Raw genomic sequence first — 107,709 nt, 5'->3', positions numbered from 1 at the left:
AGAAAGACTTTCTGAATCTCTGCAATGAGTCAGTTGGGTATTTCGTTTTCTTTGACAAAAAAAGACAATTTCAACTCCTAGTGGGTGTAATCACCTCAACCCACAGAGATCCACATCAAAGAAAGAGGCAGAGGGGGAAGAAATCCAGTGTTTCCACGGTGTGATACAAACAGTGGTACTTGGGGGGAGGGATTTCTTATGTCATTTGTTACATGTTTAATATGAATTAGGAAAAAACAGAACTAGATTTGTAGATTTAGAGGGGAAGGAAGATTTGAAACTCCTCTGGGCAAGAATGCTGAGCGAAGATGCAACAGCCAGGAATCCCCTAGCGGTCCAGTGGTTGGGAATCTGCACTTTCACTGCCGAGGGCCTGGGTTCAATCCCTTGTTGGGGAACTAGGATCCCACAAGCCACATGGTGCGGGCCGCCCCCCCAAAAACAAACAAAATGCAACAACACAACGTAGGTAGCACCGGGATGTCAGGAGGCACTCAAAATTCAATCAAGCAGAGTGAGAGGGAAGAGACCCACTTTTCAAAATTCAGTTTATCCACGGTGCACAAAGTCCATGTGAAACGATGGCTACGTTTATCTGACCCACAAAGAAACCTCACTGGACGTGGCCGTGTGGCCGCTCTTGGGCTGTGGTGGGAGACGTCCATTCTTCTTCCCTCCCCCGGCTGCCTCGTGCTGTCTGTCCCCCAGGGGGCCCCAAGAGGAATTTCTCTCAACTAGGAAAAACTGTCCTTCCTTGAAAGCCAGCTTGTTTTTTAATCGATGGGCCCCATGATTCCTATAGATAATCATATTTTGGTTTTTTGGCAAACTGAACATTACATGAGGGACCTGCCTTTGCTAAATGCAAGGTCTTTGGCGTACTGTCTCGGGGGCTTGTGTTCTCTCCTGGTTCTGTTTACTTACCTAGTCATGTCCCCCTCTTGCAGCACCCCCCCCATCTTGCCTCATCCATTTTCTTAGACTTTTGCACTAATATACACTTTTAAAGGCTTTAATGCATGCTTAATCCTGTCTTTGGAACAGTGGGAACTAACCGGATCAATATAAATATATTAAAAATTAAAAGACTGACTCTCTATGGTGCAAATAACATTTGGACCAAAACTCCTATGATTTTCATCATTTGTGAAAAAACTAAAGTTCCTAATAACATTTATTGACACGGTTGACCCTCTCCTGCATTTTGCTCAGTCTGGTATAGCGGTGAGGACGCCCGTTCTGCATTGCTTTGAACGTCTGGCTAGCTGTATATGTGAAGTAAATTTGCAGAGCACCTAACAAAAATCTTCTATAAAAATAAAACATTTCATTTATTAAGATTTTATAGAGAGGCACACGGGAGGACAACAAACCCCTGACGTAAAAGCTGATGATCTGTAAGAGGTCAGACGGCAGCTGAATTCTACGCTTTGCACATTCCAGTCCAGGGGTTACTGAGGAACACCGCCAATGTGATGAAGGATGCCAACAGTAGGCTCTTGGCAACACACTGAGAATAAGGCTCCCCTGCAAGGCAATGAATCAAATTAAGCAACGTTCCTGTTTCTTAACTTTTTGAGTAATTATTTAGGTAGAAATGAGCCAAAGCATAAACAGTGATCCTTTCTAAGTGGCACCATGATCAGTAAATGTTTTCTTTTTAAAGCTCTGCTATATGTTTTAAGTTTTCTGTGACATTTACACTTTTTTTTAAGTTTTTTAATTGACACAACGTAATGATAACCATTTCAGAAATGTGCTTTACCTTACCTTGATAATACTGGGTCAGCGGATATAGAAGTTGCGGCCAACAAACCTCATTTCTGTTACAGTTGTACTCTGTAAAATTGATCTGGAATCTACAAAACATTTTAGGAAGTTACAGTAGCTACAGCAAAGCACATGCCTTTGATGAGAAGCATCAAAACCTAATTAAAGAAATAAACTTCTTACTTTGGAACATATATTTTTCTGCTTCTTACTAATGTCACTTAGGTCAGCAACTGTATTACCTTGTAAGTGGACGGGGTAACTGTGCAGGTATCTTAATAAACTGGACAGATGCACTGATGGGGAAAAGGCTGACCTCATCCTCACAAGTCAGCCCACACTGGAACTGCCAGCTCACCGAGGAGAACCTGGGAGGGAAAGGTTAAGCAGACAACAAATCCACCGCTCGTTTCCAGTCTGTTAAGAACATTGGGGGACTTCCCTGGTGGTCCAGTGGTTAAGATTTTGCCTTCCAATACAGGGGGTGCGGGTTCGATCCCTGGTCGGGAAGCTAAGATCCCACTTGCCTTGCAGCCAAAAAACCAAAACAGAAAACAGAAGCAATACTGTAACAAATTCAATAAAGATTTAAAAAAGAAAAAGAACTTCAGGTAACTGACAACAACAATATGAGCTGAGATTCTCCTAAAGTTTCCCATATTCTGCTGGTGCTATATTTTCCCCTTTGTATTATATAAATTTTCAAACGCACAGACAAGCAGAGACAGTTGTATAATGAACCCTCATGGCCCTATCACAGGCTGCAACAGCTGCCAGCATTTTGCCAATTCTGTTTCATCTCTCCTCCCCCCTCAACTCATTTCATACTGGTGCTTTTAAAATTCATTTGTTTTACCACTTGTTTGTCTCAAACAATATTATAATAATAGTAATAACAACAATAATAACAGTAGCAGCTAATGATTTTTAAAGGCTTTCCATGTTACTTCTGCCTACCCAGCATGCCTTTGCCTTTCTTCTAGTAATTGCATCCCCGTTTTTCCTGGCGGAACTACCCCTCCCCACTCTCAGTTGAGTGGACAAGAAGGGACCCACCTGAACCTAGGGACATGCCCATTGCGCCTGGCCAATCAGAGCTATGCCCCTGGCCATAGTAATTGGTTCAGAAAGGAGCACATGACCGAAACTGGACCAATAAAAGTCTTCCCAGAACATTTTTGAGAAAGTCCATCCATTGGACTTGCTAAACTGGAAGAGCTTTTTTTTTCCCCTAACCACTGAATCTCTAGGGAATTCCCTGGACTTGCTAAATTGACATAAGCCTGGATTTGCTGGTGTTCATCTTTGCCAGCTCTTAAGGAAAACCCCCCCCGAAAATGAAGCCCACCTAAAGAAAAGAGGAACCCAGAGATAAAGGGGGAAAGACCCTTGACCACATGGGAACCATGAACCATGAACACACGGTGTATGGACTTTTCATAACTTGAACCAATAAACCCAACTTTTGCTTACGTCAGTGTCAGTTGGGACCCTGTCACTTAAAGGTGACAGAGGTCTGACATGTAAAGGTACATCACCATTTTACAGATGAGGAAACTGCAGTTCAGAAGAGGTGGAGTAACTGCCCAAGGTCACACAGCTCACACTGGAATAGCCATGATTTGAACCCACCCAACTGCCACCAAGATCTCTAACCACTGGGCACTATTCCCTGATCAGTATGCCAATGGTATTCACGAATTTCAAAATATGCCGAGCACTAAGCAGCCCCTTACTCATCTCTGTACTCCCTGAAATACCTGGCAGACTCCCTTAATACGTAGCTTTACGGATACTTGTGAGTGAGAAGGAGTTTCCATTACAAACACAGTTTACCCATATTCCATTTATACATGTAATCATTTGCTAATCATTGCAATTTGTAAATAAACCAGTCAGATTCTAAATTAGCATTCCCCTATTCTTCAGAGCGCGCTCAACTTTCCTGTCTCTAAACCCCACTTATCCCCGATATGATCATACCTTGTTTCTATGCCAAGTATCTCATGCTGAGTCATCCCTTCTACGGCGCCAGCATCCGAGAAGAGGATGCGGACATTCAGCTGAGCAGGAACACCCAGGCAGATGCCGCTCGCGTTGCTGACAGGTGGGTCTGCACCTGCATCGGGGGCGTCTGCACCTGGAGGAATGGTAAGTTGTGCATATTAGAAAGAATTATTTAATAACAGTTATCCTACAATGCTGTGATACTCCCAAAATGGGAAATATTATCAGACAGGAATGCCAACGAATGACGCTTTAATCTCTAACAGGCTCTAGTTACATGTCTCTCTGTAACTGTGTTACCCTCGTGTTCAAAATGTTCCCTTGGATGCTAGGTCAATCACTGGGACTTTAAAATCCCTGACCGACATAATAAAACCTAAATCATGATTCAGTTCCCAAGCTCCTCATTGAAATCCACCCAGAGTTTTAACAGAAATACCATATACTTGCAGTAAAATGCCATGAGACTTATCCCATGCAGTCACTATTCTAGTAAAAGCTGTATAAGACATTTAAAGTCCATACTAACAACTTTAGTTACTACGGATTAAATAGTTCAAAAGCAATTTCCTGATGTGTTGCCACAGCAGTAGTACAAATGGAAGAGAATAAAACTGAGTAAGAGATTAATTTTCATTCATCTTGAAAACTGGCCCTTATGGGGGAAAAAACAGCAAGGTCAGTTACAGGATGTGGATGGCAAGTCCTATGGGACTCTGGAGGGGATTTCTTTGTTCCTTCAGGGATTTGGAAGGTTGGCAACACTGTTTCCAGTTTCCTCCTCCTTGATATATGTGTTCAACATCATTTCTCTTCTATCAACCAGGATCAGGATTGATTTTAATCTTAGATACGAAATAGAAGCTAACAGCTTCCACCTTGAAGGCAACAAAACACCATCACCTCTGATTTCCCACCTCACCAACTCCGGTTCTCTGTCTTGAAATTTCCCATGCTTTTTACTTCTTAGATGCTTTACTGACCCCTTCCCGCCATCCCTCAGGCACTCCACGGCCCACCTAGCTGGCCTTGAGGTTCACAAGGGGTTGACAAGCCCAGACCTCTGGGTTCTGTTTCCAAATAAGGACCTAACTCTGCACCTAGTGACTTGAGCGCAGACTGTGCTGGCAAATCGTGGCCAGCAGGACTCCCTGCCTGAGTCAGAGAGTGGCCGGGGCACCTCAAGCACACAGACATATTACGTGATCCGTGGCCACCCCACGGGGCAGGGGAGAGGCCCGCAGACCACAAAAAAAAAAAAGGAATGCAAACTGACACGCACTGAAAATCCTCAAACTTCATTAAGACTTCCTTTTCCAAAGACCGTTAGCTTGTAAAACAACTGGGCAATTTGAACTTCCTGTTGGTATCCTCTTTAAAAAAAAGAAAAAGCCATCATGAATAAGAGGTAAAAGACATGGAAAGCCTCCTGCCCAGAAAGCTAACCTCTAAACAAATGTCCGTTGGGCCACAGCAAAGAAAGACAACCTGTCAGGTCAGGCTGTAACACTACACCTGACGCTATGTAATCATAGCAACCAAGGTACACATTTTACACGTGTGCAGCTTTCACTTACGTATTATTTCAAGCCAGCCATCACTAAGATTGTTGTAATTGGAGTTGCCTCTCATTGCAACATGAGTCACTTGTATTAACGAATCAAGTAGTTCAACAGCATTCTCCCTACAAGAGAGGAAGACATTTCTCAGCGCATGGCCAGCAGGTCTCGTCCTGAAGTCCTTACAAAGAGTGTCCAGCGAAGTGAGAGAGTGGCATGGACTTATATATACAACCAATAAAACAGATAGCTAGTGGGAAGCAGCCGCATAGCACAGGGAGATCAGCTCGGTGCTTTGTGACCACCTAGAGGGGTGGGATAGGGAGGGTGGGAGGGAGATGCAAAAGGGAGGAGATATGGGGATAAATGTATGTGTATAGCTGATTTCACTTTGTGATACAGCAGGAACTAGCACACCATTGTAAAGCAATTATACTCCAATAAAGATGTTAAAAAATAACAAAAAAAGAGTGTCCAGGCTGTGCTTGCTGGATGTCTAAACAAAAAGCTGCCAGGGGATCTGGCTGGGAGTCTTGCCTCTTTCGGAGGCCTTCCTGGGATGAACTTACACAGCAAGGGGAGGACATATAGAAACAATCTTTCACTTTGGCCTTAAAATGTTAGTAACTTATGTTGGTATCATGTGGTTTACAGGTTCCTTTGAGCATCACAAAACTTGGGAGGTGGGTAGATCACATATCAAGTTACCAGGATAAATTCATGGGACACAGTGACCCAATAGTAAAAGGAACCTAAATATTTAGTTAGAATTTTGAGCTACAAAATTAGGTGAGGGTTAAGAATTGGAACTTGGCACCTCTCTGTTCCAGTAACGTCACTGGAGGGTACAAATCTTACAAACCACAAGGGAGAGGCTCTGACTACCCTGCACCCTGCAACCAGGAGCTGCCGTGGGTGACGTATACCCAGTTTTTCTTCCCTTCACAATGTCCCCCCACCTTTTCCCTGCTCCCCAAAGAACTGCACCACTTGGGATAGGAGATACCACTTCACACCTGCTAGGATGGCTATTATTCAAAAAATGGAAGATAACAAGTGTTGGCGAGGGGGCCTTCCCTGGCAGTCCAGTGGTTAGGGCTCCATGCTTCCACTGCAGGGGGCACGGGTTCGATCCCTGGTCGGGGAACTAAGATGCCACATGCCGAGTGGCATGGCCAAAAAAAAACAAGTGTTGGCGAGGATGTGGAGAAATTGGAAGGCTTTTACGTTGTTGGTGAGACTGTAAAATGGTACAACCACTGTGGAAAACAATATGGCGGTTCCTCAAAAAATTAAACATGGAATTACCATATGATCCAGCCATTCCATTCCTGCATATATGCCCAAAAGCACTGAAAACAGGGATTCAAACAAAAACTGATACATGAATGTTCAAAGCACTATTCACGACAGCCAAAAGGTGGCAATACCCCAAATATCCATCAACTAACGAACGGATAAACAAAATGTAGTGGAATAAAATTCAGCCATGAAAAAGAACGACGTATTGACATATGCTACAACATGCATGAACCTCAAAAACAGGAGGCTAAGTGAGAGAAGCCAGACATGAAAAGTCACATAGTGTATGATTCCATTTACATGAAATATTCAGAGTAGGTGAATCCATAGAGACAGAATGCGGATTGCCTGTTGCCAGAGCTGAGGGGAGGGAGGAATCGGGAGTGACTACTAAAAGGTACAGGTTTCATTTTGCAGAGACGGAAGTGTTCTGGAACTAAATAGAGGTGGTGGTTGCACAACATTATGAATGTACTAAATGCCACTGAACTGTTCACTTTAAAATGATTATGTTGTATGAATTTTACCTTAATTTTAAAAAAATGCATATGCATATCCATAAATTTTCTAAATGCCACCCAGATAATTAAGTGGAAAATACTTTATACATCATGTTACACAGCTTAAGAATTCTTTAAATGTTAATCACTGACTATACTTGGCTCCAGCCCTCCTTCTATTTCATGGGTTTCCAATGATGTGAACAAACTTCCCAGAGAAATCTGCATAAATATGGATGAAATAGCTTTAGTCCCAAGAATGTCTATTTTCACTTATATTGATGTTTGAATCAACTCTAAATTGTATTGGAAGTTTGTATTATTTACTATCACTTTTATATGTTTTTATTCAGACTGAAATTTTTCACATTCATGTTGTTGTTAGTATTCATGTGAATTAAATTTAAGCAAACTACTCAAAATGTAGATAAATTCATCAGTGAGACACTCACCTGAGCTGAGTACAGTTTTCATTAATTCCAACTTCTAAAAGGCACCCAGACAGTGCATTTTCTCCAAATAAAATGGGTTTGAAAGTTGCTGATATACACAAACCCCTTCCAGCTATAAAATAAAAAGATTATTCTATTTTTGCAAAATAAAAATAAGTAAAATATTTACATTAAAGTTTTTCTTACAAAACAGAGAGAGAACAAAATGCATAAATAAAGTTTCCAGGGACTTCCCTGGTGGCACAGTGGTTAAGAATCTGCCTGCCAATGCAGGGGACACGGGTTCGAGCCCTGGTTCGCGAATACCTCACATGCCACAGAGCAACTAATCCCGTGCACCACAACTACCGAGCCTGCACTCTAGAGCCCGCGAGCCACAATTACTGAGTTCTCGGGCCACAACTACTTAAGCCCGTGTGCCTAGAGCCCGTGCTCTGCAACAAGAGAAGCCACCACAATGAGAAGCCCAGGCACCGCAACGAACAGTAGCCCCTGCTTGCTGCAACTAGAGAAAACCCCACACGCAGCAACGAAGACCCAATGCAACCAAAAATAAATTAATTAATTTAAAAAAAGAAAAGAAATAAAGCTTCCAATTTCCGAGAGCTGAGGTCATTGTTACTCTAATCCTTTGAAAGCTGAACAAAAGGCTCTTTCTGTATCAAAATACCTGGACAGGGATCAAGGGTTTATTCTGAACCTGAAATTTAATGCCTTCTGGCAGATGTGGGTAATTACCAGTGTTGCAAAGATTTTCCATAGTTTGGAATAAAACTATGCTCATGTCTCCGATTAGCACCATCTTGGGCTAATCAATAACTACAAAGACAATGGACTCTCCAGCCACTTTCATATTTAAATCTCTATTACTAAAAACCAGCACTTCGAGTGCAAACAATGTGAACATTTTTTACAAAAAAAAAAAAAAAGAAAGAAAGAAAGAAAGAAAAGAAAGCTGCAGAAGGATGGAAAACCCCCACACACACACAAGCTAAATAAACAAACTCGGCTTTAAAGTAATTGGTTCCTTGATCGGATTCAAAATATGGTAATATTTCCAATTCTAGTCCACCATATTACCAAACCAGATTACCAGATTGCCAAAGGTGTAAAGTCGTGACATTATTCATCCTGTTGGTGTTTAGAGCTCGAACAGGCTTGCCAAGTTGGTAACCTAGACAAACACAATGCAGGAGAGTGAGCATCTTTCCCTCTAAAGTTATTTTAATGCAACAGGCGCTAGCTCATCAAATAACGGAAAGGAGGAATCCACAGTAAAAGGAAATATGCAGGCAAAGCTTTTTCAGAATACCCTCGAGAAAAGGGACGTCACCTTCATTTGTTTTTGGTTTTATTTTGTTTTTTATTGAAGTATCGTTGATTATAATGTTGTGTTAGTTTCAGGTGTACAGCAAAGTGATTCAGGTGTCACTGAATCAGATTCTGAAACAAAGATGTCCATGTGATTTTTTGGAACACATTTTTAAAGTAAAAATCTGAAAAGTGAAAAGCAGGCAGGAGTTGGTCTTGGACCTCTCACCCTAGAGAACAATTAGCTGCTGGGCAGGCCGGTTCATGCATACTTGCTGAGTGATTAATACCACTTATCACAGGGGCTCGTAAGGGAAACTTAAACCAAAGTTACCTTCTCAGGGAATGATTTGCCGGTAAACCAATTCAACCCCAAGATCTGATTTAGATCCTATTCCCATCTATCTCCTAGTAATCCAGTTTATTGTTTCCACCTTTTTTTTTGTTTGTTTAATTTTAATGTCATCAAGTGCTTTTCTCTTCTTATTTATTTATTTATTTTTGGCTGCGTTGGGTCTTCGCTGCTGCGCGTGGGCTTTCTCTAGTTGCGGTGAGCGGGGGCTACTCTTCGTTGTGGTGCGCGGGTTCTCATTGCGGTGGCTTCTCTTGCTGCAGCGCACGAGCGCTAAGCACGCGGGCTTCAGTAGTTGTGGCACGCGGGCTCAGTAGTTGTGGTGCACAGGCTTAGCTGCTCTGTGGCATGTGGGATCTTCCCAGACCAGGGATCAAACCCATGTCCCCTGCATTGGCAGGCGGATTCTTAACCACTGCACCACCAGGGAAGTCCCTCCACCTTTTTAATATGAAAAAGTTCACAAGTACAGAAAACTTGAAAGTGAGCCTCATTCAATACAGCCAACACCTAAAATCAACAACTGTTAATATTTAGCCATATATGTCTTATCTATTATAAAAGCACATATACAGTGGAGGGGAGGGGCAGGACCATGTGAAAATAAGTTGTAGACATCATGACACCTCACCCCTAAAACCTCCATCACACATCTCCCCAAATTAAGAACATTCCCCTACAGGGAATTCCCTGGCGGTCGAGTGGTTAGGACTCCACACCTTCACTGCCGTGGTCTCAGGTTCAATCCCTGGTCGGAGAACTAAGATCCCACAGGCCAAGGGGTGCAGCCAAAAAGAAAAACAAACAAACAAAAAACATTCCCCTATATCACCATGATGCCAATATTTCTCCTAAGAAAATTAATAATAATCCCTTATAATCATATCATATCCAGTTCATACTCATATTTCCTCTTAGATTCCCTCCAAAAATGTGTTTTAGCGCTGTTTTTACAAACTGGGATGCAAATGAGGTTCATGCATGGTGTTTGTGTTTCCAGCACTACGCCCCACCGTTCCTGAACCAGAGGCCTCCCCTCTGGCCACAGGTCCGACCCTGCCCGCATACACATCACACTCACGTCTTCCTCCTTGGCTTCCGCCAGGTTATTCCTGTTCCCAGCACCCTTTCCAATTATCTGCTTCTCAAGGCACAATCTCCTCTTTGCAGCCCAGCGAGGAAACCCGCCAGGGGCAGGGCTCTGACTCGCTCACTGCTTTTCCTCCAGCACCGAGAACAGAACCTGGCAAGCGCTGGACACTCAACACTGCTCCTTAGTGATGCGAAGTCTGGGAGAGCGGTCAACATTCTACTCCTCTGAATCCTGGAGTAACTGTCCCTAAGTCCCTCATCCGTTTATTAATTATCTTGGATTGTTCACTGTTGTTTCCTGTAACTTGGTGCTGTCATTCCAAATGAGAGAGTGAATTCCTTGAGGACAGGGCCCATGTCACATAGTCCTCTGAAAACCCCGTCCTGCCTCAGAAAGCGCTAGAGACAGTGGCTGTATCTATTCAAGCTGTTTCGCTGCCTGATCAGTTCTGGCTCTTAATTTATTCGTTTTTGATGACAGTGTCAACATCTTTCACATATTCTGATGGTGCGTCTCAGAAATCTTGTCAAATTAACTCAGTGAAATGAAAACCCCTAAATTCCAGGAGCCTGCTTTTAAAGCCAACAATAAACCCCAAGCTCCACATTAATAAGTACATTAAAATCCTATTTAAAAGAAAAAATATATATATATATATAATGGGTCATGTATGATTAAATCAGTATATATAAGTATTGAAGATCATGCAAAATAAAAACTTATTTAAAAGTAAAAAGAGGATAGCAAAAGGACGGAGAAATTTTTTTAAGAAACAATGACAGGTTTATCCAACAAGTATTTACTGAACACCTACTATGGTCTAAGCCACAGTTGTCCCATAGAAATATAATGCAAACCTCATATTTGATTTTAGAATAACATGTATCTTTAGAATTTTTTAGAAATTAAATTTTTTTCTAGTATCCCCATTAAAAAAGAGAAAAAGAAATGGGTGAAATTAGGGACTTCCCTGGTGCTGCAGTGGTTAAAAATCTGCCTGCCAATGCAGGGGACACGGGTTCGAGCCCTGGTCCGGGAAGATTCCACATGCCGCGGAGCAACTAAGCCCGTGCACCACAGCTACTGAGCCTGCGCTCTAGAGCCCGTGAGCCACAACTACTGAGCCCATGTGCCGCAACTACTGAAGCCCACGTGCCGAGAGCCTGTGCTCCACAACAAGAGAAGCTACCTCAAAGAGAAGCCCGCGCATCACAACAAAGAGTAGCCCCCACTTGCCACAACTAGAGAAAGCCCATGCACAGCATTGAAGACCCAACGCAGCCAAAAATAATTAATTAAAAAAAAAAAGAAATAGGTGAAATTAATTTGAATAATGTATTTTATTCCACCCAATATATACAAAATATTATTATTTCCACATATGACACTGGCCACATTTCAGGTGCCCAGCAGCTACATGGGGCTAGTGGCTAGAGTACTGAACAGTGCAGTCCACATACTGGTTTAGGCCCTGAGAAGGCAGCAGTGAACAAAAGAAATAAACAAATACATGACAAAGCGGGTGGTGATATATTTGCACATAAATACAAAATACGCAACATGACCGGGAGTTCACAGTCCCCGGGAAGTCTCTCCACAGATTCCAGGTTAGGAACCCATCATCTGCAGCTTATTTCTTTAAAAATTAATTTTACCAACACTTTATTTTTTATTTTTTGGCCATGCTGTGTGGCTTGCGGGATCTTAGTTCCCCAACCAGGGATCAAATCTGGGCCCTGGCAGTGAGTGTGGAGTCCTAACCACTGGGCCACCGGGGAAGTCCCCCTTACCAACGCTATAAATGCCTTATTTTCTGTTTCAAAAGAGTTCCCTGGAGATCCAGTGGTTAGGACTCCGTGCTTTCACTGCTGAGGGTGTGGGTTCGACCCCTGGTGGGGCAACTAAGATCCCAAAGGCCGCACAACACAGCCAAAAAAAAAGAGACGGGGAGGGAGGGATAAATTAGGAGTTTGAGATTAGCAGATACAAACTATTATATATATAATAGATAAAGAACAGGGACCTACTGTGTAGCACAGGGAACTATATTCAGTGTCTTGTGACAGACCATAATGGAAAAGAATATGAGGGGGAGTATATATAAATGTGTATAACTGGGTCACTTTGCTGTGCACCAGAAACTAACACAACATTGTAACTATACATCAATTAAAAAAAAAAAAAAAGACCAGTAGCTAAAGAGAAAGGATGTTTTAGGTTTACAACAACTTGTTACAATATACACTTTATGTAAAAAATTAAGCTGTTATCAGGAAAAGAATACAGTATCACAAAAGAAAAAACAGTCAGAGTCACAAACTGAAGTTGGAGCTATTTATAATCATTGTTATAGCACAGGAGTGTTGAACTAAAATATGTTTGTAAGATCAGTGACTGACATATACTATCTCACCTGGATTTCCAGACAATTCCTTTTCATTACCACTGTTATAGCTTAAAAATTTCACTGTAAATCTCTGTGTCATGATCCCTAGAAATAAAACAAAATAAAAATATGTCACCACATCACTAGGAAAAGAAATTATCCCCCATAGTGTTTTCTTTACCTTATAATTGCATTTTGACATGCAAAAATATATATACTGTTTTCTGATTAAGTCATAAATACAAATAAGAAAAACAGGTCTGAATTAATCTGTTATAATTATGAAAATCATGAAGAAAATATTTTAAACTGAAAGCATTCTCGCTGCCCTCCACCAAGTTACCTTTCTGGTGGGCATTAATTTTTGCCCTAATGATTTTGACATTTATTTCACTGATTGTATTATTATTCCATCTGAAAATATAATGTTCTTCCACATTCACATTCCTGGGGGCTGATCCAGTACTTAAAAGTGTTTCTGCAAAAACAGAAAAAAAAAAAAAACAAGAATAGAATACTTTCATAAATTAAAGACCTAAAAAAAAAAAAAAATTAAAGACCTTCTTTGGGCTCAAGTTGGTGGTTTTCTCTGCCTGGGTGGCCTTCCCCCCACACCCCACCCCTGCCCTGCCTACCCAGTTCCCTTACACAGCAGGGTCATGACTTCCTTCAGAAGCCTTCCCCATTCCTCTGCCCAAGTCAGCGTTAGCCACCTTCTCTACACCACCCTCATATCCTGAGTGAGCTCTGTCCTTTTCATTTCAGCATCCCTGGTCCCCGGCTCATAGCTTGATGCAGAGCACATGCTTGGAAGAATGTTTGTTAAATGAAAGATTACAGAATGTCAGCTTTTTAAGAGCAGGGGCCTGCTGTCTAGTTCACTAATATATTGTACTAATATCCGATGAAGTAAAGAATAAGTTCTAGAATTACAGCACGTTGAAAAGAACCACTAGTAGTATCCTTCATTAAAAACAAAAGTCCTGGAAATATCGGCCAAACTCTACATACCTTATTTGGCTGCCTCACAAATGCAAAGTTTAATGATCAGAAAAAGAAGAGCAAGCGAGAAGTGAAAATGCTAGGTCCTAAAGAACTCTTTTTTTTATTTTTTTAAATTTATTTTATTTATTTATTTATTTATTTTTGGCTGTGTTGGGTCTTCGTTGCTGCGTGTGGGCTTTCTCTAGTTGCGGTGAGCGGGGGCTACTCTTCGTTGCGGTGCGCGGGCTTCTCATTGCAGTGGCTTTTCTCATTGTGGAGCATGGGCTCTAGGCGCACGGGCTTCAGTAGTTGCGGCATGCAGGCTCAGTAGTTGTGGCTCACGGGCTCTAGAGCACAGGCTCCGTAGTTGTGGCACACGAGCTTAGTTGCTCCGCGGCATGTGGGATCTTCCCGGACCAGGGATTGAACCCATGTCCGCTGCATTGGCAGGCGGATTCTCAACCACTGCACCACCAGGGAAGTCCCTAAAGTACTCTTTAACTCTCTGAAAAACATCTAAGAAAAGGCCCACAGGCCCTGAGAATGAGGAGGGACCGTGGAACCCACGTCATCCAGGACTGTGAAGGGTCTGGCTCAGGTCACAGATGTTACTCCAAAAAGGCAAGACGGAACAAGGAACGAGCAAAATGGTAGTGGGATATCTTTCTAACGGCTGTGAACCTCCTAAAATTCTCACTAAAAGTGTATTTTACCCTGGGACTACATATTACTTGTAAGAAATGACATGTATTCCCATAGAAATGATATAAAAGTGTAACATTAAAATACCTGTATTGGTGATGAATCTGTTTAGGTCAGTTGCTTCCTCATAGATTACTTTTGGTGTAACTATGCCTGAAAAGATACATAAATGAACTTCCACAGGAGTACATGACCTAACATGATCACATTTATCTATGAAAATGAAAGCTTGCCAAGCAAATACAGTAACTGTGCCCGCCCAGTATGCCAACCACTCAGCTCCCGCCAACTCCCCAAACGCCATGAAATGGGAATCCCACCATTCTTGGCATCTAATTCGAACTGAGAAGGAGAATCTCAAAAGTCAGTGAAAATAATCTGGAGAGTCACTCTTGTATAAGAACCAACATGCAGCACGCTGCTGGTCTGGAACATAAAATGGTACAGTCACTGTAGAAACCAGCTTGGCAGCTCCTCAGAAAGTTAAATTACCCTGTGACTCAGCAATTCCGCAGCTAGGTATCTACCCAAGGCAAGTGAGAATGTATGTCCGCACAGACACTTGAACACAAGTGTTCACAGCAGCATTATTCACAATAACCAATAGCTGGAAACAACCCAAATGTCCATCAACTAATAAATGGTAACAAAGTGTAGTATATCCATATGATGTAACACCATTTGGCCACATAAGGGAATGAGGTTTTTAGAAAAATGGTACAGATGAACCGGTCTGCAGGGCAGAAGTTGAGACGCAGATGTAAAGAACAAACGTATGGACACCAAGGAGGGGAAAGCTGCGGGGGGGGGCGGGGGGGGATGGTGGTGTGCTGAAGTGGGCGATTGGGATTGACATGTATACACTGATGTGTATAAAACTGATGACTAATAAGAACCTGCTGTATAAAAAAATAAATAAAATTTTTTTTAAAAAAAGGAATGAGGCTTTGATCCATGCTACAGTGCAGATGAATCTCAAAACCATGATGCTGAGTGAAAGAAGCCAGTCACAAAAGGCCACGTATTGTATGAGTCCATTTATATGAAGCGTCCAGAACAGGCAAATCCACAGAGTGGCTGCCAGGGCTCAGTGTGGAGGGAGAAGGGGGAGAACTGTTAAATGGCTGCAGGGTCTCCATCTGGGGCGATGAGAATGTTTCGGAACTAGGTAGAGGTGATGGCTGCACAACACTGTGCGTGTACGAAACGCCACTGAACTGTACACATTAAAATGGTTAATTCTGTGTTATGAGAATTTTAGCTCGATTTTTTAAAAAAAGAACAGATATGCAATATGCTATCTTATGGAACTGAACTTTTTCCAAAGAAAACACCTTCCTCAGTTGGCAGGTAAAATATTATTCTAAGTTGATCCAGTAGAAGTGAGATCAGAATTTATCTCAACACTCAGGTCCACGCTCTTATCTGAACGAACGTCACTTACCTCCCATAGTACCATTCTTTACCTTCACGTTGGTGATTCTGTCTCGTACTGGGTACACCTCTAGGCTAGTAACGCACTGAACATCGAAATTCTGAAGGAAGGCCACCGGGGCATTCTGCATGCACTGCCCAGCCAGGGATACCTGAGGGCCAGGGGAAATCCCGAGAGATTTACGACCTCCCTTCTAATCATAAAAAAGAGATCAGTGTTTTGTAAAAGTACTCTTTTTGCAGCCTGCTCCTACTGCTGGGTTAGCTTCAGCAAAGGCTAGGACATTGACTGACTGACCAACTTCAGTAAAATGTCTAGCTGACTTGCTACTCAAAGTCTGGAAGCCACTGGCTGAGGGGTCACAGTAAGGATAGTCGCTAAAGAAAATTCCCTGCTGTGCGTCATTTACTGTGCAGAAACATGATTATACTCAGTTTCATGTTCTCTCCCTCATTACAACCAGATTTCTGTTAAAACCATAAAAATGGATTCTGGGAATTCCCTTACGGTCCAGTGGTTTAGGACTCTGCGCTTTCACTGTTGAGGGCCTGGGTTCAATCCCTAGTCGGGGAACTAAGATCCCACAAGCCGAGCGGCAAGGCCAAAAAAATAAATAAATAAAAATGGGGACTTCCTGGTGGTGCAGTGGTTAGGAATCTGCCAGCCAATGCAGGGGACACAAGTTCAAGCTCTGGTCTGGGAAAATCCCACGTGCCGCAGAGCAACTAAGCCCGTGCGCCACAACTACTGAGCCTGTGCTCTAGGGCCCGTGAGCCACAACTACTGAAGCCCACGTGCCACAACTACGGAAGCCCGTGTGCCTAGAGCCCGTGCTCCACAACAAGAGAAGCGACCGCAATGAGAAGCCTGCGCACCGCAACGAGAGAAGCCCCATTCACCACAACTAGAAAAGGCCCACATACAGGAACAAAGACCCAATACAGCCAAAAATAAATAAATACATTTTTAAACAAATAAATAAATAAATAAAAATAGATTCCTATGGATAGTAAAGAAAAATGGTTTAGCCTCCCATGTTTTCTTCCCATAAATATTTTCTCCTAATTTTGAACTTAAAAAAAAAATAAAGATTTCACAAAAAACTCTAGTCTTAAAATATTTTTCAAAATTCTTTAATATATTTAATATTATATTAATATTTAATATATAAATATATTTAAATTTTAATATTTAATATATTTAATATTATATTAAATATTTGGCTTACAACATTGTAAGCCAAATATATTTCAATAAAAAATAAATAAATAAATTGGGCTTCCCTGGTGGCGCAGTGGTTTAGAGTCCGCCTGCCGATATAGGGGACACGGGTTCGTGCCCCGGTCTGGGAATATCCCACATGCCGTGGAGCGGCTGGGCCCATGAAACATGGCCGCTGAGCCTGTGCGTCTGGAGCCTGTGCTCCGCAACGGGAGAGGCCACAACAGTGAGAGGCCCGTGTACCGCAAAAAATAAATAAATAAAAATTTTTAAATATTTATAGCTTACTAGAAATTGGCTATTAAATTAATAGAAGTGAAAAACGACAGTTACTTCCATGGAAATTTCTAGAAAGTCTTTTGGCTTTATTTAGTAAGTTCACTCTGAGATTTAGCAAAGACAGATTAATTTAAGAGTGACTACTGGGGGCGCAGTGGTTAAGAATCCGCCTGCCAGTGCAAGGGACACAGGTTCGAGCCCTGGTCCAGGAAGATCCCCCATGCCGCGGAGCAACTAAGTCCCTGCACCACAACTACTGAGCCTGCGCTCTAGAGCCCACGAGTCACTACTACTGAAGCCCGCGTGCCTAGAGCCCGTGCTCCACAACAAGAGAAGCCACCACAATGAGAAGCCCGCGCACCACAACGAAGAGTAGCCCCCACTCGCCGTAACTAGAGAAAGCCCGCACGCAGCAACGAAGACCCAACACAGCCAAAAGTAAATTAATTAATTAAAAAAAATTTTTTAAAAGAGTGACTATTAAAAGGAAAAATAAAATCCAGAGGCCTTAAATATCTGAGTGCCTGAAAAATCCATAGGAGAAAAATAAGTAACTTAGGAAGCGATTTTTTTTAGAGTAATATGAGTTAAATTAACAAGAGGGAGGGGAAAATGACGACAGCCTCTAGCATACTGAAATTGAAATGATTACCTGCGGAATAGTAAAATATGCCTTATCTACAGTCATAACTGGATCTCCTTGTTTGTAACCAAAGTCTGATAAGTCTTTTAGATCAGTATGCAAATACATGTCAAAGGGAGCGTGTTGTCCAGAGGAACTGCAAATCAATGAGAGAAACCATCACTAATGTGCTAAAAACAATTCTTTTAAATTTTTTCTCTGTTTTTTTAATTATAAAAATAATATTTGTACTAAATGCCACTGAATTGTACACTTTAAAGTAGTTAATGGTTAATTTTATGCTCCATGAATTTTACTTCAATAATAATAATAAAGTTGTTGTAAAATTTCAACAAGACAGAAATGTAAAAGACAGAAAGTTAAAGTCCCCCATGAGCCCACCACTCTTTCCCCCAACCCAGAGAATCACTATTGACTATCTGTGGTATCAATCAATTTCTTTTCAGTGATTCAATTGATTCAGTGACTCAACTTCTTTTCCAATTCTTTCAAATACTTAACACAATATAAACTTACCAACTGAAATCTAGAATTGAATCTAGAATGGAGGAATTGAAGCATGGAGCCTCTGGAGAGGTCCCGAGAAGGATGTGGCCCATATTCTAGGGTCACCTGGGCGCATGGCCCTCTCCTGGGCAGCCCCTTGGACACTTACACGGAACCGTGATAGAAGTACCCGAGGAAAGGCGAGTTGGCGAGCTGCACACACAGGAACGGAAACCAGTCGGGGACTCCACGTGCCGTCTGAACAGAGCAGAGTTGATCAAAGGGAGGATTAACGTCTCCTCCAAAAACGCCAGGGAAACAGGACTCCCTGAACAGCTCTGTTAAATCTGATGAGCATTCCTGGAAAGAAGATGTAGAGGAGAAGTGAAAAGAGGAAAGTTTCCCCTGTGCCCGCCATCAGGATCTCCTGGCCAGTGTGATGAACACGCGGCTTGAGGCCAGCAGGACCCCCCCAAGGAAGCAGAAACAAACACAGCCTGCATCCAGGCTAAGGGTGCTTTGTGCTTTTTACAGAAAGTAAAATCATGCTAAAATTTTAGTCAGCGCCCTACAAGCCTCCAAGTCAGGAACTTCAAACCTTCAAGGAAATCACATCTTAACTGGGGACCTAAGATATACCACACACAAAAAAAAAACAAGATGGGAAAAAGAAAAGATAATATGGAATAGACAACAAATGGAGAATTTTCAGTTGTCATCACCATTCAAATCCCTAGCCCAGAGAAACCTAAGGACATTTAGAGTTAGGGCAGACAGTCCATATTCCATAAGAATCCTTGAAGCTCTCACTATTGTGATATCACGACCCAATTAATGTCAAGAAGTCACTTTATTCACGCTTTCATTTACTCATCTGTATTCTTCCTTGTTTCTCAAAGGACTGAGAGAGCTAAAAGTTAAATACGTTCTAAATCCCTTGTTTACTGAAGGTAGAAAAGTAAATGATCTGATTGTTTTAAACAAGGGCAATTCAAATTAAAAATTGATCATGTCTAAAGTGGTAGGTAAGTTGAAGCTGTCTGAAGATGTCACTGACCCAGAATCCTAAACGATTCCAGTGGTTGGTGCTATAAGTATACATATACACCATATATAACAAACATGAAGGAAATTAGAAATAGGGCACAGTGATGCACTCTGAAAGAAAGAGGGAGAGAATACATTTGACATTTCTGTTGATACCTGAACAGATTTATGATGTGCTGTATTTTTAAAATTAAACATGATTGTTATTATAAATACAATTGCTAGTATGAGTGCTCCAATATAGACCCTAAGCTTTCCTTTTCCGTTTTGTAAAACTAACCATGACATAAATAACTGCATTCATCCAAAAGTGGGAGTGACTGGGGTCCTCGTACATGTGCCTCTTTTGCACCTCTTATTCCCCTTCAATCTAAAATAAGGATTAAAAATATGTATTTGACCTGGGATTGGCCAATGGTTTCTTAGATATGACACCAAAAGCACAAGCAACAACAACAACAAAAAAAAGTGGGGTGGAGAGAGAAGGAACTGGATGAAGGTGGTCAAAAGGCACAAACTTCCAGTTATAAGATAAGTAAGTATTAAGGATGTAACTACAACGTGAGAAATATAGTTAACATGCTGTGGGTTACATATGAACGTTGTTAAGACAGCAAATCCTAAGAGTTCTCATCACAAGGAAAATCTTTTTTCTATTTCTTTAATTTTGTATCTATAGGAGATGATGGATGTTCATCAAACTTATTATGATAATCACTTCATGATGTATATAAGTCAAATCATTATGCTGTACACCTTAAACTTGTACAGTGCTGGAGGTCAATTCTATCTAAATAAAACTGGAAGAAAAAAATGATAAACTGGACTTCATCAAATTAAAAAACTTTTGGACTTCAAAGGACACCAACAAGAAAGTGGACAACCTACACAAGAGGAAAAGTTTTTTGCAAATCGTATATCGGATAAGGGACTAGTAGCCAGAATGTATAGTGAACTCTTATAATTTAACAACAAAAAGACAATCCAATTGAAAAGTGGGCAAAGGGTCTCAACAGACATTTCTTCAGAGAAGATATACAAACAGCCATGAAAAGATGTTCAACACTATTTGCCACTAGAGAAATACAAACCAAAATCACAATGAAATACCACTTCACACACTCGAGGATGGCTATAATCAAGATTATTCTAACAGCTGTTGGTGACAATGTGGAAAATTGCAATACTTATACACTGCTGATGGGAATGTGAAATGATGTAGCCGCTTTGAAAATCAGTTCCTCAAAAGGTTAAACATGCAGTTACCATATGACAAAGCAATTCCACTCCTAGGTAACATAACCAAGAGAAATGGGAACACACATCCAAACAAAAACTTGTATACAGATACTCAGAGAAGTATTATTCATAACAGCCAGAAAGTGAAAACAATCCAATGTCCACCACCTGATAAATGGGTTCAGCCCTATGTGATATATCCATTCAATGGAACATGATTCAGCCATAAAAAGGAATGAAGCACTGACGCATGCCGCAACACGGGTGACCCTTGAAAGCACGACGCTAAGTGAAAGAAGCCAGACACAAGTCCTCCAGACAGACAGACTGTAGGATTCCATTTATATGCAATGTCCAGAAGAGGCAAACCCACAGAGACAGAAAGTAGATTAATAGGGGCCTGGGAAAACAAACTAGTGAATATAACAAAAAAGAAGCAGACTCACAGATGCAGAGAACTAACTAGTGGCTACCAGTGGGGAGAGGGAAGTGGGGAAGGGCAAGACAGGGGTAGAGGATGAAGAGGCACAAACTACTATGCATAAAATAAATAAGCTACAAGGATATATTATACAGCACAGGGAATATAGCCAATATTTTATAATAACTATAAATGGAGTATAACCTTTAAAAATTGTGAATCACGGCTTCTCTGGTGGCGCAGTGGTTAAGAATCCGCCTGCCAACGCAGGGGACACAGGTTCGAGCCCTGGTCCGGGAAGATCCCACATGCCGCAGAGCAACTAAGCACGTGCGCCACAACTACTGAGCCTGTGCTCTAGGGCCCGCGAGCCGCAACTACTGAAGCCCGCGTACCACAACTACTGAAGCCCGCATGCCTAGAGCCCGTGCTCCACAACAAGAGAAGCCACTGCAATGAGAAGCCCGCACACCGCCAACGAAGAGTAGCCCCCGCCCACCGCAACTAGAGAAAAGCCCGCACGCAGCAACGAAGACCCAACACAGCCAAAAATAAATTAATTTTTAAAAAAAGTTGTGAATCATTATGTTGTACACCTGAAACTTACATAATATTGTAAATCAACTATACCACAATAAGTAACTAAACAAACTTAATTTCTAGTGAAAACTGAAAAAAAAAAAAAAAAAGTGGCCTGGGGATCAGGGACAGGAATGGGAGTGATTGTAAATGGAGATGAGGTTTCTTTTTTGAGGGAGATGGAAATGTTCTAAAATTAGATTGTCATGACAGTTGTACAACCCTATAAATTTACTAAAAATCATTGAAAAAAATATATTTTCTTTCCTTTTTATATTTTCTTAAAGGCTTCTAAATAAGACATTAAAACCATCCTCCCAGTATCATCACAATCAGGACTTTATCCAAAGAGATACATTTTTTTCATCCATAAACTAGGCTGAACAGGCTGGATAAGGAAATACTCAATTTCAGGACTTCCCTGGTGGTCCAGTGGTAAAGAATCCACCCTGCAACGCAAGGGACGTGGGTTCGATCCATGGTCGAGGAACTAAGATCCCACATGCCGTGAGGCAACTAAGCCCATGCACCACAACTACTGAGCCCATACGCCTCAACGAGAGAGTCCATGTGCCCCAATTAAAAACCCGATGCAGCCAAAAAAAAAGAAAAAAAAGAAAATACTCAATTTGAAAACAATGTGCAACACAAAATACTATCTCAGTTTTTTTTGTTTTTTTTTGATGTGGACCATTTTTAAAGTCTTTATTGAATTTGTTACAATATTGCTTTTGTTTTTATATTTTGGTTTCCTGGCCAAAAGACATGTGGGATCTTAGCTCCCCAAACAGGAATCGAACCCGTACCCACTGCAATTGGAAGGCAAAGTCTTAACCACTGGACCGCCAGGGAAGTCCCCATTCGTTTTGTATTTTAAAAAGGTTTTAAAAAGCTGTTGATGGGGAACTGTTGGTGCTCTTCACATGCCAGCTGGTACCATAGCTTTCGTGCCCAATAATCAGAAAGACCATACCTGGTCACAGCAGCAGCGAACGTCACAGGCCCCGGCTGTTAAATTACAAGGGCAAGGACCGAGGGGCTGATACACCTGGTTAGGAATAACAGTCACGTTCTCTGAAAAGTACAAACAACAGAGAAGTTCAGCAGTGAAACACTGACAAAACACTGCCACAGTTTTGACATTCAAAGAAAGCTGAATCGTTGTTTTACCAACCACCATTACCAATATTCCACATTACAGAATCCCTGAAATGAGCTATGCATAGAGCATAACTGAGGCTTGTATCTACTCCTCCAACAAAAACCCAAACAGAAGAAAATACGCTAGTTATACGAATTAAAAAGAAGTCACAGTTGAACTTGAAAATAACCAAGTGACTAAAATTTACGAGTTAAGAGAAATGTAATACACTGCTTTTATTTTTCAGTACACTGAACGATCCCTTTCATAACACAGACTGATTTTAAGCATTTACTCCTTCAAATTCATTACCCCTTTCAGCAGATAAAACTGAAGCCATGATGACATTTCAGACAGCTTATCAGGAAGCCACCTGACCACAAGGATCACATTTATTTATGCTACACGCTCAAACTCAAGTCCCACCACACTGTGAATCCAAATTTTCACATCCTGATTCTAGTTCACGTGTGGGGGAAATCAGTAATCTTTACATTGATTGGAAAAGGAATACATTATATTACATTTCAGCCTCCTAACTGGGAATCCAGAGACTAATAGTTGGAAAACTATGTAGCGATTATTTGTTTAAACTCTATGTAACAGTCAACTTCAATGACACAACAGCTGAAGCATCTAAAGAACAACTATTATACATTCTATGCTATAAGGAATAAGAAGGTCCGAGTAACAGACCGTGTCACAAGGGTAAGGGTCTGACCCTCAGTTTAATCAAACCCGTGTGACATAAGCAAGGCATTTTAGAATAGGGTTTTGCTATGTGATATATAGACAGATGTTTGTATATCTATCTATATGTCTCCCACGTTGTTTGCTACTTTCCTTTTTACCAGGCATACCACTTACCTCCTGGCTGTCCTTCCACCCTTTTTCTTGTTCTGAACTCTTGTCTGACTGGGTACAAAATTTTTCATACCTTCGTGGGTCAGAGTGGACATCTCATAATTACCAATATACAGATACTCTAATTTTCCTAAGTTTGGCTATTTGTACAAAGACATTCCGAAATATTACCTAAATATAGTCAAGCGTATTTTTTAAAAGAAAAAAAGTCACTGCCTTGAGTGATATAGCTACCATTAAGCCCTCCTGTCAGTTTTGGGTTTTTTTGTTTTTTGTGTTTTTTTGGCTGCACCGCACAGCTTGTGGGATCTTAGTTCCCCAATCAAGGATGGGTGAGCCCCCTGCAGTGGAAGCACAGAGTCCTAACCACTGGACTGCCAGGGAAGTCCCCCTCCACAATTTCTTTATGCAAATATAAATATACATATTCTTATTCCATGCTATATGCATCATCCGCACCTGCTTTTTGCACTTAGCAATATAGCTTGGAGATCTTTCCAAGCAAACACACTGAGGGCAGAGTAGCCCACTGAATGTCATTACCGTAACTTATCTAATCCTTCTACACTTCCAAAACCACAAGGAGGACCACAGTTACAGGATGTGATGTGCGAAATGGCACTGTGGGAGTCTCAAAGTAGCAGACCTTTGCTACTAAAGAGGAACACTTCTCCCTTCATCCCGGGTGACCATAAAGGTAAGAGGAGCTAGCATTTGTCACAGGCAACAGGGGACATGGTGGTGGCACCTATCGAAGTGGACCCTTCAGCATCAGCACATCTTTTGTCCTTAGGACACTGCCGTGATGTGAAAGGGAGAGCAACACAAAATCATTTTCTCATGTCCAGAGATGTATGTGCACAATGATATTTGCTGTAGCACTAGTTACAGTATCCAAAGCTGGAAAACTTTTAATTAAATAAACAATGGTTATTCAGCAAATAAACAATGGTGTATCCACACAAGGGAATGCTATGCAGCTATTAAAAAGAATATAAGAATTATATTTAAAAGAATAGAAAAAGAATGAGGAGAACTTACTTGCATTCCTATGAAAAATTTTCTAACTTATACTACTTTTTAAAGGTATAGAACAGCAAATTGTACATTATTATTGTGTTTGTTCTTAAAGAGAGGAAAATGTGCTCCTATAAGCATAATTAAGCAAGCTGCCTCTGGGAAAGGCAGCTGGCTGTCAAAAGCATTCACTGAAAATCTGCCGTTTTTCTATAAACTCATTCATCAGTCTCTCCCTTCCTTCTGTTTTGTTTTGAGATGGAGTCACAGGAATCAATACAAGGAAAAAAAACTTTACTTTCTCCCAAGAAGGATTTAAAATGGCTTCCAAAGATACAAACAGTAGATCAAAATACAATACATCTTTTTTATTTTTTTATTTCTCTTTGGCTGCGCCTCGGCTTGTGGGATCTTAGTTCCCTGACCAGGGATTGAACCCGGGCCTGTGGCAGTGAAAGTGCTGAGCCCTAACCACTGGACCACCAGGGAATTCCCAAGATACAATAAATCTTAACTAAAATAATTCAAAGTGGAAACTTTTAAAATAAGAAAATTAAACAAAATGAAAATATGTTTAGGAAAGCAAGACACACTCATGATTGGAGCACACAAATTGCATGGCACACACAATCAAACAATGTTTGCAGGGACTTCCCTGGTGGTCCAGTGGTTGGGACTCTGAGCTTCCACTGCAGGGGGCACGGGTTCCATCCCTGGTCGGGAAACTAAGATCCCACATGCTGCGTGGCACGGCCAGAAAAAAAATATGTTTGCAGTAAACGTTTTGACAGTCAGAGACTTTACTTGCCTGATGCATTTTGGGCCACAGAGGAGTTGGCATAAATTTCCACTTGAACGAGTAGATGTGCTAAACAGGATGAATGACGAGAGGCTGAAACCAGAAGAGTTTGGACAATACACGGGGCCTCCGGGAACGGATCTGTCTCATTAGACAAACATGATGGCAGACCCCTCTTCAACCTCACAGTCACTTCCAAAGAATTCTGAAAGGAAAATATTGCTGTACTTTTTATAGTGACTCAAAATGGTATCTATAAGAACACATAATGGAAAGCGCAATCAGCCTCCGTTCATTTTACAAAAGAACTATACATAAGAAAGACATCACTCTGCTCAATTCTACCCTGTAAACCTACAGCAATATGCAAGCCCTGATTCCTAATACTCAACTGAACATAAAAGCAAGCAAGTTGTGGCTGCTTAGGGAAAGCTGAACACAGGTCTGATAAGTTAACTCAGTTTGTCTAGCACCTTTATCATCCTACCAGCAGAAGATTAAATACACACAAAAAAGTCCACGAAAACAGGTCCCGGTTCCTGGGGTGCAAGCAAAGTTTGTCTTTCTCATCCTTTATCTCCGGAGTTGATGCTATGCACATACCGGGCACTCAATAAAACATTCATTAAATGGAAAATATTTCATTTCTCCAGGCTTGAGTGTCCTTACACATAAGCTCAAGAGTTGGGTGAGATCAGTGGTTTATGAAGCTCTTTTGAGTCACAAATCCATTTGATAATCTGACAGAAGCTGGTAACGCTCTCACCAGAAAAAATGCACACACGCATAATTTTACACACAGTTTCAGAGGGTTCACAGACTTCTTGAAACTCATCCAAGGACCCCTAAGAACCTCTGGGTTGGATGGACGTCTATGAGATCTGATAGTCCACAGTTTCATGGCGGTTCCAAGCGCTCAGAAAGCTTTCTGTTTGCTTGTTTGCGATGTGTGGGATGTGGGATCTTAGTTCCTGGACAAGGGATCTAACCTGTGCCCCCTGTAGTGGAAGCACAGGAGTCTTAACCACTGGACCGCCAGGGAAGTCCCAAGAAAGCTCTATCTTGTTCGATTAAGAGAACACTGCAGGGCTTCCCTGGTGGCGCAGGGGTTAAGAATCCACCTGCCAATGCAGGGGACATGGGTTCGATCCCCGGGCTGGGAAGTTCCCACATGCCACGCAGAAACTAAGCCCGTGTGCCACAACTACTGAGCCTGCGCTCTAGAGCCCGTGAGCCACAACTACTGAGCCCACGTGCCACAACTACTGAAGCCCGCGCACCACAACGAAGAGTAGCCCCAGCTCGCCGCAGCTAGAGAAACCCAGCACGCAGCAACGACGACCCAACGCAGCCAAAGACAGACAGACAGATAGATAGATAGATAGATAGATAAATGTGTGTTCTTAAAAAAAAGAGAGAGAGAACACTGCAGGGGGAGTTCCCTGGCGCTCCAGTGGTTAGGCTTTCACTGCCATGGTCCCAGGTTCAATCAATCCCTGGTAGGGGAACTAAGATCCCGCAAGCTGCTCGTTGCAGCCAAAAAAAAAGAATAAAAAAAGAAGAGAGAGAGAGAACAACACTGCAGGAACACTAGATGTGAGCCTCCGCAAATGCTACCCAAAAGGTTTTCACCTCTGGCCTTACCACAGTGGGGCTGACAGTCAAACTCCAGTCTCCGGTCTCATTGCTTAGCACTCCGCAGGTGGGAACTGGCAAGAAACCTACGGGAGAGAAGATCAGAATGCAAGGCACTATTGCCCAGCCACTAACAGGGTGAGCTCTTGAGTCAGGAATCCCTTTCCAAGCCTAGGATTGGACCCTTTACAAGCTGTGTGACTTTAGACAAGTGACCACCTCTCTGAACTTCAGTGTCTTCATTTGTTAAACAGATTAAAAGGTATTTAGGAAAATGAGGTGATGCATTTAAGTACAGCGGATAGCTCAGCGAAGGCTAACTAGTAAGATTTCAAGCTTTCTTTTACTGAACCTGTCCTTCGGTCCTCTGCTCCACAGCAGCCGCCCATCCCGACTTTGAAGTGGACAGCGGCAAGGGACCCAGGGGATGCCACCTGGCCAAACTTCTTGGGCGGCCTGGACCTGACCCAACCTCCTCCCTCCCCACAGGAAGGGCCGGGCTCTTTACCCATCTCGTCCCGCAGCTGGGTCAGGGACACGGTCACATCCTCGGTGCCTCCAACCAGGGACGCGCTGACTGCAGGGCCGGACATGCGGATGACAGGAGGCATGAAAACTAGCGGGAAGAAAGGGACAAAATGGAGTTAATAGTTGCAGAGCCCCTGACTCCGCTGGGTGGTGGCTTCCTTTGGCGGGGTCTTCCGCAGCTCCCGGAGGAGTCCCAAATTTGGCCTCAAAAGCCTCGTCCCCTCCCTCAGCCCCGGTCCTGCAGGCCCTTGCCCCGCCTTACGCACCCAGGTCCCCCCACAGAGGCCTCAAGACGCTCTGCAGAAGAAGGAGCCTCAAGAGCAGAGGGACCGGCGGCGGCAAACGCATGCCTGGGGTCTCGCTGGGCCTGCACGGCAGGACCGCGCCCGGCTTAGAAGCCTGGAAGCGCGGGGACGCCAAGACGCAGCCCCGTCTAACTCTCCGCCATCTTGTCAAGCGAACACCCGGAGCTATGGCAACCACCAATCGGCCGCCGGTCTGGCGGAGCGGCGCACCGTGATTGGGCCAGCAGCAGAGAGCGCCCACCCTCAAACCCAGCCACCGCATCTCAGCCCAGCCCACGGGCCTTAAGTCCTTCCGCCGCCTTCATTCCACGCAAAGGATCACGAAAAAGTAGGAAAGCGTGTTCATTTTAAAAGCCAGAGTTGCTCCAACCTGCAGTTAATTCAATCAACCTGGAGTTAATGCAAGAGCGAGCCTACAGACACTGGATTGTAAACAAGCAACTTAATAAACTTGATTTTTATGGTGATTTGGGGGGAGGGACAAAAAGGGGGTGAAGCTGCAGTGCTATAATTGTGTTGAATTGTTTTTATTATTTTCCCAGTTTTTTGAAGGCTTTGTTTGTACCACACAGAGCTCTCAGAACTCCGAAAGCAGGTCTTATCAAAGAACACACAAGAGGTTTTGCCCAGCATTAGGGAGATGCAAAAGCATCAAAATTCTGCCTGAAAAAAAATTCCTTTTTATGTCGGTAGCCTCAAAGTATCTCAAGCGTTATTATAGTTCGGTAACTAAGCGTGCAGGCTCTGAGGTCGGACTGCCTGGTTTGGGTTTCACCTTACTTCTACATTAAGTGACCTTGGGAAAGTCACTTAACCTCTCTAAGCTTGGGCTTCCTCATCTTTATTATTATTATTATGTATTTTGGGCTGCGTTGGGTCTTCGTTGCTGTGTGCGGGCTTTCTCTAGTTGTGGTGAGCAGGGGCTACTCTTTGTTGTGCGGGTTTCTCATTGCGGTGGCTTCTCTTGTTGAGGAGTATGGGCTCTAGGCGTGCAGGGTTCAGTAGTTATGGCTCACGGACTCAGTAGTCGTGGCACGTGGACTGTAGAGTGCAGCCTCAGTAGTTGTGGCACATGGGCGTAGTTGCTCCGCGGCATGTGGGATCTTCCCAGACCAAGGCCTGAACCCGTGTCCGTTGCACTGGCAGGCGGATTCTTAACCACTGGGCCACCAGGGAAGCCATTCATTCATTCATTCATTTGGCTGTGCCAGGTCTTAGCTGCAGCACTCGGGATCTTCATTGAGGCATGCGGGATCTTTAGTTGCGGCATGTGGGATCTATTTCCCTGACCAGGGATGGAACCCGGGTCCCCTGCATTGGGAGCATAGAGTCTTAGCCACTGGACCACCAGGGAAGTCCTTCCTCATCTTTAAAAAGGAGATAATAGTCTCTCCCAAATAGGATTGTGTGAGAACTAAGTGAGGTAGCATATCTAATGAGCTTAGGCTAATGCCTGGCATATAGTAAGCACTCAATAAATGTTCACTCATTTTGTTAGCCATCAGAGCAGTGGTGAACCAATTCACTGCGAGAATCCATGTATGGTGTGTAAGAAATCTTGTATTAAAAATTTCATATCAATCTATAATTGTATAGTATTTGTAACAATATTTTTGTGAGAGTTTTGGCAAGATTTGAAATTAAAGTTCTTCAGAGTTGAATAAAAAACTGTCTGACGTGACCAAATCCAGGTAAAAAGTACAGAGTTGAAGATGAATTGAATGAGCATGAAATAAACAATGAATGAGAGGAAATAAGCAAATATGAAAGTTTAAATTATTTTATTATAAACATTTATACAAGATAAACAACAAACACAACTGTTAAAAATAAAATTTAAACAGAATTAGGCCAGCTCATAAAACATGTCAAATGAAAAAGTAATAACAAAAACCTTATCAGCTTGTTTGAAATTATTCATCTTTAGATATATGATTCTTTGTTTCCTAGACTTAAAATAGAGATCTCCATTACACATGGTTAGGCTGTGAAATATTAAATATTATTTTTAAAAGACAAACAGATTCTTAAAGGTTAGCAAATACTTGCAAAGTGATCACCAAAATCTTTGTGTATTTGTTAACAAAATTGAAAATGCAGAATATAAAATCTACTTGAAATAATCCAACCAAACACCAAATTGCTTAAATGAGACTCAGTTTCTGAGATGGTATCAAGAGAAAATTAAAATCTTATTTATATACAAGGTTGTGTACACAAATAGGTCTTTGTCAATTTACTTTAAAAAAAAATTAAATTGGCCACCATTCCTAAAAACACTTCCTACACTCTGCTGGAATTTAAAAGGACTTTTAATAACTTCAAGGTTACATAGAAAAATAAGTTTTTTATTGTTGCAAATAATCTTTCTTTTGAACTTATAGAATTTTTCAGTATTAAGTCCAAAACTTCTAGAGAACAGTTCTCCAGTATTAATGCTTTCCCCCTCCTCATTAAAAAAGGGATGAATTCTATGTGGGGCAACACTTCACTGTACAGAATCCATTCTCCCCAAGAAATTCCCCCTCAGAACCCAGACCCTGGCTTTCACAAATAAGCTCTTCACACAACTGTTCTTAAAGAAAAAGTTCCCACCAGACTACTGCACTCACTCTCCTTACTCACTTAAAATCAGATTTTAGAGATATTCAGTGACAAACTATCATTTGGATAACTCTGACCAAACATGTACTAATGTCAGACAAAAGAATAAGTATCTGCTAATATCTGGAGCTAAATCTCAATCTAGAAAACAAGGATTTTATTTATGTGACTACCGTCGAAGTGTTGACTCAAGTAACATGTTCTATCTTGATTAATGCCATTACTCCATAAATAGTCACTTTTTCCAAAACTGTGTTCAAATTTCACATCATACATTTCACAGTAAGAACCTAGACTTGGTAGGTTCTGACGCTTATAATCAGTCAGTACAGAATGGCTTTGACAAACGATCACCTCATTTAAAAAAAAAATCACAAATTTGTGCTTTCTTCCTCCATTTCTGGACAAAAACCAGTCAGAAAAAATTTTAGGGTACATTGCATAGAATGACTCCCTCAAATAAATCAGCCCCCAGGAAGCATAGGATGAGGATGATGTTTTAGTATATTTCCTGTAAGAAAGTTCACTAAAATTTATCTTACACATATCTCTATTTTTTTCAGAGCCTTCCTAACAAAGATTCTGCCATATAATTTCTATTAATAGCTCTAAGTGATGGGGAAACAATTTTTACTGTCATGCGGACATTTTCAGTTTCTTTTTCTTGGCCTTCAGTACAGGAGGGAGAGAAATCTTAAAGGCTGTCCTGAAATAATACAGAGAAGGAAATACTTTTTAATGCTCTAAATCTCTATAAAGGGCAAGCCAGCCACACAGCCTCAAAGATACTTACTCGCATGTAGTGCAGATAGGACTGAAGTTGCAGAATACTGCAAATTGAAAAAACGAAAAATGAACAGGACGGTCTAACAGTCACATAGTTGGAGATGTTTTCTGCACACTCCTCCACAACATAGAAAAACTCAGTGCTACGTGAACTTACTTGACAAGCACACAGAACACACGTAGCCGATTTCAATGAGATTTCGATGGCAGAAGCAAGCAGCCCGGTAGTCAACGTGAACTGGGGGTGGAAGGGTTAACTGAGACCTCTGATCTTGATCAGGAAGAAAAACCCACTGTTTAAAAAAAAAGCAAGGAAATTTTATTTAAAACATTGGGGAAAACAACCCGAAGCCAGGACATAGATAGCAGATATTAGCCAGTAAACACTGAGAATACTAAATTAGATTTTCCTTGAAAGTCTATTAGAAATAGACTATTAGAAATGTGTTTCTAGCCATTCCACAATTATTGAGCACCACCACACAGGCATACAACATTCCGCATACAGCTTACAGGGTCCAAAGACTCCCTTAGGTTCGAATTCCCTAGGTCACCCCTCTGTTCCTTTCTTCCAGTTACTAAGCATCAGCCATCTTACTCCCGTTCATTCCCCAGGAAACAGGGGTCTCACTGGACTCAAGGCATTAGGTTCACTGTTGACATTTCCTTACCAGTAAATACTGCAGAAGGGAGGGCATCTGAGGCACCTTCAAATACAGTCCCCCTGTGATGTCACAAGCCTGCAAGACAAAGGGCTCTCAGCCAAACCAGCACTCGCTTAGCTTTTCCAGCGGGAGGTCATTCTCACCAGCAACTCTTCAGGTGTCCAAAAGGAGAGGAAGATACGACACAGCGAATTAAAAGGGAGTTTCTTCCCAGAGTGCAGGAGGACCAGAAACTTGCAGCTACCTCTTCAGATGTTCAAATGTCTTGCGTTCCCCTTGGCCCACACCCTTTCACCCTCTGAAGACTGTAGTATAAGAGTACAAGCCCTTTTTCCTGTTAGTTTGCTACTGATAAATTTCTATTCTTGCCATGTTTATTCATTCTCATTGTATCTTTTAGTAACAGTGTGAGACGTAATTCACATGCTATTAAACTCACCCTTTTAAAGTGTACAATTTACTAGTTTTTAGAATATTCACAGAGTTGTGCAACTGTCACCGCTATCTAGTTGCAGAACATTTTCATCACCCTAAAAAGAGATCCCATCCCCATTAACAGTGATTCTCCATTCCTCCTTTCCCCTGGCAACCACTCATCTGCTTTCTATCTCTATGGACTTGCCTATTCTGAACACTTCATACAAATGGAATCAGACAATATGTTTCCTTTTACTTCTTGCACTTAGGATAATGTTTTCAGGGTACATTCATATTGTAGCATGTATCAGTACTTCATTCCTTTTTATGACCAAATAATATTCCATTGCATGGATAGACCACAATTTATTTATCCGTTCATCCACTGATGGGCATTTGAGTTGTTTCCACTTCTGGGTTATTATGAATAGCACAGCTATGAATATTCATGTACAGTATCTTTTATGGACACGTTTTCATTTTTCTTAAATATATATCTAAGAATGGAATTGTGGACTCAACTGGTAATTCTATGTTTAACTTTCTGAGGAAGTTTCAGACTGTATTCCAAAGTGTCTGTACCTTTTCACATTCCCAACAAACACCATGCACTTACCATCAAGCTTAAGAAATAGGATAATTCTAGAACCTTTGTAGCTGGTGTACTTTCTGGTTGTATCTCCCTTTCCCCACGCATCCCCAGCAGTAACCTAAACTCAAAGTTTTCTACAATTTTGTGCTTTTAACTAATCTTTTAGGAAATAATATTTCTTGCAGTCAAAAAACGTTTATCAAAAGTTTAGTAATTTCTTCAGTCTTATTTCTGTTTTTTTTTCGTTTCCCTTTTTAGTTAAAGTAAAATTCAGTTTCATATTTTGATTAAAAATAACATCTGGTGGCACAGTGGTTAAGAATCTGCCTGCCATTGCTGGGGACATGGGTTCAAGCCCTGGTCTGGGAAGATCCCACATGCCGCATAGCAACTAAGCCCGTGCGCCACAACTACTGAGCCTGCGCCCGAGCCCACGAGCCACAACTACTGAGCCCGTGTGCCGCAACTACCGAAGCCCACGCACCTAGAGCCCGTGCCCTGCAACAAGAGAAGCCACCGCAATGAGAAGCCCATGCACTGAAACTAAGAGTAGCCCCCACTCGCTGCAACTAGAGAAAGCCTGTGCACAGCAAGGAAAATCAAATGCAGCCAAAAATAAATTTATTTTTTAAAAAAGAGATAAAATTAATTTTAAGAGCATTTTTATTTAACTCAATATATCCAAAATGTTACCATTTTAACATGTAATCAGTATAAGTATCATTAATGAGATATTTTACATTGTTTTTTCCAATACTAAGTCTTTGAAATTCAGTGTGTATACTTATGCACACCTCAATTCAGATCAGACTCATTTCAAGAACTCAGCAGCCATATGGCTACCATAAAGAATAGCGCAGATCTGGAATATGATCCTATTTTTATAAAAGTCTTTGCTTAGTGACCTATTCTTCCATCTGTATGTATAGAGAGATCTGTCATGCTGTTCACCTAATACTAACAACAGTAACTTTCAGATGATAGGATTTGAAGGGAATTTTTATTTTTTTTTTGCGGTATGCGGGCCTCTTGCTGTTGTGGCCTCTCCCCTTGCGGAGCACAGGCTCCGGACGCGCAGGCTCAGCGGCCATGGCTCACGGGCCCAGCCGCTCCGCGGCATGTGGGATCTTCCCGGACCGGGACACGAACCCATGTCCCCTGCATCGGCAGGCGGACTCTCAACCACTGCGCCACCAGGGAAGCCCTTTTCTTAACTTTTAAAAAATACTTTTCTGTGTTGCTTGAATTTGTTTTAATGTGTAAATTACTTTTACAAATTCAATCAAATCATTGTGTAAAATGTAAGTAAAAATAATCAAAGAAACCAGAGAGATGTTGGTGCTCTAATCTAAAGCATCATACAGGCTAATCCCTAAAAATGCGTGGGGACTTCCCACTGGTGGTCCAGTGGGTAAGGCTCCGAGCTCCCAGTGCAGGGGCCCAGGTTCAATCCCTGGTCAGGGAACTAGATCCCGCATGCCGCAACTAAGACTCGGCACAGCCTAAATAAGTAAATAAATAAAATATTAAAAAATAAAAATGTGTGAAGACTGGTAGATGAAAAGCATTTAACAAAAAGTAAGAGAACACACCATGCTTTCATAACCACCAACACCAAACATTCATTTAAAATATACCTTTTGGGCATCCCTGGTGGTGCAGTGGTTAAGAATCCGCCTGCCAATGCAGGGGACACAGGTTCGAGCCCTGGGCCGGGAAGATCCCACATGCCATGGAGCAACTAAGCCCATGCACCACAACTACTGAGCCTGTGCTCTACAGCCCGCGAGCCACAACTACTGAAGCCCGTGCACCTAGAGCCCACGCTCCACAACGAGAAGCCACTGCAATGAGAAGCCTGCACACTGCAATGAAGAATAGCCCCCACTCGCTGCAACTAGAGAAAGTCCGTGCACAGCAACGAAGACCCAACGCAGCCAAAATAAATTAAATAAATAAATAAATAAATTTATTTTAAAAAATAAATTAAAATAAAATATACCTGTTGGAGGAGTCCTGAATCGGAGTCTAACACACAGGCATCAATCAAAATATTCTGAAATGAACATTTCAAAAAATATTATAGGAATAATAATGACTACCTTACAGTGAGAACCTACTATATGCCAGACTCTATTCTTAAAATGGCTCATTTAACGTGCATAATAACTCTGCAAGGTAGATATCTGATTTTCATTTTACAGCTGAAGCACCCAGGCCTTGGCCGGGCGGTGGTCACAGAGCCAAGGGGAAGCAGTGCTGTCACCCCCAATCTGCCTGTCCCCAAAGTCCATGGTCTTTTCACTATATCATGCTACCACTCCAAGATGGAGAATATTTTACATGGCTATAGTAGCACTTTAGGTTAAAACTGAAGTTTTAAGGAAGTTTTTTTTTTTAACATATCAAAGAAGAAAACGTATTAGTGATAACTCATCTGAACACTTCGGTTATTTGCAAAGTAAAAATATCAAATCTTTTTAAGACCTCCCTGAAGCAAAGAGACAGAGAAATTGAAGCAAGGTATGCAGCAAACTATAAAACCTAGAATTCTTAGCCTGGGGTCCAAGGATGGGCTAAATGGTTGCAGGAATACCACAAAACTATCTGCAAAACTGCTTGAGTGCATATTTTTCTGGGGACCCATCAGATTCTCAAGGGTCCAGGACCCAAAATAGAGAAATGACTAGTATTGTACAAAATATGGATTCCAGATTCCCAATCCCTTAATAAGTATCTGGTCAGAATACCTCTCTAAGTAGGTCATTCAAACAATAAAATTAACTCCTTCATTATGAAACCAATATTCTTTAAAAAGAAGGCTCTCAATTCACCTGCTTCTGTGCTGCAAAGATGACATTCATGAAGTTCATATACTGCAACGTGCTGTCTTCTGCAGCCTTAATAACCTAAAAATCACATCCATGTTAATACCTTTCAGCCACATCCTAGTATTCTCACTCAAATGTCATCACAATATACTACAAATTACAACCAATATCATCTTTCTAATTTGTCTTTGAAGTTATTAAATAATACCTAAAACTGTAAAGATGACTGCAAAAATCTCCCCCAAATCCTATCCCTCAAGAAATAACCCTTGTTAATAGTTTCTAAAGAGCACTTATGTGGCCATGTATATGTACTCACACATACACCCCCCAGGATGATACTCTATCTAGTGTTCTGCAGCCTGCTTTTTCAGTCCACAATATCTGGGGGTAAAATCTTACATCAATAAATTTGGATGTAACCATCCTTCATGCTGAGTTCATAGATTTCCACCGTTTAACCAATTATCTATAGAAGACATTGAAGCAGTTTCCAAACCTCGGTTTTAGACAATGCTCTAACGAACGCTCTCATCCACCCTTTGCACAACTCTCCGATTAGCTCCTAAAATAATCAGTGAGATTACAGAAGTGTCTGCACATTTAATTTTGATACATACTACCAAACTGCCCTCCAGAAAAGCTGTACCAGTTTATCCTCCCATGGGCGATGCAAGGGAATAACCTTGCAATAACCCTAGTAGGGCTGACCATATTTCCATATGCTAACTGGTCATTTTCATTTCCTCTTCTGCAGATTGCTCGTTTCCCACTTGTTTCTTTAGAGTCAACCCTGACTTTTAAAAATTAATTTACAAGAGCTCTTTTTTATTTTAGAAATATTACATTAATCCTGTCAGGTAGCTATACTGAAAGTACTTTTTCCTAATAGTTTTTTTTTTTCCCATCCTTGTTTTGGGGGGTTTATTTTTTTGAGGTCTTACGCTTCCTTTTAAAGTTTCATATCATGCTTAGCAAGATACTCATCAACACAAGACTATAAACAGATATTTTCTTCTAGAGCTTTTATGACTTGAATTTTTACATTGAAATGTTTGATCTTTACTAGAATGTGTTTAGGTATAAGCAGTGAGATCTAGCTTTGCTTTCCCGCAAATGGCCAATCAACTGACCCAGTACCTTTTATTGAATAATCCATTTCCCTCCCACTAACTTGAAGTGTTTCGTTTATCATATGTCAAACCCCACTGTACCTGGTTTCTGGACTCTAGTCTTTTCCATTATCTGTTTGCCTATTACTATACCAGAACCACAGTTACTGTAGCTTTATAATGTGTTTTAATGCCTAAAGGAGTGTGCACAAAGAAGAACAAAGAGAACTGCTCACTACCCAGTTCTACAAGGGTTAACGGGGAACTCACTGCAGCTGCCCACCGACAGCGCACCCTGAGAGGAGTTCAGGATGAAAAACAGGATGAGGGACTCTGTGCTTTGGATAAATAGGCCTTTAGATAGTTAGATGCATATCTCAGGAAGAATTTCAATGACCCCAGATTCTTGCCTCTTCGCAGACAAGAACTGAAAAAAGAAATAGAAAAGCACTAAAATCACTAACTTGAGATACCTGTTCTTCGTGATTAGCCGTAATCTTTTACCAAGATATATGCTTGACTGCATGAATTTCCTAGCCAAAAAATCACATATAAACTGGCTTCTCCCCTACCTCTTTGGGGCAGTTTCCTCACAGCTGACTGGCTGTCTCCTGGGCTATAATCCTCAGTAAGACTCTGGATAAAACTTAACAACTCACAACTCTTATGTTGTGTGTCTTTCTTTAAGTCAACTGGAGCAAGTTCCTGCCTACCATTTTCTTTCAGAAAGCTCCTGGCTATTCTCATTGATTTATTCTTTCAGATAAACTGTTGACTTTCTTAAATCCCCCCACTCTGCCAGGAAAAAAAATCTGATTAATATTCTGAGATTGCATTGAACTTACAGTTTAATATTGGAAAAATTGACATTGAAGAATAAAGTATGGATCTCCAAAAACTAGTGGTTACCAGTGGGGAGAGGGAAGAGGGGAGGGACAATATAGGGGTAAAGGAGTAAGAGGTACAAATTATTATGCATAAAATAAGCTACAAGGATACACTGTACAACTGTACAAAAATATGGGGAATATAGCCAATATTTTATAATAACTATAAATGGAGTATAACCTTTAGAAATTGTGGATCACTGTATCAGACACCTGTAACATAAATAATATTGTATGTCAACTATACTTCAATTTAAAAAAAATACAAATTTTATTGGAACCATACAGAGAAGATTAGCATGGCCCCTGCGCGAGGATGACACGCAAATTCGTGAAGCGTTCCATATTTTTAAGTGAGACAGTGGCATGGACATATATATACCACCAAATGTAAAACAGATAGCTAGTGGGAAGCAGCCGCATAGCACAGGGAGACAAGCTTGGTGCTTTGTGTCCACCTAGAGGAGTGGGATAGGGAGGGTGGGAGGGAGGGAGATGCAAGAGGGAGGAGATATGGGGACATATGTATATGTATAGCTGATTCACTTTGTTATAAAGCAGAAACTAACACACCATTCTAAAGCAATTATACTGCAACAGAGATGTTAAAAACAATATAAATAAATAATAAAGTACGAATTTTAAAAAGAAAAAAATACGGCTCTCCATTTATTCAATTATTTCATGCCTCTCAGAATTTTCATTTTTCATCATAATCAATTTTATGTATTCCTTGTTAATTAATTCTGGGTACTTAATAATTATTGTTTCTATTATAAATGGGTCTTATTTCCCATTATGTTTTCTAATTGGCTTTAGCTGGTATAAAAACATCGTTTTGATATCTTTTTAATCTTACCAATATCCTTGATTTCATTTCCTGATTATCTATAAAGAGATAAAAACAGTGAACAATTTAACTGAATCTTATTAAACATATTACATATAAGGTTTTCTCACCAATTTTTAAACAGTACCTGAAAGTTATAGTAGTAAAATAAAGATTACAGTCTCGTAGAAGAATGTAGGTGCCTACCTTTAACATCCTTGCTCATTCTATGAATGTCTTATTTTCTTAGCATTAAGGAATTTTAAAATATTATTTCATAAATACTAATAGTAAACAGAAAAATAACCTCAATTTTAGTTAAATAAATCCAGCATCCACCCAGCTGAAAAAAGGAAAAGCTCCAAGGCCCACAATAAACACATAAAACAAGACTGATTGGGAGCTTCCAATTACTAACTCTGTAATCAAGTGGGCTTTGTAACCCGACCAAAATATGATCTTTATCCCAGAAAATTAAAATTAGTAGATTTGATTGTTCTTTGATTATCCACCTGCTTGTTCTATGATTATCCACCATGTCCTGGATTTGAATACTGGGAACACAAGTAAATCAATACACCATCAAATGAGATAATGAATTTGAAAAGCATACCCAGATGATCAGACACCCCCAATCAAGGTCTGGACAGACTCAATATTGTACAAAACTAACAAACTAAATTACTTAAGGCTGAGAAAATATCACACAAACATAATCAAAATGCTTATAAAGGTGTGCAAAATAATGCATTCTCCCGCAGAGAAGCAGCTGCTCATTTAATAAGCCCCAGGGTTAGTAAATGGCTTTTTAAATTAAACCCTGCTTCCAACACGAGAGACGAAAAAAAAATTTTTTTTAATTTGTCTAATAAGAAGCAAAGAAGCATCCTGAGGAACAATGAATTACGGGCAAGACATGCTGGAGAAACTAGAGTCTTCTCATTCTTAGCTTGTCCTAAAAACATGTCAAAGCCAAGATAAACTACTTTTTGATTATCTACCACTTTAGAACACTCATGCCTTCCATTAACATGGGCACCCAAGGTTCTGAGAACTATCACAAGTTCAGATCTCTTTATTACAGGAAAACACCTTCTGAATGATTAAAACACCAAGGATACAGCAAAGAGCTTTGGCAAGGGATCCTGCCAGCAGAGTTTCTGTATGTTGACCCTCTATGTCACCTGTAGATAACAAAAAACATTAAAAAGGGAATTTTTAGGTACTTTCTTGACCTAAAATCATTTTCAAACCAAAGCATTCTTCTTCATGAATGAAATCAGATGACATTTTCAAACTGGGTTTAAAAACATAGATAAGCAATTTTTAAACATTTTCTCAATTTAAAATACCCCGGTGGTTGGGGGCTGAAGGGGCAGGAATGGGGGGTTGTTGCTTAATGGGTATAAAGTTTCAGTTTTCGATGATGAAACAGTTCTGGAAATGCACAGTGGTGATTTTGCACAACAGCGTGAATGTACTTAACGCCACTGACCTGTACACTTAAAAATGGTTAAAATGGTTATGTTATAAAAAACAGATAATAAAAAGTATCCTGGTGTTACTGGGGAAGGTTGTGGTTGCTCAATGACCTAAGCAGTAGCAGAGGCCCTGTGCAACTGCAGGCAGCCTGGACAGTGGCCCCTGGCCAGGCCCCGAGCCCTTCCCACTGCCTCCCACCTGCCTGGGAAAGCCGATAAGAGGACTGGAGAAAGTGCCCTGGCTGTGGGAGGCAGGGACGAGGTTTACAACTTATTCAGAGACTTGAGTGAAAAACAGTCACTCTCATAAAAATAAAAATTCTATACCTTCAGCACAAGAAGGTGGGGAGCCCAGATTGACACGCTGTGCGAACAGGGCCTGCAACTGGTCCAGGAGCACTGATACCCCATGGGGAGGTCAGACCAGGAAAGGTCTGGAACACTATACTGAGAAGTTGGGACTTTGCCCTGGGGGCCAGTGGTTGCTCAAAACATGATTCGAGAACCAGCTGTAGGAATATCACCAGGGAACTCAATAGAAACACAAATTCTTGGGCCCTCCCTAAACCCAATGAATCAGAAACTATGGAGTGGGGTTCAGTATTTCATTTTAACAAGCCCTCCAGGTGATTTTTAACAGTTTTATTGGGGTATAACTTACAGATCACAAAATTATCTTTTTAAGCACACAAGTCAATGATTTTTAGTAAATTTATAGGGATGTAAATCCTCGCCACAATCCAACTGTAGAACATTTCCATCACCCCGAAAGATCACTTGGGCCCATTCCCATCACTTCTCTACTCCTCCCCAGCCCCAGGAGAAATCATTAATCCACTTTCTGTCTCTAGAACTGCCTTTTCCCTACAGGTGATTTGGACACAGGAGACAGATTGAAACCACTGCCTGCAGGCAACAGGGAATCAGCAAAAGGTCTTTAAGGGCGGGAACAGCAGCTCTAATATTTAGAATGATACCTCTAGATGCTGAGTGGAAAGACTGGAACGGAGAGAGACAGGAGTCGGTTAAGAAGTTAGTAACAACGATCTAGAGCAAAGGCTCTCCACCTGGGCAGCTGTGCCCCATGGGAGACATTTGGTTCTCACCACCGGGGGATATTACGGCATCCAGTTGGTTGAGGCCAGGGATGCTGCTAAGTACCCTTCAAAGCACAGGAAAGCCCCACAATAAAGAATCACCCAGCCCAAATGTCAGCACTGCCAAGGCTCAGCTAGATGGCAGGTAATAAGGGGTCAGACTTCGGAGATACTGCTGAGGATAGATTAATAGGATCTCACAGCTGATTAGATGCTGGATGAGGAGGAAGGAGTCAAAACAGAAAATTTTGCAAAAGTAGGTGGCTGGGGGGTGAGAGAAATAGGAAATGGAAATGGTGGTCTGAGAGAAAAGACAATGAAACTGGTCTGGACCGTGTTAATGAGACTGTGGGACATTTAAGTGGAGATATTTGCAAGTTGAAAGAAAGGCTAGATTAGAGACAAAAACTGGGAAGTGTTCATAAATAAATGATAATTAATGACAAGAGTGGATGAGAACACGCAGAGGGAGAAAATAAGAAAATAACCCGGCAGAATAAAAAAATGTATACATTTTTAAGAAGAAAAAGTCAGAAATGGAAGAAAGAATGGTCCAAAAAAGAGGAAAAATAGGTCAACAGGCTATCCTCAGAAACCAGAGTATTTTAAGAAGTGGAGGATGGTGAACAGGGTCAATGCTGCAGAGGTCAGGCAGCTAATGCACAGGCTTTGACGGAAAAGATTTTTTAAAAGAAAAGAGAGAATGAAGCAAATAGTATCGAGATGCTCAAAGTTTTGGACTCAAAGCCTCAAGGACCTCCACACTCAACTCCACATGCAAACAGCAATAATGGAAGGAAAAAAAAAAGCTGAAAGCAGTTACTCTTGGTCATTAGATCTTTGATCTCTTCAACAATAACTTCATTTGCTGCTGTTAGCAACTCATATTTTCCATCTTTGCTTCCTGAGGGAGTAAATTCAGAAGAAGCGTTGCCAGGGTCTCCAAAGAAGTCTCCGAGTCTGCCATTCTTTCCAGGATATAAGAATCGACTGAAACAGAAAAACAAAACACCAAAAAGAACCTAGTTACACCAGGACTTGAAGCCCTCACTAAACATCAAAGTGAAATCCAGCACACGTAACAAAAACCACACCAATTCCAGACTCTCAAGATTCCATAATAAATTTCAGTTTTAAAGAATGTAGAAAATAGGCAAGTGGGCAAACATGAGTCTACCACCACAGAATATCTTGATGATTCCACTGTTTTCTCAAAAAACGAGAAGAATAAAGAAGGTACTGGGTTACTGTCTCTTGAAATGCTTCATACCAAATTCTTACCTACTACCAGTTTATTATTTGAGGTATATTTATCTACCCCAGTAATATCTGGTCCAAGGGTCCCTAAGCACTGAACAGGAAGAGTAATCATAATGGTCATACCTTTCTTGAATGTGACTTGCTATCACAGCAAGTTTGTTGGAACGATTCATGAATAAATGAGAATTTCCTAGCACCATCACTGCATCTATGCATTTTGATAAAGTAAACTGTTGAAAAACAGAAGACAAAAGAAAGGTAAATTAGCTATCCAAATAGCTATGTCAGGCCTTGAAATGATTAAGATTTCATTTAAATTTTAGACAATTATTCACTTCTAAAAATTTGCTCTGGAGCTCCCCCCCTCCAAAGTCATAGGCAAAAACATTTGAAATCTACAGTTTTCCAATACTGAACAGCATAGACTTGCTCATTTCTGACTTGCTTAGAAAAACAACACATGGCAGGTCAGATCCCACAGAGCAGAGCAAAATGAAGGAAGAATTGCTGTTGGGGGATGGGATGGAACTGGGGAAGTAAGGAGATAGCGTCCTTTTTTATAAACATGATGACTGATTTGTGCTAGAGATGACCTAAATATAATTTAGTCAGTAGCATCAATCTTTATACTGGTTATAGAGAATTGCCCTTACTTTTTCTCCTCCCTTACATAACTGTCTACTAGCTACATTTTCATCCTCCACGATAATGAAAACAGTCCAACTTGAAATATAAACCCAAGAAAGACAAAAATTCCAACTGAGACAAGAAATCATATGCAAAGACATTCATTTTCACTGTTATTTTTCCAGCTGTTATACTGTTAATTGATACAACCTATTTATTCATAAATAAATATATTCATAGCAAAAATATGGATAAACCTGAAGAAAAGAAACTATAGTTTTCTAATTTTACTTATGAAACCAATTCTACATCACTACAATATTCCACAAATGTTTTCTGCATAACATTCAGGGAATAGCAAACATATCACAACTTCTATGATAAAATTACTAGAAAACTATTGCTACACATGGAATAGACAATTAATATATACTGATAAAATTGGTAATTGTAAAACTTTTGAATTCATTCATTAAGTATCCTGAGCACCTATTATATGCCAGGCGAAGACCCCTTCTTTCATGGAGTTTACATTCCGACAAGTACTAATATTACTAAAAAAACACAGGTGGATATTTTTATAATCATGTAATAAAGCATGTTTCTCTTAAAAAATACTTCAAGCAGAAAATAAAACTGATAAATTTCACTCATTCTATTTTTGAAAATGTAAAACAAACCTATTAAAATTTCTGTATGGCAAAAAAAAGACTAAACAAAAAAAGTGAGGGCTTCCCTGGTGGCGTAGTGGTTGAGAGTCGGCATGCCGATGCAGGGGACGCGGGTTCGTGCCCTGGTCCGAGAAGATCCTACATGCCGCGGAGCGGCTGGGCCCGTGGCCCATGGCCGCTGAGCCTGCGCGTCCGGAGCCTGTGCTCCGCAAGGGGAGAGGCCACAACAGAAAGAGGCCCGCATACCGCAAAAAAAAAAAAAAAAAGTGAGAGGCAAATTACAAACTGGAAAAAAATAATTGCAACATATGACAGATGAGTTAACCTTTAATATAAAGAGTGTCCACAAACCATTAAAAATAAATAAATAAAAGGAATATGCAAAGAGAAAAATGGGCAATGCCCCAGAGGAGAAATACAAAGGACCATTAAATATACGAAAAGCAAATTGAGATCATTTTGGTACATCATACTGGCAAAAGATAAAATAAGAAAACAGAGCATCTTGTGTTGGTACCAAAAAAAAACCAAACAAACAAACCCAGAATCCTCATACACCACTGATGAGAGTTCAAAATAAGACAGTCTTCCTGGAGAATATGGTAATATGCAGTGATATACTGGTCTAGCTGTACAATGGAATTCTACTCAGCAATAAAAAGGAATGAACTACTGATGCATGTAGCAACATGGACAAATTTCAAAATAATTATGCTGAGTGAAAACACCAGACCAAAAAAGAAAAAAAAAAACTCAAAACAAAAAATTGTTTGATTCCATATATATAAATACCTAAAATATGCAAACTAATCTATAGTGAGAGAAAGCAGATCACTGGTTGCCTCGGGAGGGGACAGGCAGAGAGGTGGGTGGGATGAATTCAAAGGAACAGGAAGAAACTTTGGGGGTGATGGATCTATATGTTCATTATTTTGATTGTGGTGATAATTTCATGAATGTATACATAAATGAAAACATAACAAATTAAACACTTAAAACATAACAAAGTAAAACTTTAAACATGTACAGCTCATTGTACGTCAACTCTAGCTTGATAAAGTTATTTTTAAAAAAGACAACATTCAGAAAATGTCCAACTTAAAAATTTTTTAATTGGGCAAAATATTTGAATACAAATTTCACCAAAGAAAATATATGGATGGCTAATAAGCATACGAACAAAAGACTCAACATCATCAGTCATTAGGGAAATGTAAATTAAAACCAAAATGAGATATTATCACCTACACTAGAATGACTATAATCAAAAAGATAGACAAGCGTCAGCAAGGATGTGAAGACAAGACTGGAACTCTCATACATTTCTGATGGGAATGGAAAAGAGTGTACCAACTTTTTTTTTTTTTTTGGCCACTTCTTTTTATTTTATTTCATTTCATTTATTTATTTTATTTTTTGGCTGCATTGGGTCTTCGTTGCTGTGGGCTGGCTTTCTCTAGTTGCGGCGAGTGGGGGCTACTCTTCATTGCAGTGCACGGGCTTCTCATCGCGGTGGCTTCTCTTGTTGCGGAGCACCAGCTCTAGGTGCGTGGGCTTCAGTAGTTGTGGCTCACGGGCTCAGTAGTTGTGGCGCACAGTCTTTGTTGCTCTGCAGCATGTGGGATCTTCCTGAACCAAGGCTCGAACCTGTGTCCCCTGCATTGGCAGGCATATTCTTAACCACTGCACCACCAGGGAAGTCCCAGGGTGTACCAACTTTTGAAAAGTTTGGCAACGTCTTAAAAAGTTCAGTCTAAACTTACCATATTACCCAGTAATTCAACTCATAGGTCTCTAACTATTCAAGAGAAATGCGAACATATGCTCATACAAAGACTTGTTTGTGAATTACCAGCATTATTCATAATAGTCAAAAAGGGGAAACAATCTAAATGTCTGTGAACAGATAAACAAGAGGTATATTCATTCAAAGCAGCTTTTTTTTGTGTGTGTGGTACGTGGGCCTCTCACTGTTGTGGCCTCTCCCCTTGCGGGGCACAGGCTCCGGACACGCAGGCTCAGCGGCCATGGCTCTCGGGCCCAGTCGCTCCACAGCATGTGGGATCTTCCCGGACCGGGGCACGAACCCGTGTCCCCTGCATCGGCAGGCGGACTCTCAACCACTGTGCCACCAGGGAAGCAAGAGGTATATTCATATTATAAAATACTGTTCAGTAATAAAAAGGAACCACCAATATATGCTACAACATGGATGAACCTCAAAAATATTATGCTAAGTGAAAAAAGCCAAAATCAAAAGACTACCTATTACCAAAACTCACCCAACATGAAAAAGATCATTCAAATAGTTTAATTAATACTAAAGAAATTTAATTCATAGTTTAAAACTTCACCAGAAAGCAATCTCCAGGTCCAGACAAGTTCATTGGAGAACTATACCAAAAGTTTAAAGAACTGATACCAATTCTAAATAATCTCTTCCAGAAAACGGAAGAGAACACTTCCCAATTCAGTTATGAAGCCAGGATCACCCTGAAGCCAAAATCAGCCAAACACAGTACAAAAAAGAAAAAAAAAACTATAGACCAGCATCTATCATAAAACAGATAAAAACTGAATCCAAGTGGGGTTTATTTGAAAATCAGTGTAATCCACCATATTGACAGGCTAAAGAGAAAAATCATTAATTGATGCAGAAAGATCATTTGACAAAACTTAACATCCATTCATGATAGAAATCTCCAAGCAAAACTAGGAAGAGAACTTCCTGAACTGGATGAAGAGCATCTACAAAAAAAAGCTACAGTTTACACCATACTTAACAGTGAAAGACTGAATGCTTTCCTTCTAAGATCAGGAGCAAGGTAAGGATGTCCACTCTCACCACTCTTACTGAACGTAGTACTGTAAGTCTTATGAGTACAATAAAGCAAGAGAAGAAAATAAAAGGTATGTGCATTGGAAAGGAAAAAAATAAAACTGTGCCTACTTGCAGATGACATGACTGTCTATTTAGAAAATCCCAAGGAATCTAAAAAACACCGCTGGGGGGCTTCCCTGGTGGCGCAGTGGTTGAGAGTCTGCCTGCCGATGCAGGGGACACGGGTTCGTGTCCTGGTCTGGGAAGATCCCACATGCCACGGAGCGGCTGGGCCCGTGAGCCATGGCCGCTGAGCCTGCGCGTCCGGAGCCTGTGCTCCGCAACGGGAGAGGCCACAAGAGTGAGAGGCCCGTGTACCGAAAAAAAAAAAACAAAAAAAAAAAACACTGCTAGGACTAATAAGTAAGTGTAGGTTAAGCAAAGTCCCAGCATATAGGAGCAACACACAAAAATCAATCATATTTCTATATACTAATATTAAATAGGTGGCAACCAAAATTTGAAACATACTACTCATTTACAGTTGCTAAAAAACATGTATTTAGGTATAAATCTACAAAACTTGTCTGATGAAAACTATAAAACGTTAACGAGAGAATTCCCTGGCAGTCCTGTGGTTAGGACTCTGTGCTTTCACTGCTGAGGGCCCAGGTTCAATTCCTGGTTGGGGAACTAAAATCCTGCATGCTGCAAGGTGAGGCTAATAATAATAATAATAATAATAATAGCTAACATAAAAAAGTCACAACAGCAAATGCTGGTAAAGATACAAAGAACTTTGCTGGTGGGAATGTAAAATGGTATAGCCACTCTGGAAAACAGTAAAGCAGTTTCTTATAAAATCAAACATGTGATTAACATACAACCCAGCAGTTGCACTTCTGGGCATTTATCCCAGAGAAATGAAAGCTTACATCCACACAAAAACCTGTATATAGATTTTCAGAGCAGCTTTTTATGTAATAGCCAAAAATTGGAAACCACCCAAATGTCCTTTGATAGGTGAATGATTATACAAACTATGGTACATCACACCATGGACTACTACTCAGCAATAAAAAGGACAAACTTCTGTACATGGAACGACTTGAATAGATCAAGGGCATTATGTTGAGTGAAAAAAAGCCAGCCTCAAAGGTTGCATACTGTCTGATTTATTTACATAACAAAATTCTAGAGATGAAGAACAGATTAGTAGATTAGTACCAGGGACTAGAAAGTTACAGCAACCATGAAGGATGCCTCCACCAGGGAGCTCCTGTGCGATGAAACAGCTCTGTATCTTTTTTTTTTTTTTTCCAGCTCTGTATCTTGATTCTGGTTGGGGTTACACAAATCTTACATGTGATAAGACTGCAAGAACTAAACATACACACACAAGTGGATGCAAAACTGCTGTGATTTGAATAAAGGCTGTAGATGGTACTGATGTCAATTTCCTGGTTTCGCTATTGCACTACAGTTATATAAGATGTTACTACTGGGAGACGCTGAAGCCAGGGCACACAGGACCTCTCTGTACCACTTTTCTAATTTCCTGTGAGTCTGTAACTATTTCAAAACAATATATTTCAAAATAGAAAGTGTTTTTTAAAAAAGACTACATATTATATGGAATCGATATATAAAATGTCCAGGAAAGTCAACGTAGAGACAGAAAGTAGATCAGTGGTTGCCTACAACTAGGGGGTAGAAGCAGTGACTGCAAACAGGCACACGGGAACTTTGGGGGGAAATACAAATGTTCTAAAACGGAATTGTGGTGATGGTTAAACAACTTTACTGTGATTTTTACTTAAAAAAACACTGAACTGTACATTATAATGGGTGAATTTTATGATATGTAAATTATACCTTAATAAAAAAGCAACATAAACATATACTCAGTCAAACCAGAATTATCCAAAAGCCTTCTCAAGCAATCTTACCTGAGATTCCTTTAATGCTTGCTTTCCCCACCAAATTGGGTTGGTATCAACTATGATAACCAGAAGATTCAATTCATCTTCTGAAAATATTAACAAAAAATAAAAAACATTAGCCTCATAAAAGTGAAACAAAGGTAACATTCTCGATTTGTAAATTAGATCCAGAGCAAGCACCACTACATGCCTTCACATGTTTATCGTCCTACAATCATGAAATTAACACAAGGCCAAGTTCTTTTAAAGATTTAAAGCTCTGGGGGCCCTTAGCAAGCTCTTGCTTGCCTCCTGTACATCTGTACCTTTCATGCACTAGAATGTAAGCTTTGTTTCTTTTGTCACTGCTTATCCTCTGCTCCGAGCACAATGCCTAGCATGTGGTGGATGATCAATAAATATCTATTTTATGAATCCAAAGACATATGCATTTTAAATGGCTGGTCAAGGACAAAAAGCACAGATTAACCAGTAGTTAGAATCACTAGTAGAATTTCAGGCATGGGGTGGCAGGGGGGGTAGATTTAAAGGGAGACACAGAATCAATTTGGCTCCAAGTCCATCAAATCACCTAGCCGCAAGGTCAATTATACTTAGGAACCAATCTTTAAAAGGTGAAAATGAGGGGAATTCTCTGGCGATCCAGTGGTTAGGACTCCGAGCTCTCACTACAGAGGGCCCGGGTTCGATCCCTAGTTGGGGAACTTAAATCCCATAAACCGTGAGGCCAAAAAAAAGAAAAAACAAGGTGAAAACCAGAGTGGAAAGCACTTGCTATGTCAAGATTTTACTGTGAAAAAAATTAGGCTACTCTCTACAAAGTGACAGACACAACTAAAGAGGCTAACTTAACATATTAGTTCATTCAACAAACATTTACACTAAGTACCAGTGTTAGGTGTTGAGGATACTGAGTCCAAGCCCTCAAGGAGCCTACATTCTGAGGTGACAGACATATGAACCCATAAGCACACACTGTTACAAAAAAAACAGGATGCTCATTTAATAGCAAAAAGCAACAATGCCTTTCCTGCCCCCATACTTTCCATCCTCCAGTTCCCTGTTCCCTGTATCAGGATAATCCCACCCTGTCTTTGATGTCTGCTTACATACCCAAATCCTATTTACTCTCTAAGGCCCCAAACCAATGCTACGTCTTCACCCAGAAGTCCTCCCTAGGTCTTCCAACAGGTCCTGGCTCCCCCATCTCAGGAGACTGGAAATCTCAGCCCCTCTGCATCAGGTCCGGCACATGTAATCCTATCATCCCATCCCATGCTGACAACTCAGCAAGGGACTTATTGCTATCTTTTGCTATCTTTCACCACTTATAAGATGTACTCCCTCCTTTCTTTTTCTTTTTTTTTTTTTTAAGTTTGACAGATGCTGAACTGAGGATGGCATCTTACCCTTATGACTGATCACATTTTATTTTCTCTTAGTGGTATATTAAATAAAATAAAAGCACATTTCATAAACAATACTATCTTAGATTAGGGGAAACATGGTATTTCTCTTTTGCAAGAGAAAGTAACTTGCTCTAAGTCACATGGCCTGCTAGCAAGTAGCAAAGCTAACACCCAACTCTGAAGACAGATCTGCTTGACTCTAATGACTGTGGCTTTTCAAAGCCCCACTGCCTACTTCTGAACACCAACAGCATCACTTCTCTTCTCATGACAGCACTCACTACCTCATTTTACACTTAGCTGTGTTTCTGATCTCTCTTCCCAGCTCTGCCCTCTAAACCGTGGACTCCTCAAAGAATGAGGAATTAATAACGTAATGTTGCATAAATCACAGAAGAAAGTGCCTGGCACAGAAGAGGCACTTAATTGTGTCTCCCACAGGCCCTCACTCCTCTACCCAAAAGCCTTTGGCCTTATTCTCCATCAGGTCCCACCTCCCAACTCTCAGGGCCTTCCTTGCTACTATCAAGCCTGAGAAAAACAGAAAGTGCTGCCTGTCAGGAGAGGTGTGTATCCATATACACATGGAATGTCACTATGAATTTCCTTCTTTGGGTCTCTACCTCCACATTTGTAGACAGGGGCCATACAAGGTCTGCGTCCCTCACAGGGCTGTGATATTGATTAAAACAGATGAAGGATGCGTGCACAATTGTTATGGCCTCTGAAAGGACCTATTTCTACTCTTGCTCTCTGCAGTCCATGTCCCACACAGCAGCCAAAGTAATCTTTTAAAACCATAAATCAGGGACTTCCCTGGAGGTCCAGTGGCTAGGACTCCACGCTTCCACTGCAGGGAGCACAGGTTCTATCCCTGGCCGGGGAACTAAGATCCCGCAAAATACTGCGTGGCCAAAAAAAAAAAAAAAAAATCGTAAATCAGATAGTAAACCTACCTTGCTTAAAGCCCTAAAACGGCTTTGTATTACACTTAAAATAGAGATCAAGCCCCACAAGGGCCCTGCACCTGGCTAGCTCCTTGATCTCATCCTTCTAGCCCACCCTACTCCCACCACCCTGGCCTTTTTTCTCCCTTTAAGATATCAGGCTCTATAACTGGTAGCTTAATGTATGAACGAAAGTCTCTCCACCTTCCTCTACCCCCGGGTGCCCCCTTTCCGTCTTCCCATTGCAATGTAGTGGCTCAACTTGCCACAGGGTCTTTATAAAGTCACTCAAGTCTTAGTTTCAATATCACTGGTCTTCCCTGGACCCCTATCGAAAGCAGCTCCTTCTTGATCATCCCCTAATCACAATCGACCCCATCATCACTTTATACTGTCGTCACAGCTCTTGTCACCCTTCGAAATTATTTTTATTTACTTGCCTACTGTCTGTCTCGCTCACTAGACGGTAACCTCCACGAGTCTGTAACGTTCTCTATGTATCTCCCAGGGCATGAAATAACGCCGGGCACACAAGAGGCGCTCCAAAAATATTTACTGAATGAGTACATTCGCTACTCCTCTAAAGACCAAACAAGCTCCACCCAGCCCCCAGAATATACTGATACTCCATTTGGCCGGCCCTGGCCGGGTAAAGTCTGCTCAGCCCCGGGGTCCGGGTCCCGCCATCGCAGCCCTCACCGTCTGAGACCATAGCTGCCCGTGTCCCTCAGCGAAAAGCCGCTTGCAGTCAAGCGGGCCTCCGGGGTACGGCGCACCCCAACTTCCGGCACCTCAGAGTGACGTAAGAGAGTGCTGGGCTCAGGCCGCGAGCCGTAGCCACAGCCCCGCCCCCAAGGCGCCGGAAGTGGAGTGCAGAGCCGTGCAGAGCCGTGCTGTACGCTGTCGGTCACTGTGATTCGGAGCCCGCGCGGTCGCTGGACCCATCCAAGTGGCGCGAGCGGCTCTGGGCCCCTCGGGCCCCGCGGTCCAGAGGGCACCATGGACGACAAGGGTAAATTGGGACGCGACGGGCCTGCTGGGCCTAAAGCGGAGCCGCGCAGGGATCCCTCCACCTCGCACGCCCAGACTGGGCTGCGGGAGAGGTCACTTTCCAAGCTCAGGCTGTTTGGCTGGATGTGGTTCCTCTAGTCACAACTAAAACCACTCGCTGCTCCTGTATCCAGAGAATGGGTCCTGGGGGTATCCCCGGACACCCCTTCTCCCCACGCTTTCCAGTGCCGTCCAAAAAAGTGAGATTTCGGACGCATGTGCAGGTCTTCGCAGTCTTGATTTCCTCATATGTGAAGTATAAGTAAGACTCCCTGCCCTGTTGGATCTGGTACTAGAATTAAAAGAAAGGCGTATTTGATTTGCTTGTCTAATGTGGTTATCAAGGTGTTTTATTAAGTGAAGAAGAAGGGCAAACTAATGTGTATACATTACCTTTCATGTAAAAAAAAAAATAAGAGCAGGGTGGACCTCTGCATCACATACATGTACATATGTATGTAGGTGAATACGCTTGACTTGGCATAGACTGGAGGGTGCAGGAGAAATCGGTAAGGAGGTTGGCTCTGGGATTCTTTCCGGACTTGGGGTCTAGGATAAGGGGGAGAATGACCTTTCACTACCTTTTGATGGGGCTTAAATTTTATGCCATTGTACATGGCTAGCTTTTGCAAAATGAGAGAGAAAGAGTTTGCAAATAGTAGAGTGATGTCATATCTATTCCCGTCAACATTTATGGTGCCCCTGAAGCCAAACACCCTGCAAAGAAAATATTTTTTAAATTAGTTTGCTTTTTAAAGTCAACAGTCATTGATAAGCTCTCTGGTCGTCTATCCTGCTAAATGAATTTGATGAATCACTTTTTTCTCCCTTCCCAGAGTTAATTGAATACTTTAAGTCTCAGATGAAAGAAGATCCTGACATGGCCTCAGCAGTAGCTGCCATCCGGACTTTGCTGGAATACTTGAGGAGAGATAAAGGTAAAGACGGTCATCCTCCATCACTCCAGGTGTTAGGAAAGTCTGCTCATAACTGTTAGAAGTGTAGCAAGTGAGAGACGGATGTGTGCCTACATAAGGTAATGCAGCCCCAAGCTCAGCTCCTCCCTCTTTTTCTGTCCTTTTAATGTGAAGAGAGCCCTCAAGTTATCATTGAATGGGTCTCCTTTCAATGAAATATACTTTGAATCAAGAATGACCATATTGGCCTTTCTCACCTTCTGAGATGGCCCACGCTCTGTCTGTGGAGTGTGTTTCTCTCTAAATAAATGCACTTCTTATCTATCACTTTGTCTCTCACTGAATTCTTTCTGTGATGAGACATCAAGAACCTGAGCTTCATCAAGTCCTGAAACCAGGTGTGTGATCTCAGTTGGAAGATGGTACGTTTTGGCCGGGTTCGAGTCCCGGCATGTGGGTTCAAGTCCCAATCTGAGGTGCACAGTCTCACTTTGAGAGTAGCAGCTGAAATTGGGGGGATGCTGTGGTTCTTCTCACTACAATAGCAGGTGAGTGCAGGGAGCCAGCCAGATGGACTGAAGGGGCTAGACCAGCATAGATCCTGCATTTTCTCAAAACTGACCTGCCAGGGCTTCTTCCTGCCAGGGTCCCCGCTGAATAGTGGGGAGTGGAATCAAAATTGCAGAAGGTTGGGGTAATGAAAAATAAAGGAAAAGAAAGAAAGAGAAAGTCCAGAAAAGATTTGGGGAGGAGAACAGAACCAAGAAATCTCAGAAAGCAAGCTACTGTATTTTTTAACACTACATAAAACAATGGAAGAGGGAGCTCTGTGGGGTTAGAAAAGACAACTGAACAAAGTCTTTTTCTAAAAGTTCAGGAAGACTCATTTCACTTAAAAATGAAATGGTTGTGTCCAAACGCCATAAAAGTTACTATAAGGAAGACAGAATGAGAATAACATCCCTGCAGACAATGAAATCACACCGAAACATAAATAAATAAATAAATAAACCCCCAAAAAAAGAACAACCAGAAAAAAAAAACCATAACACGCTATTTTACAATGAGCTAAAATTTTTTTAAATGGTACAAGACATGAGACATAATATAAATCAGATTTAGAAAAACAGAAATGTAGTGATAGAATTCAAGAAAGAATTAGAAATAAAAGAAAAAAAACATTAAGAAAAAAAAGAATGACCATATTATACCAGGTTAACTTTGAAGCTTAAATTATAGCAATAGTTGAGCTTTACAAGGATTTATTGAGCTTCTGTCTTGTGGAAGTTTCTTTGCAGTTGCTGTAGAGAATGTTCCAGTATAAATTCTGGTTTTAATGTCATCATTGTGATTACTACTAATTCAGACATCCTAAATGTAAGCATCTGGGTATAAACAAAATAATAATAATAACAATAAAAATAATAAAGCGTTCTTTAATCTAAAGCGCTGGCCTAGAGATGCATGTCTCTAAGACAACCTCCAGCCTCTTCCCATTGCACTTACAATAGCATCCAAACACCTGGGACTTCCCTGTGGTCCAGTGGCTAAGACTCTGCACTCCCAATGCAGGGGGCACGGGTTGGATCCCTGGTCAGGGAACTAGATCCCACAAGCTGCAACTAAGAGTTCATATGCTGCAACTAAAGACCCAGGGCAGCCAAATAAATAAGTATTAAAAAAAAAAAAACCCAAACACCTAAGCCTTACCTACCCCACCCCGCAGACCTCTTCTGTCACTGCTACTTAATTTCCTTCTATGCTGTCCCTCACTGAGCTGTGCTTCACTCTGGCCTCTCTTTGTTTCTCATACCAAGTTTATTCCCTTCTTGGGACCTTTGCGTTTATAGTCTGCATCTGAGACTTTTCCCACTGGACCTTTACTCGGCTGGATCCTTTCTCACTCAGGTCTCTGCTTAGGCCTGCACTCCAAGAGACCACCCCTGTTAACTCTGTCTACAGTAGCTCCACCTTTCTCATCATTCTGCTTTTCTCTGTCCTCATTTCAGTCTGTAATTAACTTGTTAATTTCTTTGTGTGCTTGTTTACTGTCTGCCTCTCCCACTAGAAAGGGAGTTCCGTCAGAGCTGGGACCCTGTCTGTCCCGTTCACTGATGTATCTCTAGCATCTAGAACAGCGCCTGGCATACAGCCTGCACCCAGTAAACACTGGTTGAATGAGTGAGTGAATCACAGACCCATCAAGGGTCAAAAATGAACGTCACATTCCTCATGTGATCATTCCAGGGGAGACACTCCAGGGCCTGAGAGCGAATCTCACCAGTGCCATAGAAACCCTGTGTGGCGTGGACTCTTCTGTGGCCGTGTCCTCGGGCGGGGAGCTCTTCCTGCGCTTCATCAGCCTTACCTCCCTGGAATACTCCGTAAGCCCCTGCCCTCCTCGGTTACCTCTCTGTTTCTCTGTTTGGCCACAAATATTCTCAGCTTTATCTGGATCCTCCCCTTCACCTCATTTTGCTCTTTTCTTCCCAGGATTACTCCAAATGTAAAAAGATCATGATTGAGCGGGGAGAGATTTTTCTCAGGAGAACATCACTGTCGAGAAATAAAATTGCAGATCTGTGCCATACTTTCATCAAAGATGGGGCGGTGAGTAGATCTTGATCATGTGTGGTGATTGGGAGCAAGGACTTTGGAGTTAGACTCCTGGGGTAAAATCCTGACTCTGCCACTTACTTGCTGTGTAACCTTGGACAAGTTACTTAACCTCTCTGTGCTGCAGTTTTCTCATCTGTTAAATAAGGGTAATAACAGCACCTACCTCATAGGGGTGTTGTGAGGATTAATGAGATGGTATGTGTAAGGACTCTGCACTATGCCCGGCACATAGTAAGCACTGTCTAAATGTAGATATTATTATCATAGGCGGTTGTCATTTTAAACAGGCAGAGAAAAACCCTGGGACAGCATGGATGATTCTTGATTTGATAAGGTGTCTTACTAAAAAAAGTATTTTTTATTACTGGATGTGTACTAAATTAATCTGAATTAAATTAACACAGCTCTTGTCATTGGTTCATACTGACGGTCTTCCTGCTGAATGTTAGCACTGGATTGAGATTTTTCATCTTCATTCCAAACGCTCTTACAGAGATACCACCAAGTGTTGATAAGCTGAGTGAGGAAAGACGGGAGCTGCACATCAAGTCAGTCTCCCAGCAAAGGGGTCGTAAAACTTTTATGACGTCTTCTCTCCCGGCAGCACGCCTTCTTTTGCCATCTAAGCCTCCATCGACCATAAAAGTATTCACTTGCATCTGGACTCTTGTCCACTGTTTGTTAGACCCCTTTCCCAATTTTTGAAGTCTTTTTTTTTTTTGGAGTATGTTATTAAATAAATGACGTAATAGATGCGAGTGGAACTTGTACACAAGCCAGCTGCAAACAAAGCCATTTTGGGGCCAAGTGGAGGCAAGCCTGTGACTGCCTCTCACCGAGGCCTTCTCCTTCTGCAGACTCGCTGCAGGATTCGTTTGCTCTAGTGGAGTTGAATGTGTAATAACCACCCGCATCAGTGCTATTTTGGCTAAATTTCCAGCACAGCTGCTCAAATTTGAACATGCAGATGAACCACCTGGGGATCTTTCAAATGAAGCTTCTGATTCAGTAGGACAAGGGTGGGGCCTGAGAACCTGCATTTCTAACAAGCTCTTGGGCGAGGCCCAGAAAGGAGCTAGGGAGCTACGTCCCTCCTCCTTGCTTACACTGTCCTCTGCACTCTGTGCCCCAGAGCAGAGATTACATCTAAGTATCTGCAAATTGTATCCAGTCCACAGGTGGGTTGTGTTTACCCCAAACAGCGTTTATAAGTTTTTAAAAATTAGCCAACATTGAAATATTGGATTTTCAGCGCCTCTAGAAAAACCAGATGATCTGACCACAGTGGGCCCACATGACAACAGCTGGAGCTCAGCCTTTCCACTCTGCTGCTGGCCCCAACCGGCCCCCTGCATTCCTTTATGCTACCTGCCTGGTGCCTGTATGCCCAAGAGTGCGAACCATGTCTTAGAATTAGAGAAGCCAACCCAAAGGAACCTAACAGAGCCTTCAGATATAAAGGCTTCTGTATCTGAGTAACACCACATGGAGATGTCACTTCTGCGCTTGCTACGAGAAGAGGAGACCCATAATAGATTCCTCCGGCAGAAAACTTTTTCAGCTTGTATATGGGCTTAAACTCAGTGTACTATCAAGGATCTCCTTTCTGATTACAGCTGATTTGTGAGAAGGCATACGGAGAAGCTTTAGGGTACCGGGAACACGCATCAGAGGGTCATAGAGTATGGGTGATTGCCAGAAGCTTGCCCTTTTGACAGAGCTTTCTGTGCCCACAGAGAATATTAACTCACGCCTACTCCAGAGTGGTCCTGAGAGTCTTGGAAGCAGCCGTGGCGGCCAAGAAGCGTTTCAGTGTGTACATTACAGAGTCACAGCCTGATTTATCAGGGCAAGTATCCTTCCATTTGGTTATGAGCCCAGCAGTCCTTTTAAAGAGCAAACCGAGGATTAGAATCCATTGTAAGAGGAGCCAGAATAGGCCCCTGATTTGCCAGTCAGTCAGCATTGCCTTTGACAGTGCCCGTTCCTGCCCCTGGAAGAAAAATCACCGTGAATCTGAAGTAGGTCACAGTACAGGATCTAGGGGTTTTATTTAGTACTTAAGTCAGAGGAACAGCAATTGAAAGATTTTTATCAAGGAATAGATAATTCACCACATATCTAGCCAGAACATAATAAAAGAAAAACCCTTTTTTCCTGAATTTACATATCTTTTTGTATCCCCAAGAGTGTAGTTCTCCTAAAACACATACTTCCTTCTAAAGGACCCAAATTCTTGTTTCCTTGGTCCAAAGTCTCAGGATGTGCCCCTTAATCCATTACTTGAACTGAGTTTCCAGCTAAAGTGATTTATCATTGTCCAAATTAAGTGACTCACCATACACCACTCTGGGACTTTCCTGGACTTTTTTCTAATGCTCTCAAACTGTCACTTTCAGTAAGAAAATGGCCAAAGCCCTCTGCCACCTCAGTGTCCCCGTCACTGTCGTACTGGATGCCGCTGTTGGGTAAGTGCCTGGCTTCCCCCGCCACAATTACTCTTCCTCGCCCACTCCCAGGGGTGGCTTGGAACAGCACTTGCAGTTGGAAGGTTTGAGTCTCGTTCATAAAACTGGACTGGGCAGCGTCCCGCCTCTTAACTGATAGCTGGGCTAAACCAGCAAGCTCATTATAAAGCCTTGATAGTGTACAGACAGGGCTATAGGATGTCAGGGAGAGGGGGAGTCATTTACGTGGCAGTATCATAGTGCATTTTAAGAGCAAGGTGCAGAGGTCAGGTCAGCACATGTGACCAGTGCTCCCTCTTCATCTGAAGACACGGGCTGCCCTCAGTGGCACTCTGGGATTCTTCGTCTCACCTGTGCAACTTCACTCCTAAAGCCCAGGTGACATGCTCCATGGATTGGCAGCGTGCCTCCCAAGAGAAAACAGGAGTAATAATCCCTTGGACAGGAGTAATAATCCCTTGGGAAGAAAACACATAAGGAGATGATTAAGGAAATTAGGAATGTGTTTAAGAGTAAACATTTTAAAGAATTCTACTAATTGCTCATTTTATTTTAAGATCTATTTATTATTTATTTATTTTTGGCGGCGTCGGGTCTCAGTTGCGACACGCAGGCTTCTCTCTAGTTGAGGCGCACGAGCTCAGTAGTTGTGGCTCGCGGGCTTAGTTGCCCCGCGGCATGTGGGATCCTAGTTCCCTGAGCAGGGATCAAACCCACGTCCCCCACATTGTAAGGTGGATTCTTTACCACTGGACCACCAGGGAAGTCCCTAATAGCTCATTTCAAAAGGTAGATTGGCCTTCAGCCTACCTGCAAGATTCTTGAATTACATAACATTTTTTCCAACTTCAGATCACATCAAGTCTTTAAATTTTGTTTGTATTAATGTAGAAAGGAAAACAGAATGTGCCACACGTAGTAAGGATAAATGCCGGGTCATGAAATCCTTGCTTCAGCTACACACATATGCATGTACATTACTGGGTGGCAGGGTGAGTTACACGTCTTATTGTGGTGTCATGACCAAAACAGGTCTTGGTGCCCCTGTAGCAGAACCGGTAACAGTGCCAGGGGTTGTCTCATGAGTTCAGTGCTCTTTGGAAGAAAGTTATGAGAGGAACTTACCTTGGTGAAAATGGAGCATTAATCTTTGCAGGCGATGTTGCTACTAAGAAGAGCAAAGAAGAGGGAGCGTTAAAAAATTGTTTTTAATTTCCTTAGCTACATCATGGAGAAAGTGGATCTTGTCATTGTTGGTGCTGAAGGAGTTGTTGAAAACGGAGGAATCATTAACAAGGTAGGAGCATCAGTTCTCCGCAGGCCCTTGCTCAGGGTGTGGAGCTGCGTCACTGACCTCAGACATCCAGCTAGCACTGTATTGTTAACGATTCGTTCCTCTAACCCTGCTTAGCTTCAGGACTCCACCACTGCAGCCAATGGCTTCCCAGTTCCCATGAGCCATTGCAGCGGTCAAATTTTGTTCAGATTTCTTCCTGCTTTGGAGACTGATTTGTGTAAATTAGGAGAAAGTAATTTATATTTTTTCAAAACATGCTTTAACTGGAATTTAGCTTTTGGTTGGTTTTTCTTTTTAATGGAGCATATTTGACATCAGTATAATGTTTAAAATTTATCTGTTGCTTAACATGGAAAGATTTCATGATAGTTTGTTGTATGTGGTAATATATAACATAAAAATTTACCATTTTAATCATTTTTAAGTGTACAATTCAGTGGGATTAATTACACTCACATTGTTGTGCAGCCATCACCATTGTCCGTCTTCAAAACTTTTCCATCACCCCAAACTGTCACCATCAAGCAAAACTCCCCATTTTTCTCTCCCCATCCCCTGATCTTTCTCCCTCCATGATTTTTGCCTATTCTAGGTACCTTATATAAGTGGAATCATACAATATCTGTCTTTCTGAGTTTGGCTTATTTCACTTAGCATGATGTTTTCAAAGCTCATCTGTATTGTAGCATGTGTCAGTGCTTCATTCCTCCTTATGGCTGCATAATGTACCACATCACATTTGTTTATCCATTCATCTGTTGATGGATACTTGAGTTGTTTCTATCCTTTGACTATTGTAACTAATGCTGCTGTGAACACGGGTGTACGATTACCTATTTGAGTTCCTGTTTTCAATTCTTTGAGGTATATACCTAAGAGTGGAATTGCTGGGTCATATGGTATTTCTGTGTTTAGCTTTTTGAGGAACTGCCACAACTGCTTCCCACAGTAGCTACACCATTTTACGTTCCTACCAGCAACGTACAAGGATTCCAAATTTCTCTACATCCTTGCCAACACTTGTTTTTTTAACTATAGCCACCCTAGTAGATGTGAAGCAGTATCCCATTGTGGTTTTGACTTGTTTCTCTCATGACTAAGAATCTTGAGTATCTTTTCATGTGTCTGTTGACCATTTGTATATCTTTGGAGAAACGTGTTTTCTTTTTTAAAGGTCTTCTGTAATTCCAAAGCCAGAAGTACATATATTACGTTCACTCATATACTTTCTGTTGCTTCCACTTCAGATATGCAATAAGATCTCACCCTTCTCCGCTTTTCTCTGACTTCCCAGATTGGAACCAACCAGATGGCCGTGTGTGCCAAAGCACGGAACAAGCCTTTTTATGTTGTTGCAGAAAGTTTCAAGTTTGTACGGCTCTTCCCACTAAACCAGCAAGATGTCCCAGATAAGTTTAAGGCAAGAGTTTTACATATTTGAAGGGGTATTTGAGTCTAAACTGAAACCTTTGAAGAAAAACGCAGTGCTAAGAATGTTTCATTAAGTTATTCACTTCCCACTATTTTTTCCAATACTCAGGATACAAAGGTAAGTTGGTGGCTGTTGAACAGCCTAATTTGTCCCCAGAATTTAAGTCTTTGTCTCTCATTCAATTAAGCACTAGATACAGGCCAAGGAGGCAGGGGAAACTGGTAATAGTCGAAGTTTTGGCTCAGCTGTCTGGGCTCACTTGCCATCTCCACCACTTACTAACCATGTGACCTTGGGCAAGTCCTTTCATTGTAAGCTCTGTGAACTTCAGTCATCTGTACAAGGGTTATGACAATTCTGAGATAATCCATGGGAAGAACTTAGCACAGTGCCTAGCACTTAGTAAGCACTCTGTAAATGCTCTAAACGGTTGTATTGAGAGGTCTGGAGGAGTTAATCCAGCACACCAGTGAGGGGACACGTGGCTTAAGTTTTTCTTTAATGATCTGCTCACCCAAGCCACACTCATCCCCCTCGCCAGTGTGCTGCACACAGCTGGCCTCCCCCCGTTTTCAGAGAGCACTTTGAGGCAGGAGCACACTAATTGCTCAGGCCAAGGCCTCTCCAGTTCAGAGCCTTGAACACGTGGGGCAGACTAACGTATGCTTCCTGTCTCCTCAGTACAAGGCAGATACTCTGAAGTCCACGCAGACTGGACAGGATCTCAAAGAGGAGCACCCGTGGGTCGACTACACCTCCCCTTCCTTAATCACACTGCTGTTTACAGACCTGGGGGTGCTGACGCCCTCAGCAGTCAGCGACGAACTCATCAAGCTCTATCTGTAACAGCCGGGCCCTTTCCTGCCGGCGAACAGCTGATGCTGGGAGCAGCCTCTTGGCCCCTCAATGAGCCAGGCCAAAACTGAATTGTTTTTTATGAAATTTTATCGACTAAGTACTTAAAATCATACGTCTTGGAGAATTTTTATTCATTTCAGTCCCATCTAAAATATGTTCATGGTTCCCCTAGAACCCAACCTAAATTGTGCTTATGGTTTCCAGACACTTTCATTCATTTCCAGTTTCCAGAAATACAAGTTAGATTATTGGCTGCTTGACTGATGAAAGAAGATGTGCCGCGTCCCCCTCCCTTCATCTTCCCCACACTCCAGACTTATCTGCCAGAAGCATCAATGAAAGCCATGCAGGCCTAAGAGAGCAGGGGTCCTAACTGCGGCCAGGCGCCCCTCCAGCAACCAACAGCCGCCCAGGATGCAGGCTACACGGTGCCGTGTGAGAAAGGCAGGAAACACTTGCTGAATCTGCATCAGGCTTCCAGCAGTGAACATGAGCTGAGGGCTGTCATCTCCAAAAAAAGGATCAAGCCAAACAGAGTGGAAACTAACATGAGAAACCAAGACAGAAACAGCGTCTTTGGCAGGAGTATCCTACATGCCTCACCACTTACGAAGATGCCTTCCAGAATATTTGCAAACTTTAATTCTGTATCTGGGAAAGATGTGAATTTAAACATGTTTGGGTCCTGAACAGCTTTTTTAAAATTGTTCTTGGGAACAATTCAGCATCTTTTCAAATTGTATGAAAGATTTTGATATGGCGTTGCATCGGTACCGCAAGCTGACCCCAGGCCCAAATGTATTGTCCATCTTGGTAAAGACACTATGCAGCCACCTTCACACACTTAAGGCACAGTTAGAATGAAATACAGTTTATTCAACAGAAGGCATAATAATTTTCTTTTCCAGAATGACTTGCTTCCTCTGTTTTTCAGATACTCACCAATAAAACAGTACTAGGGGCTGTGCAGGTGTTCTGCACAGTACATCAAAGAGAGAACTGAAGTCCAGGGAGAAGGACATCCAGGGAGATCAGGTGCCTGAAAACACTGAGGAATTTTAAAAGGCCTAAAATCAAGTCTACATCAGTATCTCTGTGTTAAAAACCAATGAGCTCTTTGACTAACCCATCAAAATAAATACTGACATCTGTTATTTACACTCAGTTAATTTACATTTTCTTCTGTTAGACTCCAAAGGCTGGTATGTTTTTCATAAAATATTCATGAGCGTGAAACCCCTCACATGGCCGTCTGCAACAGCAGCTTTGGGAGAGGTGGTTCTTCCCGGACGTCTGCTGAAGTTCTGCTGTTCAGTACACGCGAGCGCAAGCTATCTGCGAGCGCAGGGCAGCTCGTGGCATTCCCGTTGCTCTCGTGCACTTCGCCTGAGCGGCAGGAATCAGCAGTCATCTTCCAAATCTGAGATCCCCAAATCTGTCTTGACTGATCCTGTGCCACTTGTCAACAGCCCCTTCTCGAGTTCTTCTTCAGTAATTTTGCCTTTTTTAAACTTTTTCAAGAGCCTTGTGTCATTAAGAAGTTCTTCCATGTCCTCATCTTCGATATCAGAACCCTGAGTACAGAAGAGATCAACAAGCTACTGAATTTCTCAGCAACAGTGTTCTAAGTGAAACCAGCAATTTTTAATCAGTAACTAGCTTAGATCAGCTTCCACAGACACAGCGCATTCCCCAACCAAGCCACCAAGGGAGTATAGAAATCTGAGAGTCCTATGCAATTCCTATTAGAAGATAACTATATACTACACTTCAGTGAAACTTGTTCAGAATTCTAAGTTGAGTATTTAAATAATAAAAATGCAAACTTTACCTCTTCCCTTTTCCTTTTTTCATTCCGTTTTTTCTTCTTTTCCTTTTTGGCCTTCTGCTTTGACCAAGCTTTATTTTTTATGAATTTTCTTCTCCCTTCATTTTCTGTTTTCTCTTTTCTTTGTTGCTCCAATAGCTTCTGCCTCTGCTTTTCTCTGATTTTATCTTTAAATGGAATGGTGTCTGTACTGACGTCCACAGGCACGAAATCTGGAAACTGCTTTCCTCTCAGCTCTGGCATCTTGGGCATCCTCAGCAGGCCAAAACCTCGAGCAAGACTTGCAAAATCGAGATCTGATTAAACCAAAACACTGCAGTTAGCACACCCAAAGTAGGATTATAGGCATCAACCCACAGAACATTCACAGCAATATAATTTTGTCTACCTAAATGACCTAATGGGCTCATTTTAATTAGAATTAAAATAATTACATTTTTACTAAAAAGGAATACTCAGCAGCCAGTGTATTCTGTCTACTCAAACCCAAGGAAGACTGTGTTTTATTTTATTTTTATTTATTTTTTTGGCTGCGCTGCACAGCACATGGGATCTGAGTTCCCCAACCAGGGATCGAACCCATGCTCCCTGCAGTGGAAGCTCGGAGTCCTAACCACCAGATCACCAGGGAATTCCTAGGAAGACTTTCTTTTAAATGTTTAGAATACATTAAACCTGGCATAGGCCTGACTTTTTTTGTTTAACATCTTTATTGGAGTATAATTGCTTTACGATGGAGTGTTAGTTTCTGCTTTACAACAAAATGAATGTTATATATATATACCTATGTTCCCATATCTCTTTCCTCTTGCATCTCCCTCCCTCCCACCCTCCCTATCCCACCCCTCCAGGTGGTCACAAAGCACTGAGCTGATCTCCCTGTGCTATGCGGCTGCTTCCCACTAGCTATCTACCTCACGTTTGGTAGTGTATATATGTCCATGCCTCTCTCTCGCTTTGTCACAGCTTACCCTTCCCCCTCCCCATATCCTCAAGTCCATTCTCTAGTAGGTCTATGTCTTTATTCCCATCTTACCCCTAGGTTCTTCATGACATTTTTTTTTTCTTAAATTCCATATATATGTGTGAGCATACGGTATTTGTCTCTCTCTTTCTGACTTCACTCTGTATGACAGACTCTAGGTCTATCCACCTCATTACAAATAGCTCAATTTTGTTTCTTTTTATGGCTGAGTAATAAGGCCTGACGTTTTTATAAAACAAAGCAGTTTCATACCTGTAATACTTCTAAAACCACCAGATGTTTCAGATGGAGATACAATTATGTGAAGTCCAACTTACCCTTTAATCTGAAGATGAGGTTACACTCATGCTTTGCATAAGCCTGGACGAATGACACAAAAGCTTTCATGCCCTTTTCAAACACAGCTCTGTCAGCCAGGGCCATGGACTTGAGCTTTGGAAGGAGGTCTGCTGTGTTCTTCTGGACTTTCATCTCCTGCAGGGGGCACTGCACAGGGACCACAGCGTCACTTCTGGCTGGAATCACCTCATCCCCAACCAAGGCTACCCCATAAGAGCCAGTGCCAATAAAACCAAAGGCAGAACCATCCATTTTAATCTTAAAGCAGAGGCCTGGAAGCCCAAATCCAAGCAAAGTATTTACTTGGTCCAGAAAGTATTTTAAAAATTTTAAAGCAAAGTTTAAAATGAGATTTTACCTAACAATCCTGATTTCTGCTTGGGAAGTATGGTAACATAGGTCTATGTTCCCAACTAGTGATACTTAGCTGGGGCCGAGCAGTGGCCATACCCCAGAGCCTCTCCACAGCCATAAAGCCAGCCAGGTTCCCGCACGGACATCACCAGCCTGGCCCCTGTGTGCTGCAACCCCTAATCTAAGTTCTGGACCCCACTTGCTGGAAAAGAACTTTTTCAACTACCCCAGCACTGGACATTCCATAGGAAAAAGGAAGACAGCTTACTTTCTGGTTAATTGCAAGGAAATTGACGTACGACTCTTCCATGGGAAGGAGAAACACAAGTGCGCTGCCGCCGTGGCCGATGCGGGCTGTGCGGCCACAGCGATGCACGAAGGCACTGTGAACAACAAGGAGCGGGAACGTGGTCACCACGTGACGGTGGCCGAGCAGAGCACAGGCCTGCAGCCGCACGGCTGATGCACCTAAAATGACCCGAGGAGCTCCATCCCAACCCGCCGCTTATTAGTGCTATAGAAGAGCTGGCTATTAAAGTACACGTGCAAACCAGAGAGGGTTCTGTTAGACATTTACTATGAACTATAAAACTTTTAAATTTATGCCTATCTGACGGTATAGGTAGGAGGAAGCAGTCTCAGTAGAAAAACTGAAAACCAATGAAAAGCGTAAAAAAGAAAATAAAAGTGACCTATGAGGAACCCCCCCCCACAGGAAGTAACAACTATTGCTTAGGAGTTTGTATTTACAGGTGCTTTCCTATGTTTGGAGGCATTTATCAGGAATATATGCTTGCTTTCAGATAATAACTGACATCTTCATATATGGTGTATATATTGTTCTCCTTTAAACACTCTATCATGTGCATTTCTGCAAGAACTTTAAGGGACTTCCTTGATGGCCCAATGGTTAATACTGTGCACTTCCAATGCAGGGGGCATGGGTTCCATCCCTGGTCAAGGAAGTAAGATCCCACATGCTGTGTGGCGCAGCCAAAATATTTTAAAATAAGTAAATTAAAAAGATCTATTAGAAAGTATTTGAGGGGGCTTCCGTGGTGGTGCAGTGGTTGAGAGTCCGCCCGCTGATGCAGGGGACACGGGTTCGTGCCCCGGTCCAGGAAGATCCCACATGCCGCGGAGCGGCTAGGCCTGTGAGCCACGGCCGCTGAGCCTGCATGTCCAGAGCCTGTGCTCTGCAATGGGAGAGGCCACAACAATGAGAGGCCCGCGTACCGAAAAAAAAAAAAAAAAAGTATTTGAAAATGACTGAAATTTCAGTGATAATATAGTATCACTATTGACCTATCAATGATAACTCACCAGTTCCCCTATTTTTGTTATTTCGTAATGTTTTGACAACCATCATTATGTTTTCTTCCTCAGGATTCCTATTTCATTAGCCTAGATTTCCTAGACAGAGTGCGTAACATTCTCTCATGCTGTACCTGGCATTGCTGGGAGGGTCGTACTGCAAAACCCAGTTTACTTCAGGAATATCTATTCCTCGGGCCATCACATCAGTGCACGCTAAAATCCCACTAGAAAATGAAAAAACACCACACTGAGTAAGGAGGCCACTATTTCCCTCACCATCAAGCAGTCTTTACTGAGGGACGACAGTAATAACATAGGTTGCAGAATCTCTCACAGAAGCAAATATATAGGAATAACATTTTGATTTTTCTTCCTCCTAAGAACCTCTAGGACTTTACAAGTTGTCAGTGAAATCTGTAAAGAGGTGGGGAGGAAACACTGAAAAGATATTTTAAATTAGCATATTTCCATTGAGGGAAAAGAAAAAAAAAACCCACAGTATTTGGTCTAATCCTTTGCAGAAGTTTAAAAAAAACAAATGAAATTTTCCCTCCCAGACTGTCATGTATCCATCAATTCTATCACTTTGCCTAAAAGATTGCTTTTAACATAGCCAGAAGGCTCAATGATTAAGAAACACAGAGAAGTATTATTTCTATGCACAAACAGAATCAAGTTATGATCACTAGAGCCACAAGTTCCCTACAGCCTAGCCACCACCTGACAATCTACAGCCTTTAACGGGTTGCTCCTGTCTGTTCCGTCATTCAACAAACAGCTACCAAAGCCCCACTGGGGGAGTGAACACAACACACAGGTTCCCGTTCTTATGGAGTTTACAACCCAGCAGGGAAGTTGACAGATAAGTAAGGAAGTCAGTGTAGCAAAGTGTAATGGGGTCAGGACAGAGGGCAGGGGCTCTGGATATTTATACAGAGAAGATGTGATAACCAGGCTGAGGAGGAAGAGAGTTCCAGGCAGGGAAACACATGTGAGGGTTTCGAGGCAGAGCAACCTGCAAAAGAGCAGAGTGGCTGGAGATCCGCCATATCCAAGGAAGCCAACCCACCTTTGCAATTTGCGGAACTCCGTGAAGATCTTATTGCGCTTATATTTCATCTTTCCGTGAATGCACATTACCTTCACGCCCTTCACCAGGGCCTCCAGAGCCTTTCCATAGTATTCCACACAGGCGCAAGTGCTGCGAGAGGGGACAGAGGGCTTAGAGTCGTAGGCCGCCTTGGTCCTCCTGCGATGGGGGGAGGGAGGCCGCAAGCACTAGATGCAGTGGGGACCACCCAGTCGTCCCAGGAGACTGCAGAGGAGAATGGCTGTGCTTATCATCCACAACTAAGCTCTCGGCCAGGGGAAGGCCAATCTTTTGACAAAACCCCTTCAGCAGGAGTTAAAACCCAAACAACGTGTTCCTCCTGTCTAAAGCTGTTCTAGCAAGGGGATCTCCCTGGCTCCCGGAGGAACTAATTAAACGGAAGGAGTCCTTCACAACAAGAACGATGATGTCTTAAATATAGCTTTACTCCTGCTTTTCTTTCAGGGAACTGCTTCTTCCCCATTCAGTGCAGTTCCCAAGGGCTCAGCAGAAGTCAGACCTATCAGGTCCTTTATCCTGGATATTGGACTTGGAGTCGAGGACAAAAGGGGACTGGAGCAGGGTCATCCCAATGAGGCTGTGCCCTAAAGAGATGGCCATCTGGGTCCCCCAGATCCTGTCTTCCCTAGAGGCGGTGCACCCAACTTTCTCTTTGAGTCTGTGAGCTCCCTACACAGCCCCCTTCTAATAAAGTTCACCTTTTTTATTTGAGGGATTCCAAAGGGATGTCACATCCTTTTGTAGATGAGGGACCTGAAGCTTCCAGAGAGGCAGTACAAGTGAGTGGCAGAGGAGAACCAGAAGGAAGGTGTGATTCCGTCTCCCATGTTCTCCCACTACACCAGGCTGAAGGATTCCAATTCGGGCTAACTCCTGTCTAAATCTCCTGTCTTAAACACCTGTGCTAACTGACTGCTGCCAGATTCCCCAGTTTCCACCAAGAGTCACATCAGTACATAATAAAGCAGTTTTGCACACTAGGGTCACAACCCACAGATCCTGAAAGCAATCTGGTGGGTTCTGAAATCAATTTAGTGAGTCTGGACCAACCAGCATTTTTAAAAAATTAGAGCAGAACAGAACAGAAAGCATCAGAATGCATCCCACCTAGTCAAATGCAGTTTTATGAAATCTTTGTTTCAGTTTCGTGTGTTTGTGTGTGTGTGTGTGTGTGTGTGTGTGTGTGGTGTGTGTGTGTACCAGGTTGTATTTCTAACTGTGGGACAGTACAGCTAATGCATTTTATTGGTGACATGATGAATGGAAAAGAAACATAAAATTATTTTGGTATTGCCAAAAAGACACCACCACAAGTATATCTGGAGGAGGAAAAAAACAGCCCAAAGGATGCACACAACTGTTCCTATCTTGCGCTCTGACAACAGGACACACCCCAGTGTGGCAGACACTAGGCTGGTGGATCAAACATCCTCCCAACCACTTCCTCCTTCACCTCCCTCTACTACAGAGGCTGGGACAGCTACCCACTTGTTTTTTTCCCATCTCCTAAAGTGAGGGGCTGCTGGGTGACCCACCTTTGGCCCATACAACGAAAGCAGAAGTCAGCTTGGGAGGGGGCTGTCTGAGAAAGTCTTTTGCTTTTCTGATTAAAAGGGTTGGATATAGCAAGCACTGCCCTTCCCCCTCTCCCTGCCTTTCCTCTTTTATCTGCTTTCAATGCAAACGTGGCAGCAGGTGTCACAGTGGTCATCTTAAAACTAGGAGGTGACCTACAGGAAGGAAAGGCCAAAACAGTTAAAGAAACACTGGTCTTGACGTTGCCGAGACAGAAACCAATGTCAGGAACTGCCTACCTCTGGACTTGTTTTTACAGGAGAAAAATAAACCCCACCAGCTTGAGCTGCAGAAGTCATTTGCAGCCAAACACATTCCTAACAGACAAACAACCTGAAGGGAATGCCAAACCTGAAGGCTACACACATGTGCACGTTCTGGGTGCGGCTGAACCCCAGAAGTATTACCTGAAGAAGACCAGGTGTTTTTCCTGCTTATGATTTCGAAGAAAATGTACCAGCTGATTAAATTTCTCATCTGCCTTACATACCTACAAAATAAAAAGGAAAACCAATAAACTAAAAACAAATTTGCTGACAATAATAACCCCATAGCTATTTTCAGTTTCGGCCTTAAATTTTAAGGAATCTAATTTCCTCCATGAAAAGGGACAGACTTTCGTCAGAATGTTACTCAATCTACCGAGATGAGAATAAACATCAGCCTGGGCTGCTGACACACGTAAGTCACAAAGTCATTAACTGAGGACAGGGAGTCACCCAGTGCAGTAAGTACCTCCCAAACCCCAACGTGCAGACAGCGCCGTGCCGGCCATAACGCCACCCCTGGGGAGGTCTTTAAAATGCAGATCCTTGGACACAGCATACAGATTACGATTCATAGCTGTGGAATTGGACCCAAGGGTCCGTATTACTTAAGAGTGCCCAGGGGCTTCCCTGGTGGCGCAGTGGTTGAAAGTCCGCCTGCTGATGCAGGGGACACGGGTTCGTGCCCCGGTCCAGGAAGATCCCACATGCCGTGAAGCGGCTGGGCCCGTGAGCCATGGCCGCTGGGGCTGTGCGTCCGGAGCCTATGCTCCGCAAGGGGAGAGGCCACAACAGTGAGAGGCCCGCGTACCGCAAAAAAAAAAAAAAAAAAAAAATGTGCCACAGGGTGTCATTTTATAGATTTAGTTTCCTAGAAAACTGAAAGCCAGTCTCTAGAGCACTTATTTTTGGCTTGCTTATTTTTTTTTTTGGCCGTGCCGCACAGCATGCAGAATGTTAGTTCCCCAACCAGGGATCAAAGCCGTGCCCCTGCAGTAGAAGCACAGAGTCTTAACCACTGGACAGCCAGGGAAGTCCCATTTGCTTGTTTATTTGTTTTAATTGCTAAGAGTTAACATATATCAGTGGGAACACCGTATACCATATTGATAAAACTTGGAAAATCTAATAAGTTGTTAAAACAATTATTATAGCTGATCATTTAGAAGGAAAAACAGGACTTCCCTGGTAGTCCAATGGTTAGGACTCCGTGCTTCCACTGCAGGGGCGGGTTCGAGCCCTGGTCGGGGGACTAAGATCCAGCGTGCTGTGCGGCATGGCCCCAAAAAAAACATAACTAAGCTTACTGAAAGCAGTTCAAATCAAAAAAAATTAGTAACTTTTTTCAGTAAATTGCTTTGGCTTTTAATACTTGTTTTAGTTTTTCCAGCTTTACTGAGGTATAATTGGCAAATAAAAATTGTACATATTTAAGCATATTTACACGTTAAAAATCTATACATGTATACATTGAAGGTGTACGAAGTGATGACATGCGCGTACACTGTGAAATGATTATCGTAATCAAGTGAATTAACACACCCATCACTTCACATAGCTCCCTTTTGTATTTGAAGAACTACTCTGTTAGCAAATTTCAAGTACACGGACACTGTTAACCCCAGTTCCCACGCTGTACCTTAGACCCCTACATCCTCCTTGATGGCCTGCAGGAGTCAGTGAGACCACCCAGCGCTCACCATGTAGTAGTTCTCCAGGCGGGAGGGGGTCTTCTGCGTGCTGCTGGCCGCCACACCCTTCTCCTTCACCGAGATGCGCACAGGGTTCCGGAGGCCTGCTCTCACCAGGTTCTCCACTTCTTGTGTCTGAGTGGCCGAGAAGAGGCCCGTTCTCCTCTGCTTCGGCAAGAACTCCAAGATGGTGTTTATGCTAAAAAGAGAGGGCTCATCTTAACCCCTCACTTATCAGCATAATCAAAAAATCGTGTTTTATGATACTAAACAGGTTATTTTAAAAGACTGAAAACCATCACAACATTTACAGTAGCTACTACTGGGAGGTGAGATTATGGGCGATCTTCATTTCTTCTTTATACTCTCATTTTCCCAAGGTTTCTTCAATGTAAGCATATAATTTTACTTTTACAATGGGGGGCAATTAAAAGAGTGAAATTAAGACAAAACTTTTTGAGACTAAAAACCATGAAACTGTACACTTTACATGGGTGAACTGTGTGACATATGAATTATATCCCAATAAAGCTACTTACTTTTTTAAAACTCACAGAAACTTTTAAAGAAGCCACGAAGGAAAACACATCTTAAGAACATCAAAGACATAAGAAATGGAATTTAAATTGTGTGGTAGAATCTGAAGGATTAATCAACCTAATGATTTGAAATTCATATGTGGGGACTTCCCTGGTGGCGCAGTGGTTAAGAATCCGCCTGCCAATGCAGGGAATACGGGTTCAAGCCCTGGTCTGGGAAGATCCCACATGCCGTGGGGCAACTAAGCCCATGCGCCACAACTACTGAGCCTGCACTCTAGAGCCCGTGAGCCACAACTACTGAGCCTGCATGCCACAACTACTGAAGCCCATGTGCCTAGAGCCCATGCTCCGCAACAAGAGAAGCACCGAAATGAGAAGCCCACGCACCGCAACAGAGTAGCCCCTGCTCGCCGCAACTAGAGAAAGCCCGCACACAGCACCAAAGACCGAAGGCAGCAATCAATCAATCAATCAATCAATAAACAGAATCTGTCTGCCAGTGCAGGGGACACGGGTTCAAGCCCTGGTACGGGAAGATCCCACGTGCCGTGGAACAACTAAGCCCGGGTGCCACAACTACTGAGCCTGCACTCTAGAGCCCGGGAGCCACAACTACTGAGCCTGCGTGCCACAGCTACTGAAGCCCACGCACCTAGAGCCCGTGCTCCGCAACGAGAGAAGCCTCCGCAATGAGAAGCCCGTGTACCCTATGAACAGTAGCCCCCGCTCACCACAACTAGAGAAAGCCAGCACGCAGCAATGAAGACCCAACGCACCCAAAAAATAAAATAAACAAATAAATAAATTTATTTTAAAAAAGAAATTCACATGTGGCTAATAGAGACAGTCATGGAGTAATAAAGGAATTCCATCTTGAGCTCCCTTTCATCCTGTGTCACCCGAAGCCCACGAAGTCCAAACTCCAGTACCTCGCCTCGAACCCCATATCCAGAAGCCTGTCCGCTTCATCCAACACCAGGACCTCCAGGGACCTCACGCAGCTGGCCAGATCCAGGCCCTCTGCCTTCCTTCGGAACATGTCCTCCAGGCGGCCTGGGGTTGCCACAATGATGTTCCCACTATGAAAACAAAGTTAACATTTACCGCACTCGCTGGATCTCGGGGACCTCTGTGATTCCAAACACCAAGTTTTGTATTCCCCCCAGCAAAAGTCATCTAAAATGCCAGCGAAGAGAAGGGAGACCACCACAGTGGGAAGAGAAGGCTGTGCCGTGAGGGGACAGGTCTGGGTTCCAGGCTGAGATCAAGGGCAGGACTCAGCAAACTGGCTCTTAGGTCACATCTGGACTCCGCTGTTTTCGCGACATTTTATTGGCACGTAATTACACATCCTCCTTCATTCATGGGTTGCCTCTGGCGGCTTTCACACGGTAACAGCAGAGGTGAGCTGTTATGACACAGACTGTGTGATCGACAAAGCTACAATAATTACCATCTACTCCTTTACAGAAAGGGTTTGCTGACCCCCGACTTTACTCAACCACTTTAGGTCCCAGGTCACTCATCTATAAAATGAGAATGTGAACAGAACTAGAGATAATTTTATGTAAAGATCACAAACGCAGACTGAAAGCCAAACGTGGCCCCCACAGACTGGGTGGCCTGCAGGAAAGTTTTGTTGTTTTTTTAAAATGTGAATTACATGCCAACAGTTAAAACAACCTGGAGATAACACACAGAAATCTGGAATTCCATATTCTTTTTAAAACATTCAAAACCTGGAGAACTGAGCCCAGAGTTCTGTGGGCAGCGATCAGCGGGAGGTGAGTACTCAGGCGTGAACTAGCCAGTCCCTCCCACTCCCCGCCCACCCCCTTCACACGTTTATATTATCCTCTGAGCCCTGTAGCAACTCGTCTGTGACCCCTGCTGCAAAGTATCTCCCATTGTAGCTGGACACAGCAAGTGCTCAAGAAAAATAGTTTTCTTTATTGAGATTCACTGACAAACTGGGCACAAATTCTATTGCTGCTCATTACAAACCTTATTCATCATGGGACAATAAAATGCCAAGGAGTGATGGCCATCGCGTATTCAAACTCGCATTCCGAATGTTTATTAAACACCAGCCGTGTGCTCAGCGCCTCACTAGGCTCTGAAGGTAAAATGCTGCCGGACAGACACCACCCCGACTTTCCCGAGCCTCCTGGAGACACAGAAGAGCCTGGCACGTGCAGTACCTGGGAGAACGCCAGCCCACTGTGGCAGCAGGGCGGGCTGTGAAGCGGGCAGCAGTGGAGAGTGGTGGCTCACAGGCCCTAGGCAGACACTAGGATCTACCCCAAGGGCCAGGAGGAGCCACTGAAGAGCTTTCAGTGAGTGACATGACCCGACTGGCATTCTGGTTGCTACGCGGAGAGTGGACTACTGGGGGCAATAGTAGACACACACAGGAGAGAGAGACAGAGAAGCCACTGCAGGAGTCCAGGGGGGAAATGAGCAGGAGAGGTGGCGATGGGAAGGTTGACGGTTAGAGACGCGCTCTGGAGAGAAGACGCAGAGGACATGGTGCCAGCTGGCTGTGAGGGGGAGTGGAGGGGCCGGGATGAGCTGAGGCTGGGCCCCTCACTTCAGGAGAAGCAACGGGGGCAGATGAACAGGAAGCTCCAGACGAGGTGCAAGTCTGGGGATGAAAATTCCAAGCTCCTACGCGTTTGCAACAGCTGTGAGATGCCTGGGGAGATGCCAAGCAGACAGGTGGATCATCTGTGTGTCTGGGGCTCGGGGCGAGGTCAGGGACCACCACGGGAGGGACGAGATCATGAGCCCGTGAGCAAAATGGGAGGTTGGCCTGAAGAAGGAACTTTTTGTAGGGAGGGGGCTTCTGAAGCGGGGGGTTTCCGGTTAAGCCTAGATCATGTGTCGATTCCTCTTGGGTTCAATGCCAAGAGCGAGCAAGGCAACTTACCCGTGTTCCTTAAACCTCGCAACATCCTCTCCAGGATTCCTGCCTCCGATCCAGAGAATCTGGCTAAAACAAGAAAAGTGTCTTTGAGCAGGTCAGGCAAAATCACAGCCCATGGCTGACAGGGACCCTGCCTCCCATTTACCTGAACTGTGGGAAGGGCTTCGTGAAATGCGACAGGACCTCATCTATCTGAACAGCCAGCTCTCGCGTGGGTGTGATGATTATGGCGCCAACCTGCCCACGCGGGGGAAGGCACATGATTAGCAGAGCCCAGGGCTTGCAGAGCTGAACTCACACGAGACTGCACCCTCCACCTAATGGACGAAGGTTCCCAGAGAAACAGCACTTCCTGGGCTTTTTCAGCAGTGCCCGGTCATGCCCGGTCACAGTACACATCGAGTTGACCCTTGAATGATGTGGGGGTTGGGGATGTGAACCTTCTGCGTAGTCGAAAATCCGCAAATTATTTATAGCTGGCTCTCTATACAACCGGTTTGGTTCCTCCATGTCCCAATTCCGCATCTAGGGATTAAACCAACCTCGGCTGGTGTAGACCTATAGTTATTCACTACTGAAAGAAACCCGCATTTAAGTGGACCTGCACCGTTCAAACCCATGCTGTTCAAAGGTCAACTGTAGTTTGAATTATAGTCAGTCCTCGTTCTGTTCTACAAAGTGGCCACATACGCTGTTAGTGAACACTGGACCATTGCCCCTGGGGAAACGGGATTAGGTTCCTGCAAGCCTCTGGCCACATTTGTGTCGACCTATCAATACATAAGCTTCTTTTACACATATTTCTGTTTATAGATACCTTATTTTGTAAGTCAACTATACTTCAATTAAATTATTAAGTAAAGACACCTCATTTAATGTATACTGTTGATTCATTAACATTGAACTCATAGCCAACAGCACTATCAAAAGAAGCTTATGCAACATGTATTTTCTCCGTAAGGCACATCACAGCCTCTCTGCACTCAGGAACATTCGATAGCGCTTCGGCACTATGTTTGGGGGTCATTTTAAACAGTGAGATCACCAAAAAAAAAAAAAAAATCACAGCAGTAAGTTGACCGGGAAAAGGACACGTGCTTACAGCCTGAGAGCTGGAACGAGAAGGCAGTATCGCCCTGATGAGACTCGGCTGGGAAAGTGCCATAAGGCGACTCCCCTTTGTCGCTGCCCCATACAGGTGCAGGCATGAGCACGACAGCACACCGAGTGCTGCTCTGGGGAGCTACAAACAAACGTTAGGCAGCAGGCACGTTCATAAACACAGAGCCTGCAGGTAATGAGGACAGACTGTACTTTCTCCTATATTTTTTCAAGCTTTTGACCAGCTTCTTCCTCAACTGTGAACTCTCCGATGACCAAGTGAAAATAAACCGTTTAGCTATCCTCACCTGACTCTTTTTTAACTTCTCTTCCCTTCTCAGGAGAATCTCCAGGATGGGGATGATGAAAGCGAGTGTTTTGCCACTACCTGTGACCTGCAAAGGGCAGAAAGTTTCCGTTTGCTTTTCCTCACAGTTCATTTTGGAAGGAAAACAGGAAGACAAGCTGCATTTACACAAGGTACTCACCGCTTCTGCAGCAACATCTTTGTTTTTCATGAACAGAGGGATGGTTGCAGACTGAAGAGAGAGATGGCAGAGCACTGGTTAGGGGATGCCATGACTCCACCAATGAGGCCCAAAGCCCAAGGAACACAAGGCTGGCCTTGGTCACACTGGACCCCACCACAAATTGGACTCGGATTACAGTCACCCACAGGGGCCCCAGTGGGGTCAGCTCACAGGTAATACAGCAGCGGTGTCTACACAGATGGCATGGAGGGGAAGTGAGCCAAGCTGGGATTTGGGCGTCCTGAGTTCTAGCCCTGCCTCGCCTACTCTTCCTCTCTGGACCAAGAAGGGTTTGAAGACACTGTGTTCCTTCCAGCTCTAGTATCACAAAACAACGATTTAAATAGGCCCTCTAATTATAAACACCGCAGAAAATCCACAGGGTTACAAGAGGCCTGGCCCTTCGGTTGCAGCAACAAGCAGCTGAACCTGAAGCAGACTCAGGTCTTGGCTTCAAGGTTGCCCCCTCCAGGACCACACTCCACTCCTGGTCCCCAGAGCCTGAGCTCACCCATTGCAGCACGTGTAGCACTTTTCTAACTGCTTCAACACAAGTAAGTCTCAGCCTGGGTGATTTCTGTGCCCGCAGGGAACATTTGGCAATGTCTGAAGACATTTGGGGTTGTCAAACAGGGTGGGGGGGGCTTCCCTGGTGGCACAGTGGTTAAGAATCCGCCTGCCAATGCAGGGGACATGGGTTCGAGCCCTGCTCCAGGAAGATCCCACATGCCGCAGAGCAACTAAGCCCGTGCGCCACAACTACTGAGCTTGCACTCTAGAGCCCGCATGACACAACTACTGAAGCCCACGTGCCACAACTACAGAAGCCCACGCGCCTAGAGCCCGTGCTCTGCAACTAGAGAAGCCACCGCAATGAGAAGCCCGCGCACCGCAATGAAGAGTAGCCCCCGCTCACCGCAACTAGAGAAAGCCCACGCACAGCAAAGACTCAACACAGCCGAAAATAAAATGAATTTATTAAAAAAAAAAATGAGATTTTTCATTTGTTTTTCACACTAAGTCCTCAAAATCCACTGTACATTTTACACTTAGAGCACATCTCAATATGGACTCACCATGTTTCGAGTGTTCAACAGCCACACGTGAGTGACTACCATAGTGGACAGCACCTAGACCATACACTCCAATGGCAGACACTGGGTCTTGTCTACAGTCCCGAGGCATGGCACAGAGCACTGCCTGCTTCCTCCACACCTTTCCTGAGGAGCCTATGGACATCTCAACTTAACATTTCAAAACAGAACCCTCTTGATTTTCCCTCTGAAGCCTGTTATCCTTCCCAGCCTTCCTCATCTCAATAAATGATACCACCATCCACCCAGCTGCTAAGTCAAAAACCTCAGGGTCCCTGTAGATTCCTTCTTCATGAACCCCACATCTGGCCCCTCAGGAGCCCTAAAGCTATCCCAACACTGACTTTTCAATATCCACTGCGTCCTCTCTACTCCACGCCACCATCACCTCTAACTTGACAGTGGCCTCCTAATGGACCCCCTCACTTCTCCTCTTATTCCTCTAAAGTCTATTCTCTACGCCGCAGTCACATCCCTTCCCTTTCTGCACAGGTTCCCATGGAAGACAGCTTCCCGCTGCATTCAGAATAAAATACAAGCTTCTACAAGGAAGATCCTGCAAGATCCAGCACCCGGTTTGCTCACCTCTTACACTACTCATGCTGCTCCAGCCACAGAGGCCTTCTTTCTGTTCCTCCAAGCTCATTTCCAGCCCCAGGGCATTTGCACGGGCATTTCTCTTTGCTGGAATATCATGCCCCCAATCACCCCACAGCCAGGTCCTTCTCATTCAGGTAGCAGCTTAATGACACCTCCTCCGAGAGGCCTATCCTGTACCTTCTTGTCACTGTCTCCGCCACAACACTTATCACCAGCTGAAATTACCTTATTCCTTTACCCCTTTCTCTCGGGCATTAGAAAACAAGGCCCATGAGTGGGGACCAACACTGCAAAATCCCTGGAGCCTAGAAAAAATTACCCAATACGTAGTTTGTCCTCAAGAAATTTCTTGAATAAATGAATAAACTGGACCAGGACACTTCACTTAGCCCAAGTAATAATAACAATGACAGCAGGTAACATTTACTGAGCGCCCATGCTGTGCCCCAAATTGTCTTAGGTCATCTCCACACAACCCTCTGGTAATACTATTTTCGTCATTTCACAGAGAAAGGAAATGAAACACAGAGAGGTTAAGCCATTTGCCCAAGGTCTCACAGCTAGAGGGGGTAGGGGGAGAATACGAACCAGGCACTTGGGTCCCAGCACCTAAGGGCGGGGTGGGGGGCGGTGAAGACCCTGGCACAGGTGAGCCGCCGCCTGCCGCCTCTGCCTGGCGATCATTAACCAGCTTGGCATCACCCGAGTCGGCGCAGCAGAAAGACGTGGCAAAAGTCCCAGCCGGAGGAGTAAAAACTCCAGGATGCGAGTCCTAACACCTACCGGCCGCATCCAATTAAGCGGCTGCCGGGCCCGCCCTGAGCCTCCCCTTCCTCAACTGCCCCCTGCGCACCGAGGGCCCACCTCCCCGGCCCCGGGTACCTGCACCGGCGTCATGTACGGGAAACCCAGCTCCCGCAGGACACCCAGCACCCGCGGGTGCAGCGGCACCGGGAGCGACTCCCAGGAGCCCTCCGTCACGTGCTCCATGGCTAGCTCCGCCACCGCAGCTACCAGTACTACGCCTCCCTGGCACACTTCCGCTTCCGCTCGCCAACAGGCCCCGCCCGGAACCGTGCTCCAGTCGCAAAGTTCCGGACGGCGGGGGAAGGCGCCCTCGCCGCAGGAGAGTGCAAAGCCGACAGCTGGCGGGTGAAAGCCGGCCGCGGGGGCCCGGCCGTGGTGCCATTCGTCCAGCGCAGCCACCTGGGCTCGGAGCGCCTTTCCACATCGAGCAGGCATTTGGGCGGGAGGGATTTTGCCCCGGCTCTCACACTTTCCCTGCCAGTCGGAAGCAGGTGGCTGCACAACACCGCGTCCTGGCCAAAGGACAGTAGGTCTGGAGGGAGTTGACAGAAATGTACCCCAGCCCGGGAGCCCCAAATATGCAAAACAGGGTCATGGTGGGGATCCACTGCCTACTACACAATAAATGTTGGTTTACTTCCGAGGAAGTGAGGTCAGAGACCTAAACAGGAACACTGCAGCTTATTCCTGTGTTCACCAGTGGATTGACTCGTGCACGTGTACATTCATTCAGCAAGCTTTTACTGACCAGCTATTATGAGCTGGGCTCATACCTTTAGCTTGGCTTGCTCCCTTACATCCATCAGGACTTTTCAAATATCATTTCAGTGATGCCTTCCTAATCCACTTACCCTGCTTTATTTTTCCGCCATATCATTTATCATTAATATGCCATATAATTTCTAAAAGGTAAATCCTAGGATAATGGGAATTTTTCTGTTCTATTTATCTCAGTGCCTACAACTGGTTACACACAGCAGTCACCCAAATATTTTAGGAATGAATAAATGGGGACAGTACTTATGCAAACTCCAGTCATCTCAAACTAGAAAGTGAAAGAGTAAAGCCTAAGGCAACATTTTCACTTTAATGCCATCATCACATCCTCAAAACGCCTTTGACAACTGTTTTATAAAATAGCACTTCCAAACAGGTCTGAAAGCAAAGACGGAAGGAAAACGCATAGCTGCATTTTCATTTTGGGGTCTACTTACTAATTTTCTGATCTGGGGACCCTTTCCAAGCCTGCTTATTTCCATAATGAGGATTATAATAGCACCCAAGGTAATATATGTTTTGAGAAATAAATGAGGCAGACCATGTAAAGCGCTTAGCGTCAGGCCAGAACATTACACAGTGCTGGATAAACCATAGTTTCTTTTATTACTAGCAGGCCCTTAGTGTAATAGAGGAAGAGGAAACATTTCTAAAGGCAGAGATCTAGATTCTGGTCCCATCAATCACTCTTCATCTGGGAGCCTTGGGCAAATCATTTGATCCCTTTTAAAGTTATTTCCCACATCCACAAACCAGGTGGTTGAGTGAAAATAACTCAAAACTTTTTTTCCAATGAAAAAAATACTTAAGATGTTAATAACACTAACCCATCAAAGGAATCACACAGGGAAACCTAAAATTGGTTCCTATTCACTATCCTCAAGTTTACAGACATAAAAAGTAACATATGTATAACAGGCATCATTACTCAGAAAACATGACATGTCTCATTTCAAATATGATTAGCAAGTTGGTATTTAACAAATGTGAATTAATCGTTAATATATAAAACACAGAATACCAAGACTGTTTTTAAAAAGAATTGTTTATTTACTGGACCTGGGGCAGATTAGATACACAACCAATTTTAAATGTACATCTTTTAACTCAATTTTGAAGTGTTTTCACACACACACGCACACAAATTGGCATGCAACAGTTGTCCTAAGGTAAAACACAGTCACCTTAAACTGTTGCAAGTATTTTCACCCAAGGTTGAAAAATTGTTTATCCTGAACATGAAAACCTGTAACAAATTTAAATTAATTATATAAAACTCGTTACTTGTAGTTTTCCCCTTGCAAAGATCCAAAACAAATGTACAAGTAATCAATATACATCAGTCACAACATAATCCTGGATCATCCCCACACCAAAACTAGATGCTCCTTTAATTTTAAACCCATCATCAGAGGCCAAGAGAAAGTCATTTCGTTTTATACAAAATTCACATGTGCCAAAAAAGAAAGACCCAAGAAAAACAAAAACAAACACCCTAGTACTGACAGTAATGCTCAGTACACTAATTAAACAGTGGCCAAAATGCCACTGATCAAAAATAAAATAGTGGCTGTATATCACTGCAAAGAAATCCAAGAGGCTTTTAACCCTTTGGCTTCAGAAATCCAGATTTTTCCAATTATGTGAACGCATACCTCCTCCGTGCCAAGAGTAGAGAAAGTGGACGTGCCAGCATAGAAAGAAAAAGAACCACCGTTCGCTGCACCACCCAGAGAATTGGCTTTAATAGAGACTTCTTACAAGGTTAGGCGGAAACCAAAAAATGGTTATTAGCTGCTTGTGTCAACAATTTTAAGTGGAGGTGATTGAGTTCTAAGCAAAGTAAAACTTTAAAGGGGAAAAAGGTTGTTGGTTTAAGTCTTATCTTTAAAGCAAAAACAAGACAGACAAAGTATAAAAGTACCAACCTGGTAGCATCCTCTAGTCACAGAGCTCTGCCATTAGGCTGGATAGAACATGTCAAGATTCAGATTGTTGTTTCTGATAAGGACTCAACAACAAAATGAACCTTTAATGACTTGAACTGCAGGATAAGGGATCCCAAGAATGCAGTCATTTTTAGTAAAGTACTATCAGTAAAGTACTATCCTGAACAAACTGCATTTTACTATGAAAACAAAAGGAAAGAAGATATAATAAGGACTATACACCTAATTCCACTTACAGTGTTTGAGTTCTGGAAGGACCTGTATATGGAGAAAGAACTGAAATATGAAATCATGCCAATCACATGTCAAATTTTCACTATAACTTTCCTAAAAAAGTGTTTTCCCCCAATATCTATTAATCACAAAGAAACAGAAGCTGTGAATGTACAGTTTAGAAAATAAAAACATAGAAACTAATGACATTATTATGACCAAGATGTCTGGTAAACAGTGAATTATGAGTTTCAGATCATCAGGAAAAGGCTTTTTAAACAACCCTCCGGACTTCAAAAAATCTCTTCAGGTAGTAGATCTGTCCCAATGTCATGGCAACTAGAACAAGAGCTTCAAAGAAGGACCAAAGGACCACTCTGCTGTTTGTGTTGTCATTGACTGTTGAGGACAAACAAACAAAATTTAACAAAAAGAAAGAAAGAAAAAAAAAAACAGCATAGGCATCATAAATTATCCCCCATTCTTAACTCCATGTGAGAGTAATACTTCACACAACACTCACAATACTCTAAATACCTCTGTCTTTTGTCCCCAAGCAACTTAACGAACTTAGAAGCAGAGAACTTTAGATTTAGATGAGACCTTAAAGATTCATGGAGTTCAGTCAAGCCCAATCTGATTATGCATGAGAAAAGAGAGGACAAGTGACCTGCCTAAGGTCACAGTCTAGGGTTAAAATCCAATCCAACACATTAGAAAGTCCCTGCATTACAATCCTTTTTGCTGAATCAGAAAATTGACTTAAAAAAAAAATCAAGAGATTATTTCAAGATCACAGAGTTAACCAAAAAGCACTACCTACCAAGTCAAAATGTGTCAGTCTAAGTGCCTTTCTCTTTAAGCATTTATCCAATAAATATTTACTGAGCACTATGTACAGTACTTAGCATCTGCTCCAGATGGTGAGGTTTCTCAGTTTCATGGACCAGTACTGGCAGCTACTACTAGACAAACCTGTACTAGTCTCATGATTTACCCCATTTTTAAGCTAAGAATTTGATCATCAAAGGCACAGCCGTGACTATATTATTTTATTCCACTCAATTTATATCACATTCTTTCAATTTCCTGATCAAATTCCTTAACTTTTTAAAAGCACTGGGTAGTTTCTGATTTTTCTGCAAATGGCCAATACTAAAAACAATAATAATGAGCAATACAGTAATATAGATGAAAAACTGTCCTATTTTTAGATGTATGTATACCATTTATTAAAAGATAAACTAGAATTGCAATAAATACTGGACTGATGATCACTCAAAAAGAAGTGAAAAGCAATTAAATGTTTCCAGAAAGATAACTTGTAGTTATTCAAAAAAGTGGGGTTTTTTTCCAGACTAAAAACAGACACATGCCCAAGAACATTAACTAGAACTCTAAAAACCACCAACACTTACATTTTAGTGCTAATTCCATGGCATGAAGTTTATTTCTGCTGCAAACTTAGTAACCAATTTCTAGCATAACTGAATGACTAGCATCTTAAAATTTTTGTCTAAAAGGGGAATGGCTGAGTAAACACTTCAAAATATTAAGCAACCACATAAAAAGAAGTATTTATCTCTCCCTTCACTTATAGAAAAATGCATCTTTAAGCTTAAGCATACTAACATAGGAAAGTAACCATCTAGGAAAATGTGTGTATATAAGACGCTGTTCTCATGCCATTCACACATTAGCCTGATCTAAAAGCAACACAGAGCTATTACAATACCGTAGTGTAAAAAAAAGTCTCATTAGAGCCATCTCTGAGAAGCCAGTGTTATAGGAAGATGTACAAATAACAAACAACATTGTGGGAACTATTTGATTTGTGAAATTAAACTGAATGTCTAAAATTCTATTTTGTTTGTGAAACAAATACAAGAGTATCTCCATTCAAATTAACGACGAGAGAATAAGGTTGGATGTCCCCATAGACTGGAAGACTGGTGCTTCCTCTGGCTGCTGTGTTCCCAAGAACCTCCTATTTCCTTAAAGCCACCTGGCCTGAACTACTTAAACTACAAAGCAGTGAAAACTCTGAGTCCTCACACTTTGTTCACTGCCCTTCTCATCCCAGAATGGGCTGGCCCCCCACCTGGGAGCAAAATAACCAACAGGTAAGGGAGAGAAGGTAGGGATTCCAGAGGGTGAGGAGATCAAGAGTGCAGGCAAGGAGAAGGAATCATGGTGGAAGAGGCAAGAGAGTATGCATAAAAGCCTTGGTCCAGCTCAGGCCCCATTCCATCCCAAAAAAGGGAGAACAGAGGCACTTCTCCAGTCTGTTACATTTACTCATTATTCTCCCAAGGACAGGTGAAGTCTGCACTCTAGGTCTTAAAGGGGCCTTTCCATCAGCAGCAAGAATAGATGTAAGAGGGTGGGAAGAACAGAAATCACATCTTGAAGAAATTCAACCTGTTCTTATCTATTTGAGTCGCTCTTCTCTCCACTCCCTACCCCAACTTCAAAGCAAAGATTCCAGACATAAGCCACTTTACATTTACAGACGAGCTTGCTCCCAGTGAGGTCTATCCCCAAGGACAACATGGAGGATGAAGATACTGAATGGGTGTGGACCTGGATCTAAAATATGGTCATCTGGTCTGTGGGTCAATGTGGTACCTCTTAATTTTAAATGCAAAACCAACATAATTAATGCTACATCCTGGGCTAAAACAGGCTTTTGCAACCTAAGATGGGATTCCAATTATCAATGTTTCTGAAGACTAATACATTCTCAATTCCCAGTTTACAAACTTGGGAGCCCAAACTGATCTTCACCTGGTGAGTACCTCTATTCATGGTTTAATGCTTTCTATTTTAACTAGACTGAACATTAGGTTTTAGAAAAACAGCTAAGCCTCAGCATATAACATTTACCACACTGGCACGAAAGTTTCAGATGTGTGACTTAAAACCAATGCAATACCACAGGGAACTCTGCTCAATGTTATGTGGCAGCCTGGATGGGAGGGGAGTCTGGGGGAGAATGGATACATGTATATGTATGGCTGAGTCGCTTTGCTGTGCACCTGACACTATCACAACTTTGTTAATCGGCTATACTCCAATATAAAATAAAAAGTTAAAAAAAAAAAAGCAATATCCATTTTTCAGTGTTTTTCCCTTCTGCTTTACGAAAACCATTAGCTTACTCCCTAGCTGACCATACATTTTTTTAAACTCTTAAGGTTTGGTTCAGAATGAATGTCCCAATAATAAACTACTCTAGTACAAAGTTCTACAAAGAAACATGTATACTCAAAAAATATCTTTGCATAGATGTTTTTTTAAGTTAATATTTTAGTATGTTTATGTTTGCAAAATTTCCAAATGAGGAAAATACAAGCAAGCTCTTGGGTAATACACCATCACCAATTCACGGCCCCCAGACACGGCCCCCAGTCAAATCATTAACTTACTTGCTCTGTGTATTCTCTCCCGAACTTCCATGTATTCCTGTTCATGCTTTACAGCTGTCATTGCCACTGCGAGCTCATTAATCATTTCTTCTAGCTTGTTTTGGTGAGCTACAAACGGATTTGAAAACAGATTAGCACATACTTGGCAATCTCTTTCTGAAAAATACTTATAAAGCAGTTAAAAAAAAAAAAAAAAAAAAACAAAAAATTCCTCCAGAGAAGGCATACAAAAGAAGCTATTTTTTTTTAACTTTTTAAAATTTATTTATTTTATTTTATTTTTGGCTGCGTTGGGTCTTTGTTGCTGCGCGCAGGCTTTCTCTAGTTGCGGCGAACGGGGGCTACTCTTCGTTGTGGTGCACGGGCTTCTCATTGTGGTGGCCTCTCCTGTTGCGGAGCACGGGCTCTAGGTGCACAGGCCTCAGCAGTCGTGGCACACGGACTCAGTAGTTGTGGCTCGCGGGCTCTAGAGCACAGGCTCAGTAGTTGTGGTGCACGGGCTTAACTGCTCCACGGCATGTGGGATCTTCCCAGATCAGGGCTCAAACCCGTGTCTCCTCCATTGGCAGGCAGATTCTTAACCACTGTGCCACCAGGGAAGCCCCAAAAGAAGCTATTTTTAAGAAATGGCTCAGACATCATTTTGGACCACTGATGACAATTTAATTCTCAACGCATTTTTTCAAGTTCATTCCCAGTAGAGAAACCCTTTTCAGAGTAGGAAACATACTATACAACGTTTACTAACTAAAGGACTACAACCCTAAGAAATGTCTTCCAAGGAATTCCTAAGTTAAGTTCACTAAACTCACTGCTAACCAGCTAACCATAGTGGAGAAAATAAAAAGACTGGTGGGGGGGGTGGGGAGGAGGTGCCACAAAACATAAAATAAACAAAACCCTAATAATAATCCTATAAATAATGATATTTAAACTAAATCAAAATCTACTCTTAAAAAATCATATAACTCTAATGTTAATTTAGGAGTAGTATCAAAACTGACTTTTAATCTTTATGAAGCTGAGCAGAGAAAAACATGAAGATGTTCTGAGGAAAATCCACACCAGCTCAACATTCTTCTATTACAGTCAAAGCAATAATTTCACTACAGTGGGAAACAGCAGGCACTGCAAGTGAAGAAACAAGCTCTCAGCCACGCAAGGTTTAAAAGCAGGTATTCTCTTTAGCAAGGTAAACTAACAGTTCTGAAAAATAAGTGTATGCTTCTACGTAATGCTGTATTATGACAATGAACAAACAGGTATGAAAAAAATATACCACAAGGGAAGACTGCATCGGAGGGGTTTCTTCAGGACTGCCCAAGATTGGGCCTCATCTTGAATTCCAAGATAATTCCACAGATAATCCTACATTTCTTAAGAGAAACCAAGAGCCTCTACCATTTTAAGGTAGTTGGGCTGGAATCACAAATGATCCCTCACTAGCTTCATGTGAAAAGCCCAGGCACTAGGTGGAACCTTTAGAGAAGGGTTTCTCAGGAGAAGCACTATGGACATTCTGGACCACATAATTCTTTGTGGTGGGAAGCTGTCCAATGCATTGTACAACCACCAACCCAGCCATGAGAATCAAAAATGTTTCCAGATACTGCCGAATGTCCCCTGGGGGGCAAAAATCATCCTAACCTGAGAACCACTGCTTTAGAGGAAAGCTTGATTTTATAGCTGCCATTCACTGATATTAACAAGCAAAAGCGAGAATTTTAAATATCGTGTTAAAAGATTTAAGAAGAGTATTCACATTCATCAGCCAACATTTTCTGACTATTTAGAAAGGACTAATTTCCAGAAAATGAACAAAGTCAAAGCCCTTCAAAACTCCTACTTCTCCTTGAGAATTAGCCAAGTCCTGAACTGCAAATGACCCTGGAAAGCAAGCACAGAAATTTCTTAGTAGTATGATTCTCTAAATTCTATAGATTTCAACATCTAAAAACAGTTCACCTTCTTTATGTAAATACTCTACTAAGTGCTCACTATCTAGAGCAAATGATATCACATTAATACTATGAAGTACTATTAAAACTACTACTACTACTACTAGTAGTAGTTTCCAAAAATCCTGAAATGTACTGTGCCCAAAAAAAAAAAAAAAAATCCTTACATGCTGGTTCCTGGTAAGCAATTTATCCAGAAGAATCAATTTAGGGTTCACTGCTGGTCAGTTGAGGAATAAAAATTAATCCAACTGCAACATATGTCTGACAAAGCTTTTGTCATCTTATCTAGACATGGCTCCTAGAACTACATTTCACATCTAACCAAGTTTCAAATGACCTAACCTGTATCTCCTGTAACCAAATAGAGAACCACCAAAAAACAACCACTCTAAGACTCTAAATTAGCTGTAGGGTTTTTTTTTAACTAAGAGAAAAAACACTCTCATGCTAACAAACTGAGGTTAGAAAGAAGGAAAGCAGAAATTAGACAGTAGCCAACAAAAATATGCAGAAAGACAGGATGCTGTCAAAAATCAATCCACATACCATCCCAGGTATCTCCACCACCTGAAGAAAAGTGTAAGATATAAACACACACATACAAAAAGTTTAGCTAAACTAGTCATGTATACAAATGAGCAACTAAAAATGTATATACCAGAATAAGCAAATTAACAGAACAAACAACCTAAGACACATGTAACCTACATGCTTATAAGAGCACAAGTGACTAAGCTGCCTGAAATGGCAATTGTAAAGAAGTAAAATATAAACATGAACCTCCAATAACTTCTTTTTGTTAATTAGGAGATTTCGATAAATAAAAAGTATATTTCACAAAAGGTTTTTGGTCATAAATACAGTCAGAGAACCTAAAATATCAAACACTCCACTCAGGTGGATAAAATGTACAGAATTAATATTAACTCTTAGAATGTGTTATCAATCTTCTGAATGTTCATCTCACCTTCTGTTTCCATGTCTTGTCCTTTGGGGGCCTCCCCAATATCAATGGTGAACATCACTATCTTTGGAGTCATGGTGGACATCCTATTGCTAAAACAAAACTTATATGTTCCATCCATGTGAGCAGCAAATGTGTATTTCCCACTGGACTCCCGGTCTCCTTTATAAATTCCTTTATTATCAGGCCCTGTAATCTGGAAGCAGGAGAGAAACGCGTGAGATAACTCAAAAGATTTAAAATCGTAAGTGATGTCTGTTGGCAACAGAACATTCTCTAAGACAATGTAACCTGCCGTTGGCTCCACTTCAGTTACTGACAGTAACCTCTTTGGGCTGCAGTTCTCCCATTTAAGAAACAAGGCTCTCCGAACACCTTTCAACTCTACATTTGTCTATGTGACAACATTTGTCTTATTTGTCCAACTTAAACGTAAACCCCTCAGAAACACACCTTACACTTGTCTTCAAGTGGCCCAACACCACCAACAAACAGGCAAATATGTAGCTGTTAATATCAAAACCAGAAAAAAAGAAATCTCTTTAAAACTAAGAATTTTGAGCAAGCTACACATCTAGGTTTTCCTGATTGATCTGTCGGTAAAGGAATCTGCTTCATCTGAGATGCCTAAAGGCCTAAGGGAAAGGACTAGGTTGGAAATTGGGAGCCCCATGTTCTCACCCCAGTGTGTTACCCCACTGTTAGGCCTTGCTCAAGTCAGTTCCTCTTATGAAGCCCATGCCACCTGTAAAACTTGCAGACTGAAATAGTTGATGTCTTAAGATTTTAGCTAATTTTAACAGTCATTCCTTCCGTCATCTCCTTATTTCTGGACTTCACTTGTTTTGTGCGATTTATGTCCCACTCAGTTGATGGTCACCGTCAGATGGAAAATCCTTAGACCCAATTAATCATACTAATAGGTGAATTTAAATAGTAATTACATCTGGTTTCCTAAAAAGAAAGTCAGAAGCGAGTCATTCCCTGAACTTAAAAATAGACACAGGAGAAATTTTAGGGACTGCTAGTTTCTTAAAATAATTTTCCGTTTTCTCCAGATACTACGCTGCAGTCACTTCTAAACTGCATGACCCAACTCCACTCTCCTAATCATGAGATGGCTTAACGAGGTATCCGGAGGTTTGTGTAAGAACGAGTTAACTCGGGTGAAAAAATAAAGGCAAACACAACGTGAACGTCTGCCTAGCACTCCTCCATAGCTTCCGATTTACTTTTTCAGACGTTTCCATGCCACGTCTCAACTTTAATTTGCGCTATGAAGGGAAGCATCGAGACCTGCCACTAGCTAAACGCGACTGTGAAACGCCTCCTGGGCCCGGAGCTGACACGCGGCGCCTGGTCGACAAAGCTCGGCGAGAGGTTCCAAGGGGAACACGCCGTTCAAGCTGAGAATCCAAAACAACCACGCAACGGCTCCGTATCCCGAGCGGAGCCCGGAATCCGGGCGGGCGCGGGGAAAGGGACCGTTAGGGGGTCGCCGGGTGGCGGCTCGGGCCCCTCCCAGTACTCGGACAGCGGCCTCCGTGTCCCGCTCCCCCCGCGGGCCCCGGGTGCCGACAACCCCCGAGCGGCCGCGCGACCCCGCCTCGGCCGCGGGCAACGCGCCCGCACCTCCACGTCGATGTCCAGGAAGCCGCCCTCGGCCACCTCGAAGATGAGGCCCATCTTGGTGCCCGAGGTGACCCGCTCGAAGAAGCACTCCTCGGCATGCGCGTCAATGCTGACGAAGTAACCCGAGGCCGTGGCCAGGAGGGCGGCCAGGAGCACCAGCAGCTCAGCGAGCGTCACCATGGTGGGGCTGGGGCCGAAGCCAGGACAGGGACTGCGGCCTCCAGAGCCGCCGTCACCGCTGCCACCGCTGTCGTCTCAGCCGCCCCCACCTCAGCTCCGCCCCTTCCGGCTGCGCCACCCGAGGGGGCTGATGCGGGCGCCGTGGATTGGTGGGCGCCAGTTGCTGCCACGTAACGGACGCACGGCGGCCGCCGAGGGACAAGGCAGCTCTGCGCTGCCCGAGCCTGGACGGTGGCTCCGAAGGACCAGAAACCATCGTCCGTATCCCTATCCCCGTTCGCGTACAGCCTAAGTTTCCGTGAAGCACACTAGAAAGCGGTAGTATCAAGAAACCTCTTCCGCCCCATGCACGACCTTCTCAGGATTATCCACAAAGACGGCGAAAGATTTGGAGGCAGCAATAGAAGTGGAAGGAGGAATGGGGCTGAAGCCAAGGACTTGAGATTTTATGTTAGCCTCCCCTCACCTCGCAACAACCGACTGGGGAAGGATGGGGACGGGTATAGACTGGGAAGGGGCACGAGGAAACCTACTGCGATGTTGGAAATGTTTTATGTCGCCACCTAAATGATGGGTACATGAGTGTTTACGTACGCTTTTTTTAAAACTCAGGAAGCTGTATACTTAAGAGTAATGCTCCGTATTTTACTGTATGTATAAATACAACTACAAAAAAACAAAAAAACTTTACCTTGTCTACATCCTCCAAAATTAGAAGTCTCTCACCTCCCCAAAGTCTTGCTGACACCCCTTTAGCTCTTGCCAGCTACTAAGACAATTTTTTTCCAGTCTTTGCTTCCTGGCATACTCCTACTCATCCCTCAAAACCCAACTCAGATGGCCTCTCCAGACCTCCTTCTGCCAAATACTAGACCCCTTCCTCTGTGTTTACAAGGCAGATTTGTGCCTACTGAGTTATCGTTATTTACCAGTCTGTGTCACTCATGAGGCACTAGCCCTGGCATGTCTGTACTATGCTCTTAGGCTGTAGCATAGGGCCACAAAAAACCTCACTCATGACATGTTAGCTGACATATCAAGTTCACTGAACTGGCCTGAAGATGAGATATGGATTGTTACTCCAGTGTTGCACATAGCTGTGTGACCTTAATTATGTTCCATCACCTCTCTGAACCTTAATTTCCCTATCTATAAAAAATGTGCCACCACATTCTTTGCTTGTCTGGTAAAGTTATCATGAGGATCCGGTGACGCTATGTACATAAATGTGCTGTGCAAGTTTGAGGGATTATTTCTTCAAAGGCTATCAGGCAATAGGGGGCAGTAGTGGCCCAGTATCCAGTTTCCCACTCAGGTGTCAATAAACAGGTGCAGCTTGGGTGATGGAAGGTTCCTGGCTGTGAAAATGTGTTACTGAACTCAGAGTTCTAGTAATGGTCCCCTGATTCCCCACCTTGCAAAAGGCCCTGCTTTTCCTGGCAGGTCAGTTCCATAATGTTATCCTGGCAGCCTTCACTGGAGGGAGGCTCAGCCTAGAGCTTGCTTCTCCAGCCTCACCAGCCCATTTAGAAGCCACTATTTCCCTATAGTAAATCTCTTTCTGCTTGTACCTTAAGAGGTTTCCTATTAAAGTGAAATAAACTGACAAATATAGCCTTTTTTACTTCCCAAGCAACCCAACTCTGTAGAAAAGTACCAAGAACAATTCTATTTTTATCTGGATGTTAAATGTTAATTTTCATTTTCAAACTGATTAAATAACATTCTAACTCCACTTGTCAGGGATTTAAAATGTGGACACTTAGCATCTCAGTGGACCACAGTGAATTGTATATTATGGGGGTTTTATTATGTAAGTCATGGGACCCAAATCCAAATGCCTTCAGGGATCAGGCAGTTTATTGAGATGGCATCAGCTTAAGGCAATAGGGAGTAGGGAGGAGTGTGGCAAACTGAAGCATAGATGCTGTATCTAAATACATTCAACTCCAATTTTTGAAAACATGGTGGTGGCCAAACCAAAGATGCAGCCAGAAGTCATCTATAAATGTATATGTTATATTATAAAAGTAATGGTGCTATCAAAAATTGGAAAAGAGACAAAAGTAACTCTAATCACAAACTATAAAATCTATCAACTACATGGTATATTTTCTTCTTTGCCCAGGTTTTTCTTTTTAGCACCCTTGTCATAATTACTCATCAAGTATCTTTCAACAATATTTCAGGATCTGAAGACAAATTAATTCAAAGAACTACAGACTCTCAGGATTTGTCAGGTCACCCGCAGAGTTGTTCAGCCATCAACATTGTCTAGTTCCAAAACATTTCATCACCCAAAAAGAAATGCTGACTTATTAGCAGTCATACCCCATTCCCCATACCGCCCCCCACCCCAGGCTGATCTCCTTTCTGTCTCTGTGGGAGGAAATCATACAATATGTGGCCTTTTGTGACCAGCTTCTTTCACCCAGCATAATGTTTTCAAGGTTCATCCACGTTGTAGCCTGTGTCAGTATACCATTCCTTTCTATGGCAGAACAATACTGTATTATGTGGATAGACCATATTTTGTTTACCCATTCACCCATTGATGGACGTTGGGTTGTTTCCACTTTTTGGTTATTATTAGGAAATCTGCTATGAACATTCACGTACACATTCTTGTATGGACATAGAGTGGACAAGATAAATTATTTCTTCGTGGAATCAGAGGCTTGTTGTGGCAGAGACTAGGAAACCAGGTTAGGAAGTGATGAGGGATTTGCATCAGTTGCATAGTCAGTTCTCCAATGCTGACAAGTTTTAAAGAGAAGAACAAAGGCTGTTTCCACAGAAAGCCTAAATCAGCTTTCTCCTGTCTGGGCATTAACATTCCCCTTCCCTTCTGGTCCCACAGAAGTCTTTTTTAAAATTAGGAAAGAGTAAAGGAGACTGGAGAATTTTCTTTCATTTTTCTTTTCTTTTTTCAGTTTTTTTTTTTCCACGCTACACGGCGTGTGGGATCTTAGTTCCCCAACCAGGGATGGAACCCGTGCCCCCCGCAGTGGAAGCACGGAGTCTTAACCACTGGCCCACCAGGAAAGTCCCTCATTTTCAGTTTTAAAATGTCACTTTAGGGACTTCCCTGGTGGCACAGTGGTTAAGAATCCGCCTGCCAATGCAGGGGACACAGGTTCAAGCCCTGGTCCGGGAAGATCCCACATGCCACGAAGCGACTAAGCCCATGCGCCACAACTACTGAGGCTGCACTCTAGAGCCCACAAGCCACAACTACTGAGCCTGCACGCCACAACTACTGAAGCCCATGCGCCTAGAGCCTGTGCTCTGCAACAAGAGAAGGCACTGCAATGAGAAGGCCGCGCACCGCAATGAAGAGTAGCCCCTGCTCGCGGCAACTAGAGAAAGCCCATGCGCAGCAACGAAAACACAACCAAAAATTTTTTTAAGTCACTTTATTAATAACAATATTGATATAAAAAATAATGAAAATTCAATACAAGTTTGACCACAACATCAGCACTTAATCAAATAAGCTGTTCTGGGGGACTCCGTGCTAGGCCTTTAATCTCAGACCCATCCCAGACCTCTCTGCTCACCTCTGCATCACAAGGAAATCTGTTTCCCAGGCTCCCTTTCACTCAGCTTCCTGGTAGGTTCAGCCGGTTCCAGGCACTGGTGGAAGATTAGAGGGCGGAGGAAGGAAGAAGCCAGAGCATTTGTCTCCCTCACTGCTTTGGGAAGCACCTCCGCTAATGACTGCATGTTCAAGGCTCCAGCTCCTCTGAAGGTCCCGATTCCACTGCGTGGTCCTGGGTCCTGAGCTTTGACAGTCCTAATTCGTCCCTTCCTTTCTCTAGTCCTAAATGGGTTGGTGTCTTTCTGCTTTTGTTAATCTGTGCACTGTCTCACCATCCTGTTGGGTTCCTCAGCTCTATCACTGCCTGTTACGATGGTTTCAAAATATATCCAGGAATTCCGTGATCCTCCGCCCTTCAAAAGGTGGAGCCTAGGGAATTCCCTGGCGGTCCAGTGGTTAGGGCTCTGCGCTTCCACTACAGGGGGCACGGGTTCGATCCCTGGTCGGGGAACTAAGATCCCACATGCTGCACAGCACAGGCAAAAAAAAAAAATATATATATATATATATGTGTATATATATATATGTGTATATATATATATATATATATATATATATATATATATATATATATATATATATAGGACCCTAATTCCCCTCCCCTGGAATGGGAGGCAGAATTGACTTAGTGACTGACCTTTGCCTAAGAGAATGTGGAAGATGTGACAGTCTGTGACTTCCAAAGCTAGGTCAGAAAAGGAACTGTTGTTGTTTCTTCCTTGTTCTCCCTCTCTCTCTCTCTCTCTCTCTCGACTTTTTCTTTTTTTATTTTTTATGAATTTTTGAATTTTATTTTATTTTATTTTTATACAGCAGGTTCTTATTAGTTATCTATTTTATACATATTCGTGTATATGTCAATCCCAATCTCCCAATTCATCCCACCACCACCACCCACTACCCACCACTTTCCCGCCTTGGTGTCCACACATTTGTTCTCTACATCTGTGTCTCTATTTCTGCCCTGCAAACTGGTTCATCTGCAACATTTTTCTAGGCTCCACGTACATGCGTTAATATACGATATTTGTTTTTCTCTTTCTGACTTACTTCACTCTGTATGACAGTCTCTAGATTCATCCACATATCAACAAATGACTCAATTTCGTTCCTTTTTATGGCTGAGTAACATTCCATTTTATATATGTACCACGACTTCTTTATCCATTCGTCTGTCGATGGGCATTTAGGTTGCTTCCATGTGCTGGCTAATGCAAGAGTGCTGCAATGAACATTGGGGTGCATGTGTCTTTCTGAATTATGGTTTTCTCTGCATATATGCCCAGTACTGGGATTGCTGGGTCATATGGTAATTCTATTTTTAGTTTTTTAAGGAACATCCATACTGTTCTACATAGTGGCTGTATCAATTTACATTCCCACCAACAGTGCAAGAGGGTTCCCTTTTCTCCACACCCTCTCCAGCATTTGTCATTTGTAGATTTTCTGATGATGCCCATTCTAACTGGTGTGAGGTGACACCTCATTGTAGTTTTGATTTGCATTTCTCTAATAATTAGTGATGTTGAGCAGCTTTTCATTTGCTTCTTGGCCATCTGTATGTCTTCTTTGGAGAAATGTCTATTTAGGTCTTCTGCCCATTTTTTGATTGGGTTGTTTGTTTTTTTAATATTGAACTGCATGTGCTGTTTATATATTTTGGAGATTAATCCTTTGTCTGTTGATTCATTTGCAAATATTTTCTCCCATTCTGAGGGTTGTGTTTTCATCTTGTTTGTAGTATCCTTTGCTGTGCAAAAGCTTTTAAGTTTCATTAGGTCCCATTTGTTTATTTTTGTTTTTATTGCCATTATTCTAGGAGGTGGATCAAAAAAGATCTTGCTGTGATTTATGTCAGAGTGTTCTTCCTATGTTTTCCTCTAAGAGTTTTATAGTGCCTGGTCTTACATTTAGGTCTCTAATCCATTTTGAGTTTATTTTTGTGTATGGTGTTAGGGAGTGTTCTAATTTCATTCTTTTACACGTAGCTGTCCAGTTTTCCCAGCATCACTTATGCAAGAGACTGTCTTTTCTCCATTGTATATCCTTGCCTCCTTTGTCATAGATTAGTTGACCAGAGGTGCATGGATTCATCTCTGGGCTTTCTATCCTGTTCCATTTATTTATATTACTGTTTTTGTGCCAGTACCATATTGTCTTGATTACTGTAGCTTTGTAGTATAGTCTGAAGTCAGGGAGTCTGATTCCTCCAGCTCCATTTTTTTCCCTCAAGACTGCTTTGGCTATTTGGGGTGTTTTGTGTCTCCATACAAATTTTAAGATTTTTTGTTCTAGTTCTTTAAAAAATGTCACTGGTAATTTGATAGGGACTGCATTGAATCTGTAGATTGCTTTGGGTAGTATAGTCATTTTCACAGTATTGATTCTTCCAATCCAAGAACATGGTATATCTCTCCATCTGTTTGTATCATCTTTGATTTCTTTCATCAGTGTCTGATAGTTTTCTGAGTCCAGGTCTTTTATCTCCTTAGGTAGGTTTACTCCTAGGTATTTTATTCTTTTCGTTGGAATGGTAAATGGGAGTGTTTCCTTAATTTCTCTTCCAGATTTTTCATCATTAGTGTATAGGAATGCAAGAGATTTCTGTGCATTAATTTTATATCCTGCAGCTTTACCAAATTCATTGATTAGCTGTAGTAGTTTTCTGGTGGCATCTTTAGGATTCTGTATGTATAGTATCATGTCAGCTGCAAACAGCAACAGTTTTACTTCTTCTTTTCCAATTTGTATTCCTTTTATTTCTTTTTCTTCTCTGACTGCCGAGGCTAGGACTTCCAAAGCTATGTTGAATAATACCGATGAGAGTGGACATCCTTGTCTTGTTCCTCATGTTAGAGGAAATGCTTTCAGTTTTTCACCATTGAGAATGAGGTTTGCTGTGGGTTTGTCATATATGGCCTTTATTATGTTGAGGTAGGTTCCCTCTATGCCCACTTTCTGGAGAGTTTTTATCATAAATGGGTGTTGAATTTTGTCAAAAGCTTTTTCTGCATCTATTGAGATGATCATATGGTTTTTATTCTTCAATTTGTTAATATGGTGTATCACATTGATTGATTTGCATATATTGAAGAATCCTTGCATCCCTTGGGCAAAATCCCACTTGATCATGGTGTTTGATCCTTTTAATGTGTTGCTGGATTCTGTTTGCTAGTATTTTGTTGAGGATTTTTGCATCTATATTCATCAGTGATATTGGTCTGTAATTTTCTTTTTTTGTAGTATCTTTGTCTGGTTTTAGTATCAGGGTGGTGGCCTTGTAGAATGAGTTTGGGAGTGTTCCTTCCTCTGCAATTTTTTGGAAGTATTTGAGAAGGATGGGTGTTAGCTCTTCTCTAAATGTTTGATAGAATTCACCTATGAAGCCATCTGGTCCTGGACTTTTGTTTTTTGGAAGATTTTTTTTTAAGCCATATTTTTTTAAATAAATTTATTTTATTTATTTATTTTTGGCTGCATTGGGTCTTTGTTGCTGCGCAGGGGCTTTTCTCTAGTTGTGGAGAGCAGGGGCTACTCCTTGTTGCAGTGCACAGGCTTCTCATTACAGTGCCTTCTCTTGTTGCAGAGCATGGGCTCTAGGCGCGCGGGCTTCAGTAGTTGTGGCTCATGGGCTCTAGAGTTCAGGCTCAGTAGTTGTGGCGCACAGGCTTAGGTGCTCCGCGGCATGTGGGATCTTCCTGGACCAGGGCTCAAACCCGTGTCCCCTGCATTGGCAGGCGGATTCTTAACCACTGTGCCACCAGGGAAGCCCCTGGTGGAAGATTTTTAATTACAGTTTCAATTTCATTACTTGTGATTGGTCTGTTCATATTTTCTATTTCTTCCTGGTTCCGTCTTGGAAGGTTATACCTTTCTAAGAATTTGTCTGTTTCTTCCAGGTTGTCCATTTTATTGGCATAGAGTTGCTGGTAGTAGTCTCTTAGGATGCTTTGTATCTCTGCGGTGTCTGTTGTAACTACTTTTTCATTTCTTGTTTTATTGATTTGAGTCCTCCCCCTCTTCTTCTTGATGAGTCTGGCTAAAGGTTTATCAATTCTGTTTATCTTCTCAAAGAACCAGCTTTTAGTTTTATTGATCTTTGCTATTGTTTTCTTTGTTTCTATTTCATTTATTTCTGCTCTGATATTTATGATTTCTTTCCTTCTGCTAACTTTGGGTTTTGTTTGTTCTTCTTTCTCTAGTTCCTTTAGGTGTAAGGTTAGATTGTTTATTGGAGATTTTTCTTGTTTCTTGAGGTAGGCTTGTATTGCTATAAACTTCCCTCTTAGAACTGCTTTTGCTATATCCCATAGGTTTTGGATCATCGTGTTTTCATTGTAATTTGTCTCTAGGTGTTTTCTGATTTCCTCTTTGATTTCTTCAGTGATCTCTTGGTTATTTAGTAACGTATTGTTTAGCCTCTATGTGTTTGTGTTTTTTACGTTTTTTCCCCTGTAATTCATTTCTAATCTCATAGCGTTGTGGTCGGAAAAGATGCTTGATATGATTTCAATTTTCTTAAATTTACCAAGGCTCGATTTGTGACCCAAGATGTGATCTATCCCGGAGAATGTTCCGTGTGCACTTGAGAAGAAAGTGTAATCTGCTGTTTTTGGATGGAATGTCCTATAAATATCAATTAAATTTATTTGGTCTATTGTGTCATTTAAAGCTTGTGTTTCCTTATTAATTTTCTGTCTGGATGATCTGTCCATTGGTATAAGTGAGGTGTTAAAGTCCCCCACTATTATTGTGTGACTGTCGATTTCCTCTTTTATAGCTGTTAGCAGTTCTCTATGTATTGAGGTGCTCCTACTTTGGGTGCATATGTATTTATAATTGTTATATCTTCTTCTTGGATTGATCCCTTGATCATTATGTAGTGTCCTTCCTTGTCTCTTATAACATTCTTTATTTTAAGTCTATTTTATCTGATATGAGTATTGCTACTGCAGCTTTCTTTTGATTTCCATTTGCACGAAATATCTTTTTCCATCCCCTCACTTTCAGTCTGTATGTGTCCCTAGGTCTGAAGTGGGTCTCTTGTAGACAGCATATATATGGGTCTGGTTTTTGTATCCATTCAGCCAGTCTATCTATGTCTTTTGGTTGGAGCATTTAATCCATTTACATTTAAGGTAGTTATCGATATGTATGTTCCTACTACCATTTTCTTAATTGTTTTGGGTTTCTTATTGTAGGTCTTTTCCTTCTCTTGTGTTTCCTGCCTAGAGAAGTCCCTTTAGCATTTGTTGTAGAGCTGGTTTGGTGGTGCTGATTTCTCTTAGTTTTTGCTTGTCTGTAAAGCTTTTGATTTCTCCATCAAGTCTGAATGAGATCCTTGCCGGGTAGAGTAATCTTGGTTGTAGGTTCTTCCCTTTCATCACTTTAAGTATATCATGCCACTCCCTTCTGGCTTGTAGAGTTTCTGCTGAGAAATCAGCTGTTAACCTTATGGGAGTTCCCTTGTATGTTATTTGTCATTTTTCCCTTGTTGCTTTCAATACTTTTTCTTTGTCTTTAATTTTTGTCAATTTGATTACTACGTGTCTCAGCGTGTTTCTCCTTGGGTTTATCCTGTATGGGACTCTCTGCATTTCCTGGACTTGGTTGGCTATTTCCTTTCCCATGTTAGGGAAGTTTTCGACTATAATCTCTTCAAATGTTTTCTCGGGTCCCTCCTCTCTCTCTTCTCCTTGTGGGACCCCTATAATGAGAATGTTTTTGCATTTAATGTTGTCTCAGAGGTCTCAGGCTGTCTTCATTTCTTTTCATTCTTTTTTCTTTATTCTGTTCGGTGGCAGTGAATTCCACCATTCTGTCTTCCAGGTCACTTATCCATTCTTCTGCCTCAGTTATTCTGCTATTGATTCTTCATTGCAGTTATTGTATTGTTCATCTCTGTTTGTTTGTTAATTCTTCTAGGTCTTTGTTAAACATTTCTTGCATCTTCTCGATCTTTGCCTCCTTTGCTTTTCTGAGGTCCTGGATCATCTTCACTATCATTATTCTGAATTCTTTTTCTGGAAGGTTGCCTATCTCCACTTCATTTAGTTGTTTTTCTGGGGTTTTATCATGGTCCTTCATCTGGTACAAAGTCCTCTGCCTTTTCATTTTGTCAATCTCTATGTGAATGTGGTTTTCCTTCCACAGGCTGCAGAATTGTAGTTCTTGCTTCTGCTGTCTTCCTTCTTGTTCTCTTGACTCACTTCCTCTGTGGGAAGCCATCTACCATGTCATGAGGACACTCAAGCAGCTCTGGGAGATGCCCACACAGAGAGGAACTCAGGCCTCCCATCAACAGCAATGTGAGGGCACCATCGTGGAGGTGGCTCCTCCAGACCCAGTTAAGTCTTCAGACGCTGCAGTCCCTGCCAATACGTTGACTGCAATCTCCTGAGAGATCCTGTATCAGGACCACTCAGCCAAACTGCTCCTGAATTCCGGATCTACAGAAAGCATGAAAGATAATGATTATTATGAGCTTCCCTGGTGGCACAGTGGTTAAGAATCCGTCTGCCAATGCAAGGGACACAGGTTCAAGCCCTGGTCCGGGAAGATCCCACATGCTGCAGAGCAGCTAAGCCCATGCACCACAACTACTGAGCCTGCGCTCTAGAGCCTGCAAGCCACAACTACTGAAGCCCACGTGCCTAGAGCCGGTGCTCGGCAACAAGAGAACCCACAACAATGAGAAGCCCGTCCACTGCAACGAAGAGTAGCCTCAGCTCACCACAACTAGAGAAAGCCCGTGTGCAGCAACAAAGACCAAACACAGCCAAAAATAAATAAATAAAATAAATTTATTTATTTATTTAAAAAGAAAGATAATGATTATTGTTGTTTTAAGCCACTCAGTTTTGGGGCAACTTGTTACACAGCAGTAGGTAACTTATGCATCTGTTTAACTGGTTTCCTACATTAAAACTTTCTGTTGGAAAGACCTCAAGTGAGTTCTATTTTCTGACCGATACAAACTCCTGTCCTGAATGGCAAACACAATGGCAAATTAGCTTCTGTAAAATGAAAAGTCTAAATGTGAGGCTGTGGCTGAATGTGAAGGCTGGGTCACATGACCCTGGGCCCCTTTGATGGGTTCTGCATACACACAGGGAACAATACGTGGAAGTAATTAATTACAGGCTGAAGGGGGTAATCCAAGTAGAAAATGCTACAGAACAGAAGGGAGCCATTCTTTTTATTTTTTTTTCATGGTCATGCCACGTGGCATGTGGGATCCCAGCTCCCCAACCAGGGATTGAACCTGCACCCCCTGCATTGGAAGCAGAGTCTTAACCACTGTACTGCCAGGGAAGTCCCAGAAGGGGTCCATTCTTGATCCTAGGAGCCACTGGTGAGGATATTAGTGAAGAGAGAGGAACAATACTTGAAGATTTGGATAATTAAGTGAAAAGAAAAGGATAGTCCAGGTCATGAAGGTGAAATTGAAGTATTAAAAAGAAAGTTTTTAAGATCAACTTTGTCAGATGGCTATTTTTCTACAGTGTGAGCAAGTACTATGAGCTTCCTGGTCCCAAACTAAATATTGATTTTTACTTTGTCTGCTCAACATCCATTCTCCCCTCTGTAAGAGGATTCTCCTCCCTCCTATCTTATCCCATGCCACTCAGATGGACTGCCCCCAGCCTCTGGCGCTAAGCCTGACCAATCAGCAACATCCATGTCCCTAAGTACAGTGATTGGTCCAGGAGTGGGCATGTGTCCCAAGCTGAGCCAATGATATGCAATGGAAATCCACTGAATTTTCTGAGGTCACTGAACAGGTAGGATGTAATCCTAGAGGTCCTGAATGCTACCTTGGCCACCATGTGTCGAGAGCCTGCACGAGAGTGGCATCAACATGGTGCAAACCTGGAGCTGAGGGGCAGAGAATAGCAGAAGTCAGACGATGTAGCTGAGCCCCTGGATCCACCTGTGCTTGAAGTCCACATGCTGGATTTCTTATTTGTATAACTTTTTTGCTTAAGCCAGTTTGAGCTGTGGAAGAGTTTTAACAAACTCTGGAAATCCAAAACAAGAGACATTACAGCTACAAAGACTTCCCCCATGTCTGTTTGGAGATGTTTGTGGTGAGCAGGCTCGATGCTATAAATGCTTTAAAATAATTGAGGTCAATTAATTGGTGGCACGGCTTAGAAATTTTGACAGCATGTAAGTAGAGACTATGTTTTCAGAGACTAGGTCATGGGCTAGAAAGTACTAATCCCTTTAATTCTTAGCCCTGTCACTCACTCAAATGCTCACACTCAGTTCCTTTCTGGGAGGGTCTTTAGTTTCTCATCTGTAAAATGGAGTAATATTTCCTCAGGCAGGCTGCTTGCCTTCTCCTTTCCCCAGACTGACCTGTTCTTACTTTGGGTTTCAATCCTGTGAATGGTCCTATCATAGTCCTTACCTTGTGTTATTTTATTTTGTTATTATTCAGATATAATTTATATACCATATAATTCACCCATTTTAAAGTGTACAATTCAATGGTTTTAGTTATAGTCACAGAGTTGTGCAACCATTGCCACAATTAATTTTTTTATTAGTTCTTAAAAATTATTGGTTCATATAGCTGAAAAGCCTAGAAGTAGCAAAAAATAAGGCACAGCTTGACCCAGCTGCTCCAATGACATCCCAGGATGTCTCTTAGCCCTGCTTTCCTCCCTGTTGACCTCTTACCCATACTGGCTCTCCCCAGATCATGGCAAGATGGCCACCAAGAGCCCCAGGCTTCCAGCCTATTTTCTCAGCAACCCAATAGGAAAAAACAACCAACCAAAACAAAAATTTGCCTTTTTCAAGAGGTCCAGTAAAAGTGTGATGGAATCTCATTGGACTGTCTGAAGTCAATGCCCACCCCTGAGCGAACCACTAGCCCCACGGGTTGGATGGTGCTGATTGGTCAGGCCCTGGTTTCTCCTTCCTGGGAACCAGAGAGCAAGAGAAGGGTGGTTCCCCCAAGGAAAATCAGAAAAATAGGATGGATCCTGACAGGCAAAACAACGCATGTATCCTCTCTACTCACTGGACGATGAACTCCTTGAGGGCAGCGTCTCCTGTCCTAATTTATCTTTGCACTTTGGACTGCACTTCATCTTTGCAGGTGGGACTGGCATACAGAATAGCTGTGAGCTTCTCGGCTTGATAAAGCCCTTTTCCCTTTTCTTTTTTTTTTTTTACTTTTGGTCGCACCTCGCAGCGTGTGGGATCTTAGTTCCCCGACCAGGGATTGAACCCGTGCCCCCTTCAGTGGAAGCGTGGAGCCTTAACCACTGGGCAGCCAGGGAATTCCAGCCCTTTTCCCTTTTCTTTCCCACTCTCTTCTGGAGCCCGGTTCAGCTCTGAGAAACAAGGAGTTCTATGAGGAGGTAAATGTTCCTACAAAGTGACTTGAGCTTCCAGAAGGAACGTACTGTTTTTACCACAAGCAAACCACAGGGAAAGCCCATTGACCCCAGGAGTTCACTGACAGATGAATGGATAAACAAAATGTAGTCTATCCCTCTGATGGAACATTATCAGCCATGAAAAGGAATAGAGTACTGATTCCTGCTACAACAAGGATTGTCCTTGAAGACATTAGGCTAAGTGAAAGAAGCCAGTCACAGAAGGCTATGCATTGTATGATTTTATTTATATGAAATGTCCAAAGTAGGCAAGTCCATAGAGACAGAGAGTAGATTAGTGGTTTCCTCGGTCTGTGGTGGAGGAAATAGGAAGTGACTGCTAACAGGGCTTCTTTTTTTTTTTTAATTTTCATTGGAGTATAGTTGATTTACAATGTTGTGTTAGTTTCTGCTGTATAGCAAAGTGAATCAGTTATTCATATATGTATATTCATTTTTTTTAGATTGTTTTCCCATATAGGCCATTACAGAGTATTGAGTAGAGTTCCCTGGGCTATAGAGTAGGTCCTTATTCATTATTTTTTATTTTATTTTATTTTATTTTGCCACACCTCACGGCGTGTGGGATCTCAGTTCCCCAACCAGGGATCAAACCCATGCCCCCTGCAGTGGAAATGCAGAGTCCTAACCACTGGACCGCCAGGGAATTCCCAGTTATCTATTTTATATATAGTAGTGTGTATATGTCAATCCCAATCTCCCAACTTATCCCTTCCCCGCCTTCACCCCTGGTAGGGGCTTCTGTTTGGAGCAATGAAAATGTTCTGGGAATTCCCTGGGGGTCCAGTGGTTAGGACTCAGTGCTTTCACTGCGGGGGCCTGGCTTCGATCCCTGATCGGGGAACTTAAGATCCTGCAAGCTGTACAACTCAGCCATAAAAAAAAGAAAAGAAAAGAAAAAATGTTCTGGGATTAGATAGTAGTGACGGTTGACATTATCTGTGAACATACTAAAGCCATTGAACTGTACCCTTTAAATGTGTGGATTTCATGGCATATGAACTATATCTCAATGAAGCTATTTAAAATAACAGGGAAGAGGGCTTCCCTGGTGGCGCAGTGGTTGAGAGTCCGCCTGCTGATGCAGCGGACACGGGTTCGTGCCGCGGTCCAAGAAGATCCTATATGCCGCAGAGCGGCTGCGCCCGTGAGCCATGGCCGCTGAGCCTGCGCGTCTGGAGCCTGTGCTCCGCAACGGGAGGGGCCACGGCAGTGAGAGGCCCGCGTACGGGAAAAAAAAAATAGTAATAATAAATAAATAAATAACAGGGAAGAATTCTCAGCTGTCCAAGATGTAGTCCAGAAACAGCCAGGTCCAGGCATAAAGGCAGCCAGGAGAGGTTGTGCCTTTGACATTTGATCACGTTCCGAAGCTGGTCAGGGTCAAGTTTTGCTTTTTCCTAGACCTTACTTCCACCTTGAATATCAAACAACCTTCACAGCTTTGAGAACGAGGGGAGCAGCACCAAATGTACACTTGCTGACCTGGCACAATCAGCTGGCCTTGCTGTTCTCCCGTTGAGAGAACAATTTCACAGAACAGCAACATCGGCCGAGGTCGCTCCGGGATGGTGATGGAACAGGACAACAGGAACGTGGTCCAGGCCACAAGATGCCAGATCTATCCCTCTCTTGGCGAATGTGAGTGACGGCTGCTTCTGTACCAATTACAGCCTCAGCTTCTCTCCAGTCTGTCCTCCGTATAGATAAGATTTATTAAGAGCCCGGATCCTAGAATCGTCCCTGCTTCCTGACAGCACCCACTCTAGAGCAAACTCCCAGATCCTTAAACTCTCCCTGGAGCCACCCAACCAAAGCTCAAATCCTGTAGTAGTTTCCTCCTAACACTACAGTCTACACTTTAGAAAGATGCGTGGCTGCAGTGGGGGGGGACCCCCTACCCGCTCTCCCCAGCACCACCCCCACCCCCGCCCAGCACCAACATAGCCCGGGGCTGGCTCTCTGCAGGGTGAGCTGTGGCCTGCAGCCTCCTCCTTACTGCCTAATCTATAGGCAGGAATGGAGGTGCTGGACAGATGAGGATGTAACGTATTTTAGCCACTCACTTCCCATCAAATTGAAAGAACCAAAACTTGCCTGGACTTACACAGCAATGTTGTTTAAAATAGCCCAAACCGGGAAATAGTGTGAATGTCTATCAAGGGAGAAATAATCAGGTAAATTACAGTACATCCATAAAACAGAAAATTATACAATCATTTACAAGAATGAGGCAGGATTATCTATTTAGAAAGAAAAAAAGAACGAAGTAGATGTATATATGCTGAGCTGGAAAGATAATTACAGGGTAATGTTAAGTGACAAAAGCAAATTGCTTACTAATATGTATGTCATGCTTCCATTTTAAAAATAAATGTGTGTTTAGATATTCTCAGGAAAAAATCAGGAAGCGCATGGATCAAACTGTCAACAGTAGTTACCTGGGAGTGAAATGGGATGGGAGGAAGCCTACTGCATCCATAACTTTTGTTTTGTTTTGTTTTTTGCGGGACGCGGGCCTCTCACCATTGTGGACGGACGCGCAGGCTCAGCGGCCATGGCTCACGGGCCCAGCCGCTCCGCGGCATGTGGGATCTTCCCGGACCGGGGCACGAACCCGCGTCCCCTGCAACAGCAGGCGGACTCTCAACCACTGCGCCACCAGGGAAGCCCGCATCCATAAGTTTGTAAATGGACGGATTATGGGTGTGGCAGACCCAGAGCCGTCTGTCCCACCTGTACCCTCCCCCACCTCCACCTGGGATACTTGCCTCTCTTCCCGGCATGAACAGCATCAGCTACAGCTCACACTGTTCCTGTGGTGCCAGAACCCTGTGCAGTGCCAGGGTCACCTCAGCTCCTACAAGTTCTGATGGTCTCAGAAACCACAGGGGCAAAGGCTGCGGCTGTCTCAGCACCAGGACCAACCCAACTAGGGGAGATCTGCCTAGAGAAGCGGGGAGGTTAATGCCCCAAGGGGAGGACTAATGAGAGACATAAAGGAGCGGGCAGATAAATCGCTCATCTTCTCCCCACCCTCCATATACCCTCCCAATACCCCTGTCTGTGCTATTGGACAGTTCTGAGGTTCAGCAGTTTCACACATTCTCCCCAGAGACCTCCCATTAGATTAAGCATCCGGCTGAGTGTTCCTGCAAAGCTGGACCAACTTCGCTAATATTCCACCTTGAATTTGCTCTCCCTCCTTTTCAGCCTCACTTCCCTTCTTCCCTGACTCTTGCTTCCCTGCTATCATACCCTCCAGTAAAGCATTAGCTCATAAGCTTTTTAAGGAACCCATACAAGGGCAGTGGGTGATTTTTTTACTATTTAAATATTTTTCTTTAAACATTTTATTTAATTAAGAGCCCAACCATTTAAGTGGATGAGACCCTCAAAGCAGAGAAGTGCTACCAAATTAATGTAACTGTAATGGAAAATCTACACAGACCCAGTATTTACAGGTGGAAACAGACATTGAAATTCAGAGAGCGTGCCCAATGCACTTTAAAGACTCTTGTTACTAAGGTTTTCCACGATGGGTTTGGGGACATTATTATCTTCCATATAATGTCCTTGAGTTGGGGGACGGGGGTTGACCATTAAGTAGAATCACTGCAGAACAAACTGAGTCTTGCGTGACGTACTGGTGTTTAAAGATGTAATGACGATATGAGAACAGTTCACGACCATCTCAAGTCTATCAAATTAAAGGAGGAGGAGGAGGGAGTAAGGAAGAGGAAGATAATCTAGATTAACAACCATGGGAAGTCAAGGTTCTTGTGGGTAGAAGAGAGGGTGTGAGGCTATTTCAGGTGGTCAGCCCTTGGGATTGAGCCCAAGGGACAGGGCAAGTAGAGCAGAAGACTACTCAGTCTCCTGAAAAATAAGGGTCCTCGTAAACTAGTCTGTTTTCATCAGCTTTGGCTGCTATAACAAAAAACCATAGACATGCAGATGTCAGCTAATGCTACGGTGGCAGTCATACTGCGATACATAAAGGGATCAAATCAACATGTTGTATACCTTAAACTTACACAATGTATGTTAACTATACCTCAATTTTTTTAAAAAGGAGGTAAAAAAAATGTACCATAGACTGGGTGGTTTATAAACAACAGAAATTTATTTCTCACAGTTCTGGAGGCTGGAAGTCCAAGATCAAGGCACTGGCAGATCTGGTGTCTGGTGAGAACTCCCTTCCTGGTTCACAGACCTCTGTCTTTTCACGTGGTGGGAGGGGTGAGGAGTTTCCAGCATTTCTTTTATAAGAGCACTAATCCTATGCATGAGGGCTCCATCCTCATGACCTCATCACCTCCCAGAGGCCCCTTCCCCTAACATCATCACATTGCGGGGTTAGGTTTTCAACATATGAATTTGCAGGGCACAGACATTCAATCTATCAGATAGTCTATGGCAACAGCACAGGGGAGCTACACTCTAGTGCCCCGAAGTTCCCTCTCCAGTCCTAGTGTGCTTTCTCAGGCACTGGTAGCCCGATTTTCCAGGAAGCAGTAACTTCTCCTTCCACATAATCACTGCTTCTCTCTTCCACATGCCCATGCAACTGGCTCTTCCTCCTGTCCCTATAACCATGGGAGGTCCCAGCACCCACTCATCCTTTCTCCCCTCCCTGCCTCCAGATCTTCTATTCCTGTTGGTGGCATCAAATCTCTCTTCTTTTACCCACGGCTGAAACAAAACTCATCCAAGGAAAGCTAATATTTTGCCATTCACTCAAGTCCATAGTCTATATTAATTTTTTTAATTTCTAATGAAAATTTTCTAATATTACAGAAGGAAGAAAAATAGTATGATGAAGTTCCATGTACCCATCACCCA

General features: G+C 42.6%; 5 protein-coding genes and 1 non-coding gene across 13 annotated transcripts; 2 read left to right on the top strand and 4 right to left on the bottom strand.

The window, feature by feature from the left end:
• Positions 1-1,307: 1,307 nt before the first annotated feature.
• On the bottom strand, positions 1,308-28,319 carry TCTN2 (tectonic family member 2). Of its 4 annotated transcripts, none has more exons than XM_060170615.1 (18): positions 28,019-28,319; positions 27,733-27,840; positions 27,234-27,310; positions 25,599-25,794; positions 22,742-22,842; positions 18,652-18,842; positions 18,006-18,132; positions 15,863-16,004; positions 14,506-14,571; positions 13,076-13,210; positions 12,760-12,837; positions 8,684-8,764; positions 7,591-7,702; positions 5,355-5,461; positions 3,754-3,910; positions 2,013-2,138; positions 1,771-1,859; positions 1,308-1,527 (listed from the first exon to the last, which is right to left on the bottom strand). In XM_060170615.1, exons 1-18 carry the CDS (start codon positions 28,317-28,319, stop codon positions 1,424-1,426), a joined length of 2,298 nt encoding a protein of 765 aa, XP_060026598.1. In that variant the 3' UTR covers positions 1,308-1,423. The 4 variants fall into 4 exon arrangements, with proteins under 4 accessions (XP_060026598.1, XP_060026599.1, XP_060026601.1 ...); XM_060170616.1 differs by having other exon boundaries at positions 15,863-16,046; positions 27,222-27,310; positions 28,019-28,200; XM_060170618.1 differs by lacking the exon at positions 8,684-8,764 and having other exon boundaries at positions 15,863-16,046; positions 27,222-27,310; positions 28,019-28,200.
• Positions 28,320-29,821: 1,502 nt separating this feature from the next.
• GTF2H3 (general transcription factor IIH subunit 3) lies at positions 29,822-51,824 on the bottom strand. The gene is made up of 13 exons (XM_060121229.1): positions 51,736-51,824; positions 48,687-48,766; positions 42,742-42,848; positions 42,182-42,348; positions 39,902-39,964; positions 38,988-39,017; positions 38,811-38,839; positions 35,956-36,030; positions 35,124-35,177; positions 32,119-32,187; positions 31,605-31,740; positions 31,455-31,491; positions 29,822-31,367 (listed from the first exon to the last, which is right to left on the bottom strand). The coding sequence occupies exons 1-13, from the start codon at positions 51,746-51,748 to the stop codon at positions 31,298-31,300; spliced, it is 930 nt and encodes a 309-aa protein (XP_059977212.1). The 5' UTR covers positions 51,749-51,824; the 3' UTR covers positions 29,822-31,297.
• On the top strand, positions 38,198-38,302 carry LOC132504586 (U6 spliceosomal RNA). The gene has a single exon (XR_009534972.1). It is a non-coding gene; the product is annotated as a U6 spliceosomal RNA (small nuclear RNA).
• Positions 51,825-51,896: 72 nt separating the features above from the next.
• EIF2B1 (eukaryotic translation initiation factor 2B subunit alpha) lies at positions 51,897-61,930 on the top strand. Its single transcript, XM_060170197.1, has 9 exons — positions 51,897-52,048; positions 52,923-53,024; positions 55,251-55,387; positions 55,497-55,613; positions 57,359-57,471; positions 58,022-58,090; positions 59,312-59,387; positions 60,682-60,807; positions 61,501-61,930. The coding sequence occupies exons 1-9, from the start codon at positions 52,036-52,038 to the stop codon at positions 61,663-61,665; spliced, it is 918 nt and encodes a 305-aa protein (XP_060026180.1). The 5' UTR covers positions 51,897-52,035; the 3' UTR covers positions 61,666-61,930.
• A 602-nt stretch (positions 61,931-62,532) lies between these two features.
• On the bottom strand, positions 62,533-78,956 carry DDX55 (DEAD-box helicase 55). Of its 4 annotated transcripts, none has more exons than XM_060170193.1 (14): positions 78,819-78,956; positions 76,201-76,251; positions 76,021-76,107; positions 74,757-74,848; positions 74,615-74,677; positions 72,615-72,764; positions 71,153-71,342; positions 69,594-69,676; positions 67,570-67,701; positions 66,632-66,724; positions 65,452-65,566; positions 64,808-64,976; positions 63,509-63,801; positions 62,533-63,251 (listed from the first exon to the last, which is right to left on the bottom strand). In XM_060170193.1, exons 1-14 carry the CDS (start codon positions 78,924-78,926, stop codon positions 63,078-63,080), a joined length of 1,800 nt encoding a protein of 599 aa, XP_060026176.1. In that variant the 5' UTR covers positions 78,927-78,956; the 3' UTR covers positions 62,533-63,077. The 4 variants fall into 4 exon arrangements, with proteins under 4 accessions (XP_060026176.1, XP_060026178.1, XP_060026177.1 ...); XM_060170195.1 differs by having other exon boundaries at positions 76,201-76,433; positions 78,819-78,944; XM_060170194.1 differs by lacking the exon at positions 66,632-66,724.
• Positions 78,957-80,547: 1,591 nt separating this feature from the next.
• On the bottom strand, positions 80,548-89,950 carry TMED2 (transmembrane p24 trafficking protein 2). 2 transcript variants are annotated; one of them, XM_060121087.1, is made up of 5 exons: positions 89,668-89,950; positions 88,039-88,231; positions 87,618-87,638; positions 85,111-85,218; positions 80,548-82,081 (listed from the first exon to the last, which is right to left on the bottom strand). In XM_060121087.1, the coding sequence occupies exons 1-5, from the start codon at positions 89,845-89,847 to the stop codon at positions 81,957-81,959; spliced, it is 627 nt and encodes a 208-aa protein (XP_059977070.1). In that variant the 5' UTR covers positions 89,848-89,950; the 3' UTR covers positions 80,548-81,956. The 2 variants fall into 2 exon arrangements, with proteins under 2 accessions (XP_059977070.1, XP_059977071.1); XM_060121088.1 differs by lacking the exon at positions 87,618-87,638.
• Positions 89,951-107,709: the final 17,759 nt, after the last annotated feature.

Source organism: Lagenorhynchus albirostris, chromosome 14 (assembly GCF_949774975.1).
Source record: "Lagenorhynchus albirostris chromosome 14, mLagAlb1.1, whole genome shotgun sequence".
NCBI lineage: Eukaryota > Metazoa > Chordata > Mammalia > Artiodactyla > Delphinidae > Lagenorhynchus > Lagenorhynchus albirostris.
This window is presented reverse-complemented; position numbering and strand designations above follow the sequence as displayed.

What these genes read in the sequence shown, in the direction of transcription:
- GTF2H3 (XM_060121229.1), bottom strand. An exon ending in GCAAGTCACATTCAAGAAAG is followed by an intron (nt 42,349 to 42,741) that starts GTATGACCATTA and finishes TTTCTGTTTCAG; the next exon opens with TCGATTCTTATATCCTGGAA. An exon ending in CCTATCTGCACTACATGCGA is followed by an intron (nt 31,368 to 31,454) that starts GTAAGTATCTTT and finishes GTATTATTTCAG; the next exon opens with GACAGCCTTTAAGATTTCTC.
- TCTN2 (XM_060170615.1), bottom strand. Translation starts at nt 28,319, where the DNA reads ATGCGGTGGCTGGGTTTGAGGGTGGGCGCTCTCTGCTGCTGGCCCAAT. An exon ending in AATTAATGCCCACCAGAAAG is followed by an intron (nt 12,838 to 13,075) that starts GTAACTTGGTGG and finishes TTTTATTTCTAG; the next exon opens with GGATCATGACACAGAGATTT. An exon ending in TGGCTGGCTTGAAATAATAC is followed by an intron (nt 3,911 to 5,354) that starts GTAAGTGAAAGC and finishes CCATTCCTCCAG; the next exon opens with GTGCAGACGCCCCCGATGCA.
- DDX55 (XM_060170193.1), bottom strand. Translation starts at nt 78,926, where the DNA reads ATGGAGCACGTGACGGAGGGCTCCTGGGAGTCGCTCCCGGTGCCGCTG. An exon ending in GCCTGGAGAACTACTACATG is followed by an intron (nt 69,677 to 71,152) that starts GTGAGCGCTGGG and finishes TTTATTTTGTAG; the next exon opens with GTATGTAAGGCAGATGAGAA. An exon ending in CCTCATCTTCAGATTAAAGG is followed by an intron (nt 63,802 to 64,807) that starts GTAAGTTGGACT and finishes TGGTTTAATCAG; the next exon opens with ATCTCGATTTTGCAAGTCTT.
- TMED2 (XM_060121087.1), bottom strand. Translation starts at nt 89,847, where the DNA reads ATGGTGACGCTCGCTGAGCTGCTGGTGCTCCTGGCCGCCCTCCTGGCC. An exon ending in TCCTGGACATCGACGTGGAG is followed by an intron (nt 88,232 to 89,667) that starts GTGCGGGCGCGT and finishes TCCTGCTTCCAG; the next exon opens with ATTACAGGGCCTGATAATAA. An exon ending in GGAGAGAATACACAGAGCAA is followed by an intron (nt 82,082 to 85,110) that starts GTAAGTTAATGA and finishes TGTCCTCAACAG; the next exon opens with TCAATGACAACACAAACAGC.
- EIF2B1 (XM_060170197.1), top strand. An exon ending in CTTTCATCAAAGATGGGGCG is followed by an intron (nt 55,614 to 57,358) that starts GTGAGTAGATCT and finishes CTGTGCCCACAG; the next exon opens with AGAATATTAACTCACGCCTA. An exon ending in ACGGAGGAATCATTAACAAG is followed by an intron (nt 59,388 to 60,681) that starts GTAGGAGCATCA and finishes CTGACTTCCCAG; the next exon opens with ATTGGAACCAACCAGATGGC.